The sequence below is a fragment of the Schistocerca cancellata genome, chromosome 8 (genome assembly GCF_023864275.1).
Source record: "Schistocerca cancellata isolate TAMUIC-IGC-003103 chromosome 8, iqSchCanc2.1, whole genome shotgun sequence".
Lineage (NCBI taxonomy): Eukaryota > Metazoa > Arthropoda > Insecta > Orthoptera > Acrididae > Schistocerca > Schistocerca cancellata.
In genome coordinates, this window is record NC_064633.1 from 295,032,839 (window position 1) to 295,177,017 (window position 144,179).

A 144,179-nucleotide genomic window follows, 5' to 3' on the forward strand; every position below is an offset into this window, starting at 1 on the left:
AAATCTGCAGCAAACTTAGTTAATAATTAGGTATTTTTCACTTGTTGCTTAAAAATAATAGAAGATAAAACACAGTGCAGAACAATAGTTGCTTTGGACATTTCCACATTGTGAAGCTCATACTGTCTACCACTTAAAGAGGCTGTTAAGGAAATCTTCAGTTACCATAAATGCAACGTACAGTTTCTACATTTCAGCAGCCGATTGTAATTACGTAGACACATGAAGCAAGTTAGAAAATCTTTTATTCTACAATAGTAAGCATCAAGTAGTAACTCCTTTAAAATGAGTTGTGTAAGTATAATTGCACTGAAACTACACATGCCAACATTACAGTACCTAAACATCGGATCACAAGCAATGTTAACTCGGTCCATGATGCTTGTGACTCGAGGTCTAGGTACTGTAATATTGGTATGTATAGCTTCAATGAGACTACATTTATGTGACTCATGTTAAAGGAATAAGTAATGTTTACTGTAGTAGGATAAAAATTTTTCTAACCCGCTTAGTGTGTCTGGCGATAAATACTACAGTTTCTGACACCTAGTGTAGCCTATTATGCTATTACGTATTGCATTCTGTTTTTCTTTTCTTCTAAGACCAACTAATACAGATAGCTGAAGTCGATGTTTCACAGCTCTCCTCTTAAGCGTCTGTAAAGCTGTCTGATGGAGCATCGTTGTTTGACGGCATGATATCACCAGAAAGTCCGGTAATTAAACACTGATTTATACTGAATTATGTTTACGTTGCTTACTTGGTGGGGATATGATATGAAATGACCGATATTTGTGAAGTGCTAAATTTTACATTTATGAACATTTAAAGCAAGTTGACATTCTTTTTATCACTTTGAAATTTTATCAAGATCTGACTGAATACTAATGCTCTTCTTTCAGGCATTACTGCATCATCTCGAAAACGTCTGGAGTTGCTATTAATATATAACCTGAACAGCAAGGTTCCTAACACACTTCCTTAGTAAACACCGGAGGTTACTTCTACATCTGTCGATAACCATTTATCCAAGATAACTTGCTGCATCCGCCCTACAAAAAATCCAGAATAAATTCACAAATTTCGCGTGATACCCCATACGATCACACTTTTGATTACAAGTGTAGATGTGGTACTGAGTCAAATGCTTTTCGGAAAAAAGAAATATTGCGTGTACCTGACTGCCTAGAAAAGCACCAATGAAACGCCGAGCTTAATGTCCCCATCCGATGGACGAATCACCAACTAAATTAAACATGAGTGAGATGGGAAAACAGCGAATACAAAATATTATCCTGGTTGGAAATCTGTACAAAAAACAGATCTTCATGTCTTCAATCTGATTTATTATTTCTATATTGATATCCATTAGCCTCGTTGATGAGAGGTTATCGTTCCGAAACCTAGCATAAATTCTTTTATTCTGAACTTTCTCTTCAACTAAACATATCATATGTAATAAAAAGTTTGCATATGGTACCAACAAAATTCTACAACTGTAAGAGGTTAATGGAAATACTGTTAATTTTCTTCGTTTTAACAAACAGAAATGTGAAACACTCCACTCGAAACGCCTTCCGAGCGCTCCTTAGAACTACTGTGTATTCCAAGAGCGCTGAGCTTCAGAGAACTGCCTTTCGCCTTAATTAGTAGTTATTCAGTAACTACAAAAAGGAGCGAGTTTTTAGTTAACGTGAGAAGGTGAAGTGAAGCGCTCTCGTACAAGTGCGACCTACATGATGTAAACAGTGTGTGGACGAGCAACAGAGCGAGGCCGCTGGGGGACCTGCAGCATCATAACGGGTTTCCCGGTAGCGCTACGTGAGACGGGCCCAGCAGTTTGCTTTATGTAGGAGGAGGAGAGGTGGGCGTGCCTTGTTTGCTAAACAGCGCAGGCGGAACCAGAGTGCTCACGTGTGGGCCGCAGCTAATGGCAGGTGTTGAAGCCTTATCCCAGCAAATCACACAGCGCTGCAGCACTAATTGCGAGCAATTACCGGTGGTTGCGCGCGCTGATTAACCGAGCGCACCCTGGCGTAATTTAGGCCGGGGTCAAGCAGCCGCCTCGGGCACAGAATCGCAGTTATTAACGCAACACAGCGCGTGAAATTACTCGCATTTCGTGCCCGCGTACATAACCCGAAACGCTAGCGTCTCCGCTCGCAGAAGCACCCCGTGTGAAGTTGCAAATGTAAGTACCATTTCTCTGAGCGCAGAGCGGTCTTTCCCCGGCCTGTGGGAAGACAACAAGGGATGCGACAGAAATAAGAGCATTCTCGCGTGAATACTTCATTTGTGGAAGTTCTTTAGTGACACTGGCTATTTGTGAGGGCTTTATCTATAGTCTGCTTTTTAACAACACAAATTGGTGTATTCTGACACACTAACACGTCTACGAGATTTTTGGTCTAGTGTGGTGCATCGCCTTGTAGGACAAATGAATATAATTTCCAGCCAGGATAAAATGTCGATGGCTGGTTCCTTCTCCTTATCCAAAAGCTGCAGGTATCTTATGCACATCTTCAGTTGTATGCGTGGTAGAGTAGTAGTGGTGTACGTGGAGAAATTTTTTGGCAGCAATCGCCGACATAGTGTAGCTGTGGAGCAATAAGGGGAACCAGCCCTCATTCGCCGAGGCCATCAACAGACTGGCCAGCTCACCGGACCTCGACACCAGTGCGCCAGGCAGATTCGTGCCGGGGACCAGGCGTTCCTTCTCGCTCTGTAAAACCATGCATTAGACCGCTAGGCTAACCGGGCTGGCTAAATGATGTAAATAAAAGTGTAATGGTGTTCGGCACACCATACTTTCTTAATCAGAAAGGTACCTGAACTTACACCAGTTTATATATATATATATATATATATATATATATATATATATATATATATATATATATATATATATATATATACTCCTGGAAATGGAAAAAAGAACACATTGACACCGGTGTGTCAGACCCACCATACTTGCTCCGGACACTGCGAGAGGGCTGTACAAGCAATGATCACACGCACGGCACAGCGGACACACCAGGAACCGCGGTGTTGGCCGTCGAATGGCGCTAGCTGCGCAGCATTTGTGCACCGCCGCCGTCAGTGTCAGCCAGTTTGCCGTGGCATACGGAGCTCCATCGCAGTCTTTAACACTGGTAGCATGCCGCGACAGCGTGGACGTGAACCGTATGTGCAGTTGACGGACTTTGAGCGAGGGCGTATAGTGGGCATGCGGGAGGCCGGGTGGACGTACCGCCGAATTGCTCAACACGTGGGGCGTGAGGTCTCCACAGTACATCGATGTTGTCGCCAGTGGTCGGCGGAAGGTGCACGTGCCCGTCGACCTGGGACCGGACCGCAGCGACGCACGGATGCACGCCAAGACCGTAGGATCCTACGCAGTGCCGTAGGGGACCGCACCGCCACTTCCCAGCAAATTAGGGACACTGTTGCTCCTGGGGTATCGGCGAGGACCATTCGCAACCGTCTCCATGAAGCTGGGCTACGGTCCCGCACACCGTTAGGCCGTCTTCCGCTCACGCCCCAACATCGTGCAGCCCGCCTCCAGTGGTGTCGCGACAGGCGTGAATGGAGGGACGAATAGAGACGTGTCGTCTTCAGCGACGAGAGTCGCTTCTGCCTTGGTGCCAATGATGGTCGTATGCGTGTTTGGCGCCGTGCAGGTGAGCGCCACAATCAGGACTGCATACGACCGAGGCACATAGGGCCAACACCCGGCATCATGGTGTGGGGAGCGATCTCCTACACTGGCCGTACAACACTGGTGATCGTCGAGGGGACACTGAATAGTGCACGGTACATCCAAACCGTCATCGAACCCATCGTTCTACCATTCCTAGACCGGCAAGGGAACTTGCTGTTCCAACAGGACAATGCACGTCCGCATGTATCCCGTGCCACCCAACGTGCTCTAGAAGGTGTAAGTCAACTACCCTGGCCAGCAAGATCTCCGGATGTGTCCCCCATTGAGCATGTTTGGGACTGGATGAAGCGTCGTCTCACGCGGTCTGCACGTCCAGCACGAACGCTGGTCCAACTGAGGCGCCAGGTGGAAATGGCATGGCAAGCCGTTCCACAGGACTACATCCAGCATCTCTACGATCGTCTCCATGGGAGAATAGCAGCCTGCATTGCTGCGAAAGGTGGATATACACTGTACTAGTGCCGACATTGTGCATGCTCTGTTGCCAGTGTCTATGTGCCTGTGGTTCTGTCAGTGTGATCATGTGATGTATCTGACCCCAGGAATGTGTCAATAAAGTTTCCCCTTCCTGGGACAATGAATTCACGGTGTTCTTATTTCAATTTCCAGGAGTGTATATATATATATATATATATATATATATATATATATATAACCAGTTTATATATATATAAGTCGACATGGCGTGGACTCAGGTCGATGAAAATCCGCCGCAGAAATAATGAGCCATGCTGTCTCTATAGCGGTCCATAGTTGCAAAAGTGTTGCCCCTGTATAAGTTTGTGCTCGAAGTGACCTCTCGAATATGTCCTATAAAACTCCGATCGGATTCGTATAGGGCTATCTGGGTGCCTGAACACTTGTTCAAAATGATAGACTATTCTTCAAACTAGATGTAAACAATTGTGGGCCGGAGACATGGAGCACTGTCATAGGAACAGGAAGTTCATGAAAGCCAGCATAACAATTTCCAGTTAACGATCGTTTCAGTTGGGCCAAAGAACCCATGCTGTTCCATGTAAGAACCGCCCAAACCATTACGGATCCATTACGAGCTTGCACTGTGCCATGTTGACAAGTTGGGCTCATGGCTTTGAGAGCTCTGCGCCGTATTCGAACTTTACTCTCAGCTCCTACCAATTGAAATCTGGACTCATCTGAAAAGACCACGCTTTTCCTGTCCTCTAGGAGCCAAATGATATATTAACGAGCGCAGGACAGGCTCTGCAGGCGATGTCATGCTGGTAGCAAACGTGCTTGCATCGGTCATCTCCTACCGTAGCCCAATAACGCCAAATTTCGCAGCACTGTCCTAAAGGGAATGTTCAGTGTACGTCCCACGGTGATAAATGCTGTTATTTCACCAAGTTTTGCTTGTCTGTTAGCATTAAGCAAACGCCGCTGTTGCGGGAAGTTAAGAAGGCCGTCGGCCACTGCGTTGTCCATCCTGGGAGGTAATGCACATTACTGACAACTTGGATCTCGTAATTTTGAGTTCCCTATCGGTTTCCGAAATGATATGGCCCATACTTCAATCTCCAACAACCACTCCGCGGTCACAATCTTTTAATTCCCGTAGTGCACGGTTAATCACGTCACGAAAGTTTTCACATAGATGCTACGCCAATGTACTGCCCCCTTTATGCCTCGTGTACGAGATACTACCGCCATCTGTATTACTCATGAATTTTGTCACTCAGTATGTTCACTATGTGATCAAAAGCGTGCGGACACACCGAAAATATAAGTTTTTCATATTAGGTGCATTGTGCTGCCACCTACTGCCAGGTACTCCATATCAGCGACCTCAGTAGTCATTAGACATCGCGAGAGAGCAAAATTGGGTGCACCGTGGAAATCATGAACTTCGAACATGGTCAGGTGATTGGTTGTCAGTTGAATCCTACGTCTGTGCTCAAGATTTCCACATTCCTAAACATCCATAAGGCCACTGTTTCCGATGTGATAGTGAAGTGGAAACGTGAAGGGACACGTAAAGCACAGAAGCGTAAAGGCCGACCTCGTCTGTTGACTGACAGAGATCGCTGACAGTTGAAGATGGTCGTAATGTGCAATAGGTAGACATCTATCCAGACCATCACAGAGGAATTCCAAACTGCACCAGGATCCACTGCAAGTACTATGACAGTTAGGCAGGAGGCGAGAAAACTTGGATTTCGTGGTGAGCGACTGCTCATAAGCCACGTATCATGCCGGTAAACGCGAAACGACGCGTTGTTTGGTCTGAGGAGCATAAACATTGAAAGACTGAACAGCGCAAAAATGTTCTGTGGAGTGACGAATCACGATACACAATGTGGCGATCCGATGGCAGGGAGTGGGTATGGCGAATGCCCGGTGAACGTCATCGCCCAACGTGTATAGTGCGAACAGTAAAATTCGGAAGCGGTGGTGCCACTGTAGGGTCGTGCTTCTCATTGAGGTGTCTTGCACCTCTTGTTGTCTTGCGTGGCACCATCACAGCACACTAATACATTCATGTTTGAAGCACCTTCTTGCTTCCCACTGTTGAAGATCGGTTCGGGGATGACGATTGCATCTTTCAACACTATCGGGCACCTGTTCATAACGTAAAGCCTGTGGTGGAATTGTTACACGATAATAACATCCCTGTAATAACATTACAATGAAATGAACACCCTTAGCTGCTTACAGGCGTTGACATACGTGAACGGGGACAGATGAAAATGTGTGCCCCGACCGGGACTAGAACCCGGGATCTCCTGCTTACAGGGCAGACGCTCTATCCATCTGAGCCACCGAGGACACAGAGGATAGCGCGACTGCAGGGGATTTATCTCTGGCACACCTCCCGCTAAACCCACATTCTCAACGTACTGTCCCCGCTTGTAAGCAGCTAAGGGTGTTTATTTCATTGTAATTTCATTCTAACGAGCTGCTTAGTCACCGATGGTATCTGTTCTTTCGGACATGTCCGAAGGAACAGATGCCATCTTAGTAAATATGTAGTTAAGGCTCACCGGCCACTTGACCATCTTCTTCTTCTGTGCGAATGCACAAACAGTGCCCGAACTCTTATGGGAATCGGCAACGTGCCGCCAGTAATGAGTATAATGGGCGGGGGCACTACGAATGTAGTGCGGGACAATACGTTGAGAATGAGGGTTTCGTGGGAGGCGTGCCAGAGATAAATCCCTGCAGTCGCGCTATCCTCGGTGTCCTCGGTGGCTCAGATGGATAGAGCGTCTGCCATGTAAGCAGGAGATCCCGGGTTCCAATCCCGGTTGGGGCACAGATTTACATCTATCCCCGTTGACGTATGTCAACGCCTGTAAGCAGTTAAGGGTGTTCATTTCATTGTAATTTAATTCTAGCGAGCTGCTTGGTCAGCGATGGTATATTAGTAAATATATCCCTGTAATGGACTGGCGTGCACAGAGCCCTGACCTGAATCTTACAGAACATCTGTGGAATGTTTTGGAACTCCGACTTCGTGCCAGACCTCACCACCCGAAATCGATACCTCTCCTCAGTACAGCACTCCGTGAAGAATGGGCTGGTATTCCCCAAGAAATTTTCCAGCACCTGGTGGTTCAAAAAATGGCTCTGAGCACTATGGGACCCAACATCTTAGGTCATAAGTCCCCTAGAACTTAGAACTACTTAAACCTAACTAACCTAAGAACATCACACACACCCATGCCCGAGGCAGGATTCGAACCTGCGACCGTAGCAGTCCCGCGGTTCCGGACTGCAGCGCCAGAACCGCTAGACCACCGCGGCCGACCAGCACCTGGTGGAATGTATGCCTGCGGGAGTGGAAGCTGTCATGAAGGCTAACAGACAAGTGTAGAATAAGGAATCTATTTAATTGAGTTGTAGCAATTTGTAAAGGTTCTTCCAGTAAATTGCAATCTTTAGTTTGCATTCGGACGACATTTTCTATTCTGTCTTAGCAATTTCATTTGTTCATAAATGTAAACCCTACGTATAGAGCCGATCGCCTTTAAATTTTGTGATCTATCGTGTAACGGAAATTGGAATAAAAGGAGCAGAAGATGAACTTCATCGCCGGTGCCTCCCAGGTGTCCAGACCTCACAACATACCTTTATCTGTGCGTTACGTAAAGGACAGCGTTTTTATCCCCCCTATGGCTGACAATACTGAAAGTCTGCTGTGAATTCAATGGCGAAAGACCATCCTCTTCGTGTGTGGCAAAAACAAAGGAGCCACCATTATGATATTTGTCGTGTAAAACTAAGCGCTCACACTCAATGCATAAAAATTTGATCTTTTCTCTTTCCAGGAAAGTTGCAATTGTGTTCCTATCTTTTGTAGTCTGGAAGCAATAGATGTTTGAAATCAGTTCCTTCTTTTTGAATATCCCCGTATTTCTCTACCGTTTTACTCTAGAAAAGCCAACTCTTAAATATTTCCATGTGACCACTTACTCTACTAGACTTTTTTTTTTTTTTTTTTTTTTAATACGATGATTGTTTCTCACTATTTACGTGAACGTCAACAAAATATTTTCTCATTCAGAGAAAAACGTTGGACACTGAAATTTTGTAAAAATGTGCCGTCGCAACGAAACATGACTTTGTCTTAATAATTTCTATCCGAGTTCGCCTGTTATATCCGTTGCACTCTCTCATCTGTTTAGCGATAATGCAAAACACGCTGCCTTTCTTTGACCTTCTTCGATGTCGTCCGTCAGTCCTATGTGGTAAGAATCCCACACAGCACAGCAATACTCTAACATAAGAAGGAAAACCGTAGTCGTTTTAGTGAATTTGTTGTTCGTTCTAAATGTTCTGCAGATAACACGCAGGAATATTAAGGGTCTACTTGGAGTAAAGATAATAGGAAAATTGATGTTGTGGTCTTCAATCCTGAGACTGGTTAGATGCAGCTCTCCATGCTACTCTATCCTGTGCAAGCTTCTTCATCTCCCAGTACCTACTGCAACCTACATCCTTCTGAATCTGCTTACTGTATTCATCTCTTGGTCTCCCTCTAAGATTTTTACCCTCCACGCTGCCCTCCAATACTAAATTGGTGATCCCTTGATGCCTCAAAACATGTCCTACCAACCGATCCCTTCTTCTAGTCAAGTTGTGCCACGAACTCCTCCCAAATTCTATTCAATATCTCCTCATTAGTTATGTGATCTACCCATCTAATCTACAGTATTCTTCTGTAGCACCACATTTCGAAATTTTCTATTCCCTTCTTGTCCAAACTAGTTATCGTCCACGTTTCACGTCCATACATGGCCACACTCCATACAAATACTTTCAGAAACGACTTCCTGACACTTAAATCTATACTCGATGTTAACAAATTTCTGTTTTTAAGAACCGCTTACCTTGCCATTGCCAGTCTACATTTTATATCCTCTCTACTTCGACCATCATGAGTTATTTTGCTGCCCAAATAGCAAAACTCCTTTACTACTTTCAGCGTCTCATTTCATAATCTAATATCCTCAGCATCACCCAATTTAATACGAATACATTCCATGATCCTCGTTTTGCTTTTGTTGGTGTTCATCTTATAACCTCGTTTCAAGACACTGTCCATTCCGTTCAGCTGCTCTTCCAGGTCCTTTGCTGTCTCTGACAGAATTAAAATGTCATCTGCGAACCTCAAAGTTTTTATTTCTTCTCCATTGATTTTAATTCCTACTCCAAATATATCTTTTGTTTCCTTTACTGCTTGCTCAATATACAGATTGCATAGCATCGGGGTTAGGCTACAACGCTGTCTCACTCCCTTCCCAACCCTGCTTCCCTTTCATGCTCCTCGACTTTTATAACTGCCATCTGGTTTTACTCCCTGTATTTTACCCTTGCCACCTTCAGAATTTCAAAGTGACTATTCCAGTCAACATTGTCAAAAGCTTTCTGTAAGTCTACAAATGCTAATCTATTTTCTAAGACAAGTCGTAGGGTCAGTATTGCCTCCCGTGTTCCAACATTTCTACGGAATCCAAACTGCTCTTCCCCGAGATCGACTTCTACCAGTTTTTCCATTCGTTTGTAAAGAATTCGTGTTAGTATTTTGCAGCCGTGGCTTACCAAACTGATAGTTTGGTAATTTTCACATCTGTCAACACCTGCTTTCTTTGGGATTGGAATTATTATATTCTTCTTGAAGTCTGAGGATATTTCGCCTGCCTCATACATCTTGCTCTCCAGTGGTAGACTTTTGTCAGGGCTGGCTCTCCCAAGGCTATCAGTGGTTCTAATAGAATGTTGTCTACTCCCGGGGCCTTGTTTCGGCATAGGCCTTTCAGTGCTCCGTCAAACTCTTCACACAGTATCATATCTCTCATTTCATCTTCATCTACATCTTCTTCCATTTCCATAATATTGTCCTCAAGTACATCACCCTTGCACAGAACCTCTATATACTCCTTCGACCTTTCTGCTTTTTCTTCTTTGCTTAGTACTGGGTGTCCATCTGAGCTCTTCATAATTATACAAGTGGTTCTCTTTTCTCCAAAAGTCTCGTTAAATTTCAAGTAGGCAGTATCTATCTTACTCCTTGTGAGATGTGCCTCTAGATCCTTACATTTGACATCTAGCCATCCCTGATTAGCCATTTTACACTTCCAGTCGATCTCATTTTTTAGACGATTGCATTCCTTTTTGCCTGTTTCATTTGCTGCATTTTTATATATTCTCCTTTCATAAATTAAATTCTGTTACCCAAGGATTTCTACTACCCCTCGTCTTTTACCTACTTGATCCTCTGCTGCCTTCACTAATTTATCCCTCAAAGCTACCCATTCTCCTTCTACTGTATTTCTTTCCCCCATTCCTGTCAATCGTTCCCTAATGCTCTCCCTGAAACTCTCTACAACCTCTGGTTCTTCAGTTTATCCAGGTCCCATCTCCTTAAATTCCCATTTTTTGCAGTTTCTTCGGTTTTAATCTACAGTTCATAACCAATAGATTGTGGTGAGAATCCACATCTTCCCCTAGAAATGTCTTACAATTTAAAGCCTGGTTCCTAAATCTCCGGCTTACCATTTATTATCCATCGGAAACCTTCGAGTATCTCCAGGCCTCTTCCATGTATACAACCCTTGTTTTATGATTCTTGAACCAAGTGTTAGCTATGATTAAGTTATACTCTGTGCAGAATTCTACCAGGCGGCTTCCTCTTTCATTTCTTACCCCCCCTCCATATTCACCTACTACGTTTCGTTCTCTTACTTTTCCTATTATCGAATTCCAGTCACCCATGACTTAAATTTTCGTCTCCCTTCACTATCTGAATAATTTCTTTTATCTCATCATATATTTCATCAATCTCTTCGTCATCTGCAGAGCTAGTTGGGATATAAACTTGTACTAGTGTGGTAGGCATGGGCTTTGTATCTATCTTGGCTACAAAAAAGGATTCACTATCCTTTTTTGTTGTAGCTTACCCGCACTCCTATTTTTTTATTCGTTATTAAAACTACTCCTGCATTACCCCTTTTTCATTTTGTATTTATAACCCTGTATTCACCAGACCAGAAGTCTTGTTCCTCCTGCCACCTAACTTCACTAATTCCCACTATATCTAGCTTTAACCTATCTATTTCCATTTTTAAATTTGCTAACCTACCTGCCCTATTAAGGGATCTGACATTCCACGCTCCGATCCGTAGAACGTCAGTTTTCTTTCTCGTTTGCCCGGAGATCCGAATGGGGGACTATTTTACCTCCGGAATACTTTACTCAAGAGGATGCCATCATCATTTAACCATACAGTAAAGCTTCATGCCCTCGGGAGAAATTACGGCTGTAGTTTCGCCTTGGTTTCAGCCGTTCGCAGTGCCAGGACAGCAAGACAGTTTTGGTTAGTGTTCTAAGGCCAGATCAGTCAATCATCCAGACTGTAGCCCCTGCAACTACTGAAAAGGCTGCTGCCCCTCTTCAGGAACCACACGTTTGTCTGGCCTCTCAACAGATACCCCTCCTTTGTGGTTGCACCTACGGTACGGCTATCTGTATCGCTGAGGCACGCAAGCTTCCTTACCAACGGCAAGGTCCATGGTTCATGGGGTGGGGGGGGGGGGGGGGTTGCTCCATAGGTAAGACAATTTAATTTATTTGTTATGTCCACAGTTATTAGTTTTGAACAGAGCCATAGGTTTCAGTGTCTAAGGTACTGACTGTATTTCTTTATTGGTATTGGAAGTTGAATTCCCCCACATTGCCCCATCGATTCGTATAAATTTTTCCAACAATAACGCTATACGGTTATTCGAGTTATGTATCCATTCCACAGTACAGACATTCATTGAACGTAAGATTCTTTCATTTTTAAAAGAAGGCTTCACTTGGCGACAACTCTGCCAGTCGTTCGCCTTGTGAATTCTTTGATATTAAAATAGCCAGTTATATATATTTTCCTTTCTCTCAACTACTCTGTAGCAATACTAGTAGTTAGATTTTTGACGCAAGGCAGCTTACTAACTTGTACAAAATTTCTCCACAGGTCATGGGCATTCTTATGTTCCACCTTGTTTTTCATTGACTTCATTTCTCAATATTTTTTGTCTTTGGATTTGCACCCTGTATGTGATTTTCGATGCCGCGCGAAAGTGGTTCCGGCGCGTACGCTCACAGTTAAAGATATCGAGATGGACGATTCCCCGATTTTTGAAAACAATGTTGAGAATGATAGTGAGCACTCTGCGGTGCAGCAGTTGCAAAGCGCCACAGAAAACGTGAGTTCCGTTTCCAAAAGTAATGTACAGTTTCCTGTCACTATAATTTCACCCCGTAATCTGACTAGTAATGAGACAGCACATTCCGGTTTTGGGGACGCCACTGATCAGCACATGGCTGATATGCACAATTCAAAGCTTGATTGTTTACCGAATGAGATCAGTGATTTACCCACTTTTCACACAATTAATCGGTTTAACAATAGTATGTCAGGGGAACAAATAGTGCAAAGCAACAGGGGAACAAATAGTGCAAAGCAATCAGCCTATGCTTAAACATCCGTCAGATTGCATTAGTGATAAATATGCAGATGATGCAACAACCGAGACGTCCATGGTTGTAGATGATGTCTCCACACCACAAAACACAACATAGATGACACCCGATGCGTCAGTTGAAAAGAATACGGAAGTGATGCTTCAAAATCATATGCAGATGATGATTAAACAGAATACTCAGTTACGAGAAATACGATGAAAACAAGGTGATGACACCACTCAGTTCAATGAACGATTTAATAATGGACAATTTTCCATTATGCGAGAAAAACAAGTTCACACTATCACTCAGTTCAATGAACAGTTTTCCATCATACGTGACGAGCTTAAATCGTACACAGAAATGACTGATAACCGTTTTAAACAGGTAGAACGGATATTGAGACCAGTAAAAAACGTCTTTCCGATAAAATTGAAGCCATAGCCAGGCAATGCGTAGACAGTACCGAACCTCTAAGAGATGACATTAATGCTCTAAGACATCAATGTAGTGAAACCTATAAAAAGCTTACAGATGAAACCCAATCAATTAATAAAAGATTAGATCAACAACACAGTCGGTTGGAAACACGTTCAACTGAGACCTTAGAAAAGCTATACATGACTTTCTCGGTAAACACACAGAGGAATACAATCAGTTTTTACAGTCATTAGCAATACAAACACAGGAAGTAGAAGAGCAGTTGATCACTAGTCTTTCAACCCCCTGTTGACAATAGTACAACTTTCTTTACGGACGAGGTTAACACAATAAGGCAGTCACAGAACCAAATACAGGCAGACGTAACTGATTTCAAAACCACTGTTGACACACGAATCTAGAAAGCTGAAGAAAAGTGCACAGGTGACATTGCGTCTTTAAACTTCCGTCTTGGCGGGCCGGTGTGGCCGAGCGGTTCTAGGCGCTTCGATCTGGAACCGCGCGACCGCTACGGTCGCAGGTTCGAATCCTGCCTCGGGCATGGATGTGTGTGATGTTCTTCAGTTAGTTAGGTCTAAGTAGTTTGAAACGTCCCCTTAGAACAATTGTACACGACTGTGGTTAAACTGACACACAATGCTTTTAGCGCAACGCAATCTGATTATCAAAGATCCCTGCAAAAGAATGGCCCTGAGTAACTTTAACCTATACCTTTCACAAATCACTTACCTCACAAAAATCTTCGTTACTCGAACTACTGCAATACAGCGAGCGCCACTATTGCCAGCTAAATAAAAGATTCAAACTACAGAAGGCACTAACTACTGATAGGGATAGTTAGCAAATGAAAGATATTAATAGAGAACAAACAATGTATTTACCTTAATAGTCATAATATATATATAGCTATTTATGACAAATTACAAAACTCCGGCATCTCTCTCCCCACATCCACCACTGCTGGCGGCTCACCTCCAACTGCGCAATGCTACGCGCTGTTCACATCCAGCTGCCGCTGCCCAACACTACAATGGCAGACAACAATGCAAACTAGCCACAGACTGCACACAGCACAGCCAGTAATTTTCGTACAGAGCGCTACGTAACGTTGCCAATAAGAAAACATAAACAGCCTACTTAGATAGAGACTGCACACAGCACAGCCAGTGATTTTCGTACAGAGCGCTACGTAACGTTGCCAATAAGAAAACATAAACAGCCTACTTACATAGCCCCCATGCTCACCAAAAAAAATTTTACAAATTTTTTTGGGCAGTGGCCAATACAGATTTGAAAAATTTTTTCATAATTACAATAACAAAGAAATCAAATGCATACACTTATCGATACAATGTTGGTCAAAAGCTAAAATTTTCTCACAGACCTTAAAGATAGTCCTGATCATTCATCATAATAGTAATTACAGGTTTTTTTCACAAAGTCTCATTAGTAAAAGAAATTGCACACAGAAGTAGTGGATTTCCATGCAGTCTTGAAGAAGTAGTGTTGTCCTTCCAACGGAAAGACAGTGCTGACTCTTGACATGCTGACAGGTAATGGGCCACAACAGAGAAAACCCACAGCAGAGTCATTCGACGTTTTGAAGAAGATTGTTAGGTAGGTCGTCACAGAGCAGACCCACTGTAGTCCTGGTAGAGAATATGGTATTGGTGGGCCACCAGAGTCGCAGACCCACTGCAGTCCTTGTAGATATAATGGTATTGGTGGGCCATCAAAGATGCTGACCCACTGTAGTCCTTGTAGAGATGGCCAGCAGCCATCTGCCGTGACTGTGCGGGTGCACAATCACCATCGAAAAGTCTTGCAGAGAATATAGCAAGTCCATAATCACCACTTGTGCACTCACAAAGTTTTTTGGAATTGTCCTTAGAACCAGCAATGCTGTTATCCAGTCCCTTGCTGAATTAGTAACACACGTGCAAACACTAACAGTCCCTACTTCTCACATATTGTGCATTACTATGACCAACAGAAATGTGTGCAGTGAAATGAATGCTTACAAGTTACTAATATGATGAACTGGTGTCAATTACCATTTTATAACGTGAGAATACAATTACAAAGGTACAAAATGCATCATTAAAGAACATAACAATACAGATAACATTTTGTAGTACAGGCTTTACAACAGAATAGAAATATACATATACATCAGTGTTACAGAAATTATGACATGAGTACATACATAAAAGATGAGAATAACTTTTGAAACATCAACTTTACACAAGAACATTAAAACCAAACAGAATAAATAATGTCTAAGCATCTTTACAAAGTAAATAACAGAGTATTAGAAAAATTCTACAACATAGCTCTCATCAGCTAAACACATAAAGACAGGAAAAACACAAATACACAAGGGTACACAAACATATAGAGGGATGACACAAAAGGAAAGGACAGGGTTTATTTTACTGCAGTATTTTGCATGGAGATCTCCCTTCGTTCATCATTATTCCCAAAAAGTCCTATCTAAGCCTGCTTTCTGTATTCTGTTCACATTCTCTGTCAAAAATAGTTTTTCTCCACTGTACAGCATCCTTTTTTTTTTTGCCAGACCATTTTCTGATAGCTTCTCAATGCATTTCTTATAAATTCATCATAGTTAGTTTCTTATATAGTCTACTCCTCTTAAGCTAACTTAAATCTACTGAGCTCAGATGCTAAACTAAGGGACGAGGCAATGCAGCAGCACATAACAAATTAACACAAACAGCAATGCAAAAAAAAAATGGAAAATTGCAAAGGAAGCTACAGTAAATTTAAATTACCAAGCAATGCAACATTACAACTAATATGAGCCAATGCGCAGCAACAATAAAATAAATCAATAGTAAAACTAGCTTAACAGAGTAATACAAAGTGAAATTTAGTAACACTATGCCTGGCAAACAGCAGTAACTTATACCTAAACATGACATAGCTCAAGCAGAAAAGACATTACACTAAAGACAACAATGCAGACAAGGGAAATGCATATTCACATCTTAATGTCTATGTAATTAAAGTGGTGCAACACAACTTATTCTACGAAAAGTATTACCAAGTAGTTGAAAAGAAAATTATATATGCAGTTATTGTTATCAGTCCCTTCTTATTGTTCTTTCCATTCCAAAAGCTCCTTTTTCGAAGAATGTGGATCATAAAATAATTATGTAATAGATCTTAATAGTCATAATATATATAGCAGTTCATGACATCCATTCGTACAAATGTACTGTTTCTGATGGACACACTTCCAGATTATCCATTCTCAAAAATCCGCCATCTCACTTCTCCACATCCACCACTGCTGGCGGCCCGCCTCCAACTGCGCAACGCTACGCGCTTTTCACATCCAGCTGCCGCTGCCCAACACTACAATGGCAGACAACAATGCAAACTAGCCACAGACTGCACACAGCACAGCCAGTGATTTTCATACAGAGCACTACGTAACGTTGCCAATAAGAAAACATAAACAGCCTACTCACATAGAGACTGCACACAGCACAGCCAGTGATTTTCGTACAGAGCGCTACGTAACGTTGCCAATAAGAAAACATAAACAGCCTACTTACAAGTTCTAAGTTCTAGGGGACTGATGACTTCAGATGTTAAGTCCCATAGTTCTCAGAGCCATTTGAACCATTTGAAACTTCCGTCTTGAGCAATTAGAGCTGCTGCAGGACCCTGACACAATTAAAGCAGAATTGAAAGAGAGGAACAAAACTACAGAAGCAGTCGACGATTTGATTCAAACAATTCCACACACATTCTTACGCTCACGGAAAGGTGTGACGAGCTATCGGCAAGATTAGGTACACCAGAAAACAAAACTGAAAATAAATCAGACGACTCAGCTCCCATCCTGTTTACTGGATCTCAGGAATATCGGTCAACTCAGCAAACATTAAACCAGTTTGATGAACACAATAGTTCTCTACATGGGAAAGTTAATAGTTTAAATCAGGAACTAACCAATATCAGAAAGTTATCTCCATGTAATGTTTCAAACTAACATACCTTACATATAACAGCAACGGTCACCTACTTTTCAACCTCACGATAATATGAGCAGACTACAAAGAGCGCATGACATTAATGCAAACCAGTCGTCACTCAATCATTCGTTTTAACCTTCTCAAAATCTACTACACGAAGGATTCGACTATAAACATTTCCTGTCTGTAAAGAAATTCTAGGTATTTAGAAATAACCGTACAGACCTGCAGCCCTTGATTGGGTGCAGCAATTTTCATTTTCGCTGCCACCAAACTGGCCAGTGACACACAAGCTGGAATTTATCTGTAGCTTTTTAGAGGGAGAATCTTCGATCTGTATGAGACCCACAGCAAGGGAATGTCACTCCGTCGAAGAGTTTCAAAATGTTTTTCTATCTGCGTATTGGTCGGAAGCAACTCAGCGAGGCGTTAAAGGCTAGCTAATTAGTTTACCCTATTTTGAACACTCCAGTTTTCCAACCATCACCAAGTTTTTTGAGTATATGGTCCAACAAAACCAGTACCTTACCGAACCCTATAGCCAATCTGCGCTCATACAGTTATACATCTCAAAACTTCCACGTTCATTACGAGTTTCCCTTCTCACTGGACAACATAATGAAAGTATTTCAGCATTCAGGGACTTATTATAATTGTTAGAAATTCAGCAATCGGACTACTAACTTGTCAATAAGAGCTTTAATAATGTCAATCAAGGGGATAACTCTTTCGGTTACAACGAGCAAGCTCGTCCATTCCATAACAAGAGAAATAAAAGATTTCATTCCGAAAAAGATCTTTATGGACATGCTAATAAGAGACAACATTTTGATAACCGGTGTATTCAGCAGTAGTCACACTATCAGAATTTCGACGCCAACAGTTACAGTCTCCAGCCGCAATTCAGGCCTCAGCCGCAAAAGCCCGGAAATATTCAACAACAATACGGTCTACGAGCCGAACAGAAGGTCAATGTGCCACCGTCCTGATTTGCCAATACAGTCCAGTCTACTAATTGTACGCAACTGCAAGTAAATAACGTCTCCCGCAAAAACCAATGATCGCAGTCACGTGGAAAAGATCAACAGCAACGAAACTTTCACCTTGAGCATAAAGGGAATAGTCAACAATTTAAGCGTAATTTTGACAATAACAGTTTTCATCACAATCAGCCTCAGCAGTCTCAGTTTATTGTTAATGAACCTAATGTTCGTTTCTATCCGCCGCGGCATTCTGCAGACCAAAACAACTGTATAGTACATATAATTGAACCATTACAGAAATTTTCTGCCACCAATCAACCCACTAGCAATGCATGACTAGAAACTACCGTCGCTGTTCAATCGGAAAACGCACATTGTTATTCTGCAACTCATGATATCGTTTGACAAAATGTCATAACTTTCGACTACATTAGGGACACACTATAAAATGACAGACACCATACTCAAAAGAACATTTCTCATCCCATTGTTGAAATTGGCTTGTATTTAGTTTCCACAGTGATCGACTCTAGTTCACATTTAAAGGACTCCGGAAAGGCTCAAAATCATGAAAAGTTCAATTTTTACTTTTTAACGTTTTCTGAATCTGCAGACTATTACCTTTTAATAGATATATAATTTATTCAATTCCGAAGACTACAACTATTTTTAAATTTTTTTTGAAATGTGTTCTACATGGGCGTGACCCACTGTGGCGCTGTTAAACTGCTGTCAAATGGTGTTATTATTAACGTCCGTGATCATCAGGTACATTTTAGTGATGTGAGATAAAGTATGTGTTGTGGCTAAACTGTGATGGTTCAATATATATCGCTGGTGTGATTGTCGATTGTTTCATGTTTATTTACTCTGTCGTTACCTCGAAAATATTCGTAATTAATTCTGTTCCTTGAGTCTCTGTTTTGTTGAAGTATAATAATGAGTAAAAGTAAAGTTGCTGTTGCGACTTTCAATGATGGCAACATTGTAAGGTGCAAGGTATTTAGAAATATGGGAATGAAGATAGGTTCTAACGTGGTACGACCGATGCTTGCTTTAGACAAGGAACGCCTTCGGGCTGCAGACAGGGCTGTAAAGAGGCTAGAAATACAAGCAAGAGTAAACAGGAGGAGGAACAAGAGGAAGCTGGAGGAGGAGTTTGCAGAGGATGAAGAAAATCCGTCCTATGGACCTGGAATGCACTAAAAAGTTAATCCAATCTTTGTCGCTCGATTCCCAAAACTTTTATTTTCTCATACTAATTACATGTTTTCTAAGGATCTTCCAAACATATTTGTTTCAAACTTTCAGTAAATGTTACACAGTACCTTCTGCATAATTTAACACAGCCTTTTTCCAAAAAACTGTATATTTTTGAATATATAAATAAAAAATTGCAAAAAAATGTTGTGAATTTTCATTACAATTGAAAAAAAATCATCTTTAATAACTGAACTAAAATTTTGTAAAATCCCTGTGTTAAGTTGTAGCCCATATTCCAATAAATAATGTGTAAGAAGTTCAACTTCCTACCTCAAATACTTTGTGAGGAAAGATGTAATTTATAAGCGTTATTTTAACATTGCAAGTATAGGGCGTTCCGGAGCCCCTTAACGGCGATAAATGAAACAGCATTTCAAAAATGAAACGCCCTACAATACCTCTCCTACTTTTCCACTTAGAAAAACGAAAGTTCAAGGCGTAGTCTCCAACAGGGGAGTAGATGTGAAACTGCAAACCCACCTATATTTTACACTTGCTGATCACACATTTAATCCTGATATCTGGATCGTTCCTCTTTTAACAACCGACGTCATACTTAGCATGGATTTCCTTGTCGAACGTGACGCATTTTCAACTTTAAGAAGCCGTTACTTATGTTGAAATACGATACGCTACAAATACCTGTCACTTTTCAGAATTCTTTGTCAGTTGAGGAGCAAGACGTTAACAAAGTAGAGGTTATTTCAGCATCTAAGAGGACTAATTGGCATACAACACTCTTTATAGACATGTATTTCCGTAGTAACAACATCCCTGATGAATTTGACTACGACCTTGTGCAGATGACGAACAATAAGGTAAATGAATATATTGCTTCGACCGACGATGAGCGCCATCAGTTACAGAATATTCTTTTACAGCACTCTGAGGTATTTAACAATGTACCACGTACCACGTCCAGTTTTGTTTACGAATTCCAAGTAAAACCACATGATACATTTCAGTCAAAACATTATTCCATTCCGTTCGTCTATAGAGATCTAGTCAGCAAGAACTTCAGGCTATGTTACACCAGGGTATCATTGAACCAGCCGTTAGTCAATATATTAACCCTCATCACATTGTTAACAAGAAAGATGGCTCACTTCGTCTTGTGTTGGATTCACGTCAGATCATCGAAATCATTATTACTGAAACCGATCGTCCGCAAACGCTGGAAGAGCTCTTGCAAGAATTTCACAGAACGTCAATCTTTTCTACTCTGGACCTAAAAATCTGGATTCTGGGAAATTCAACTGAATCCTAATTGGAGAAAATACGCTGTTTTCCTTTGTTTCGGTAACTGCTATCAATTTTGTAAATTGCCTTTTGGTTTACCAACTAGCTCCGCTGCTTTCATCCGTGCGATGAATACTATTCTTCCAAATGAATTAAAGGACACAATCACCTCATACATCGACGACATTGTAATTGCAGAACCTTCTTGGTCAGAACATAATTATATTCTTCGCATGCTATTGCAAACTTGTCATACGGAAGGTGTTACCGTGAACCTTATTAAACCTCATTTTGGCAAGACTTCCATTAAATTTCTTGGTCACGTAATTTCGGCAGACGGCGTTACACCCGATCCTGACAAACTACAAGCCATCCGTGACATTAAAATTACGTCAACAAAAAACAATTTCGCAGCTTCCTCGGTTTGATCAATTTTTTCGCCGTTTCATACACCACTCTGCACTAGATACCCCTAGATTATGTCATCTTACTGGTAGAAATACTTTCTGATCGTGGGATGACCAAGCACAGTCCGAGTTTTTCAATGTGAAAAAGGCTTTACTTAACGCTCCACTTCTATCACATCCTGACCCCACATAGAATTTTTCGATTGCTACAGAAAGTTCCAAGACTGCTCTTGGTTCCCATGTATTTCAGAAAATAGAGGAAAATGGTTCAACTGTTAAGAAGAACATCGCGTTTGCTAGTCGCATCCTCACATCGGCTGACAGTATCAATGAACTCGAAACCTTATGTGTTGTATGGGCTTTACTATATTGCGTCACTTTCTATACGGCAGAACACAACAGTTTACACATATCACAGAGTTATTCAATTTCTTTCATCAGCTAAATTCACTCATGACAGACTTAGTCATTAGAAACTTTAATCGCAGGAATTTGATTTTACGATTGTCCACATCTCAGGAAGCCAGAATACCGTAGCAGATGTGCTTTTAAGCTCATTGTGCAATAACCAGCAAGAAACCGCCGCTAATTTCTGCCAAACTAATTTCAGCCTTCTCTATATTGAACAGGTAGCTTTTGAAAATTATATTTCAGACTCATTAAAAGACGTCACCAGAGAGTGGAGCAAAGAAGACTTCTGTAAAGAAATTAAATTTCTGTGGCGTGACACGAGCCAGACAACAATCAGAACTTACTACACCGTGCACAATAATATTCTGTTTCGCCGCGCTCGCCCTGACAGCGATAATTGGACTCTCTGAAGAACTTGTAAATAAATTAATCAGGTATGCATACTTCAGTTTCCCCTATTATGGTGCTCAAAATGCGTTTTGATACTACGACAGAACTATTATTTCAGAAATATGGAAAAGTGTACTCGACGATTCTTGGTGACCTTCAAAATTTGGCAAAAAGCTGATCTTTTACAGTATCTCATATTGCCTCTCTGTACCCGATTGTACCCATGAAATTAAGACATATGGCAGCTGTTGATCTATTTCGATTTCAAGGACTAGTAAAGATTTCTGTCTCATTTTCGTTACTGTAGAACTAACTTCGAAATCTCTATCTTTCACTCCGTTGCGAAAAGCCACTGCTAGACCTGTTCTAATGCTTTTGCCAAACATAATTTTGCCTCATGTTGGACATGTTCAGAAGGTTATCTCCGACGATTGACCGCAATTTCCATCAGGGCGCATCCTGAAACAGACCGGAAAAAATTGTCGTATCTACTGTCACAAAAAGCATATTGGTAGTGATAAGCACATTACAGGTTTTCAGGACGTCATTAATTCAGTACCAAACGACTCCTCCATGCTTTCGCCGTATCTTGTGTTGACAACTAAAGATCCACCTAACAAAATTCGTGAAATAGTCTCTTTTCCTACAATAAGAAGATTACGCCACCATGAAATTATAGACATCGCACTTAACAATATAAAGCGTGCTGCACAGTGCCGCAAACGTCAACTAAAGCAGATGAGTAACCTCCAGGAATTTCGCATAGGACAAAAAGTGTTGGTACACACTCACTACCTATCCAAGAGAGGGAAACGTCGTTCAATGCGGTTCACATTGAAACTTTACGAATGAGAAAACCGCGAGGCAATCATATCAGCAACGTCAAGCGCTTTACAGAATAGCTTTTGCTTTGATTTGTTTCAGGTAGCTAAACAGAATTTTGATGATCGCATGCTACAACAATTTTTTGTGCCTTTCAGTCTTATATATAAAATTTTTAAATACTTTGCAGGAACTATGATACTTAACAAATTTCTTACAGTTGCCTGTATTTATATTACCAGCATCCATGTATGCTTACTCTTATTTACGTATGAGTGTATATGATAATATGACACAACACAGATTCTCTTTACTTGACACGTTTTCCATGCTTATACAAATTCTATTGGTACCTTGTCTTCACGATTCCTTGATTATTCAGCATTTTATTAGGTGGCGACGTTTCCGGTAGGGAGAATCTTGCAGGTCGGTAGTCTTACCGTAAGTTTAGGCCTTGCACATTTTTCTGTTTCCATATGCGTATGTGTGAAAACAACTGAAAGACACACCATTTATTCTGACGTGTGTCCAGCGAATCACATCCATTGAGTGGACCAACTGCTGCAAACATTTTCTTTCATAATAAGAATGTTGCCATTATTGCACACCTTATGCACGACAGTATTACTAATGATATTTATGTTACTGTCTCATGAATTATTACTACCTTTTTGTTACGTTAATCACTCTTTGAAATCTATAATGTTGCCATGTTTCATTTATGCCTAGCCTTATGTTAAATTGCTATATATCTCTTGCACTTGAGAATTTCACTGGTTTACTTGCTGTCACATAAGTAGATTTCGGAAATCTATGTACCATGTAACTCATGTTCATTGCATATACTCATCCATTTTATATATTTTGCAGAACCAAGGTACCAAAGTCTCACTGCACTCAAACGAGACATTATGCTCATAAACAGAAGCACAGGAAAGTGTGAAATGTGCCACCCATAAAGATGTCCAAGAAATGCATTACATAGAAAGTATGACATACGCAACTTATATGGAATATTGAAAACCATTGGCACTACTCACATTGCTTCCTGGCAGGCTTCTATAACCACTTTTCTATTGGTGTACTAGGTAAATTTGTCAGATTGCCTACAGAGATTCAGGATTAAGGATATTTTTACTTTGCATTTTGTGTTAGGTATAGGAGTATTGTTAAATGAGTGTTCATGCCTTTAACTGCACAAATTTTATGGAAAAATGATGGAATATTGTTGTTTAATGACTGTTCGTGACCTGAGCTTCACTCCAATAATGAGGGTTATATAGACATATTGATGATTTTTCTGTAATGATATTGTATGATGTTAATATATATGTTGTGTATGTTGTGTCCTTTCTAGGATAATCCGTCTTACCTTGTGGCACATAACTGGAAGTGTTTGTGGAAGATTATCACAGAAGCTTTTCATGTAAAATATTTGTTTTTCACCATTCCTTATGAGGCTGCATATGATACTGCCTTCTTATGTTAGATTGTTTGACTGTTTTTTTCCAAGTTAATAATCACATTTCCAAGTTCCACTATTTCTGCAATTCATTCGCATCTCTGCATATTTATCTCATGATTTACTGTGATATGCCACATTTGTTGAGTCGGTATTGCACATAGTACTCCTGTCTTTATGCTTGCATGCACTATAATCACGTTTTACTTTGGTTTGGCCATAGACGTTCTTGACTCAAGATGAATGACGATTGACTTAATCATTTTCTTCACAGATAGTGTGAACTGCACTTATCAATCGTTCCCATATCCTTCCCAGTAAATATGCGCATTGTTAGAGGTATAGATCATTTAATAGATAGTTGTAAGAATCCCCAAAGGTGCTACACAACATATAAATATTGTGTCTTTACCCACATGATACTATAATTTTTTGTCTATTTTATTTGTCTAATATTTATTAATGTTTTATTTGTCTAATATATAGACTCATAAAGGCCATACAGAGCTGTGCTTTTATATAATACTGCTATTTATGTGCTTTGTTCTTGTAAAAGCCGTGTCGAGTTACATATTTTCATTATTAATTTTTCATAGGTCTCTGAGTGCCACACAAAAGCTATAGGTAAAAGATATTTTAGGATACTTTCTCCGTTTTGATGTTTATGTTATGTAAAACTATGTCACCTTGAGCCAGAAAGATGTTTTCTATCACATTTGCTATTAATGTCAGCATTTATTTCATATGAAACCAGGCCACTGTGAGCCTCAAAGAAAATTTTTGTGACTTTTTAGTTATTAAGGTCAGCAATTACTTCTGCGAAACTAGGCCACTTCAAGTATCAATCATTTTATAGCTACTGAGATCAGCACTTATGTGTGTAGAAAGGCCGTTTGGAGCCTCTGATTGATACTTTCTATACAATTGTTTTAGTTATTGTGATTTGCATGCATTCTAAGTACAAGGTCACCTAAAGGCACTTAATTCTTGATTTTACTGTCAGGTTTTCTTAATAATTATGTCTCAATATTGCAGGTACAAGGCCAATGAGAACCACAGTGTAATGTTGTGAACCTGTAATATTCTCTGTAATGTTTGGTTATTCTACGTCTATCTGGCAGCCTGGTGCCACGCTTACTGATGTCTTATTCAGGGTTCACTTCCACTTTTGCCTATTCACTCTGATGTAAAGCATTATTGCTTCATCCACTCTGTAATTTGATTAAGATGCTGAACCTCTTCTGATCAGATAGATTACTCTATGTTGACCTTTGCTACTTTCTTGTACCTTCCATTATCCAGTCTCTGTTCAAATGGCTCTAAGCACTATGAGACTTAACATCTGAGGTCATCAGTCCCCTAGACTTAGAACTACTTAAACCTAACTAACGTAAGGACATCACACACATCCATGCCCGAGGCAGGATTCGAACCTGCGACCGTAGCAGCAGCGCGTTTCCGGACTGAAGCGCCTAGAATCGCTCGGCCACTTCGCACCTGTGTTCATGGCACTGGACCAATTTACTACTGATATTCACACTTCAACATAAATGACTATTTACGTTGTTTGAATCTCAGAAGAGTCTCTACTGTGAAGAGCAGTGATGATGCTGGCCGTCACGTTACTGATATTATGGTAATCGTCAACTACAGTTGCTGGCAATCTGTTGCCGAGTACCTCTTGTATCTCTTCACATGACCGAAGAAAATAAAATGGTGTTCAGATGGCCGGCCGCTATGGCCGAGCGGTTCTAGGCGCTTCGGTCTGGAACCGCGCGGCCGCTACGGTCGCAGGTTCGAATCCTGCCTCGGGCATGGATGTGTGTGATGTCCTTAGATTAGTTACGTTTAAGTAGTTCTAAGTTCTAGGGAACAGATGACCTCAGATGTTAAGTCTCATAGTGCTTAGAGCCATTTGAACCATTTTGGAGTTCAGATGTATTGGCACAGTGAATGCAATCCACATTGGTCGCTGCCAAGTTGTTGAACCTGCACAAAACAAAAAGAAATGAGCTTTATGGTACAGTCACTTCAACATGCGCAAGGGCTTCAGCCATGACTCATCGTTTCCCTAGCCCAATCCTATACCATTGTCGTTTAGGATTGTGTACTGCTTTACATGATTTCTATTTTCAGAAACCTTGGTTCGCAGACAATTTACTCATATTATAACTTAAAGTAGTAGATGAGTATTGCAGTTTAGGCAGAAAATTAACTGATAGCTCAAATGGCTCTTAGCACTATGAGACTTAACATCTGATGTCATCAGTCCCCTAGAAATTAGAACTACTTAAACACCCAACTAACCTACGGACATCACACACATCCATGCCCGAGGCAGGATTCGAACCTGCGACTGTAGCGGTCACGCGGTTACAGACTGAAGCGCCTAGAACCGCTCGGCCACACCGGCCGGCAATTAACTGATGATGGCGGAAGTAGAGAGGATATAATATTCACATTGTCAATAGGAAGAATAGCATTTTTGAAAAAGTGAAATTAACATTTGATCTAAATTTAAGAATTAAGAAGTGTTTTCTTAAGGTATTAGTGTCGAGTATAGCCTTGTATACCAGGAAATATGGAAGGAAAGAAATTCAGGCAAATACTAAACAGAACTGAAGAAACACATTTACTAAAAGAGGTGATCGATTGCTAGGACACATCCTGAGGCACCGAGCGATCGTCAGTTTGGTAAAGAAGGGAATTGTGGTGTGCACAAAATATAGAGTGAGACCAAGGCATGGTTACTTAAAGCAGACTGAAAGGCTGTGAGATGCAGTGATTACTCACAGAAGATAAGGTTCGTGCAGGATAGTCTAACGTTGGGAATTGGATCCAATCAATCTTCTGAGCCGTTTCATAGATGGATTTAGTCTAATGTAAAGATATCGTGAAGTAATCGCAGCTATCTACGGCAGGATCTTCCATCCGGACAACGTTAGAACACAGCATCGTTGACATAGGTCATAGACGGCACTGTAATTCCATCCGTCCCTCCAATCCGCTGTCTCCGTGACCCCAGCTGCTCTCCCCCTGTCCGCTCTCCGTCTGACGCTGCACGCTGCAGGTTGCGGAGTGGATGCAGCGCCCGGTGTTTGCCCAGTCAACACCCGGCATCCATCCGGGTTTGCTCTGCCTGCGGTCCTTCACCATCAGTTGTGACCCGGACCAGCGACACTACGCTGTTCCAGTTAAAACGAACTGAAGGGGTGGCACCTACTCTTTCAAGGTCGGACTGTAGGTCGATCAGAGTATCAAGTAATTCATAAAAATCAAAGTTTGGAACCTGGCAAGGATATAGTTTGTCATTTGTAACACAAGCCGACAAATGCTGTTGGTATTGTGTCGATTATCAAGTCAGATTTGTGACTTTTTTCTACAGCTGAAACAGATGTAGTTCTTGGATAATTATAGATTTTAAATGCTAGTGGTCTTGACAGATTTAGTTTAATGATGCAGTCTTTTACATTTCACTGGTACAACCGGCACTGTGAAATCAGAACGAGATTCAACCATAAATATTATAAAAAATTTCAGAACTACTAATCCATCACCCATTTCGAAGAATAAAGGAAACGAAACTATTCGTCTTAGCAGGGCGATGTGTTGGAAGAAGGAGATATTTCCACTTACCATCTATGATTGACCACCACTCTTATTTCTTACACGCTCAGCAACACAAATTAAACCAAGAAAATGCTTATGTAACATTTTAATCTACCTCTCAGTTCAGTCAACGGGCAATGGCCAAGATATACTTCTTTGGTTCCTTAAACCTATGAGTTTTTGAGTTATAGGACAGGTTTTATTTTAAATAAAATACGAAAAACAAATTGAATGGACAGAGGAAAAATATTCAGTAGCTCATTGATAATGTTTGATTGTATCAAGGATATAGTTTTCAAGATGATTTTAATTCTGGAGAAGAGCTGGTCATATTTGCCAAGCGCTATCGCACACGAAAACGACTTATGGAGTGAGAAAAACGGGCTCTTTAAGGAGAAAGAATGTACAATAAACTTTGCCTCGGTTATGCAATAGGCAGAAAAAAGTTCAGTAAAAGAGTAATGTCAACAAAGTCAAAATTCCAGATTCGAGTTTCAGTAAAGTTTTATCTGCCAGAAAGTTTAACGGTGTTGTTACTTTTGTAAGTATTTTTTAGAATTATAGCATGGTACTTGCGACTGCGATTTGTTGAACGTCTTCTGATGAAACATTTTGCATTCCTTAATCGTAATCGTTAACGTAATTGTAAGAAATGGGGAATTTTTTTCTGTTTAAATGTGTCCACAGTACTGCACTGTCTTAGAAATGACAATATTTCTCTACTGGCTATTAGTGAAAATGTGTTATACACAATTGGGATTTAGATTACTGTCTCACGTTCAAGTGTCAGCCGCAGAGACAGAAATTGCTTAAAGAGCAATTCCACCTTAGAAATATCGACGGGTGGGAAAAAAGCGTTAACATAAAATTACTTTTTCTAAACGTATTCATAACACTTGCTTCCACCCTATGAAGTGTTACATTCCATAACGGTTACTATCCTTTTCTTAGACCTGTACATACAGACTGAACCAGAAATTCACCGACAAACTTTCAGAGATTGTTCAGTGATACGTTCTGAATACTTCGGTATAACGGTACAATACTTTTGCCACGACGAAGAAGCCTGTAATAGGCAATATCCGAAACATACGATTCACAACACAGAGTAACGCTTCAACGTTCAGGCTAAACACGTCGGCCCCGCTTTTATCACAGTGTGTTCAGTCAGTGTACAGCACGGCGTGCAAAATATTTGAAATACTCTTCAAAATTTTGACCACGACGATCACGGCAGAGAGCAGGACGAAGCTCGATCGACTGTCTTGCACGCCCAAGAATTCCACGAGTTTGACGTCCTACTTCCGCGGCTGCGATAATCTGGGCAACCAAGTCCATAGGGGTATCGAGGAGAGTCCTGTAAACTAGGCTCTCCACGTGGACCCGGAAGAAGGACCTTGGTGTGACGTTTGGTGCTCGAGCTGGCCCTGTAATAGGACCCACTTGATGAATCCATTGGCATCTAAACTGTACTTCAGTGTGATTCCTAACATCTATTGCAAAGTGTGCCAGCACCCCATAATGGTGAAACAGCATAAGCTGACGAATTTTCAGCGGCGAAACTTCTAGGAACTATGAGAGAACATGTTGAAGGACGTTTTCTACACGGCACCATTCAGTGTCTCCGGAAATAGGTACGGTCCAATCACAAAACAGCTGTCAATGCCAGCCCATTCAGGCACAGAAAACTTCTACTGACCTGATCGACACACCAGTGCGTGTGACCTTTCGTCATCTCACGCATGGCTGTTCCTCCTTTTGAACATGCCCTCTATTGTAAACGGGGCCTCGTCTGTGAAGCAGGAAAATTGGGATTTTCTGTACACTGTTGGATTTTTTTAAAAAACTTGTTGGTTTTCTGAAGATGTCCAGACAGCCACCTAGACACTGGTGATATTATACTAAAGTTAGTTTTGATAATTCAGAGTATACATTGGCTTAAGTACCACTCTGGCAGGAAGATAGATAGGTGGAACTATGGGCAGATTCTGAAATGAAAGAAATTTTACTCCCAAGGTATACTGAAACGAGTAAACAAGAAGAAAACATTACACATGAGATACAAAGGAAGGACACTACTGAAGGAACCAATCTGATAACGGAACTCGAGGTGGGATGTTCGCTGGCGGCAATGATTGCACCTTCTGTGGGTGATATGGGTGCAGTTGCTTTTCTTAAAATATTCTCAAACATCTTTATTGGTTCGTGTTCAGAGGTCTTGAAATGCGTCAACTACAAGAGGCAGGTTGGTTCAAATGGCTCTGAGCACTATGGGACTTAACATCTGAGGTCATCAGCCCCTAGAACTTAGAACTACTTAAACGTAACTAACATAAGGACATCACATACATCCATGCCCGAGGCAGGATTCTAACCTGCGACCGTAGCGGTCACGCGGTTCCAGACTGTAGCGCCTAGAACCACTCGGCCACTCCGGCCGGCACAAGAGGCAGGATTAGCCCCAATCACGTGTGACACATTCTCTTTCGTATCGGGTGTTCAAGCATACGTCACACAGCCAAACTTTCGTTCTGATACGGAAGGATTCAGTTTCGCGAAGGCACCTGATTAAAGATGCTGAAGTGCTGTGACGTGGTTAACGTCGGTGTGGGTACAACTCAGCATAGTTGTGTCGCTCTTCCATTACATTCAGTGGACCCGATATTGGCATATCAGCCAACCAACTCTTCGTCAGTAAACCTATCCACAGCGCCGCTGTTTATCACCGTTAGCGCACGATTAGCACTGCAGGCAAACAAAATCCCAGACAGATGCAAACTTGGCCGGCCGTGGTGGCCGAGCGGTTCTAGGCGCTACAGTCTGGAACCGCGTGACCGCTACGGTCGCAGGTTCGAATCCTGCCTTGGGCATGGATGTGTGTGAAGTCCTTAGGTTAGTTAGGTTTAAGAAGTTCTAAGTTCTATGGGACTGATGACCTCAGATGTTAAGTCCCATAGTACTCAGAACCATTTGAACCATTTTGATGCAAACTTGAGGGCAACGATGTAACGCGAGCATTACTGTCATCAACAGCAAGTACCCTGGTCGAATGGGAGCAAGACACATAGCTCATGCCGTCGATATTTGCGCTTGTGTGTACTATTTTCAGTGCAACATAGATACAAAGCTAATTGGGGCAAGAAACAAACGAAGTGCTTTAACTCTCTAATTAGCCTTTGGACACTGTGGTCCCTTACACAAAAATTCTCAGAAACTACTGAAAATTTGTGGCGGTGTTCTGGTTAACTCGCTTTATGTCATATCCAAAATATGAAAGCATTCTGTGTAATCTTTATAAAAGGACGTAATACTTCACTAAAAGGAGAAAACTGTGCCGAACTTGGTGTCTAAGAATGCACTCACCCAAGATGTCACAGGTGGCACTGGCGAATGGCGAAATCGTTATTGTCAGTAAACGCATTAGTTACAGCCCAGGCGACAAGTTTTGACATTTGTAGAATGCAGGAGTGTCGAAGTTATGTTTCTGGTAACTGTTTTGAATTACTGATTTCCATTCGATTTTGATTTTTATCTGTGAAGACTCGTTCTCGTATTAATTTTTAATGGACCGTAAAATGTCACAATGATAACAGCCAACTGAAGCTGATACATTTGAACGCGACGACCTTGGATGTTATGTTAACTCCACTAGAGCCCCCAACGTGTCAGAGCCCTTGGGAAAATACCGTTGGAGAATATCTGTGCAGCATCAGTTGCAGGAATTTTCCAAAGGGGCCAGCGAGGTAAGGTGCTAACAAGTCTTGCAAAATTCAAATCGAGAGCTGCTTCTCATGTCTGGCAAATTATTAATATGCGAGTTTGGAGCAGGCTCAGCAAAAATCATCTGCGGGCCCCTGGTCTCTCTCTCTCTCTCTCTCTCCCCCTCTCTCTCCAGGCAGCTGTCAGCCGCACGGCGGGCCGGTCCTCGCAGACACTTTTCGGACTCATCGGCTACGCGACGCCGCGCGACTCGACGCGGGGCGACGTGCTGTCCTCGGAATAACTTGGCCCGCACAAATGGAATCTGCATTCTAAATTTAGCGAACTTGTTAGAGGAGCTGAAGCTTCTTTTATGAATAATTCATTAACGAAAGTTGGAGCCGCGTGTGGCGGTGGCGGGAAGAGCGCGTTATTAGTAAACAGGCCGTTAATTGCAGACCCTCTGTGCGAGCCGTGGACCCCTCGCGCTACCAAAACCCCTCCCCTTTAATTAACTTGAGATAATTCGGCGGGAGCCAAGTTTTCAGAAGAATGCCGACGGCTGAGCCGTGGAGGAGAAGTTAAGTGCGTTGAAAATTGTAGGGGCGCCCTTGCATCGGCAGCCGATCATGGGTGTCGGCCCCAGTGGGAGTGGAGCAGGGAAGAGGGGGGGCAAAGGGGCGGGAGGGCAAGAATGCTCCTCGTTTCGGGATACTCACAGGCAGGCAGATGCTCGTCACACTTATCATCTTGCTGACTTAAGATTTAAGGATGAAGTGATCAGAATCCGGATGAGGACACCTACTCATTTAATCATGTTGAGGGTCTTAAAGAGTGGTTACGTGCTCTTGTACAGAAGTTACGTAATCCCCATTTGCGCTTGCATTCAAAACTCTTTCTGTCACCGTGACGGGTGTAGCAGAGGATGGTGTTAATCAAGCGTCCTCCCTCTTCCATTCGTTAATAAGATTTCTTCAACATTATTTCGTTAACTTTACCCTCACTTTGGGTGCAGGGAAGGAAACTAGATCGAGCAAATATCCCAAGATTCCACTTTTTAAACTGCTTCTTTGAATGTTCTGTGCCTGTTTCCGAATAATATCAGGTACCTGCAAGCTACGAATTTCAGGTTTTCTACAAATTAAGTACGTGACAGTTTGCGATGCTCTTCCCTGTATTAGCTTGAAGGCATCTGTTGGTCCTAACTCACTTTGATCCCAAGGAGTGTTCCAATATATGCTGTTCCTCATGACTGTTTATTCTTTGTGGGATATTAACACTATGCCGTTCGGCTTCCCCACAGTGGTGTCGTGCGCGAAATAGAGGTCAACGGCCGGCGACACCACAGTGGTGTCGTCTGCATGGTATCGCGCAATGGCCGGCGACAGCACGTTAGTATCTTTTGCATTCTGTTGGTGTTTTGTTTAGGTAACAATAAGTTACACAAGTCAACAAGTGTTTTTTTATAAGCACTTGTGCCTTTTCATCATGGTAGACGAAATAGACAGTAGGATTATTTACGATGAATGCGCAGACGTCTTGTCTAACGTTCCGGACACCTTGGCTGATTGGGAAGACGACATTGGATATCAAACAAAATAAGCAGGATCGCAGGAAGATAGTGAAATACGTCCAAGAAGAATTCGCCGAACGCTACGATTGCCAACTGATTCGGCTGAATCTGATGAATAAGACAGTGCACAGTGGTCAGACTTGAATTACTGAGGACCAATAATAAATTTGAAGGATCCCCGGGTCCAAACATATTTTCCAAAGATACACACAGCGTCGAGGAATCGTACAATTACATATTGGGAACGATCTATTTGAATATATTAGCAACGGAACCAAAAAGTACTACAGTCAAAATTGCAATAGAAGGAAACTGTATTAAAAAATGCCAAATTTGTCAACGTCACTGACCCAAACTTAGAAAATGGTTTGGATTGATATCCATATGGGAATTGTAAGAAAAGCAAGGATCGATCATTATTGGTCAACGAATCCGTTGATAGACACACAGATATTTTGCAAAACGATGTCCCGCAACCGATTCAGACAAATATTATGAATTTTACATTTTTCCGACAGCAACAATAAACTGGATAGTGCCGACCGGCTTGTCAAAGTGCGGTTCGTAATTGATTATTTTTTCCAAAATTGATGAAGGAATGATACGGTGGCGTGGATGGTTAAATTTTAAATTTTACATTCCGTCGAAAATTACGAAATATGGCATACTCATTCGGATGCTGTGTGATTCGAGTACGGGAAACATTTCCTCATTTAAGATATATTCCGGCGCTGGACAGCCTTTAGGAAAAACAGTGACGGAACTATTGATACCTTCTGATGGAGAGTGGCGTTACCTCTGCACGGATAATTATTGTAACAGTGCAGAACTTGCAGAGAAGTTACTTGAAAAGAAAATACGAGTTTGTGGAACGATACGGCAAAACAGAGGATTTTCGGAAAATTAAAGCTCGCAAAAGTCAATGTGTTTGAAGCTTGTCGTCAACAGAAAGGTGACAAGCGGCCGGCGACAAGCCAAGTAATCCGACTTAGCGCTACCGGCGCCAAGCGAATAAATTTGTAAGAGACGTGCGGACGGCAAAGTGTTAAAATCACGCATTTATATGAAAACATTTTTATTTCCTATTCTGGTGCCGTCACGTGTAGGCTCTCATGAGCAAAGAAGAAAGAAAATAACAGAATGAAGTAATACCAAAAACATCAAACGATGTTTCAACTATAAAACTATGACGAATTAAAATCGACAAATAAGCTTGAAAATCGCTGGTTTATGAGTACATCCAGAGTTAGCTACGTTATGTTTATGACAACATTTTCGCCAGCCAATTATTAGCTACGTTGTATTTTAAGATATTTAATGAATAATATGTAACAAATGCCTAATAACGTAAAGGGACTGTATACGAGATCATATACAAAAGCTATTTATCCTCTCACACGAATGCATTCTTTCAGTTTTATAAATCACTAGCGGAGAAAACAGGCGTTGCCCAGGTATTTATTTACAGCTGTGTGTCTGCGTCCATACCACACTCCGTCTGGACTCATGCCTCATGCCGTCACATCTCCTGAACTATATGTCGTAAAACGATACACTTTGAGGAGTAGATGCAGCGGCATATGTGGATACTGTCTGCGAAGTTCATTGCAAAGAAATAGTAAATTTAAACATCATGCAAAATGCGAAAGTTTTTCGCGCATCTCCACGTTGTTCCCTCTTTTGTCGCTACAGTTGTCTTCTGAGGAGGTATTTGTCACCTCTTATGGAGCACCAAGCGGCAGAAGACAACTGTAGCGGACAAGAGAGGGAACAATATGAATCATCCGAAACCTCAGGCGTCACATAACCTGGGAGCAGAGACAGAACTTCAGACGGCGGCCACCGCCACGGAGAGACTGCTGGGGCGTGCACAGACAAAATATGCAATTCCAATCATCACCTTGATTCGGCAGGAAGCGAACCTTGTTGGCGCGTACTGAACCCCACAACGCCAGGGGAGTGACAGGGGCTCGAAAGAAAGCCGGAGCGATCACAACAGCATAATGAATGTCTGCAACATGTCGATAGTGCTAGGAATGCGGCCGCAGCGTGTGGCCCTAGTACGGAATAACCTGGCACGGCCGCCGTCGGGAAAAAGAGCGAAACGGGCTGAGAGGGAAGACGGAAAGCATAGGGACGAATAGCACCGCCAGAAATGGCCGCAGTGGGTGCTGATGACTTTGGGAACTCCAGACACCGACCAGAGGTAAATGTGGGACACAGGCAGCTCGTCGATCAGTCGCAGGAAACCCCTGATGAAGACACCTAGCTACGACGGTGAAATGTTGTGTTGGAAAACACAAACCTCCGACAGTACACCCGATTGTACGAGATGACATGTCATTGTTTATGATGTCATTTTTCCTGAACTGTGCAATGTACAATGATATACGCTTAAGAGCCAAAGAGAGTGGCACACCTGCCTAATATCGTGTAGGGCCCCTGCGAGCACGCAGAAGTGCCGCAACGCGACGTGGCATGGACTTGTAGCAGCGGTAACCGATCTACCAAGTGCGCCAGACACTTGTTGTCTTATAAAGGCGTTGCCGACCGCAGCGCCATATTCTGTCTTTTTAGATATCTCTGTAGTTGAATATGCATGCCTATACCAGTTTCTTTGGCGTTTCGGTGTAATTTAGCACTTATATATTTGTGGTATATATGCTTACTTTTAGGGAAATGTGTCGCAAATACTGTTAGTAGTAAAGGAGTTATAGCTTATATCACCATGCCTAATGTCATACTTCTACTGCGCCAACAGTGGAAAAGCAGTAAGCGATAAAATTTTTGGTTTTATCGTTTTGCTAGGGTTGTCAGTGAGAAAAAATTTCTTAAAGGTTTGAAATTATGTGTAAAACTTGTTGAAAATTGCTAAGTGCTCTCATGCACAAATACTGGATGGTTAAAATCTGCTAAGTCATTCGACGCAGGCTACGTTTCGGTTTCATTCCCACCCCCATCTCTTGCATAGGTAGACGGTTCTTACCCCAATAGCCATTGTCGCCTGACTGTACTGTACATGTGTAACAATTTTCGTTCAAATAGGGCCGATGGTTTCGTGGGAGATGTGGCACACAGACGCACATACACACACACACACACACACACACACACACACACACACACACATCCATTTTTATGATATGTATTGACACTAGCAGTGAAAAAAATAATACATTTTATTACAAGTAGGAGTCGAACTTGTCCTCTAATTAACAACCGAGAAAATTTGTAGGCACGGCCTAAGTTTGTTACATAACTCGACAGATGTAATGAAGTTAGTGAAAAAAACTGGAATCATTTCGGTAGTATCTAGCTATTAAAGAACTCGGTTTTCAAGTTTCTCGACAGTGTCTAGTAAACAGTTCTTTCCTAGCAGTTGATATCACTTAGAAGTCCACTGAAAATAACAGTCACAGCCGAAATCCCGTTTGCACAGACACATCTAAGAAAAGCATGTATCTCTTTTCGTTCTGCATCGGGTGCATAATGCGAAAGAACCGGAGAAGAACTGACTTTTGCCCGCTCAGTAAAACCCGGGCGTCATTGGGAAGTGTCAGAGACGACGTCGACTTACGACAGAACAAGAAGAGATTCCGCATTAGTGTGGTAAGACATATATTGGAGAAACAGTGCGCATAATCGAAGATCGATGTCGATGCGGCACACTCGGTTAATGTATCCTAATAAGTCGCCGATGTCTGAGCACTGTTTGTCTGAGGTACATGCGGTGGAATACGAGGGCCTCGCGATTTTAACACTAACTTTGAAATGCTGGGACAGCGTCGTTAGAGAAACCATCGAAATACGCACCAGGGCAATATCATCAACCGAGACCGGGGCAATAGTCTCAGCAAAGCTTGGAAAGCAGCACTGCGAGTAATTGAAGAGGCACTCAGCAAATACGACTACACTGCCATTTGTGAAAAGTGCAGCACCGAGAAGGAATTATCCGAATCGCGCCACACTTGGTGGAAGTGGCGACGGGTGACGGGTGTGCAAGCAATACGTGATAAGTTTATCAGCGATATGGGGCACACGTAGGCCGAGCAGAGCCCTCTCGTGTCTGTCCGACAGGGTCGGTGTTGCGCTTAGTGTAGTCGGTGCAGAGCTGTCACACAAAGTGGAAACAATTCAGTGAGTGCCAGCATGCCTCGTCGACGTCAAAGGGAGCCATGTCGGCATGTGAACGAGTTAGAACGGTCTCCGGGAAACGGGGTTGTCGTACCGTGACATTTTGGCTCGCACAGGGGATGCTGCTACGTCAGTGATACGTGTGTGGAAGCAGTGGATAGAGGAATGTCGTACGCAGCGACGTTCGGGAACTGGACCACGGAACATGACCACAGCACGGGATGACCGTCATGTTGTCCGCATGGCCATTATGGACCGTACAGCATCATCCACAGGGTTGACTCGTCGCTGAAACACAGCAACAGATGTGAACCTCTAATGCATTTTCAACTTCTCACGGCGTAATGTACATTAAATTTCGGGCATGCAGTTGCGCAAATAAAATTTCCTCCACTGATATTTCGACCGCGTATCGTCCGGCCACCCTCAGAGTGAGTAACAAGACTGACGACAAGATGTCAAGCACGGCAATATACAGGGTGTTACAAAAAGGTACGGCCAAACTTTCAGGAAACATTCCTCACACACAAATAATAAAAAGATATTACGTGGACATGTGTCCGGAAACGCTTAATTTCCATGTTAGAGCTCATTTTAGTTTCGTCAGTATGTTCTTCCACCTACGCTCAATGGAGCACGTTATCATGATTTCATACGGGATACTCTACCTGTGCTGCTAGAACATGTGCCTTTACAAGTACGTTACATCATGTGGTTCATTCACCCTGGAGCTCCTGCACATTTCAGTCGAAGTGTTCGTACGCTTCTCAACAACAGATTCGGTGACCGATGGATTGGCAGAGGCGGACCAATTCCATGGCCTGCACGCTCTCCTGACCTCAACTCCCTTGACTTTCATTTGTGCGGGCATTTGAAAGCTCTTGTCTACGCAACCCCGGTACCAAATATAGAGACTCTTCGTGCTCGTATTGTGGACGGCTGTGATACAATACGCCATTCTCCAGGGCTGCATCAGCGCGTCAGGGATTCCATGCGACGGAGGGTGGATGCATGTATCCTCGCTAACGGAGAACATTTTGAACATTTCCTGTAACAAAGTGTTTGAAGTCACGCTGGTACGTTCTGTTGCTGTGTGTTTCCATTCCATGATTAATGTGATTTGAAGAGAAGTAATAAAATGAGCTCTAACATGGAAAGTAAGCATGTCCACATAACATATTTTCTTTCTTTGTGTGTGAGGAATGTTTCCTGAAAGTTTGGCCGTACCTTTTTGTAACACCCTGTATACTCCACCGCGGCGGTACTGCGGATTCGGGTCACAGATGGTGGTCGGCGGCGAAGAAATACGCTTACACATGCGCCGCCTGCGGCCAAGGCGTAGAGACATTCGATTCCCTTACCGATGTATGATCGGCGGCGCTGACACCATGACGACTTCTCTGCAGTTTAATTACCCCAAGAGCCGGATTCCATGCTTTATCCAACTTAAAAGCATTATCTCTATTTATTAAATTGTTAGCTAATCTAATATCTATAGCTTTCTAGAAGACACATAGATTCCCAAAAGGAAGAGGTGGATGTTAAAATCTTCACATCAGTGTAATTCATGGAATGCCCTGTATCAGTACAATGTTCGGCCACAACTGACCTGTCTGGCTGTAATAAGTGTGTGTATCTTCGATGCTCCACACATCTCTCATGAACGTGCGTGTTGTTTGACCTATGTACGACATCTCACAATTTCCGCAAGGAATCTGATACACACCCGCTTTACGAAGCTGTAAATCGTCCTTCACAGAGCCGAGTAAATCTGCAATCTTCGTGGGGTGTCGGGAGATCATCTTAACACTGTGTTTCTCAAGAATACGGCCTATCTTCGAGGAAAGAGCACCCACATACGACAAAAACGCACTAGATCTGAAGGAATTACTATCTTCTTCTCCATTACATACCTTCATAGTAGGGTATGCATTGAATACTCTACGAATTTGTTGCGGAGGTAATCCATTCAATTTAAAAGTGCTCTTGAGGTATGTGACCTCTTCTTGCAAATTGTTTTTATCGAATACACAGTGCGCCCTATGGACACCTATGGTATGTGAAGGGTGATTGCAGCTACTGGTATGAAGATCTAGATTTATGTGTGTTGGTATCCGATATACAGCATGTCTCAAAAAGGGAGGCACCTGTCTTTTTCTATTTCCATAGTAAATTTGATGCTAGCGTGGATGGAATTCAGATGCTCAAGAAATCGATGTAATTCATCCATCCTATGCGGCCATACCGAAAACGTGTCTTCCACGTACCTCCAGAAGGTCTTTGGTTTAAAACTTTCTGAGTCCAGTGCCTTGTCCTTGAAGTCTTCCACGAATAAATTAGCTACCAGAGGGGATAGGGGGCTTCCCATAGCAACACCATCAATCTGTCCATAAAATTCATCACTAAACCGAAAATAAGATGATAAAAGCACATGTTGAAATAAGGCCGTAATTTTCATATCAGACAGTTGGCCGATAAAAGATAAAGAGTCCTTTAAAAGCACTTTGGTGTATAATGATACCACGTCAAAACTAACAAGCACATCCGTACTATTTAGCCTGACATTGCTAGGTCTTTGAATAAAATTCATAGAATTACGAAAGTGGTGACTACATTTTCATATCAATGGAAGCTAAATATTTGGCAGAAAAATACGTTGGTGAACCAATAGTGCTCGTTGTAGGTCTCATAGATAAGTCCTCTACACGCTCATCCGTACCCGTCTTGTGAACTTTAGGAAGAACTTTTAAACTTCTTATGACTTCCCTCAGTAGTGATGAAGCGTTCAGCAAGGCAGCAGTCCTTATTGTCACCTTGTTAGTAGGATCTTTGTTCATCTTCCGGTACACACCAGAACTAAGGAGACCACGTATCTCTTCCTTGTAGACTTCCTGAGGCAAAAGGACTGTAGCATTACCTTTATCAGAACGCAGGACGACTGTGTCAGTATCCTCACGCAGCTTTCGTATCGCACATCTTTCTTCCTTGAAAACATTGCTTCTTTGTGGACGATGCTTCGTAGTTGCTTGACAGGTTTCTCGTCCGATTTCTTCAGTAGAATCCTCTGATAGTGGTCGGACAGCTTCTTCAGTGGCACTGATGAAAGATGATATCGGCAAAGTCTTTATAGTAGGGGCTAAATTTAGCCTTTTACTTAATACAGACAACGTAGCATCGTCCAGATCCTTAACCGTCAATGACAGGACGTCGAATAACAGAGTCCACCTGAGAAGGCTGGTGCAATCGGCTGTACTTGGTAATCTGTCGTTTTGTGGCCACATTGCGAACCCAGTCAGACTTAGCCAATGTCGTTCCATCAATCCAGCCCCATGAGTCAGGAGATAAAACAGCTGCTACCTTCAAATGCAGATGATACAGGTGTTCAGAAACAATGTCCATTTTCCGACGAGTAAAACGAATTCTTTCTCTAACAATAGCAGAGCCAACCCTATATAAAATGCTACTTACTGCAGCGTTCTTAACAAAGTGAACCAACCTTGCAAATTTTGACACAACTCCATGGTCCCGGCACTTCAGTACGAAACTCAAGGATCTCAATAGTCTTCCTCTCTGGTGTCATAATTTGTCCAAACTATGGACCAATGAAACCATCTCCTCCCGGAAGAGGTACTCGACGTGCAGTTTCACCGTATTCTTGAGAAACACTGTTTTAAGGTGATCTTCCGGGCCCCCACGAAGATTTCGGCTTTACTTGGCTTTGTGAAGGACTATTTACAGCTTCGTAAAGCGGGTGTGTATCAGATTCCTAGCGTAAATTATGAGATGTCGTACACAGGTCAAACAACACGCACGTTCATGAGAGATGTTTGGAGCATCGAAGATACATACTATTATTACAGCCAGACAAATCAGCTGTGGCCGAACGTTGTATTGATACAGGGAATTCCATGAATTACACTGATGTGAAGATTTTAACATCCACCTCTTCCTTTTGGGAATCTATGTGTCTTCAAGGAAGCTATAGAGATTAGATTACCTAATAATTTAATAAATAGAGATAATGCTTTTAATTTGGACAAAGCATGGAATCTGGCTTTTGGGGTAATTAAACTGCAGAGAAGTCGTCATGGTGTCAGCGCCGCCGATCATACATCGATAAGCGAATCGAATGTCACTACGCCTTGGCCACAGGCGGCACATGTGTAAGCGTATTTCATTGCCGCCGAGCAGCATCTGTGACCCGAATCCGCAGTACCGCCGCGGTGGAGTATATAAGGCCATGCTTGGCATCTTGTCGTCTGTCTTGTTACTCACTCTAAGGGTGGCCGGACGATACGCGGCCGAAACCTCAGAGGAGGAAATTTTATTTGCGCCGCTGCATGCCCGAAATTCAATGGCCCAGGTCTGCTGCGAGTTGGACTGGTTGTAGGCATGCCATTACGTCGGCTTCCATTGTGTAGAAATCACAAGCTGCTCCGACTGGAACTGGCATGTGAACACCGTCACTGGGGTGCTGAGTGGCAACATGTAGTGTTTTCGGATGAGTCCCACTTCAACGTGTCCTTCAGAGATGGCCGCATACGTGTCCGGCAGTACCGTGGTGAGCGTGACCTGGAGGGCTCTATTGCAGAGCGGCATAGAGGGCAAACGGCTGGTGTGATGGTTTGGGGAAACATTGGTACAACAATAGATCTCGTCTCGTATGTATTGCGGCCACTTTGAACAGCAACCAGTACCTAACGGAGGTTGTGGATCCTGAGATACTCCCCCCCCCCCCCCCCCCCCCCTGCTTTAGGCATCTTCACAGGCCACATTCCAACAATGCCCGGTCACAAATTGCGAAGAATGTACAGGCCTTCTTCGAAGAGCGACGGGTACCATTGCTTCCCTAGCCTGAACTTTCGCCAGGCATGTCGCCCATCGAACATGTCTGAGATCTGGTGCTTCCTTATGAAAACCATGTCTTAGACCTGGTGCGTCATGGTCCTCCAGTAACTGGTATCACGGATTTCTCGGCTCGGATACAAACTTCATGGAGGGAAATCCATCAGGAACTTATTCAGAGCCACGGCGTATAGCAGATCTAATTGCATTGCATTGTGTCCACAAGACGTACTGAATAATGGAGCTCAGAGGGCATGTACAGGTTTCAGAAGGTAATCATTTGTTACTTGTCATGTACGTAACCTGTGGTATTAAAGCAATTGAAGTCATACGTTTCCTTCTTGGTGTTGCAATTTCCGCAATTGGTAGTGTAGTTGGCAGCCATGGCGGGAGGAGTCCCTACATTCGCCGGCCTCTGTGGCCGAGCGGTTCTAGGCGCTTCAGTCCGGAAACGCGCTGCTGCTACGGTCGCAGGTTCCAATCATGCCTCGGGCATGGATATTTGTGATGTCCTTAGGTTACTTAGGTTTAAGTAGTTCTAAATCTAGGGGACTGATGACCTCAGATGTTAAGTCCCATAGTGCTTAGAGCCATTTCAACGATTTTGAGTCCCTACATTCACGCCACCGATGCCAAGGTACCACGACGAGCGTCGCTAGCCAGAGACGCCGAAGCACTCGGCGAACACGAGTTCATTGGAGGCTAAGAACCGACAATATATCTGTGGACTGTTCGATTAGATATTTTACTGCAGATAGTACCCAGGTGAGGATATAGACTCTATTCACAATTTAGTAATATAGTTGATTGCATAGCCATCTTACGAAGCAGCTGTTAAATTAGTTATTATTGGTGTTGCTCTCTTAAGCGTACTGCAATTTAAATAAAGAGAATTGTGCAATAGACGCGTTTCGCTTTTATTTATAAAGCATCCTCCGTGGTTATTCTGCAACATCGATAGACATATTTGTACATTTTTGGTTGTTTCAGATTTAAAACTGAGTTTTGTTAATGAAGTTCGGATGCAAATTATTTACGCTGCTTATGCCTCTTTTTTACATATTATTCAAAGCACCCAGCTTCTTCCCTCCTTGTTGGCTGCGGTTGATTTCGAAAGACTTCTTTTCACATGTACACTCGGCATTTTTTGCTATTCTACAGTATTTATTGTGCTGCATTTGCGTTATTTACACTTTGCCTCGCTTTTTTTTAAGTCGAGCTCAAGTTATGTATTTTCTCACTTAGCACAGTATTGCGGTGTCTATGTCTGTTCGTTTGTTTTCGTATAGGTTGTGAAATTTGCCAACCTGTGGAACTGCGTTCTTTTTCTTTCTTTTTTAATAATTAATTCGTGTGTGTGTGTGTGTGTGTGTGTGTGTGTGTGTGTGTGTGTGTGTGTAAGGGTGGAATGCGGAGGGAGAGGAGAGGGGAGGAGAGGAGAGGAGAGGAGAGAAGAGGAGAGAAGAGGAAGGGAGGAGAGAAAGAGAGAGAGAGAGAGAGGGGGGGGAGTTAGAATTTTTTTTTGTTCGTTTCACAGAGATTTGAGAGGAGTTGGGGCAGGGGGTGATTGCGTGTTGTTATTTGATTTTTTTGGGGGGGGGAGGAGGTGGGTGGTTGGTGATTATAGGGAAGAAACAGGGAGGAGATGTGTGATAAATGGAGCCTGTCGTTATATGTGTCTATTCAATGTTGTACTAAGTGGCCAATCAGTTTAAAGAGTACGTGGATTGCCAAGTTGGTCAGATCATTTTCAGTTATTCCTTCTCTGTAATGATCTTTTGAATGTGTTAGTTCTCTAGTAAGGTGAGAAAGTAATTTTTATTGTCGTTTATGCTTGTGATTACTATGTCTGTGTCTCAGTCAGTAAGTTGTAAGTAGGCTGTTTATGTTTTCTTATTGAGAACGTTACGAAGCGCTCTGTATGAAAATCACTGGCTGTGCTGTGTGCAGTCTGTGGCTAGTTTGCATTGTTGTCTGCCATTGTAGTGTTGGGCAGCGGCAGCCGGATGTGAACAGCGCGTAGCGTTGCGCAGTTGGAGGTGAGCCACCAGCAGTGGTGGATGTGGGTAGAGAGATGGCGGAGGTTTGAAATTTGTTATACTGGATATTATGAACTGCTATATATATTATGACTATTAAGGTAAATACATTGTTTGTTCTCTATTAAAATCTTTCATTTGCTAACTATCCCTATCAGTAGTTAGTGCCTTCCGTAGTTTGAATCTTTTATTTAGCTGGCAGTAGTGGCGCTCGCTGTATTGCAGTAGTTCGAGTAAGGAAGATTTTTGGTGAGGTAAGTGATTTGTGAAACGTATAGGTTAATGTTAGTCAGGGTCATTCTTTTGTAGGGATTTCTGAAATTCAGATTGCGTTGCGCTAAAAATATTGTGTGTCAGTTTAAGCACAGTCGTGTATAAATTGTTCTAAGGGGACGTTTCCTATATCGACCCTTAGCCGAGAATACCTCACTGGAATCTTCTGATTTTTTCTTGTAGTTTGTGTAATTAGTGTAGATTTTGTTTATTGCTAGTGCATAATTGTATTGAGAATCTCCTTTGTAGTTGCAGTCTTTCATTGTTGTACAGTAAAACAATTGTGACATGCATGTAGATTTGCACCAAGTATTTCGCAGCTGCGCTTGCAATGAACTAGATATTATTTTCAGTGCTATGTTAATGTGTTTTCTTATTTACTCTTCAAATTGTGCTTTTCTGTGTTGTCGTGTGAAATATTGTGACAATAATGGTGTGTGAAAAACGTAATACTAGGCTCCAAAGTAAACTGAGAAATGACAGTGAAGACGAAAGCAGTGTGTTAGCGCCACCGTGTAGTGAAATAACTAATGTTCAAACTAGTAATTTGGTATTTATATTATTGCTTTTGCGCTGCATCTGTTTTATATCTGCACAGTTTTTCTGTATTATTCTGGAAAGTACAACATGTTGTAGTAGTAACTTTTGTGGTATAGCTACAAGGAGACAGCCTTTTCCATAGTACAACAATACGTTACAGCACAGTACTTTCATCATCACAACAATAAGCGTAATAACTAAGATATCTATACGCACAGCATTTCACTTTTATTTATCATGAGGTAAGTACATTGGCTTCTGCAGAACTTAGCTTTCGGTGGAAAATAACTACGACACTTCCACAGAGATTATCTTACAACAAGACGCACAGTTTGGCGCTACAGTACACGTATTTGAGTGATTAATTTTGTACTTGAAATCATTTATTTTTAAAGATATTTGAAGTACAATGATACAAAGGTTTTCCGTAACACATTTCATTCCATTGTTGTAATCTGTAACACCTGAGGGTATAATTACATTAATCCTCAGGGGGGTACACACTTGCTTTGTGTATCATGTGTTTGGCAAGCACAAGGAGCCCTAGCTAATATGGTATTTGCTTATACAACTTTACACATCGGTACCATTTTACTGTAACACACAAATTACACAGCTATCTGATCATTTAACTGAGAGATAAATTTTTTTTTTCCTACATCAGTGACACACGTTTATGTAATTACACCATTGGGTAACTTCACACTTAAGAAATTGTATTTTGTCTGTACTGTGTGAACTGTTCATGTTTTTTCGGACCCATTGTGATACTATGAGAGCTTTGAATGATGTATTTGGCATGAGATCATGATTTTTAAAGTACGTTTGAGGTAGATGACACTACTGAAATGAGCAGAGAATTTTCTTTAGGTTTTGAAATTATTGCAGAACGCTACGACGTTTTTGAGATATGACTGAGGTGTTATGATGTTATTATTACGACGACGATGTGTATTGTGCTGTTGAGGAATGTTTATTATGCTAAGTATTTATTATGATGAAATATTTAAGATGTGTCGACGAATTGCATATGTGTAATACGGTAAGGAGTAATGAATAGTGGTTAGGGACTCTGACTTGTGAAAAAGGATGTTGGAAACCAAGAATCGTACTTTTAGAGTTATGAAATGCGTGTAAATGCATGAATTTATCACAATGCCGACGAAAACGTTTTGAACACTGTTATATTCATAGGATTTTGTTTCTACACATTTGCAACATAAATTCTCGACCTGTGAAATTTTTATATGAGACTGTCACTGTAGCGGAAACTGCTGTCATAAATATTTCGGTAAGAAAGGTAAGTGACCATGACGTAATGCGTTGTGAGCGGCCAGGTGTGCCAGCCGCCTTGAGAAAAAGCCATTAGGGTGTGCATTTCAGAGGCACAGGTAGAAAAAAAAGGGAGGCCATTAACCTCGCTATTGACATTCCTTGGAAACATTCTTACATCTGCACACCTGATTATGACAAGTATCTTTCTATGAGAGTTGAGAGATTTTTTTACTACCTTATGAAATGCCATATGGCTAATGAATGATGTTTCATGCCTTCCTTTGTACATATTTGCTCATTTTCTTTAATATCTAGTTCCTAGCTGTACTGCAGCATTGGTTAAAATAAAATTTTATAGATGTACTAATATAAATATTTTATGCCTACAGATCCAGTAAATAATTTTATGATCTATTCAAAAAACGAAGGAGCATAAAAAGATGTTTCCCTTCACAGGAATTGCATACGGAATTTTCTTTTCAAATACTTGGTAATTTTTTTTGGTAGAGTAAGTTTTTGTGATGCATCACTCTAGTGTTAAGATGTGACATAGGTATTAAACATGGCCATTTTTACTGTAATATTTTTTCTGCTTGAGCTACGTCATGTTTAGATATAAGTTGCTGCTGCATTGCCTCGTCCCTTAGTTTAGCATCTGAGCTCAGTACATTTAAGTTAGCTTAAGAAGGGGTAGACTATATAAGAGAATGAGCTGCGATGAATTTGAAGAAATGCACTGAGAGGTTATACGAGAAAAATACAGAAAGCATGCTTGGATAGGATTTTTTTGGTGGAAGCAAAGGTTGAAATAAGACGAATGATCTATGGAATGAAGTTTTGGGTTGGACTGCAGTACCAAATGTTACACTGAAAACAAACCCTGCCCTTTCCTCTTGTGTTATTCTGCTATGTGTTTGTGTACTCTTGTATATTTGTGTTTTTCCTGTCTTTATGTGTTTAACTGATATGAGTTATGTTGTAGAATTTTTCTGATAATATGTTATTTTCTTTGTAAAGATGTTTAGAAATTATTTATTCTGTTTTGTTTTAATGCTCATGTGTGAAGTTGATGTTTCGAAAGTTATTATGATCTTTTATGTATGTACTCATGTCATAATTCCTGTAACACTGATGTATATGTTATTTCTATTCTTTTGTAAAGCCTGTATTACTACAAATGTTACCTGTATTATTATGTTCTGTAATGATGTATTTTGTACTTTTGTAATTGTATTCTCATGTTATAATATTGTAATTGACACCAGTTAATCAAATTAAGTAACTTGTAAGCATTCATTTCACTGCACACATTTCTGTTGGTCACAGTAATGCACAAAATGTGAGAAGTTGTGACTGTTAGTGTTTGCACGTGTGTTACTAATTCAGCAAGGGACTGGATAACAGCATTGCTGGTTCTAAGGACAATTCCAAAAACTTTGTGAGTGCACAAGTGGTGATTATGGACTTGCTATATTAACTGCAAGACTCTTCAATGGTGATTGTGCACCTGCACAGTCGCAGCAGATGGCTGCTGGCCATCTCTACAAGGACTACAGTGGGTCTGCATCTTTGATGTCCCACCAATACCATTAGTTCTACAAGGACTGCACTTCCCCTGCTATCACCCGCAGCAAGACTGCAACACAAGAGGCGCGAGGATCGACTGCACCCGCCGAAACTCGCGCCCCGCCCGCTACCGAAGGCAAGGGAGCGTCTGGGAGCGCTCGACAGCTTGGCGCGAAAGCGCAAAAGCAGCTTGAGTCGCGCCGGACTATCACCGAACTTTTCGGGGCGGACGTCTCTCCCACAAAAACAAGTACACTGAAGATCACGCTACACTCACCTATCACTGGACAGTCATGTACCATTCTCCCACCGACGCCGCAGCCTCAAGAAATCGAGGCTGCGACGGCGGATGAGGACACAGAAAACCATTACACAGAGCCCTGGCAGGTGGAGGGCCCAAGACGCAGACCAAAAAAAACACCGGCACAAACAAGCGAGCAACCAAACTCGCTAGGCAACCGAAAGGCGCTGTTGCCTACACCCACTAGCACACCTCAGGCTAGCAACATTAACACACAACCCAACGCAAACACAGTTGTGGCGAACAACAACAAAACACACAAAGCCACAACAGTGCCCACACAACACAAGACTGGTTTCCCCCCAGTTGTTATACAAAACTATGGGAACCTTAGTGCCCTTAACACTGCATTCGCGGAAAGGCACATAAACAGCACATTACATGCAAAGTACTCGGGGGATAGGGCCTCACTGTACGTTGCCACAGACACAGAATATAAAGATCTTCTGACCTTCCTCAAAGATCGGAAGATCGAACACTATACGTACAGGACGCTGGACGAGAGAACCCAGCAGTACGTGATCAAGGGAGTGGATCCCAGCACCCCCAACGAGACAGTACATGCGGCCCTCTGTTATTTGGGATTTGACTGTAAAAGTGCCTCCCGGATGACAGGGTTCCGTACACACGCACCGTTACCACACTACATGGTTGAGTTAGCCGACACGGCTGATTCCCGCGCCATCCTGCAGATAAAGAGCTTTCTGCGGATGGACGTGCGTGTAGAACTCTACCAACCACCCAACGTCCCCCAACAATGCAACAACTGCCAGCGGTTCGGCCACTCGGCCCTCCGCTGCGGCCTGGCAACTCGCTGCCGCGGATGCGCTGGCAACCACAGATCCAACACCTGCACACAAACACAGCCAAACCAGCGACGTTGTGCCAACTGCGGTGGGCCCCATGCGGCAAACTTCAGACAGTGCAACTCATACAAACAGGCGCTGAAGCGAAAACAAGACAGAAGTAGGGTACTGTACGACATACCACGCCCAAGGCCAGCGCCGAACCCAGTAAGGAACGGCGTAACGTTTGCCACGGTTACACGCCCTGGCGGAACGGCACAGGCTGCGGAACCTCAGCGCCCTACACACACACGAGAAACAACCGCTGCAACAGCCACACAACAGCCACAGACAACACCTGAAACCCAACAAGCATCGGTACCAACACCTATGCCCCCAAACAACACGACCCCACTCCCGGAAATCACGAGCTGCGAAGAAACGCACCATATACAAGAAAACACATCCACACAAGAACCCCCCGAACCCCAAGCCCAGAGGCGGAATAAACGTACACGCAAACACAGAGCGGGGAACACGAAATCACCACAACAGGCCACGCAGCAACAACAGAACAGCAACACACAGGAAAACAGTCAACAAGACACCGAGACTGTAACTCACACTACCATCCCCCTCACCACAGAAGTAACTCAGGCGCCACAACCTCTACCACGAAACACAAATGCCGCCCCAAACAACACACCAATACCTGCACAAGCGGCCGCTAACACCACAACAGCACCTCAGGCTGCCACACCTAACACCAACACATCACCTGGGGGAATACTGGAAACACTATTCCCCCGACACACGACCATTGAAATCCTTACCAAGGTGCTGATGGCCGTCACTACACTCATCACCCAGCTCATGAGCGCCGAACCCGGGCAATACTGGGCTGTCATACACACTGCCATCACAACACTCTTTCACACTCTTACATGAATAATACGCCACACCCGGCCCATAACGCAGACACACACACACTATCACGGATCCTGTTCTGGAATGCAGACTCGATCCACAACAAAAGGGCAGAATTTGCCGCGTTCATGGAGCGCAAGGGAATCCTTGTCGCGCTACTGAGCGAGACTAAACTCAAACCGCACAAACAATTAAACTTTCCTGGCTACTGTGTCTATCGTACCGACCGACCGGGCGGCGCCGTGGCAGGTGGAACTGCAATCGTCATACACAAAGACATTGAGCACACAAACATAGAGCTCCCTGAACTGGAAAAAATCGAGGCTACGGCCGTCAGAGTCAAGTTCAACGGAGCCTACACCACACTGATATCGGTATACAACAGCCCTGTAGGCATTTCAACACGCGATATCAGCACACTACTCAACATTTCACCGCGAGTAATAGTCGCTGGAGATCTGAACGCAAAACACCCAGAATGGAATTCACGCACACGAAATCCCAACGGCAAAAAACTGTACGAACACTCACTTGGCAGAAACTACATCATACTAGCGCCGACTGAACCGACGCACATTCCCTATCAGAGGGGACACAGGCCAGACGTGATAGACATGGCCCTCATCAAGGGCATTACATCGACACTCAACGTTTCCGTTGAAAACGATCTGCCCTCAAACCACCAACCTGTAATACTATACATTGAGGAAACACTGCAGCACATGGAACAACGTAAGATGTTGGACTACGGGCGTGCGGATTGGACAAGGTTCAAGCAAACGCTCGATAGCCACATCCCACCTATACACGAAATTAATGAAACAGCACAAATCGACGAGGCAGTAGAAACCCTCACTAACGCCGTCCAGGACGCAATGGCAGGCACCATACCTGATCGCACCTCACAACAACATAGTGCGGCCCTGCCCCAGGAAATCCTGGGCCTAATCTCGATGAGGAATCGCCTCAGGAGACAATGGCAGCGCACCAGGCGTCCGTACTTCAAACGGCACATTAACAGACTACAGGGCATCATACACGATAAAATACAAACACATAGAACACAACAGTGGAACCACACACTCGAAGGGCTGGACACCACACGACCTGGCGTGTGGCAACTAGCCCGACACTTCACCAGGGAGAAAATATACACGCCAACACTTCAAGGGCCCGACGGACCTGCATACTCAGCGGAAGAGAAAGCAGAACTAATGGCCCGAACACTCGCAGCGTCATTCACACCGAACCTGGTACCATCAGATCCAGCGTTCACACTTGCTACTGACCAAGAGGTTACACGCATTCTAGCCCAACCATCGCGCGACGACATTCGACATGCTAGCACAGCCGAAGTCTCCTGGGCCATAATGAATTCCGCTGCTAGGAAAGCCCCTGGTCATGATGGCATTCAAAACCGTGTCCTCCAGGAGTTCACGGATAAAGCAACTGAATACCTAACACACATAACGAATGCCATACTAAAACACCAACACTTCCCCGCCTTTTGGAAGACGGCCAAGGTCCTGATGTTCAGGAAGCCGGGGAAAGACCACAGCCTCCCACAAAATTACCGACCCATCAGCCTTCTGAGCTCGCTCAGTAAGATTGTTGAGAAGGTGATTCTCAAACGCATCACTAGGCACTGCATAACAAATGACATCCTGAGACCGGAGCAATTCGGCTTCAGAAATCACCACTCCACAACACAACAACTCCTACGGGTCGTTGAACACATAACACATGGCTTCAACATAAACAAAGCTACAGGGGCAGTGTTCCTGGACATCGAAAAGGCTTTCGACCGTCTATGGCACAACGGCCTCATCCGCAAACTCAGCGACGCGGGATTCCCCGACGGGCTGCTGCGTCTAATACACTCATACCTCACAGACAGGAGTTTCAACACTGACGTGCAGGGAAAACAGTCAACACGACATGGTATACACGCGGGAGTACCCCAGGGAAGCATCCTAGGGCCCCTACTGTTTAACCTCTACATAAACGATCTCCCAACCACACACAACACAATGATGGCAATCTACGCGGATGACACAGCCATCCTTGCGCAAGATTGGAAACCATCAAATATTACGTCACGCCTACAGACTGCACTCAGAGTGGCTGAGCCTTGGTTGGAGAAATGGCGTGTTAGAGTAAACGTCGACAAGTGCGAAGCCGTTCTGTTCACGAGAAGACCGAAGCAACTGCGCAAACACCGCTACTGCAGACCAATAACTCTACATGCACGCCCAATACGTTTCCGCGAGAAAGTCAAATACCTCGGTGTCTGGCTGGACCGGAAATTACTCTGGGGGGACCACATACAACACATGACCAACCGAGCTAGCGCGAGGCTCAAACAGCTTTATCCTATGCTCAACAGGCGTAGCACACTGAACAGAAGGGTGTCGAGGTCCATGTACATGACACTTATCCGACCCCTGATGACGTACGCAGCTCCCGTCTGGGGATACGCTGCGCCTACACGCCTGCGCCGTCTGCAGCTCATACAAAACAAGGTACTCAAAATCATAAGCAATGCTCCACGATACACACGCATCGCGGACCTTCACCGGGAATACCGACTTGAGACTCTCACGGAGGTAATCCACAAACTCACCACAAGACTATACAGAAACTCCAGACATTCGCAGAACCCGTTTATTCTGAATCTGGGGAACTACGACCACAACCATAGATGGAAACATAAAAGACCAAAAGACATACTTGCAAGGACATAACATCTATGGCCAAGCTTACGCAAACATAACGGCACAGGCGAGCCCCTGTTAATCAGACGCATTTACTGGATATCCAGCTGAAATACACTGCCGAATAACTGGCACCATACAGGGAAGCCGTACCGTACACTGCACGCAAACAAGCTCCACACATCCCCCACACAGTGAGATGATCTATGGCCGATCTCCCACTACTGTATAACGATATTGATTGTTCCAGGAAAGTAGCAGCCGCAGCAACTGGGACACATCGCCATCGCCTGTCACGGTAATGATGCATGATACCTATACTAACAAATCCAACCTTGCATGAACTATCGCAGCTAGTAAGCCACTACTGCTCTTACTACCCATCCCACTGTCGCAGAGGTTTTTTTCCCACGGCACGAGCCATGGCACTTTTTTTCCCTCTGCTCTTCAAATCGCTACCCTCACTCGCGTTTCGTCCACTATCTATCACCTGATGGACCGTGTTAATGCGTAGCCTTACCCAGACGCACGGACAACATCACAGCCCAGCATCCTGTGATCCACCCACTAGATAACTAACATGTTTACGGAGGTGACAGTAGAACTTTTGGTTTGGTCACCACGTTGGTGCGGGCGTGGAGGGGCCCCATCTCCTTTAAAGTGGGTCTGCACCTCTGGTGGCCCACCAATACCGTAATCTCTACCAGGACTACAGTGGGTATGCTCTGTGATGACCCACCTACCAATCCTATTCAAAACGTCGAATGACTCTGCTGTGGGTTTGCTCTGTTGTGGCCCATTACCTGTCAGCATGTCAAGAGTCAGCACTGTCTTTCTGTTGGAAGGACAACACTACTTCTTCAAGACTGCATGGAAATCCACTACTTCTGTGTGCAATTTCTTTTACTAATGAGACTTTGTGAAAAAAAACTGTAATTCCTATTATGATGAATGATCAGGATTATCTTTATGGACTGTGAGAAAGTCTTAGCTTTTGACCAACATTGTATCAATAAGTGTGTGCATTTGATTTCTTTGTTATTGTAATTATGAAAAATTTTATCAAATCATTATTGGCCACTGCCCAAAACAATTTGTAAAATTTTTTGTGGGGAGCATGGGGGCTATGTAAGTAGGCTGTTTATGTTTTCTTATTGGCAACGTTACGTAGCGCTCTGTATGAAAATCACTGGCTGTGCTGTGTGCAGTCTGTGGCTAGTTTGCATTGTTGTCTGCCATTGTAGTGTTGGGCAGCAGCAGCTGGATGTGAACAGCGCGTAGCGTTGCGCAGTTGGAGGTGAGCCGCCAGCAGTGGTGGATGTGGGGAGAGAGATGGCGGAGGTTTGAAATTTGTTATACTGGATATTATGAACTGCTATATATATTATGACTATTAAGGTAAATACATTGTTTGTTCTCTATTAAAATCTTTCATTTGCTAACTATCCCTATCAGTAGTTAGTGCCTTCTGTAGTTTGAATCTTTTATTTAGCTGGCAGTATTGGCGCTCGCTGTATTGCAGTAGTTCGAGTAAGGAAGATTTTTGGTGAGGTAAGTGATTTGTGAAACGTATAGGTTAATGTTAGTCAGGGTCATTCTTTTGTAGGGATTTCTGAAAGTCAGATTGCGTTGCGCTAAAAATATTGTGTGTCAGTTTAAGCACAGTCGTGTATAAATTGTTCTAAGGGGACGTTTCAAAGTAAACAAATAAATAAACGAACCAACACAAACACCGTTAAACTGTGCTGAGTAAGAACACACAAAAAGCGAGGTGAAGTGCAAATAACGCAAATGCAGCCCAAAAAATACTGCAGAAGTGGAAAGATTGGCAAGTGTTCTTGTGAAACGAAGTCTTCTGACATCACCTGCTGCTGACAAGGAGGGAAGAAGCAATGGTTTGGAGAAGATATCAAAAAGAGGCAGAAACGACATAAGTAATTTGCACTCAAATTTCATAAACAAATCGCTGTTTATGTAACTGTAGGCTTTCCCAGTGTAAACTGTTGATGAATGTTTCTCGGATCTCCAGCCGGATGGTAGCGTTCATCAAAACGCTGTTTTTAATCTAAAACATCACAAAATATACAAGCATACACTATGTGATCATACGTATCCTGACCCCCCCCCCCCCCCCCCCCCCGCCGGAACATACGTTTTCCATATTAGGTGCATTGTGCTGCCACCTACTGCCAGGTACTCCAGTAGTCATTAGACATCGTGAGAGAGCAGACTGGGGCATTCCGCGGAACTCACAGATTTCGAACGTGGTAAGGGTGATTGAGGTGATTGGGTGTCACTTGTGTCAAACGTCTGTACTCGAGATTTCCATACTCCTAAATAACTCGGGGTCCACTGTTTCCGATGTGATAGTGAAGTCGAACCGTGAAGGGACACGTGCAGCACAAAAGCGTACAGGCCGACCTCGTCTATTCACTGACAGAGACCGCTGACAGTCGAAGAGGGTCGTAATGTGTAATAGGTAGACATTTATCGAGACCATCACACAGGAATTCCAAAATGCTTCAGGATCCACTGCAAGTACTACGACAGTTAGGCGGGAGGTTAGAAAACTTGGATTTCATGGTTGAGCGGCTGCTCGTAAGGCACACATCGTTCTGGTAAATGCCAAACGTCGCTTCCGTTCGTGTAAGGATTGTAAACATTGTACATTTGAACAGTGGAAAAACGTTGTGTTGGAATCACGGTACACAATGCGGCGATCCGATGGCAGGGAGTGAGTACGGCGAACGCCCGGTGAAAGTCATCTTACAGCATGTGTAGTGCCACCACTAAAATTCGGAGGCGGTGGTGTTGTGGTGTGGTCGTGTTTTTAATGGAGGGGGCTTGCCCCCCTTGTTGTTTTGCGTGGCGCTATGACAGTACAGCCACACACTGATGTTCTTAGCACCTTCTTGCTTGCGCTGTTGAAGAGCAATTCGGGGAAGGCGATTGCATCTTTCCGCTCGATCGAGCACCTGTTCATAATGCAAGGCATGTGGCGGAGTGGTTACCCGACAATAACATCCTTGTAATGGACTGGCCTGCACAGAGTCCTGACCTGAATCCTATAGAACACCTCTGGGACGTTTTGGAACGACGACTTCGTGCCAGGCTTCACTCACCGACATCGATATTTCTCCTCTGTGCGGTACTCTGTGAAGACTGGGCTACCATTCCCCAAGAAACCTTCGAGCGCCTGATTGAACGTATGCTTGTGAGAGTGGAAGCTGTCATCAAGGCTAAGGGTGGGCCAATACCATACTGAATTCCAGCATTACTGATGGAGGGCACCACGAACCTGTTAAGTTTTTTCAGCTCGATATCCGGATACTTCTAATCACATAGTGTATGTATCCAATTTGCAGAAAAACCATGTCAAGTGCTTTGTACATAAAACCGAAAGGCGTATGGTGTAAAATTCTCTATAATGAAATTGGAGTAAGCTTAAGATGGGAAAACAGTAGCAACTGATTTCAATTGAATCATCTAGAAGAGCTGATGTAAAAAGAAGTGGAACACTGAAGTCCCAAGGAAGATGAATTTGATTTTCTGCAACGATGTGCATATTGCGCTAATGAGTATCACAGTAACCGGATTAGTTGAAGAGGAATGGACATCTCTAGAAAATGCAATCGCAGGAGTTGGAAATAAGATACAGGTACTAGAAAGATAACTGCCGAGATACCATGGGTAACAAAAGGAATACTTCAGTTCATCGATGGAAGGAGTAAGATAAAAGATGTTCAAGGAAATTCGGAATATAGAAAGACGTCACTTAGGAGTGAAATAAACAGGAGGTGCAAGAAAGCCAAGACGAAATGATTGCATGAAAGAATATGAAAGAACTGAAAAAGAAATGGTCGTCAGAAGGACTGATTCATCACTAAGATAAGTCAGAACAACCTTCGGTGAACTTAAATTCAACGGCGGTAATATTAAGAATATAATGGGAATAGCACTATGAAACACGGAGCAGAGAGCAGCTAGGGCTGGAAGATTACAGTGAAGGCTTCTACAAGCGGGACGACTATACGATGACATGATAGAAGAGGTATGAGAAGTAAATATCGAAGATATAGGTCATCCAGTATTAGAGTCACTTGAACAGAGCCTTGGAAGACTTGTGGTGATGTAAGGCAAAAAGTATAGATTACATTCCTTAAGAACTTCCTAAATCATTGAGGGAAGTGACAACAAAACAACTGTTGAACTTAGTGTCAAAATCCTATGAGGCTTGAGATATATCATTAGACTTCGGAAAAATGTCGTTCACATAATTCCGAAGATAGCAATGCACATAAGAGCGACGACTATCGCACAATCACCTTAACTCCTCATGCATCCATGTTGCTCACAAGAATAATACACGGAATAATGTGTAAGGAAATTGAGAATCTGCTACTGGACGACAGAGTAACTTTCAGAAAGAAAGAGGTAGTTCCAACTTTGCGATTGATAACTGAGGGAAGACTTAAGAAAAACCAAGACGTGTTCATAGAATTTGTCGATTTAGAAAATCGTTCGATAATGTAAAATGATGCAAAATCTTCGACATTCGGAGAAAAGTAGAAGCAGCCTAAAGGGAAATATGGGTAATATATAATATGTAGAACAACCACGAGAGAACAGTAAGTATATTAGACCAAGAACGAAGAGCTTCAATAAAAAGTGAGTAAAACAGGGACGCAAACTTTAGCTGCTTCTGTTCAATGCACTTATCGAAGAAGCGATGACGGCAATATAACGGTGCTTCTAGAGTATTAAAAGTTACTAGTGATAAAATTGGCCGATGATATAGCTGTTCTGAGTAAAAGAGTAGAGAATTACAAGACCTGTTGAATGAATTGAACAGTAATGATTATTGAATATAAACTGAGACTAAACTGAAGAAAGACGGTATTAAGGAGGTCTAATATGAATGAGATTAGTGATAAGCATAAGGTCAAAATTTAGGACCACAGAGCAAAACTAGTTACAATTCTGCTACCTTGGGAGCAAAATAATTCATCACGGACAAAGCAAGAAGCACATAAAAAGCAGAGTAATACAGGGAAAGGAAGTATTACTGGCCAAAAAAGATCTACTAGTTTCAGACATCAGGATTAATTTGAGTAAGAAATGTCCAAGAATGTATTAACACGGCAGAGTATGGACTGTGGGAGAATGGGAGAAGAGGAGAAACGAAGCGTTTAAGATGTGGTACTATAGAAGGATCTTAAAAATTAGATCGATTGATAAGATATGTACGAGGAGGTTCTCTGATGGATCAGCGAAAAAAGAAACTACCTACTGAAAACATCCAAAACAAGGAGGGATAGAATGAGACGATTTGTGTAACGACGTCAGGAAATAACTACGACAGAACAGACGGACCGGATAGGCGTTCCATGGGAGGTACACTAATTTTGAGGTGGACGTAAAAGATGTTTGAGATTTATCCCGTTATCAGCACCAGGCTGGTCCCCCCCACTCCCAGCCCCCCACCTCTTCCCTGAATCATGTGGAAATTAGACGACAGTGTGGAAGGTTCTCCTCGAAAACTGACACTACTAGTATTACATACAAGGCGCTGTTTATCTGTAGACTTCCCTTCGTGTGTACGGTTTTATTGATGGTTCACCACACAGCCCACAGCATTCTGGGATTTCTTTCATGCAACTTATTTATAAATGGGGCTGCCTTTACGAGAGGCGCTATGATCAATATTAAAAACACCCATCCTTGGGCCACACAGAATCACCATGATATGGTGGCAGCGAACGAACAGCGTTGGTTCAGTTTCAACGTGAGGTATGAGGGCGGTGATAACTGTCGACCGCTTCGTGAGGCCAGCCATCTTTCCACAACGTCTCTCAGGAGATTCGTATCTGCATTTCCTGCGGATGACCCTGTCACCCCTGACTGACGATGTAGCTTTGGTGGTACGAAGGGCCATGTGGTTAATATATGATTGTCTTCCAGCTTACGGCTCTCTTAAAGCGAGCGCTAGTGCAGATAGAACATCGCCACTTGTCTGGTGTGTTCTAACGGATGGTTTCAATCATAGAAACTTCACGTGCGTTCCTTCTGGAAACACGTTATCCGTCGTATGTCTGTGTGTCTCTATGCTCTAATGAATCGTTTCAAGTGGTTTGTTCTCATCCAAATAAATGTCCGCACCAGGTAGCTGAGTGGTATGCCCGCCGGGTTAGCCTTGCGGTATAACGCACTGCTTTCCGGGATGGAATGCATGCCGGTCCCCGGCACGAATCCGTTCGGCGGGTTAGTGTCGATGTCCGGTGTGCCAGCCAGTCTGTGGATGGTTTTTAAGGTGGTTTGACACCAAACAACATGCCGGCATGGTAGCTCAGCGTGTTCGATCAGTGGGTTAGCTGTCCTCTGTCATAAGAAAAACTGAGTTAATCGATCAACAACGAATTTCAACGGATGTCTTACGACGTCCACCCCGAGCAGATGCAACGAACAACATGAGATTTAAAAAAAAAAAAAAAGTGGTCAGCGTGACAGAATGTCAATCCTAAGGGGCTGGGTTCGATTCCCGGTTGGGTCGGAGATTTTCTCCGCTCAGGGACTGGGTGTTGTGTTGTCCTAAACATCATCATCTCATTCCCATCGACGCGCAAGTCGCTGAAGTGGCGTAAAATCGAAAGACTTGCACCCGGCGAACGGTCTACTCGCGGGACGCCCTAGTCACTCGACATTTACATTTTTTTTATCTAAGATAATCACCCTGTATATAAATAAATTATTTTGTAAGCGAATAAGGGGAGAGCGTTTACTTACCGAGCAGAAATGTAAATAACACAACGCCTTATACATTTGGAAAATATGCATCAGATGCTATGTGGAAGAAGTAGTTGATACAAAATGAGTGCTTCACATTTCTCAGATACAACGTAATGCGTTCCGTAGTAGAAGATTGCTATGACCGGTGCGCACTTTAAAAACAGCGTGGAATATATTACACATTTACAGATTTTCCACTCCAGGAGATGGTGGCCACGTTATAAGAGGGAATCTGCGACGAGGGTACAACTGAGAGCAATAAGAGAACTAATAATGCGACTAGACAACTTCAATGTTGCTCACTCAACTTTGGATAAGGATGGGACGGAGCAGAAGAGCTGTAACAAAAATCACGGAGGAAGAGAACGTAATTTTGCACAACGATGGGTCACCGTCTCAGAGCCCAATCAGAAACAATCGGTTTATCGTGTGTGTTGCCGAATCTGTGATGGTCTCGTTTCTGCAGACTAAACTATCCAACCCGGCTGTTGAGAAGCCAGACGTAAATCAGAAGCGAGAGCATACAAAGAAGCGTTAAAGTGTGCAAAAGACATACCATTGAAGTAACATACGTCAACCTGAACTGGCAAGTCAAAAATTAAAATCTCCTCACATAGCGTCGGAACACCTCGTGGACGATCATGTGGCGTAAACCACTGCTGTCTACCTACTAAGAATGATAACTCAGTCGATCTACGCTTGCAAGATACAGAGGACGATCATAGCCATTTTCTAAACGAATCTTTTGGTGTCAGAGAAGCCAACGGCAAACTTCTGCAGGCTAATATACAGCCCCAATCTATACGACGTACATTATTTCATTCTATCGCACCCGCCTATGCAAGAGCGCAAACTCTTTCGCAGTCGCTACAAAGCACTGTAGTAGTGAAAACATTTAGGACTGGAAGATATTATGAGTTGCTATATGTAAAGACTTATGCTGTTTATTTTGTTAGGAGAATAGATGCTGCATTTCTGTTTCAAACCAGATCATCTCGCCATTGACGATGTGTACTAGGATGTCAGTGCAAAAGTTCTCTGCTCGAGAAAAGGTCTGCTACTTTTATTATTTAATAATATGTATGTTGAAGGGGACAGCACATTTTCTTTCTGTCTAAAGTGAGTTGTCAAAATATGTTATCAGAAGTGACATCATGGGTGGGGGGAATATAACTGTACACGCTTATAGCTATTGTCGTCTGAGGACAACCGTTTATCAAACAGAGAACAGATTTCAAAAAATTTTAAGAGGTTCTGAATATGTGACTTTCAAGCGGGTAAGAAAACTGATTTCATATTCTGTAAGATCTAGTGAATATGTGCCTTTCAAACCGGTATACTAGCTACCCGCTGCATGTAAACATGGGAAACTAACATTCAGTGGCCCAATTACAGATCTGTAACGATGCTAACGAACTGGAAAGGAATGTGGGTGTGTTGGTACGAACGTTGCGATCTAGTTTTTGGAACGACTTCTGCATTTCAGATAGACTACTGCACAAATTACATTACTTAGTAAACTACCAGTATTCAATCTTGAGTCAGTCTGAAAGCAGTGTTCACTGATCTGATCTCGCAGCCAAGAAACTGCGCTGCTTCTGATTCCTGTTAGATAAGTAAACAAGAAGCTGCAAGTAGTCCTTCATAGATCCTCTGATCTTAAAAAATAAAAATAACCAAGCACACCGTAGGAGAATGGACACAGTTTGTCCACAGAGCTGAATCTTTGTCACTCTACTGTTTGTAATATATTTATTATGAACGTACTCAATGCTTTAAATCCATAAGTAATACTTCCAGAATTTGCCGGTTATGCATATATTTATCAAGAAAGGTAAGGGTTTGCGTTAAATGCAAAGAGTGAAGACTATATTTGAAATATTGTTATTTGGGCCTGATTTGTTTCAGACATAGGGTAGTCACAGTAGGTACGTTTACAAGAGACAAACGGGAAGTGCGAATGCAGATATGGAAACGGCTTTCTGTAAACCAGTTCACAGCAAGTCGACATTACTTAAGTCACAGTCAATTCCAGTAATGCCCACAAAAGTAGTGCAGGTGGTGCAAGACAGCCCGTAGAATAGTTAGGGTGAGCGATGGGCTACAAGTGAAATGCTCAGCCTATGGAGGCTGCTGTTGAAAGTAGCATGGAGCCACAGAGAGTGCACACAGTACTTGCCGTGGACATTCCTGCTGAAGTTCTCTGGGGAGGGATAGCCCTGTTGCATGTTCCTCTCTTTCAAGATATCGGTACATTTGTCCGACATCGTAACTATATTCTGACACTTGACGGCAAATGGATCTAGCATTTCAGATTTCAAATTTTCACAAGATCCAGTTATCCGAGAGTTTGAAACCAGAATCATATGTCCCTCTCCGCCCGGCAGATGTCAGATATCTCGACCTCCTCTAATAGTAAGCTTCAGTTGGTACTAAAAAGAGCGAAAAAGTAAATCGCTAACTCAAATCACCCCTGAGTAGAACATATGGCTGGACTAATGATGCACTATTTATTTATAAATTTACATATCCTGGAAATATGTCGGCTACAGTACACGTTATAGTATATATGGAATTTAAAGTATGTCGGTCTTGTTAACGTCGTCTTAAGGGAACGTGAGTAATGACATTTAATGGATGGCAGCACTACAGAAGGAATAAGTGTGGAGAAGCAGTTGAATGGTTATGTATTAATTATAGCCCCACTCTGATTACGTTTGCATGTATTTAGGTTCAGATCTGATTCAACATTCCTGTCTCTTTCTAAATGTCAAGGTAAAGTCTTTAGTGTTTACCATAGTGTTAGTGTTCCTACTGTAATGAAGGGCCTCCAATGGAGACGCTTGAATAGCCGCTTCACATGCTACTTCAGTACCACAAAGTAAAATTAATGTGACAATGAATACTGAACGTGTAACGAAAAGGAGCCTCCGTAATATTACTTTTACCAGAAATCGTGTTTTTGATAATGAAATTAATGTATGTTTTGGCTTGATGTACAATTTGACGGAAAAAGCACATTACAAATGAAGGCAACCCGATGAATTTCTAATGAAATGAGTGTGTTTCGTAATAGGTGATTTTGACTGTTCCCGAAATTCACTGAGTATCACACTCACTCGGACTGAAACAATTACTGATATCAAACAGGTAAGGGAGGTCCCACACTGGTGCTGGAATGTTATAGAGGTACTAATTATGAGATTTAAACAAACGCTAGCCAAAACGCTTCTGTCAGACTTAAAGTTTTCACGTTGTCTACATGCTTCACCAACGAACACTCACCTATTGTTTCCTGATTGGTCCTAGACAATTGGTTTAAGGGCGGACAGTACACGATGCTCGTGGTTTATGAGAAGTAGCGCACTGTATTAAACAATGAGTGATTCTGCAGGCTATGTGTCTGAATAAAAACGAGTATTCTAACAAACACTGCAAATACACGTTTGTATATTGTAATAGATGAAGAAAACTTAAAGTGAGCAAAACTGTATATTTGCAGATGAGCGTATAGTTCAAACAAATACAACAAAAATGAAAGCAATGTCGAAAGACAAAGTAATTTGAAATATATAATATTTTGCTGTGAATGAGTACTTAATGAAACAAACTGGTTTTAATTTAACCATTTCTAGCTATTGTAAGTATAAATTAAGGTGCATGGGATTTAAATTGTTGTTGTTGTGGTCTTCAGTCCTGAGACTGGTTTGATGCAGCTCTTCATGCTACTCTATCCTCTGCAAGCTTCTTCATCTCCCAGTACATACTGCAACCTACATCCTTCTGAATGTGCTTAGTGTATTCATCTCTTGGTCTCCCTCTACGATTTTTACCCTCCACGCTGCCCTCCAATGCTAAATTTGTGATCCCTTGATGCATCAGAACATGCCCTACCAACCGGTCCCTTCTTCTTGTCAAGTTGTGCCACAAACTCCTCTTCTCCCCAAATCTATTCAATACCTCCTCATTAGTTACGTGATCTACCCATCTAATCTACAGCATTCTTCTGTAGCACCACATTTCGAAAGCTTCAACTCTCTTCCTGTCCAAACTATTTATCGTCCACGTTTCACTTCCATACATGGCTACACTCCATACAAATACTTTCAGAAACGACTTCCTGACAAATCTATTCTCGATGTTAACAAATTCATCTTCTTCAGAAACGCTTTCCTTTTCATTGCCAGTCTACATTTTATACCTTCTCTACTTCGACCATCATCAGTTACACTCCTGGAAATTGAAATAAGAACACCGTGAATTCATTGTCCCAGGAAGGGGAAACTTTATTGACACATTCCTGGGGTCAGATACATCACATGATCACACTGACAGAACCACAGGCACATAGACACAGGCAACAGAGCATGCACAATGTCGGCACTAGTACAATGTATATCCACCTTTCGCAGCAATGCAGGCTGCTATTCTCCCATGGAGACGATCGTAGAGATGCTGGATGTAGTCCTGTGGAACGGCTTGCCATGCCATTTCCACCTGGCGCCTCAGTTGGACCAGCGTTCGTGCTGGACGTGCAGACCGCGTGAGACGACGCTTCATCCAGTCCCAAACATGCTCAATGGGGGACAGATCCGGAGATCTTGCTGGCCAGGGTAGTTGACTTACACCTTCTAGAGCACGTTGGGTGGCACGGGATACATGCGGACGTGCATTGTCCTGTTGGAACAGCAAGTTCCCTTGCCGGTCTAGGAATGGTAGAACGATGGGTTCGATGACGGTTGGGATGTACCGTGCACTATTCAGTGTCCCCTCGACGATCACCAGTGATGTACGGCCAGTGTAGGAGATCGCTCCCCACACCATGATGCCGGGTGTTGGCCCTGTGTGCCTCGGTCGTATGCAGTCCTGATTGTGGCGCTCACCTGCACGGCGCCAAACACGCATACGACCATCATTGGCACCAAGGCAGAAGCGACTCTCATCGCTGAAGACGACACGTCTCCATTCGTCCCTCCATTCACGCCTGTCGCGACACCACTGGAGGCGGGCTGCACGATGTTGGGGCGTGAGCGGAAGACGGCCTAACGGTGTGCGGGACCGTAGCCCAGCTTCATGGAGACTTTTGCGAATGGTCCTCGCCGATACCCCAGGAGCAACAGTGTCCCTAATTTGCTGGGAAGTGGCGGTGCGGTCCCCTACGGCACTGCGTAGGATCCTACGGTCTTGGCGTACATCCGTGCGTCGCTGCGGTCCGGTCCCAGGTCGACGGGCATGTGCACCTTCCGCCGACCACTGGCGACAATATCGATGTACTGTGGAGGCCTCACGCCCCACGTGTTGAGCAATTCGGCGGTACGTCCACCCGGCCTCCCGCATGCCCACTATACGCCCTCGCTCAAAGTCCGTCAACTGCACATACGGTTCACGTCCACGCTGTCGCGGCATGCTACCAGTGTTAAAGACTGCGATGGAGCTCCGTATGCCACGGCAAACCGGCTGACACTGACGGTGGCGGTGCACAAATGCTGCGCAGCTAGCGCCATTCGACGGCCAACACCGCGGTTCCTGGTGTGTCCGCTGTGCCGTGCGTGTGATCATTGCTTGTACAGCCCTCTCGCAGTGTCCGGAGCAAGTATGGTGGGTCTGACACACCTGTGTCAATGTAATCTTTTTTCCATTTCCAGGAGTGTATTTTACTCCCCAAATAATAAAACTCATTTACTACTTTAAGCGTCTCATTTCCTAATCTAATTCCCTCAGCATCACCCGTCTTAATTTGACTACATTCCATGATCCTCGTCTTGCTTTTGTTGATGTTCATCTTATACCATCCTTTCAAGGGACTGTCCATTCCGTTCAACTGCTCTTCCAAGTCCTTTGCTGTCTGTGACAGCTACGCTACAGATCACTTTATTTATGAAAATACAGAGTACAGTCTCCAACACACTTTACATATTCACAAACTCCTTTACCTTTAACCCAAATGAATACAGACTCATTTACAGATATTTTTCTCTTACTACGAGTATACAATGACAAAGGTGAAGTTGACATATATGCTGATTTACCAAAGTCTTTATTTGCAAGTTCGGCCATATGATAGGTACGATATGCAATAATGTCTCTATCTACAAAGCTTTCAAGTCCACCAACACTAGGTACTCCTGTACCTCCACGTACAATAGCAACAGTAAGCCAACCATTACCATGTGAAAATGGTTATAAAACCATTGAGAACATAGAGTTCTCCACAACAGCTGCAGACAAGAAGAACTGCACACAAGTGAAGAGTGTTGCTGCAACTGCACTTGTCGATGGACCTTGTGTTTTCTGTGGTTTTAGACTTAATTTTAGCATAGACATGAACGATACATTTTCACATGGTAATGGTTGGCTCACTGTCGCCATTGTACGTGGCGGTACAGGAGTACCGAGTGTTGCTGGAACCTCATAGGCGAACCTCAAAGTTTTTATTTCTTCTCCATGAATTTTAATACCTACTCCGAATTTTTCTTTTGTTACCTTTACTGCTTGCTCAATATACAGATTGAATAACATCGGGGAGAGGCTACAGCCCTATCTGACTCCTTTCCCAACCACTGCTTCCCTTTCATGCCCCTCGACTCTTATAACTGCCATCCGGTTTCTGTACAAATTGTAAATAGCATTTCGCTCCCTGTATTTTACCCCTACCACCTTTAGAATTTGAAAGAGAGTATTTCAGTCAACATTGTCAAAAGCTTTCTCTAAGTCTACAAATGCTAGAAACGTAGGTTTGCCTTTCCTTAATCTTTCTTCTAAGATAAGTCGTAAGATTAGTATTGCCTCATGTGTTCCAACATTTCTACGGAACCCAAACTGATCTTCCCCGAGGTCGGCTTCTATTAGTTTTTCCATTCGTCTATAAAGAATTCGCGTTAGTATTTTGCTGCTGTGACTTATTAAACGGATAGTTCGGTAATTTTCACATCTGTCAACACCTGCTTTCTTTGGGATTGGAATTATTATATTCTTCTTGAAGTCTGAGGGTATTTCGCCTGTCTCATACATCTTGCTGACCAGATGGTAGAGTTTTGTGATGACTGGCTCTCCCAAGGCGGTCAGTAGTTCTAATGGAATGTTGTCTACTCCCAGGGCCTTGTTTCGACTCAGGTCTTTCAGCGCTCTGTCAAACTCTTCACGCAGTATCGCATCTCCCATTTCATCTTCATCTACATCCTCTTCCATTTCCATAATATTGTCCTCAAGTTTATCGCCCTTGTATAGACCCTCTATACACTCCTTCCACCTTTATGCTTTCCCTTCTTTGCTTAGAACTGCGTTTCCATCTGAGCTCTTGATATTCAAACAAGTGGTTCTCTTTTCTCCAAAGGTGTCTTTAATTTTCCTGTGGGCAGTATCTATCTTACCCCCTCAAAAAATGGGATTTAAATTAGGTGGTAGATATGAGAAGGCCTAAAAGCAACTACTACGATGAACTGTTTGTCTACTAGCGAAATCGGCAACGCTTCGCAATTGGTGTGCATGTATGGCAATTGGATATACGTTCTGTTTCTCCCCCTTCTCTCTATGCCTCTCCTCCTCTCCCCTCCCTTCGTCCATCTTATCCTCCTCCCTTGTATATATGTCCGTCGCCTTTCCCCCACTCCCTGTACATCTCATATACACTCTCTGTCCACGTCCTCCTCGCTCATCTCTCTGTCCATACCCTCCTTCTCCATCTTTACATCCTTTCCGAACCTCGTTTTCTGCGCCCAGCTCCTCCCCCTCCCCCCCCCCCCCTTGCCAAGCTACGGCCTTATTTAGAGCTACTGCAAACGGAACCTCTATTGGGAAAAGGAATCAAAATCAATGTGTAAATCTGTTGCCATCATTGGTACGCGGGATATGAGAGGGAATTTTCCAGGTTTTCGGCCTGTGAGGTGGTTTTAACATAGGAACAGGTAGATTCTAAAGTTAGCCGTGAACTTTCCTCTTTTAAGTTAAAAATGAGAGCAAAAGTGAAAACAAAATGCACATTTTCACGGCACTGTTAAGCATATTCTTTCTCGCAGCCGGTTTTACGGCAAGTGTTTATTTTACACCATGTGTACATTTGTCTGTTGGTCAGTTGCAAGAGGTATTAAAATCACTTCTTACGTTATTGGCACATGTTATTTACTGCACGATTATGTGGCGGGCAATGCTCTGCGTACGCAGACCGACAGTTCGACACCCCACTGTTGGGACTCTTGTCAAGGAAGTAAACCAGAACAATGTGGTGGGCAATGCTCTTAAAATCACTTCTTACGTTATTGGCACCTGTTATTTACTGCACGATTATGTGGCGGGCAATGCTCTGCGTACGCAGACCGACAGTTCGACACCCCACTGTTGGGACTCTTGTCAAGGAAGTAAACCAGAACAATGTGGTGGGCAATGCTCTTAAAATCACTTCTTACGTTATTGGCACCTGTTATTTACTGCACGATTATGTGGCGGGCAATGCTCTGCGTACGCAGACCGACAGTTCGACACCCCACTGTTGGGACTCTTGTCAAGGAAGTAAACCAGAACAATGTGGTGGGCAATGCTCTGCGTACGCAGACCGACAGTTCGACACCCCACTGGTGGGACCTTTGCAAAGAAATAAACCAGAACAAGGTGGACTTTCCAAAAGTTTTCTTTGGTATAAACCTTGTCCTGACAATAACAAAAATTAAATAAATACAAAATCGGTCGAGCTGTTCTCAAGTGATGACGCTTCATGCATGCGGCATCTGATTATTATTTACGTAAACGCTGGAGTCTTTTGCTATCCGTAGCGACTGTGCTTACCAGAGCCGGCGACGTGCAGGCGAAGACTGCGGCGGAGTGAAGGCGAGGCGTCACGGCGACCCAGACTCTGGAGCTCGGCGCATGAATGGCGGGGCAGGTGATAACGGCGACTCTGTGGGCGGGAGGGGGAAGGGGTGCAGCAGCAAGGCGGCTTGGTTGACACACGTAAATAACGACGACTGTTCGTTTGGCTGTCCGGCAGCGAAGGTTTGCACCGCGACTGGCGTAACAACGAATCGACCAATCGTTGCCACGTGATTGACGTGACTTGTGTCACTTTCTGCAGGTCGGCTGCGCCTTCTGGACAGTAACTTGAACACCGTGACGAGAATGTTCTTGGCGTCGCGGTAGTCCATCCGTACCGCATTAACTGAATAAGTCTTTTTGGCACAAATTTACGAGACGAGAGCTTCCTATAATAGTGTGCATCGAAGAAACACTTATTGTGGGAAATAGCGTATCGTCATCCCACTTTGGTAGCCTGTAAACAGTGTCAGTGTAGTCATTACTAAGAATTATTACTGTGACTGGTTTCTTGTAAGTGGTTGCTTCTATACCAAGGTAGTAAAAAGTAAATGACGGGGTTATTATAAATTATACGAATGTAGCCTTTAACTGTCAAAAATGTAAATAACTGACAGCAATGTCTGATACCGCATTGAATGTAGTATATTTTCAAACGAGTTTTATTTACAAATGTTCAATGTGGTTACCTTGTGTAACACGGCAAATGTCCCATCTGTAAATGTCTTCCTGCCAAAGCCCATCAAGTAAGTCTTGACGTATGGTGGCAACAGTTTGTGTTAAGCGCTGTCGCAGTGTTTCCCGGAAGAGGAGGAACAAGCACTCCGTCTGTAATGCAATCCATATGCTGTTGTAATTTAGGCATTAGATAATGTTCAAGCACGTCCTAGTACTATACGCTGATCAGCCAGAACATTGTGACCACTTACTAATAGCCGGTAAGCCCACCCTTGCCAAGGCTAACAGCAGAGACGCGTCGTAGAATGGATTCAGTGAGGCCGTGGTTCGCTGGAGGAATTGGCACAACATCTGCATGCACAAATCACCTAATTCCTGTAAATTTACGAGCTCCGACGCTACGTTCAATCACTCCCCAGATGTGTTCGATGGGGTTCAGATTTGGCTAGTTGAGCGACCAGCACATCAATCAGAACTCGCCACTGTGTTCCTCGTACCACTCCACCACATTCCTGACCTTGTGACATGACTCATTATGTTGCTGAAAAACGCCACTGTCGTCGGGAAAGATGATCGTCATGAAGGGGTGTACGTGGTCTGCAACCAGTGGACGTCATGGTGTCCTGCGCGAGCTTCACTGGACCCATGGATGCCCGCCGGCCGCTGTGGTCGTTTGGTTCTAGGCGCTTCAGTCCGTAACCGCGTTGCTGCTACGGTTGCAGGTTCGAATCCGGCATCCGGCATGGATATGTGTGATGTCCTTAGGTTAAAAAATGGTTCAAATGGCTCTGAGCACTATGGGACTCAACTGCTGAGGTCATTAGTCCCCTAGAACTTGGAACTAGTTACACCTAACTAACCTAAGGACATCACAAACATCCATGCCCGAGGCAGGATTCGAACCTGCGACCGTAGCGGTCTTGCGGTTCCAGACTGCAGCGCCTTTAACCGCACGGCTCCTTAGGTTAGTTAGGTTAAAGTAGTTCTAAGTCTAGGGGACTGATGACCTCAGATGTTAAGTCCCATAGTGCTTAGAGCCTTTTGAACCGTGGATACCCACGTGAAAGTTCCCCACAGCATAATGGAGCCGCCGCTAGCTTGTATCCGTCCCGCAATGAGGGTGCCAAGGAGCTGTTCCCCTGGAAGACGACGGATTCTCCGCCCTCCCATCGCAATGATGAAGGTGTTGGGAATCATCAGACCACGCAACGCTCTGCCACTGTGCCAACGTCCTGTGCCAAAGGTCACAAAACCATTTCAGTAGTAGTTACCGCCGTCGTGGTGTTATGACGGGCACATGATGGTTCGTCTGCTACGGAGACCCATTGCTAGGAATGTTCGATGCGCTATGTCTTCAGACAAAATGTACTCAGCCCAGCATTGAAGTATGATTTTAGTTCCGCCACATTTTGTCGCCGTTCCTGTTTTACCAGTCTGCACAGCCTACGACGTCCGACATCTGCAACAAAGGGTTGTCGCCCAACCGCGCGGCGTCTGGACGTGTTTCCATCTTGGTTTCGCCACGTGTTAAAGACACCCATCACAGCACTCCTCGAACACCCATCAAGTCTGCAGTTTCTGAAATGCTCTTGCTAAGCCTCCGGGGAATCACAAAGTGGCCTCGGTCAGACGAAGAAAGATCGCGCGCCCACCCCATTCTACACAATGACAGCACGCTCACTGATACTACATGCACCGTGCGTGTGTCTGACTAGCAGTCATTCCTCGCAGGTGACGCTGCTATTGCCTGGGCGGGTTTATACTGATCATAGGTCGGTAGTCATTATGTTCTGACTGATCAGTGTATGCCATTTACAGTGAGTGAGTCAGAGACTGCTGCCACATCTCACCCAGTTTCCTACTTGAAACACAGCCAGTTTCGGTGAAACGATTGGCCATTTAATAACAGTTTGTCTTTGAGATGATGGCTTGCAATATTTAGTCCTGAACAGTTTCTAAACCGCAGCAGCGGAATTGGATTCATGAAACTCTGCACCTTTATACGACTCCACGATGACTGTTAAAATAACTCGTTCGTGCATGTCACCTAGCGGGAACATCGCAAACTAACAGTGTTAGGAGGGAATAAAACTTGAATGTATAGTGCCATTCAGTGCTGTATCAAACTTTTCTGTAAGTGATTTTCCCTTTTCAAAATTAAACATTGCTTTTGTATAACTAATTTATACACGCCCTGTATTTATAGTCTTCTCGTCGACTTGAGCGCCTGTAGTCGGCGATGTAGACCAGAAGTGCTCCACATTTAAGATTTTTTATAATTCACAGCATGAGTTCATGGTCAAAGCAATCCACTTAGTAAACACATAGATCCGCTCTCCGAACACTGTAGGTTTCGAATTACTTTGTGAAATATTAGTTCATGACATGAAGCTTATTTCTACTTTAACTTCATAGATGCACTGTAAACCATGTGCGTTATACAAAGGAAATGCAGTCTAAAGCTGCTACTATAAACACTCCATTCCTTCGCTAACATGCAACAATAATCACTCTTCACCCGACAACATAAATGTGTAAACACAGAAAGAGAAGTTAACAGTTCCATAGATGGCAGTTGCGGAACGTATATTGAAGAAATACAGACCCTCCACTATTGGAATTCTGTTTGTTGTGAGTGACAGAAAAAAAATTAGACTATAGGACTCCCTTCAGAAACGGGAAGTGAGCGTTTACAGAGTATTCAAGCGTCCAATGGATCCTTGTTTATGTGCCTTGTTTAGTTCATTGGATGAGTCCGTGATCACAAGTCAAATCTTTATCTGCAAAATTGCCCATGGGCTACACAGGTTTGATACTAGCTAAAAGTTGACTGTCTTTCAGACCCCGTCATACCACTTTCATGGGGATGTTCAGTATACAATGAAAGTTAAGATGGATTAAGACGATATATGCATATATGGTTGCCTCGGAAGTAAACAAAGATGAAGAGGAACTTATGCGTTTCATTGGACATAAATAAAATTTGTACATCCAACTACACATCACTTTTCTCTTATCAAAGTCATGAATAAATTAATGCAGCTGCTGAATTGACAATCACGCTAATGGGTTTCCAATCGGGTTTGAAACAAATAAGAAGCAAGTATTGTATTTATGGATTCTTGATTCGTGGTTATTTTCGGGTATCATTAACACCTACGGCGTACCGCGAACAAAAACTTCTAACATTATTCTACAAGTGTTAGCTGAGTCAAATTTCATGAAATCCAAGTAGCAGATACGTGGTGTGAACGAATGGGGAAGGATATTGTGGAGAGTAGCAATAACGAGAAAGCCACACAGCTTCTGGTCCTCCTACAGCTCCGCCGTATGCCAGTTGGAGGGGTAAAACATCAGTGAACCTTGGCGGCTCCAGTTGATTTTATTTCTTCTTGCCGGTGCCTTCTTTCACTGGCGCTCCCACAGGCGGCGCGAATTTAACTTGCAGTTTTCTCAGATGATCGCTGACTCAGAGAGTTTGAAAATGGCCGGCAGGGGGTAGTGACGTGAGAGCGGGCAGAAGGGTTGCAGCATAAGGGTATGACGCTTGGGTTTTCGCGCGCTACCGTTCCTTCAGCCGAGATCAACTTGTCACTGTAATGGCAACCACACTAATTTATCGAGTGTGTCATCCTACGGCTTTGAGTGGATTTGAACTTCCTTGTTTATCCATGCTATGGGAATCTGAACGCTGGCAGTCCTGCCCTCATCGTTTCCGCGTATGCTAGGACCATTAGTAGAATATTTAGCGATCAGAACTGCTCGTGCTCTGTTACCTGTACCTCTGCTGTTGTGCCATATGGGCCACTGGAACATATAAATTTAATGTGGTTAATCTTGGCGGCAACCCTATAGCACCTTTCCATTCATTGCATTGGTGGAAATTTTGGATATAAATTAGTGACCGTGCCTGCATTGGCGATAAAATGTACCAATGAGACCTTTACTTGCTGTGTTTACTAGGGCCATAAGCCGTGCAGTACTTTTAAATTCAGAGCTTTACTAGTGAAACTCAACTTCTGCTGCGCGTGTATGGCAGTTTGCTGCGTCACTTTTACTTTTAATGAAGTTCTTTACTCACTTTTATTATCTTGGTCATTAGTCGTGTAGCATAATTCCCGTTCAGTGAATTTCAGATTTTGTTACGTCTTGTATGTCTTGTAATTTTATCTGTTAATTATTTTAAGAAGAATTTCCTGGTTCAAAATGGTTCAAATGGCTCTGAGCACTATGGGACTGAACATCTTAGGTCATAAGTCCCCTAGAACTTAGAACTACTTAAACCTAACTAACCTAAGGACATCACACACACCCATGCCCGAGGCAGGATTCGAACCTGCGACCGTAGCAGTCCCGCGGTTCCGGACTGCAGCGCCAGAACCGCTAGACCACCGCGGCCGGCTAAGAATTTCCTGTATTAATATTTGTGTTTTGAAATTAGGTTCAATAATGGTTCAAATGGCTCTGAGCACTATGGGACTTAACTTCGGAGGTCATCAGTCCCCTAGAACTTAGACTACTTAAACCTAACTAACCTAAGGACATCACACACATCCATGCCCGAGGCAGGATTCGAACCTGCGACCGTAGCGGTCACGCGGTTCCAGACTGAAGCGCCAAGAAACGCACGGCCACACCGGCCGGCGTGAAATTAGGGTCTAGATGGTTGTCAAGTCTAAGGTCTGATTCAAGGGAACAATGTTTGTAACACCTAGAAACTCAACATTTCCATGGAGGGGATAGTTTAATTATTTATTTGTTCTATCAGTTTGATTCAAGTAGGCACCTGACCTTGCTATTTTGGAGTAAAATGTACCTAAATTGTTTCGGGAGACGTTAATTATTATATTCTTACACTCCCTTGCCAGTGATTTATGATCTATTTCCTTTAGACAGTTTTTTGGAAGTAATATCCGCTACCTTACTTTATGATAGATTTTATTGGCTTATAGCCCTGATCTCTTAGAAGGTGGCGACTGTTGTTCGTGTAACTTGTGTTTCTGTACATCATCTATGTGGTGTTTCTTCGTAGCGCCTCATAAGCCGTGAGCCGGCTGTTGTGGCCGTTAGGTTGTAGGCGCTTCAGTCCGGAACCGTGCTGCTGCTACGGTCGCAGGTTCGAATCCTGCCTCTGGCATGGATGTGTTATGTCCTTAGGTTAGTTAGGTTTATGTAGTTATAAGCCTAGGGGACTGCTGACCTCAGATGTTAAGTCCCATAGTGCTCAGAACCTTCTGAACCAATCTAATCTTAAGTCATCTGAAGCGCGAGCCCGACATTTCGGTGGCTACCGACCACAAGGGCCTGCTGCTGTTGTGCCCCTGCGCGTGACTTCCGACTGTTTTTGAGGCGTGTCTAATATTGCTACAGTGGAACTGTTCACCTTGGCGGCTTGTCTTCTTTAAAGTTTCGCCCTTGCTTTCTTAAGCCCCTTGATTTCCTCGCTTTAGTTTCTAAATATTCCGCTTGAAGGCCTACATGTGAGCGTTGTTTTAATTAAATTTTGAGTTATTTCCTTTGCTTGTTCAAATATTTTGGTATATTCCTGCTGGGTTGAAGAAAATTTAAATGTAATTTCCGTTCTGATTGCCATATCTTTAGATATCTATTTCTAATTGTAACTCACCAGTCTTTGCTTGATCTTAATTTGTCACTATATCCGTTCTACGAGTGTTAGAAAATTTGTCAGATACGCCACGCTCGGGTGTTTATTCCAAATTACAAGTTCTTAATAATATTGCCTGTTTGAGGAGATCGTTCAAAATGTTCAAATGTGTGTGAAATCTTATGGGACTTAACTGCTAAGGTCATTAGTCACTAAGCTTACACACTACTTACCTAAATTATCCTAAGGACAAACACAGACACGCATGCCCGAGGGAGGACTCGAACCTCCACCGGGATCAGCCGCACAAGAGAAGATCGTGCAAGAGTTATCTTTTACTTATTTATTGTTCGAGAAAGTATTTATTATGATTTATTTTTTATTTGTTGCTGAAGGACGAGAAGTTTAGTCACGTCTATCTTCAGATAAAATTTAAAAGGCTCAAGCAAGAATTAAAAGGTTAATCATCTGAATCTCTGGTTAAAATTTAAAAACTCTTATTTTCATTTAACAACTTTTTATGTTCACAGATATTTCTTGATTATTGTATTTTATTTTGTGCTATCATGTGCACTGTAAATAAATGTGGTCATTCAAAGGACAAATAATGCAAGATCTGTGGACCAACCCTTCCATGTGATTCTTTTCCTATTCCGTCCTGTATCTTGAGGTCTCAATCAGGCTTCTACCCACTTTCATGGCGCTTTCCATCTCTTTGAATCTTTCGTAGATTTCTTTATTCCCACACAGGTGCTACACTCAACATACTCAATCTGAGAAAAAAATAATGTTGGACAATAGATTACAGGTGACAAATTAAGAACTTTGTGTCAGAATGGCTTATAACGTGTATCCATGCCTTTCCGCCATCACTGACCGACTCCAAACTTCACCTAGTAACATGCTCCGCCCCTTTCGTTCCGCATTTTGCAGAGCGTGATGTAAAGACTAGCGGCTGATCATCAACTTAAGCAAGTGTATTGAAATACCCGGAAAGAGACGGAAAGATGCGACGCCGTTTCACCATACCTTGATATAAACGATCTGTTACTGTTAAAGTCACAGCTTTTAAATATCTAGGAGTTTCTGACCGAAGTGATTTACATTGAAAGTACCACTTATATTTAGGGGTGGGCAAGGGTGACGCCAGATTCAGAATGATTTGAAAGGGAAGGCTGATACCTGGCTCGTATTTGTTTGAAGCATCTTGAGTAGTACCTGTATTCTTGGAAAAGAGAGTTAAGATTCGAAGATGAGCTCCAACATTCGTCAATTGTTTGTTTAGTCAGAATGAGAGAGCTCAGCGGTCTGCAGTGGGAGACGTCTCAAGAAGATGTCGTACATCGCCGTGAGACTTACACAAATATTTCGGTGGGCCCAAGTACGAAAATCAGTCAGGAAAAGAAATACTTCCTTTAACATACACTTCTACAAAAAACAATCGAAGCATCCTGAACGGGACGAGTAAACGAAAAGAAACTTCACTGTTTGAGGTTGTACGTGATGTCATTCCAGTGACTGGAAAATCAGCGGTATGAGCCCACTTATCACGATGACGATATATTCCCTCAGGTTTGGATGCATGCAGTTATTCTGTTAGAAAGGGTGTCACAAAGCGTCTTCAACCTTTCCTGAGGCATGCTGACTCTCACCTGCTGTTAACCGATTCTTGATTTCCTGGATACCCTTAGCAGAGTCCCCTTAGTGATTATCAGTCGTGGCCTAAAGTCATACCCGATAACTTTTCAAACCATGACGCCAGGAGTAGCACCATTGTGCCTCTCCAAAAAACTGGAGGGAAGAGATTCTCTCCAGATCTCCACCTTCGTCTCCAGCGACGGTCTTCCAAGGCAGTAGATAACCGTGATTCATCCCTGAACTGAAATCGACACCATTCATCAGCGGTTTGCCCGTCACGGCAGCACTCCTAACGAAGCCGTTTGCGTTGTGGTGTTAACGGCAGCCTACGCATGCCCAGCCAGCTGCTGTCAGTTTCCGATCAGTGCTGCTGGATGACTCATAATGTTGCGGTAGTCCATTACTTGTTGTCGGATGGAAGGTGCGGACGAGAGAGGTTACTAGGTGCTTGGTGCACCACACGGCGATCCACCCTAGTCGTGGTGACACGCGGCCGACTGGAACTTCGATGACGAATAAGCGTACTCTCACGATCCGATGCTGTCCGACATCGGACCACTGTCACATAGGAATGCCCCGCACATGATGCCCCATGCATGTTTTGACCGGTCGGCCAAATGGAGACACAACGAGGATCGTTTCAGGCTCAGGAAGCTAGTACGCAGCTTCTCCTTGTCCTCCACAGTGATCACTCAGCATCTGACGGTGTGTACCGCCCTTTTGTAACCTACCAGTACTTGAAAGAACACAAAACACCAACAACTCTACGCCACTCTGATTACCGTTCAACTTAATACTAACTAATGCCCCTATAATCATTTACTTACGCGCTGATGCTGTGTAAGTCTACGCACTTTCACATCCGTCTTCACCTTTTTTGTGAAGCAGTGTATTTCTCGTGTAACGACCACATTTCTAAAATAACCGAAATTTGTGTTCATACTGAGAGATACTGACTTTCGTCCCATGTCCAATCGATGAATGAAATATGAAGGGGAGGGAGAAGGGGGATCAGACTGCTACAACGAATACGCTCTTGAATGGTTTGCAAGTAGATGAAGATGTTTGTATGTTGTAAAATTAATGTAATTCTTCTTCAGATAAGGGTACTCCATCGACTTGAAGTTGTAGATAACGGTCAAGAATTTGTTCGTATTATAATGTGTGATTCCGTGTTTTTTGTTCGCTGGATAGATGCTGTAGTTTCGTTTCAAGATGGATCACGTTACCAAAGACGATACGTACAAGCAAGTGTACTTGGACGTCTATGTAAGAGTTTCCTGTTCGTCAAGTAGAGGTCTGCTCTATTTGTAATTTAGTAATTTGTTTGTTCAAGATGAGCGAGCTGTCCCAAAATATTATCAGGAATTACCTGAAGGGTGTGGGAAAAAATTGTCGGTGGTGACGTCTATGCGCAACAGTTCATTAAGAACGGACCTGATTTCTAATTTTGTGAGACGTTGTGAATATTTGCCTTCCTAGCGAGTCTACCTCCTACCCACAGTATATAAAACGATGTCTTTAATTATTTGTAATTAGAACTTCACAGAATTTTGAGGAGCCGTCCTGTTTTGCGGCTCGGAATTAACGAGTGTAATGAACCCCATTTTTACTGCTAAGCGTATTAATATTGATTCCTCTAGCTTCAGTGTGCTGTCAGAGTAAGTATGTGACGTAATCACTTCGAATCCTCGTCGCTAAACCGTTGCTCATGTCCGATAATACCATGTGCGCTGCAGACAGGGATCGGGGCCGTTTATGCATAATTGCAAACATGGGCGCCCTGACACTGAAACACATATCCAGATTGGAAACAGAAACCTAGTATTATGCCGGCACACCGACAAATGCGTCTGAGTTAGTACATAATCTCTCATCTCGAAGACTATATGGCCTACTCTACGTACGAAGAATATCAAAAGCTTCTTGAAGTAGGCGGTACAAAAACTGCTTATACAGGGTTTTAACTTGAAACATTGTATGAAAAATATGTTCTAGTCGAAAAGTTAATATTAGTAGAAGGAACATCTGTCTGTCTTACAACTGGTCATCTCCCAGCAACACCTCCTGCCTGCGGGATGTCAGCTCCTTATTTATAAATGGCAATCTTTACCCCGTATTCGGGTTCAAAGTCCAAAATTAAGCACGATTTACTCAAACCACTGTATTCCATTCGTGATACATGACGCTGTAAACGGCAAGTATCAAATGTAGCTGTTTCTGCAATTAGCAAATAATGCATTATTCTAAAATTTACTTCTGATGTAAATGTAAACCTTTGTGTTCTAACGGATGATATTTATGTTCGAAATTTACTATACTGTTAATAAAAATATCCACGGGTCTGCTGCCGGTCTATAGTGTCCAACGGGCACAATATTTCGGCGATCATACATGTCGCCATCATCAGGTGAACTGACGGACTGAGCTCCTCTTTAGAAAGGCAAGAGTACTTAGCAAACGACATCTACGGTGGCGCAACTTTTCAAATTTCTTCATGCTGCGATACATCTCTTCCCCGTAAAGGTGTATGATGTGATTCTTGAGTTTCTCCCGGCGTATTTGATAATCAAAATATTGTGCCCGTTGGACACTATAGACCGGCAGCACACCCGTGGATATTTTGATTATCAGATACGCCGGGAGAAACTCAAGAAATACTTTACTGTTGGTAATTTCATTGTACAGTTCAGTATGTCTAGTTAGAAACTACACTAAAGAGCCAAAGAAACTGTTACACAGGCTTAACATCGTGTCGGACCCATGCGATCACGCAGAAGTGCCGCAACACGACGTGGCATGGACTGAACTAATGTCAGAAGTAGTGATGGACGGAACTGACACCGCGAATCCTGCAGGGCTGTCCATAAATCCGTAAGAATACGAGGGGTGGAGATCTCTTCTGAACATCACTTTGCAAGGCATTCCAGATATGCTCAATAAGGTTCATGTCTGGGGAGTTTGGCGGCCAGCGAAGGTGGAGGCATTCTGTAGCTATTATGAATGTGCAGGGCGTCGCATTGTTCTCCTGGAACTGCCGAAGTCCGTCGGCATGCGCAGTGGACATGAATGGATGCTGGTGATCAGACAGGATGCTTACGTCCGTGTCACCCGTCAGATTCTTATCTAGACGTAACAGGGGTCCCATGTCACTCGAACTGCACACGCCCCACACCATTACAGAGCTTCAACCAGCTTGAACAGTCCATGCCGACATGCACGGTCCATGGATTCATTAGGTTGTCTTCATACCAGTACACGTCCATCCATTCGATACAATTAGAAACGAGACTCGTGCGACCACGCAACATATTTTCAGTCATCAACATTCCAATGCCGGTGTTGACGGGCTTAGGCGAGGCGTAAAGCTTTGTGTCTTGCAGTCACGTTACACGAGTGGGCTTTCGGTACCGAATGCCCATATCGATGATATTTCGTTGAATCTTTTGCACACTGATATTTGTCGATAGCCAAGCGTTAAAATCTGCACAAATTTGCCGAAGGTTGCACTCCGGTCACGTTGAATGATTCTCTTCAGTCGTCGTCGGGACCGTTCGCGCAAGATATTTTTCCGGCCGCAGCTATGTCGGAGATTTGATGTTTTACCGGATTCCTGATATTGATGGTACAGTCGTAAAATGGTTGTACTGTAATATCCTCACTTCATCGCTATCGAACTCACTTTAATCTAGATAGCCTTGTATTGTAGAAGCAGTAATCGATGTAACAACTGCGCCAGACACTTGTCGCCTGTTATATCCTAGCCAGTAATGCCAACCGAGCCCGCTGCCAAAAGGTTGGCAGCATCAAAGTCCGGACGCCATCCGCATAAGCAGCGCCAGCGAGACAGGAAATGGCCGCAAGTCTGCGCGCGCCACCGTTGGCTTCTGGCTTCTTAAGCGCTGGAGTCGCGAGCGCTAGGAGTTCTGTATTCGCCGCTCAGTTGTATACTCGCCACCGATTTGTGTACTTGCTAGTCAGTTGTGTGTTCATCGCAGCAGAGTTGTTGTTTATCGTCAGCCGACGCTGACCTAGCCGCTCCGACTCGAACTAGACAGATTTCTGTAGACACGGAGTTCACTACTGTGTTTCTGTATCTTCGTTAATAAAGATAAGTACCGAATTTTATTTAATCAGAGTGTTTGGGTTTTCATCTTTCTGTTCACTGTTCCAGCGGACCGGTCGGCCCGCTATTAAAAGTGTGGCGGTGACTTCGTAAGCCGTTTCTACAGCGAAGTGTTTGTCGCTACAAACGCCGCAACAAAATCGCCTTTATAGGCACTGCCGACGTCAGAGCCGTAATCTACCTGCTTACATATCTCTGTATTTGAATACGCATTCCTATACCTGTTTCTTTGGCGCTTCGGTATACGTTGGGCGTTATCCAGGAACAACGACGTGGATGCAACAATTTTCTATTCCCATCGGGATGCTTTATGTCGATTAGTTCCCTTGTCTCTCACCATTGGGGGCCTTGATTTCGATGGGTTTCCTTGCCTGTCACCGTAGCTGTAATTCGCAATAAATGCCAAAATTGACGATCTTCCATTACGACAGATTTATTAGTTCTTGCGTAGAATGCATGTGAGCAACTGATGATAACTATAATTATGGCGAAACACAATGGGACTCACTGGTATCGAGCATGCCGCTGGGACAGAAAACTTTTACATCCACGTCGTTATTCCTGGATCATGCATAACATAGTTTCGAGCCAGACACAGGAACAGCCAAACATATTGCTCTGTAGATTCAAATCTGCAATACTGCAGTAAATATTGAACATAAATATCAATAGTTAGAACAAAAAGGTTTACATTTATATCGTAAATGAAATGTACGATCGAATGGGTTGGTATCTAATTGTAAAAGTAAGTACAATAGAAATTTGGCGATAACAGCGCCATCTGCCTCGAACGTGAAACAATGGTTTGAGTAAACCGTACATATTTTTGGACGTAAAAGCAGAATATGAAATAAAAATTGGAAGTTCTCAGTTGAAAATATAATACGGATCGCTCCTAATAGGAGATGGCTAGTTGTAGCACAGATTGATGTCCCTTAACTTTCAATCTAGAACAGTTTCTTCATATGACACGTAGTTTTCAAGATATTTGACTGTCTCAAATTAAAACAAACATCCTGTATATACAGAATGATTCAGCTGCCTCTACCGATAGATTTTATGCAGTCCACAAAGTCTTTAAAAAATCACACACTAGTTCTTCAAATCTTCTCGTTTGTTATGCTGAAACTGTTAGTCCTACAAAATGAAATGAATATGACCTCGTAGAACAGTGATTAATGTATGCTTTCCCTGAATAATTCCTAAACAGCAGCCAACAGTGAAAATTTATCCTAGTGCGAATTTAACTCCATTAAATGTCCTGTTCATGTTTTCTGTAGGGGTAATAGTTTGTGCTTGGAGAGCAAGAGAAAATGAAAATCTACCCCTTGCATCGATCGACAATGCTTTAAATCTATTTGCATTCATGTAGCCTGGGCATTCGTTTCGCAAAATGGCTTTTCAACAAGAACAAGCAGATTCAAACATTTATGGCTTCCAGAGTGAAAAAGGCATAAAATCCAATTTCCACGTTCATGCAAAGAAAAAAGTTCAATTTTTTTGCAGTTAATGTAGGCATCATGTGTCACGCGACAAATATCAAAACAGTGGCTCATTTCCTGCCTCACATGAAGCAGCTGGTCTCTCACTATTGGTTTCACAGCTTCAACAGTACGATGCCTAAGCACGTTCGGAGTTGCCTGAATGACACCATTCCAGGAGGTTGGGTTGGAATAAAAGGGGCAGAACATCGCCGGTGTTTTCTAGGTATCCAGATCACACACCCTGTGACTTTTATCTGTGGGTTACGTAAAGGACAGCGTTTTTATCCCCCTTATGGCTTACAATCTTGAACGTCCGCGGCATCGTATTGCTGAAGCTGTGAATTCAATAGCGAGAGACCATCCGCTTCGTGTGTGGTAAAAAGAAAGGAGCCGCCATTATAGTGATTGTCGGGTAACACTTGGTGCTCACACTCAATGCACAAAAATGGGCCTTTTCCATTTACAGGAACGTTGCAATTTTGTTTCTATCTTTTGTAGTCTGCAAGGAATAAATGTTAGAAATCTGTTCCTTCCTTTTGAATATTCCCATATTTCTCTACCGTTTAACTCTCGAAAAGCAAATTCTTAAATATTTCGCTGTGAGCTCTAATTTCCCCTTCTTTTAATTACGATGAATGACGTGGACGTCAACAAAATACTTTCTCATTCAGAGGAAAAAGTTGGACATTGAATTATTGTGAACGTAAGTCGTCACAACGAAACATGCCTTTATTTTAATAATTTGTAGCTCAATTCGCGTATCATATCCGTGGCATCTCTCATCTGTTTAGCGATAATACAAAACCCGCTGCCTTTCTTTGAACTTCTTTGATGTCCTCCGTCACTCCTATATGGTAAAAATCCCACACAGCACAGAATTACTCTAACATAAAAAGGAAAAGCGTAGTCATTTTAGTGGATTTGTTGTTCCTTCTAAATGTTCTGTCAATAGCACGCAGGTATATTACGGGTCTACTTGGAGTAAAGATAATAGAAAAATTCTGTGTCAGAAAATGGATCGCGTGATACGTCGAGTATCGCTAATAAAGACAAGTCACATTAGTAAACGGAGGGAAATGGAATCTTAGAAACACGTGTATTTTTCTAAAAAGTAAATCGAAGAGTAGATACAGAGATATAGAGATACAGTGGTATCTTCTAGTGCAGCATGTCAGATTTCAAAACGTATCACGAGTGATGCTGAAATTAGTTTAAGAAACTGGCTCTAAGCAATATGGGACTTAACATCTGAGATCATCAGTCCCCTAGACTTAGAACTACTTAAACCTAACTAACCTTAGGACATCACATACATCCATGCCCGAGGCAGGATTGGAACCTGCGACGGTTCCAGACTGAAAAGCCTAAAACCGCACGGTCACACCGGCCGGTTCGTTTCGCAATTTACTGTTGTTTGTTGCAGCTGAGTGAGTGCGAATGCATAAGACTGAAGGATCAGATAGCTTACTTCAGTGGAAAAAAGTTTCAGAAGTGTCACAAGTTTTCATTTGTTCATTTGTGTCCGCCCCGATTTCTGAGTGGTCAGCGTTGTTGACCTACGGGATCGGGCTCGATTCCCGGCTGAGTCAAGGATTTTCTCCGCTCAGGTACTGGGTGTCGTGCTTGTCTTCATCATCATTTCATCCCCATCCGGCGCGCAGGTCACCCAATGCGTCGTCGAATGTAATAAGACCTGCACCCAGGCGGTCGGACATACCCCGCAAGGGGCCTCCCACCCAATGACGCCAAACGCTCATTTCCATTTGTTCATTTGTGCAGAATGCTCCTGAAGCTGTTGAACAATAGCGTTGGTATTTTCATGGTAATGGAAGTATTACAGTGATTTTGACCTGCCACACGATCGCGCTAGGCCTCTCAGCACGCATGTGACAGGAACGAGCTGTTAAACCGATGTCCGAGAATAACAAGACATTATCAACCATGAAGCGTTAAAGATAAGATGTTGCTGTAGGATACTGAAAAGTAAATGGACTGATACGATAAGTAAAGAATAGAGAATCGAAGAATAAAGGAATACACGGTATGCACTATTTCCAACATGGGAAATCGTAATGTGTGAAAATACTCACTGTACTGGAAGGAGCCGTGGCGATTATTGTAAAGACAGACACTGGCTATAATACATATAATATATCCGCCGTCCGCGGATAGGAAAATCCCAGAGTGTGATTTATTGCGTTTTTATTTGAACTAAAGTCTTTCTTCAAAATTCACAAAACACTATTCGTGAGATATGACTGATCCTCCAAGCCCAGCAATAACTAAATTAGAGATTCTTCCAAACATAAACTGTCCGTAGTAACCATACAACTTCACCAAACCAAGCCCCGGGCGTCTCGTGAAGAGCGGCGCGGAGTCCACGTTGGCGTCACCTGAGTCCGAGGACGAGTAGAGGCCCTGCGAGGATGACTCCGGTACGCTGGCGGCGGTGGACGATGACGCGGTGGCTACGATGGGCTCGCTCGGCGTGAACCGCCTAGCTTTTTTTTCTTTATTGTTATTTTGATCACCTTATACAAAAGCGGGCTGTCAGCAGCATACTACGCTGCTCTTCAGCCTTGAGTGGTTCAATAAGTATTACATACAGGTGGCACAGATAAGACAATAAAAACGGTGGGCAAAACTGTAGACACGAAAAACAAAAAACATGGAGCCGTTCACGCTGGACGAGAAAAATCACTAACACTAGCTGACACGAAGGCACACACACGAGACACGGATGGCGATGATCTCCGGCGTGCGAATTTTCACTGAGCGTGTGCGAGTCCGGGGACCTGCCAAGAGAGGAGGAGGGGCGGTGGGAGAGGGAGAGGGGAGAGCAGAGATGCCACGGGCAGGGGTGATAGGGGGAAGGGAGGAAGGGGGAGGGGAAGCCCAGGGGAATAGGGGTGGAGGAAGGGGGATGTGGGGAAAAGGAGAGAGAAGGGAGGGAGGGTGCCTAAAAGAAAAGACACGGGAGGGTGAGGATCAAAGTTGATAGGAGGAGTAGATGGGGGAGGAGGACATCATCAGGGAGGGGGAGCTGGCGGAAGCCACCTTGGGAGAGGGTAAGGAGGGTGGAGAGATGGAGACCAGGTGGGATGTGGGAATACAGGTGCGGCAGCGGGCGGGGGTGGGAGAGGATCGGGGACACGAGCGGGTGAGGAGGATCAAGTTTACGGGAGGTGTACAGGATCCGTATCCTTTCAAGGAAAAGGAGGAGGTGGGGGAAGGGGATGAGATCATACAGGATCCGCGTGGGGGAGGGGAGACAGATGCGGTAGGCAAGGCGGAGAGCATGGCGTTCAAGGATTTGGAGGGATTTATAAAAGGTAGGGGGCGCGGAGATCCAGGCAGGATGGGCGTAACAAAGTATAGGGCGGATGAGGGATTTATAGGTGTGGAGGATTGTGGAGGCGTCCAAACCCCACGTACGGCCGGAAAGGAGCTTGAGGATACGGAGGCGGGAGAGTGCCTTGGCTTGAATTGTCCAGAGATGGGGGGTCCAGGAGAGGCGACGGTCGAGGGTGACGCCAAGGTACTTAAGGGTGGGGGTGAGGGCGATAGGACGGCCATATGTGGTGAGATAGAAATAAAGGAGGCGGAAGGAAGGGGTGGTTTTGCCTACGATGATCGCCTTGGTTTTGGAGGGATTGACCTTCAGCAACCACCGGTTGCACCAAGTGGTGAACCGGTCAAGATGGGACTGGAGAAGGTGTTGGGAGCGCTGAAGGGTGGGGGCAAGGGCAAGGAAGGCGGTGTCATCGACAAACTGGAGAAGGTAGACGGGGGGTGACGGCGGCGGCATGTCCGCCGTATACAAAAGGTACAGAAGGGGGGAGAGGATGGAGCCTTGGGGCACACCGGTGGAGGAAAAAAAGTTGTAGGTGTCCGTGTTATGGATGGTGACGTAGGAAGGACGGTGGGAGAGAAAGGAGCCGATCAGACGGACATAGTTAATGGGAAGGGCGAAGGTTTGGAGCTTGAAGAGGAGACCGGAATGCCATACGCGGTCATAAGCACGTTCGAGGTCCAGGGAGAGGAAGATTGCGGAGCGACGGGAATTAAGCTGTTCGGAAAGGAGATGTGTGTGGTGAAGGAGAAGGTCGTCGGAAGAGAAGGACGGCCGACAACAGCACTGGGTAACGGGAAGGAGATGCTGGTGGATGCGTCGGGTGAGGATAGATTCCAGGACCTTGCTGAAGACCGAGGTAAGGCTGATGTGACGGTACGAGGAGACGGCGGACGGCGGTTTACCAGGTTTAAGGAACATCAGGATACGGGAGGTTTTCCACAGGTCGGGATAGTAACCGGTGGACAGGACTACATTGTAGAGCAATGCCAGTTTGGAGAGGAAAGAGACAGGAGCTTCACGAATGTGACGGTAGGTGACACGATCGTAACCAGGAGCAGTGTTGCGTTTTGTGCGGAGTGTAGCAATGAGATCCTGTGTAGTGAGAGGGGAATTGAGTTCCGTGTGTGCAATGTTGTCCAAGTACTGGAAACCAGGTGCGAGGGGAGGGACAGAGGTGTCAGTTCGATCGCGGATATCCGGGAAGAGGGAGTAATGGAACTGGGGATCATCGGGGATGGAAAAGACATCAGAGAGGTAGGAGGCATAGTGATTGGCCTTACTAAGGGTGTCAGGGAAGGGGTGATCATCATGGAGAAGAGGATAGTAGGGGGAGGAATTAGTTCCGGTAAGGCGACGGACGGCTGACCAGAACTTGGACGAGTTGATAGGTAGGGTAGCATTTAAACGGGTGCATGTCGTTTCGTAGCCGCGTCACTCTAGCCTCCTGCGCCAGCCTAAATACTGCTTGGCGCATGGACATGGCTGGCTCTATTTGCAGTCACGTGTCGAGCGGAAGGAAAGAGGTCCGCGGCTGTAGCGACCACTTGCGGCGCCGTGGACGCCTCCTGGTGGTCTCTGGGAAGCGTCTGTTTTTCCGGGACGACCGGCCAGGCCGACCCCTACTCGGTTCGGGGCCCGCTGTACCGGTCTCCTTCGCGGGAAGCGAGAGGTGTAGGCGCTTAGTCTGGACACAGTAACATACCGCAAATAATTGTTCAAAAAGAAATTGACAACATTGTGATAAGTTGAAAGAAGCCTCTACAACTGAGTTAATAAGACCAAAGTCAATAATTACCTACTAGTATCTCTTTTTTCTCCTTCTCGAAGGAGACAACGGTAACATATGTATGCAGAATAAGTTACCTAATGAGTCAAAGAATGAGATTTTCACCATGCAGCGGAGTGTTCGCTGATATTAAACTTCCTGGCAGATTAAAGCTATATGGTGGACCTAGACTCGAACTCGGGACCTTTGCTTTTCGCGGGCAAAGGACCCGAGTTCGAGTCTCGGTCTAAAATACAGTTTTAATCTGCCGCGATGATTCAATGTGCCACCGTATGCTTTTTCAAAGGCCTCCCTTAGAAAATACGAATTTTTAATTGACGATTCGAATTATACAAAATTCTAGTACAAAATATTTCCAGTTGGTGTTTTATGTGACTTATCAAATCCATTTTATTGGCCATCCATAGCATTCTCCTGGATAAATTCAAACTTTCTGGTATTAAAAACGTTAGTGGTAACTGGTTCTCGCACACAGGGACACATGGTCTTCATATCGGCAAACAATTGTTACAGGTGTGCCAGAGGTATGAGAACATGATCCACATTTACTTTATACAGGGAGTTACAAAAAGGTACGGCCAAACTTTCAGGAAACATTCCTCATACACAAAGAAAGAAAATGTGTTATGTGGACATGTGTCCGGAAACGCTTACTTTTCATGTTAGAGCTCATTTTATTACTTCTCTTCAAATCACATTAATCATGGAATGGAAACACACAGCAACAGAACGTACCAGCGTGACTTCAAACACTTTGTTACAGGAAATGTTCAAAATGTCCTGCGTTAGCGAGGATACATGCATCCACCCTCCGTCGCATGGAATCCCTGATGCGCTGATGCAGCCGTGGAGGATGGCGTAATGTATCACAGCCATCCACAATATGAGCACGAAGAGTCTCTACATTTGGTACCGGGGTCGCATAGACAAGAGCTTTCAAATGCCCCCATAAACGAAAGTCAAGAGGGTTGAGGTCAGGAGAGCGTGGAGGCCATGGAATTGCTCCGCCTCTACCAATCCATCGGTCACCGAATCTGTTGTTGAGAAGCGTACGAACACTTCGACTGAAATGTGCAGGAGCTCCATCGCGCATGAACCACATGTTGTGTCGTACTTGTACAGGCACATATTCTAGCAGCACAGGTAGAGTATGTCGTATGAAATCATGATAGCGTGCTCCATTGAGCGTAGGTGGAAGAACATGCGGCCTAATCAAGACATCAGCAACAATGCCTGCCCAAACGTTCACAGAAAATCTGTGTTTATGACGTGATTGCACAATTGCGTGCGGATATTCGTCAGGGCCACACATGTTGATTGTGAAAATTTACAATTTGATCAGGTTGGAATGAAGCCTCATCCGTAAAGAGAACATTTGCACTGAAATGAGGATTGACACATTTTTGGATGAACCAATCGCAGAAGTGTACCCGTGGAGGCCAATCAGCTGCTGTAGTGCCTGCACACGCTGTACATGGTACGGAAACAACTGGTCCTTCGGTAGCACTGTCCATACAGTGACGTGGTCAACGTTACCTTGTTCAGCAGCAACTTCTCTGACGCTGACATTAGGGATATCGTCAACTGCACGAAGAATTGCCTCATCCATTGCAGGTGTCCTCGTCGTTCTAGGTCTTCCCCAGTCGCGAGTCGTAGGTTGGAATGTTCCGTGCTCCCTAAGACGCCGATCAATTGCTTCGAACGTCTTCCTGTCGGGACACCGTCGTTCTGGAAATCTGTCTCGATACAAACGTACCGCGCCACGGATATTGCCCCGTGCTAATCCATACATCAAATGGGCATCTGCCAACTCGGCATTTGTAAACATTAAACATTGCACTGACTGCAAAACCACGTTCGTGATGAACAGTAACCTGTTCATGCTACGTACTGATGTGCTTGATGCTAGTACTGTAGAACAATGAGTCGCATGTCAACACAAGCACCGAAGTCAACATTACCTTCCTTCAATTGGGCCAACTGGCGGTGAATCGATGAAGTACAGTACATACTGACGAAACTAAAATGAGCTCTAACATGGAAATTAAGCGTTTCCGGACACATGTCCACATAACATCTTTTATTTATTTGTGTGTGAGGAATGTTTTCTGAAAGTTTGGCCGTACCTTTTTGTAATACCCTGTATGAGGGGTCTGCCAATTCGTATCTAAATAGGACAAGTAGCTTTCTTTGCTGACAATGAAAATGTTATAATTAAGACTAAAGGAAAAACTTGAATCCTTGAGAATGTAAATAAAGGTTCCTTGAAAATTAATACCTGATTATCTGTAAATGAACTGTCGCGGAGTTCAAATAAAATACAGTACATCAGATTATCTTCTTCACAAGCCTTAACCACTTCTTTACAATCATTGTTGAAGATTGTTCATTTTTATGTGTATACTGATACAACTTGAAAGACATATAATAGATCTTAAACTTGGAAGATGTACGTCACTAACACACTTTGTAGATGAAAGTGTTAAAAAGGTGACTTACTTTTTTCGATTTTACCGTAATATTCTGCGACAAAATTATGAACGAGGAAGAAATCGTTAGTACATGGAAGTGTGTCATAAGTATAGTATGTGGTGCTTACTCTGGACTCTCTTTAAAAAAGTTGGCTGTAATGACAACAGTCTCACAGTACATTTACAGCCTAGTGTAGTTTGTAGTCAGCAATGAACCCCTATTGAAAAATAACTGCGACCTTCACCAATGAATCTGGCCATGTGCGAGTAGGATACGCCCACAGAGTGTTCCGTACAAACTTAATTATGTATATACATAGTTCATCCAACATGGAAATCGAGAACATCAACGACTTTGGACTGTTACAGATATCGATACTGACAAAATATTGCTCCCGGTAATTGCAAGACCGTACTAAAATTTCTGCAGTAGTTCTTCAGACTAGCCCGGACACACAAAAAGAAGCGAACAGGGGCTTCGGTTTATATATCTAGAGAGAGAAGATTTAATATATTTTTTTATTTACTTACGAAAACATAATAATAAAATACATTATATGTTTACATGCAGTATTGCTCCTCTTTAATGCTTTTAGCATAAAGAATGCAAGTGACGAAGACATTTTCATGTGATGCAACTATTATTTAACTGTTTTCAGATATTTATACTTTATTGGTTCTGTGAAGCCTTGCTCCTTGACGAATTTCGTGATTCTGAGTCAACGGGAAATACCCTGTTTGGAAATAACCTGTAGGAATTTTAGACTGTCAAATTATATGACACAGATGGCCGTATCTTTTGACTGCATTAACTTAGAAGCTTACATTTACTATACCGTCAAGACTTTAGTATGTGACATAAATTTGAACGTGATACGCCAAACTGTTCTAGTGGAAAAGGGGTCTTCACCAAAGAACAGCAAACAGACAGCCGGATAAAAATGGCATAAATATATTTTCTTGTTATAACAAATTAAGACTTTTCCTGTGAAATTTTGTTTCTTGTCAAATTTCATGATTCTTAGTCAACGGGAAGCGCTCTATAGGTTCTGATGAGTGAGTTTTCGAGTAACAAAGTATGTGACATAAAGGGCCATATCTTTTGACTGCAATGGCTTAGAAGCTTAAAATCCATGTAGCGCCTAGAGACCATATATCGTAATACGTAACATAAATTTGAGCGTGATACGTCCACCCATTCCTAAGAAAAAGCGTTCTGAACAGTCGTAGAGACAGACAGACAGGCAACGAAGCGATCGCATAAGGGTTCGGTTGTTACAGACTAATGGTCAGAACGCTAATAATACTAGAAAAGAAATGACTTATGTTGTCATTCCGACTTAGTATGGCACAGATACGACTCTGGTATAAGTAAAAGAATCTTTGACCGCTTACTCACTGAACCCACAACATACACCTGAGACAATGTAAACGACGGCCAAGATTTTCCCAGTAATTATAATTCGGCTTTACATACTAGCTGATTGAACTAAGCCGTTCACATTAAATATCAGTTAATATTCATTTCTGTTCTCATTGAGATGAATTTTAGAATGCCCTACTAAATGCCATGTAGTTTTTTGTTGTGGGTATAGTATTTACAGAGATATCGGTACCAACTTTACTCCCTCAAATTAAACAACAGCAATTTCCGCTGCTGGTATATTAGAGCTCGCGGAGACGAGTTCGTTAAAGTTTCACTCTCCGACGTATGAGCAGTGTGGGGCATGTGGTGACTAATGAGTACTACAGGAGGAGGTCGAGCAGATACTACAACACACACACAGATTATTAGTAATTCGTTAAAACTTGAGCGTGGTGAATACTTAAATTTATAAACAATTATTGTCAAACACAGATGATACGTATTTACTGTAGTCGGTGAGACATACAGTACAAGCACTTTGTTTACCAGAGAATAATAGTTTCACATATGATTACAATAACCTTGAACTGGATATTTCAGAGAAAGTGACCAATTCGCACGCAGCCAGATCTATGTTAAGACGTTACAGTCATCGCTAGTGATGATTACAATTGTCGCTGATTACACAGAGACTTGGAAGAGTGTCACTGTTCTCGAATATAAGTAATTTTCCACCTGCGGCGGCATGAGAGAACACTTAGGGGCAAGTTTACCCAACGTCTCCGATTCGTTGATTCGTCGGGTAGCGACTATTTTTACTTTTGGTGCCGTCGTAAGTTACCAACTTTTGCATCAGATCTCATTCTGCGAACGTTACTATAATCTGTAGTTTCGGATAATTTACAATATTTATCCCGTAAATACGATTGCTGTTTTATGCGGAAGTTTTTGCTTGCGGAAAAAAATACGCCACGTTTCAGTGAGGACAATCACCATGTTGAACTGCCACTACATGAGTAAGAAACAGGTATAACGGAAAATTATCTTTTTCTTCTCAGTAAAATTGTATGAAGTGGTAGTTAAAGTGGAATAAAACTTCCACAGATAAAGAAAATTTAGATGTTATGGTGGTTTATGTAGTATACGGAATGAACGTGAAGTACAGCAGAGAACGGAGCTAGTGAGTTTTGTGGCACTATGGGCGTCGTCGACGTGTGCGTCATCGCACGTCCGTTTTCAGGAGTATTCTTAACACAGAAACAAAGAGCCTCACTGAAATGAGTGTCGCAAAAAACAAACTGAAGGGAGTGGTCTCTATTTCTATCCTTGATTGTCTTTGTGTATTTGTAGGCTGTAATTAAATTTTTAATTTTTTAATAATGATACTTCTTGTCACGGTGACGGTTTTGTGTCCAACAAGAATAACAATCAAGCGAATTTGCTAAAAGGTATTACTGTTAGGGTACTGGAATGGAATGCAGAGCGCAAGGGGCTAACTTAGAACGAGCAGAACGGCCTACATGGACGTTCTGACAACTGGCATGCTCTACTCATAATCTACATGTTAGCTCCACAGATACTGTAGTGACTCTGGAATAAATCAGTCGGGTGTCCAGTCATATCATGTGTCACATAACCAGTGGAACTGCCAAGATGTTAGGTTCTGATGAGACATCAGAGTAATAGATTCTTCAATTGAAGAATTCTCTTAATGAAAGAGAACCCTCATTGACTGAGACAAGCTGAACACCACTGGCAATGCAGTGTGATAGTTGGTGCGGAAGATTATTGAATTAGATCGTCCTGCATTAAAGAAACTATAACGGGTAAAAGTAAGGGCAGTTTACTACCGGAGTACTACCGGCACTCATGGAGGTAGTATCACTTAAAATACATATCTCCGCTTGTATACGCGCGATTGCCTTGCGGTGAGCGATTTAACGCAGTACGAATAAAGCCGCTTCGCATTGGTAGGGCGATTATCCAGATTTAAGTACAGGGTGTCCATAAAATCCCTTTACAACTCCAAAATTTAATTACAACAGCAGTTGAAAAAATATTTTAACATTTCTTTTATTGCAATCAGTGTTTATAAAAGTTTTTTTGACAGTGTTTAATAGACCTCTCTATGGGCGCCTTTAGTTGCACGAAACACATCAAGACGGTACTCGATTTCTTGCCATGTTCGCTGTAGCATAGCGTCATCAATGGTGGCAATGGCATTACGAATCCCTTGCTTCAAGTCAACTATGTCCCGTATCTGTGTTTGATACACGATATCTTTTACATTCCCTCATAAAAAAGTCTAAGGGAGTGATATCTAGCGAACGCGGTGGCCAAGCAGTTGGCCCATCCCTCCCAATACATCTGCCTGGAAATTTTTCATTGAGGAACCGACGAACATGCAGTCCCCCATGTGGTGGTACACCATCTTGTTGGAAAATCATAGTTTGTTGTAAGTCAGTCAATTGTGGTGCTACATATTCGGTCAGAAGTTCGAGGTAAACATCTGCAGTCATTGTTGACTTCCACACCACACATTCACTTTTGAACTATTCCGGTGAAGCTCCCTAGTCACATGGGGGTGTTCAGATCCCAATATTCTTACACTGTGTCTGTTTAATGTCCCAGAAACATGAAAAGTTGCCTCGTCACTGAAATAAACTCACTTGAACCGAAAGGCGTTCCAGCATGTTGAGTGCAAACTCTGACCGCATTGGCTCGTCATTTGGCTCAAGTGTTTGTAACAGTTGCGCTTTGTAAGCGTACAACCGTAAGGTATTGTGGAGGACCTTACGCGCAGTTGAACGTGGTAGTTGTAACTGTCTGGCACCAGTGCGGATGGACTTCGTAGGTGAACGAGTGAAGACGATTAAAACGCGATCGATGTTTTCCTCCGATGTTCCTGGTCGCCCGCTCCTCCCTTTATCCAACACTGTTCCTGTCTCCAAATTTTTTTTTGTGCCATACACGGATTAAAGGGAGCGATGGTGGATCTTTTCCATACTGCGTTCTGAAGATTCGTTGAGTCTGAAAATCAGATTTTGTCTGAAGAAGCCAGGACACACATTGTGCCTTCTCTTGAGGAGTTCCCATTTTACAGATGTTCAGTTCCTTCCAGCAACAGAGTATATGAAACACAAAATTTTAGTATATATAAAAACTTTAATAAACAGTGATTATCATAAGGTACTTTATAGACACCCTGTATTTCGCGTGGCCTCTAAACGCAAGCTCTAAAGGCTAACACCGAGAAGGCTACTTTCGAAAGAACATAGAAGTTTTTCTTCATTATCTCTCCCAAGTCAGAGCTTGTGCTCAGTCTCTGACAACTTCGTCTACCGGACCTTGCAACTAATCTTCCTTTCTCCCTTTTCTCTTTGGAAGCACTCACTCATCTCTTTCGGTGTGGTTGGGCAGTTATAATGTAGTTACTGCTTGAATTGGCCGCTCGCCTGATTTAGCACCACTGAAACATTTCCTTTGCAGTAAGTCTGTACACATATTCTGATATTGCAGGAGTATTTTATTGAAAATGAATCTGTTTGGTAGAGAGGGTTGCTAGAATTGATTATGTTATTTATTACTACAATAGACATGACAGTACTTTGTTACTACATACTGGGTGTCTGGGCTAGAGACATACAAGAACATTCGTTTATATTTCAGTACCTGTTAAGGTTTATAATTTCATATCTGCAACACGGTAAAAAAGTAATCAAACATTTTTAGGCCTGTCGGTACAGTTCATTGTGGGCACCCTATCTAGCACGACAGATATCGAAATGTTACTCCACTTCTAGACACATGTTCATAAGGATGACATTCTGTGACCTGTAGTGAGGCGGAGATCTGTTGTCTCAGATCCAGCAGATCTCGCTCGAAGCCTTGTTGTGTAAAGAATGTCTTCGATAAACCCTCACGCACTGCTGCAATCCAGCGAAGTCACATAGGGAGACCGAAGCCATAGAAGCTTCCCCCCCATACGATCCATCTTCGAGGCTACGTCTCATGCAGTAATGAGGTAACATCCCCATGCTAGTGTGATGGAGGACGATACTCCTGGAAAATGACGTCTGGAAGCATCTGTGGAACTTTATAGTTTTCCAACATGTCGAGAAAGTGCCCTGTCACGTGCGCGCATGCGCCCTGTGACTCAACCCTGTGCATGAAATGGTGAGGATCATATCTTGTAGGGCGTTTCTATCGATTGCGTGTTTGCTCAACAACATAAATGACGAGTTCTTTTGTGATAATGATTTGTTTGTTTATATATCTACCCCAAAAATCCCATATTTTTTCAATCATCCACTTTCTGGTGCTCCCGTAAACTAAACTGAAATTTCATAAGAAGGGAAATGAAGAGGTGATTTTGGAATTACGATGACTAATAAAGAATGCAAAACACACAATGATCGTTTAATGTTGGTTACTAACACACGTAACACACAATGCAATTATGAGCTCGTAACGTCGGTCAGAAAGAGGGTCGAGTATTTACGCACAAATTAGCAGCGGCCTATCAAAGGAAGGAAAACCATCAGAAGCATAATTGCAAATAATGAAACGTACAGTATAGAAACTGAGGTAGGCCCCACTTAATTTCTGAGCAAGAGGTGATCAGCTCAACGAACCAACGAAGTACAGTGGCCATAATTTTGGACTAGAGTAACTTGAATTCAGAAAATTTTACATAATACTTGCGCGTATGTACAGCTATGGAATATTATGGGTCCATTTGTGGGTAGGATAATAGATGAATTCTCTGCCACACACTGGAGCACGTGGTCGATCAATCGTCGCTAACAATGAAGAGTCCCATTAATAAGAATAAAAATAATATCAAGATTCGCGGCGCAAAAATTATCAGTGACTTACCCTCACATTTAAGAGAAAGAAAAACAGTCGTCTCACATTAACATCAAGTACACAATGTACGATTCCGGACCATATCATGAGTGATAGATTCACATAAGAAAAAACCGTTACCACTTGACTGAAATAAATACGTGTTCGAGAGTCTATATAAATTTGGAATCAAAACTATTATGATCAGAAATTGATGAAATGACCGATTACAAAGAACAGTAATAAAGTTTTATAACACATAAAAAGTAAAATAACATGTAAATTTTTGTTTGCTTGCAGCTTTATGCCTGAAATCCCCACACCACTGTACCGTAGCACTAATGGGGTCAAAACGAAACGGTTCAGCCCATTTCCCATTTTGTCAATGGGTGAATCATTTTCGTTTTGTTCGCCTAGTGACATGCAACGACAATGAGGCGCGGGAATATCTGTGTTTGTTGGGACTGCTTGCATGAGCGTGGAAACAAAGGAACAAAAATTAAATACAAAACCTTAACTTTTGAGATTAAAACTTTGTGGTCACTGCCTTTTGCACTGATATTACAACGGACACTTGCCAGCTTGGGTGACTACTAGGATTCGTTTAACTACAAGCTCCATACGGATCCAGGTACATTGCCTCTACACTGCGTGAGCCGCGCTTACCGTTGAATATCCAGAGGTAACATTGCCAATAAATGTCATGCGGCCAATCAAATATCTAGGTGTGCCCACAGTTGATCGTTACATAGTACGGCATAGCTCGCAGAGAAAGAGCAAACTCATTAAAATGAAACGTAGATAATAGAAAGAATTTGTCAGAGGAATAAATAAGTAAGAAGAACTAAGAAACTCCGTTCAAAGTGCCTCTTTAGTTCAATAATATGCTACACAATCTGAATATGAGCATTGTAGACGATCAGTACACAGGCTCATTACTTTCTGGAACTGTGTTAATCATTTTGAATTTTACACAGTATAACGAGAACTCCACCGAAAGATTTTTCAGAAGTGGTAATATGGACCACAGTAAGAAAAGAAGTCCGTAAAAATGGGTTCTAAAATCCTCATCTTTAGTGTTATGAGCACTTGTCAAATAAAAGAGATGTGTTTCAGGGTAGCGAAGACGAACAATTGCTTATGGATCTTAGTGTATGCACTCTAAAGCCCATGTTTACTGCACATTCCAAACCACCACCTCAAATAAAAGACATCATATTTACGCCAGCGACTGTTAACACTTTCTTTATATCACGATTCCAATTTCGGCCTAGGTCATTATCAAGTGCAGATTTTTGTGTCTTTAAGCTGTGTCAAGTTAAAATGAGCTGACCCAATTTATGTCGTTGTCATTACTATTAAATACATTCGTGACATTAATAATAATGACAACGAATCTAATTGTGTCAGCTCATTTCAAGTTGACATGGCTTAAAGCCACAAAAATCTGCACTTAATAATGGCCTAAGGCCGAAATCGCAATCGTGAAATAAATAGAATGTTAAAGTCACTGGTCTAAATATGATGTCTTTTATAAAGTTGTACATGACTGTGAATCCTAGGTTTAAAAATTTAATTACCACCTCAAAGTTTGTCAGTGAAATTATGGTTTACCTTGTACAAATATATGTATATCTGCATATGCACATACATGACTACTCTGCAGTTCACGCTTAACTGCCTGGCAGGGTATTCATCCGATCACTTAGACACTATAGGGCTGTTCAACAAGGAGAAACACTTTCAAACATTTATTGCTTCCAGAGTGCAAAAGACAGAAACCAAGTTTCCACGTTCACGCAAAGAAAAAAGTTAAATTTTTTCTTGCAATTAATGTAGGCATCATGTGTTACGCTACAAATATCTAAACAGTGGCTCATTTTCTCATTTTCGGCCACACATGGAGCAGCTGGTCTCTCGCTATTGAATTCACAGCTCTGACAATACGATGTGTAAGCACGTTCGACGTTGCCTGAATGACACCGTTCCAGGACGTTGGATTGGAATAAAAGGAGCAGAAGATGAACTTCATCGCCGGTGCCACCCAGGTTTACAGCCCTCACACCCAGTGGCTTTTATCTGTTGGTTACGTAAAGGACAGCGTTCTTATCCCCCCTCCCCCCCACCTATGGCTGACAATCTTGAAAGTCTGCGGCATCGTATTGCTGAAGCTGTGAATTCAATAGCGAGAGACCATCCACTTCGTGTGTGGCAAAAAGAAAGGAGTCACCATTATGATATTTGTCGTGTAACACTTGGTGCTCACATTCAGTGCATAAACATTTGACCTTTTCTCTTTTCAGGAACGTTGGAATTGTGTTTCTATATTTTGTAGTTTGGAAGCAATAAATTTTTGAGATCTGTTACTTGTTTTTGAATATCTCCGTATTTCTCTACGCTTTTACTCTCGGAAAGCCAACTATTAAATCTTTCCATGTGAGCTCTGATTTCTCTTTTTTTATTACAATGATTGTTTCTCACTATGTACGTGAACGTCAACAAAATATTTTCTCATTCAGAGGAAATGTTGTACATTTAAAATTTTGTAAAAATATCTCGGCGCAACGAAACGTGCCTTTGTTTTAATACTTTCTATCCCAATTCGCGTATAATATCCGTTGCTTTCTCTCATCAGTTAGGGGATAATGCAAAACCCACTGCCTTTCTTTGAACTTCTTCAATGTTCTCCGTCAGTCCTATGTGGTAAGAATCCCACACAGCACAACAATACTCTAACATAAGAAGAAAAAGCGTAGCCGTTTTAGTGGATTTGTTGTTCCTTCTAAACGTTCTGTCAATAACACGCAGGAATATTACGGGTCTACTTGGAGTAAATGGACCGCGTGATATGTCGAGTGTCGCTGATAATGACAAGTCACGTGAGTAAAAGGGAGGAAATGGAATCTTAGAAGCACATGTACTTTTCTAAAAAGTAAATGAAATAGTAAATACAGAGATACGGTAGTACCTCTAGGGCAGCATTTCAGATTTCAAAACGTATCACGAGTTATTCTGAAATTGTTTTAAGAGAACAACTGCTACCACCCTGGCGAAGACAATTAGTTTGCCAAGAATGTGATTAAATTTAAGAAAAAAATATTGCGCAAGCTTCCGTACAGCGGGTGACGGAGGGTACATTGTACCAATAGTAATAATTTCTTGTTCCACTCGCAAGTAGAGGGAGGGGACAGCAACTGTCTATATACATCCCCAGGAGCCTTGAAACGCGTACGTTTTAACCAGCGATGGCGAGACATGACAGAATCTCTGACCAGAGGTTACACTTGGCTCCATTTATATTTAATTAATATCATTAATTTCTGCGGGGAAGTTACAGCCTTGATTTCTCTTATCTTATGTTTGTGGTCGTTACGCGAAATGTACGTTGGCGGCAGTATAATCATTCTGCGTTCGGCCTCAAATGCCTATTCTCTAAATTTTCTCAGTAGGTTGTTCAAAAAGAACGTCGCTGCCGTCCAGCGATTTCCGTTTGTGTTCTTAAAAAATCTCTGTGGTAACTGCGTGTTAATCAAACTTACTGGTAACAAATTTAGCAGTCCATCTCCGAATTGCTTGTATGGCTTCCTTTAATCGATCTGGTGGGGATTCCAGACACTCGAGCAGAACTCGGGAATGGTTCGTACTAATGTCCTACATGTGGAATCCCTTACAGATGTACCACACTCTCTTCAAACTCCCCCAATAAATCGAAGTCGACCATTTGCCTCCCCCACTAAAATCCTTACACACTGGTTCTATTTGATACCACTTTGCAGTGTTTTGTCCAGATATTTGACTGACGTGACTGCATCAAGCAGCACATTACAAAACTGCTTTTCATACTCACCCGCATTAATTTACATTTTTCTACATTTACAGCTAGCTGTCATCGCACCACCTAGAAATTGTGTCAGACTTGTCATGTCGAAACCTGTGTTGCATTTTTTGAGATTGAATAAATCCTTTCTCCGTATTTTAGCTGCTGACGTGTCCTGGAAGAGCGTAAAGAATGGTTATGATGTAAGACACTTGTTGCACGGTTTTCGTGGTTGTGACTGCCTACTACACAGCACTAATCTCTATCGCTACGTTATACCAACGCCCTCTGGGAACAATGTGCCTTTAGTTACGCGCCACTCTCTCGCCAAAGCAGTGAGACAGCTGATTCACACAATGAAAGCGATCGTAAGATAATTAAACATTCGTTGTATACTGTAACTGGTATGTTACCGAAAATAGTCTTTCCAAATTTTTACATAATAGGTACGAACAAATATGCGGTTTGGAACACGTCAAAAATGCGAAATATTGATGTAGTGTTCCAAGCATGCATTTTTTATGCACCAAAACAATCACGTAAAGACGAAATATGACATCCCTGCGGGTCACAGACGTCATTAGGCGTCCTGGGACAAAAGTGGACCTATGTCAGATACGAATAACGCCTTATATTATTATATTTCCAGGAGTGCTACACATATTTAAACAAATTTCGAAACCTAGAGTGAAAAACTGACAACGTACTCTTGACCAAAGTTTGAGAATATTGTCACGGTGGCAGGCTGGAAACAGCAGTGATGTGCACGCAGTAATTTTCTCTGTTGGTTTTCTGTAAAATGCCTGCTTCTGACGGAAAAATTTTCTGTCTAACGGCTGAATTACGTTCGTCGTGCTAGGTGGAATCTGAAGTATCTCTACTTCTTTGTCTGGATGAGCTAAAAATACAGCTTTTAATTATTCAGAATTTTCATGACCTGACCACGTATCTAGGAGGAGAGATTTTTTCCCGCAGAACGGAAAAAAGCACGACGCTCGAAAATTGTAAAGTTTTTATTTCCCATTCTTCGCGACTTTAATGCGTCTACCACAAGTAGAACACTGTTATTTTGACGCGTGATCCACAACGTCCGGTTGATTGTTGAAGACATACATATAGTTTAGGCACCAATGAATCATCAAGACTAATTATGGGCATTATAGTGTGGGAATGTGTGACTGCCGTCGTGGGCTGCCGAGTCACCTCGGTATATTTCTTCCCTCTGAATGACAGTGCTCTTTACACACGGATTTCTTTTTGAAAATCTGAGTGATCTGCAATGTGAACGTAAGATTCACTAAAACCATGGAGCTCATTACTTTGCATTCGTAATAAGCGTATTATTTCGGTTTGAATCACTTCATGTTCTCATTCGTTTCTCGATAAAAATTTGTACCTTTCTTGACTCAATTTTATGTGATATTCTGAAACGACTAATCTGACTTTGAGAAGCTTTAAATTTTTTAGTGCCTGATGCGTTGGCAATATCCATTGTACTGTCACATAAAGTTTTATCGCTGACACTAAATGACTTTTGAATGTCTTCGGTAAATATCTCAAAAAGTTGTGTATTTAACTCCGTCGCAATTTCCAGTCGACTCTTGCGTCGTCTTCCGACTTCGTTTTTCCATCTATACAGTTCACGTTCGGAACGAACAAAGCGATTTGAACAGTATTGCTATGTAGGCGTTTCTTGCCACTTTCTTTCAACAATACGTCACCACTTTTACTTTATCTGGTAAAATAACATTAGTTTCTGGTGTTGGTTCCGGAGATATATAGCTTCCTTCAGGTTGTTCCCCGTCTGTGGATTCGCAATCTGCAATATGAAATTTTTCAGTAGCGTCTAGCCACGTCTCTGCGCTATTTAAATACTCATCCAGAGATTTAACTACAATTTCGTGAGTTATGTAGTCTTCACTCGTGTTTTCTCTTGATGGCTTCATTTGGCGTACATTGTATATCTACTTCGCGATCAGAAAAAACATTTACAGTCCTCGCCATCAAAAAATTGGTTCAAATGGCTCTGAGCACTATGGGACTTAACATCTGAGGTCATCAGTCCCCTATAACTTAGAACTACTTAAACCTAACTAACCTAAGGACACCACACAAATCCATGGCCGAGGCAGGATTCGAACCTGCGACCGTAGCGGTCGCGCGGTTCCAGACTGAAGCGCCTAGAACCCGTCGGCCACACCGGCCGGTCGCTTCGTCATCTCCTGTGAGGGGAGACTGAACGTTCAGCGTAAAGTGGCTTGAAGATTATAGACATAGATGCACAGAATATCTTTCACAACTCTACCCTAGCGTCAGGACGACATGTTTCGTAACACATACCACAAATTAAAAGAAAGAGCGTACAAAAGAATCGTATACTAGTTCCCCTTTTTCACCAAAACCTTGCAGCGATATTCCTGTGTAGTGAACGCTGCGACAAGACGCCACACCATATAATAGTTGACGTCTCGCAATATCCTGCCTTCACTGAAAGCGACAAACAAGAAAAACAGACGTTTTTGTGACTGTTTAGGTGACTTCCATTTCATGTCATTAACTACAATTTTGTTTGAGGACCTTTTCCACAGTTAACTAACAGTGGTAAAAGAATCATTACACGTTTCGGCATGACAAGTCTGACCATTCTCTCGTACAGTCACTCAGCGACGACACTTCCCCATACAACGCAGCACCGTCAGCAAACAGCTGCAGATTGCTGTTAGTCATGTGTGTTAGATAATTTATGTTCATAGAGAATAATAGCGGTTACACTTCCATGGGGTGATCCCGACGATATCCTTGCCGCTGAGAACGTTCGTTGTCGAAGACTACGTACAATATGTCAGATTTCATTGTTATTCCACCGGACACTTGCAAACTTGTGGCAATACCAGCAGTCGTTCATCTACGAGATCCAACTTGCCACAGTGTGATGTCCGTCGATCAAAGTTCTAAATGTGATCGAAGTAGCCAGTAGCGTAGCACGGCAGGAAAAGCACCAGCGACGATATGCGAATAAAACTTAGATGTTGAGGAGTTTGTCAGGTAAAGAAAGAAATAGGTTCCATTAGGTGTCACACTTTTACACACTAACGCAGTATACATTATGAAAATATGCATTGTAGACGAGCGGGAAACAGTCGTGGTACTTGGAGGGAACTGCTCTCCATCACTTTGCCGACGGTACGGCTGCACTTGCCATTCAGAGACGGGCAAAAAGAGCCAGGCCGTATGCTGCGCACGCGCCGCGCCGTGGAAAATATTCGCCGCGGCCGGTCATCGCTCATGGCGGCCGCCTTGGCAGTCGGGACCACGGCGGAGCCCGGCCACATACGTCATCCCGGACTATAAAGTGCTGCCGCACTTCTCTTTCCTCTGACTCCCCCCCCCCCCTCCTCCTCCTCGGCTCGCCTAACACATCGAGCTGTTCAGCCAGTACTACTTTCTGGGTTTGTCGAAAGGATTCAGGTATCACCTGGAAACAAATCAAGCTGCGACCATGAAACTAAGTCTTCCACCAATTCACCATTCAGCAGGACATACCAGTATATTTTCCTGATGGATTACTTAATGGAGATTTCGGTTGTAGATGTCAGTATTTTGGTCTTCCAGCAAACGATCCACCTCGAAAATCACCGTACTATTATTATTTACTACTTGCGCCTGACGGTGTTTCCGGCAGTTAAACAATTATTTATAAAAAAATGCCCTGGTCTGTATTCATTCCTATTATTAGCACATTTCCTCCTACCCCTCTCACTTTGTCCATCTTGTCCTTCCCCATATCTCTGTCCATCTCGACTACCCCCTCTCTCTGTTCACCTCCTCCAATCCCCACTCTGTCGAAAACCTCCTCCCCTCTCTGCATCCATCTACTCTTCTCCCTCTCCTGCTCTTTCCTCTCCCTGTCGGTTTCCCTTTCTCTGCCCACTTCCTCCTACCCCTCTCTCTGTCCATCTCCACCTCCTCCCCTCTGTATGTTTTCATCTCCTCTTTCCTCCTCCCTATCTATCCATATCCTCTCTCCCCTCGTCTTTCCACGTTATCATCCCCATCCCAAAAGAAGACTGGTGGTTCTTTACTTCTAGATTGTAAAGAAGATGTGTAGCAAATTTGGTTGAAATAGTTCCAGGGCCTTAGGATGAGATTTTTACCAGTGGCTTTGTCCACGTACTACCGTGTGGAATGTATTTCACATGGATATAACATATTTCCCAAGTATTTGTACTCATATTTCACCTATATCTCTAGCGGATTTCATCCTCCAGTTTCATCATCACGAAGGCCAAATTTTATTACGTCGTACGCCCTGAGCTATGTGTCGTACAATGATACAATTTTCCAGGTATATCCAGCGGAAATGGTAATGCTATGTGGATAGGGCCTCCCGTCGCGTAGACCGGTCACCTAGTGCAAGTCTTTCGAGTTGACGCCACTTCGGCGACTGGTGTCGATGGGAATGAAATGATGACGATAAGCAATACACAACACCCAGTCCCTGAGCGGAGAAAATCTCCGACCCAGTCGGGAATCGAACCCGGTCCGTGAGTTATGACATTCCGTCGCGCTGACGACTCAGATGCTAGGGGCGAACGGTGCATCCAGCGGTATATGTGGTTACTGAGTGCTAAAAGTCTTGTGAATTGAAATTTTAAACATTTTATTGGCTGTGAGCCAGTAACCGTAAGCTATTTAATTTAAGGACGTGTATACAGCCACTTTGATTGAACAAAATTTGTCAGTTAACCACGGTTTCGTTTGCACTACGGCATTCTTCATCAGACTAAGAAGTTACATGGAATATATGTAATCACACCATGGTTAAAAACATCTGAGCAAAAGTGCTCTCGTCTATGACATTTCTGTTTGACGAGGGCACTTTTCCTCAGACTTTTATAACCATGGTGTGATTCCACGTATTCCGTGTAAGTTTTTATTCTGATGAAGATTGCCTTAGTGCAGTCGAAACAGTGGTCAAATGACAAAAGTTTGTGCACCCGAGGTGGCTGTATATACTTCCTGAAATTAAGTTGTGAATTGAGTCAGTAGCAAAGACATAATGAGTTCAAACTTCGTTCATGACGTGTCTCATAGCCTATAACGTCATATCTCTAGAATTATGTGTTTTAGGGTGAGAAATTTCTGTAGGCACGTTTAGTGGCATCTGTGGATACTGTCTGCAAACTATGTTGCGAACAGAGTTACAGTAAAGAAGTAATAAATTAAAAAGTCACACGTGATGCCGCAGTTTTTCGCACATCTCAGTATTTAACGTCATAACTCCTGAACTACTTGTCATAATACGATATACTTTTTAGATAGATTCAGTGGCATATGTGGATATTGTCTGTCAAATTTGTTACGAATATAGTTATTAGTAAAGAGGTAAGAAATTAAAACGTCTACATGATGCGGAGGTTTTCCGCGCATCACAGTGTTTATGACATTTTATCTCCTGCGCTATGTATCGTGCAATGCTATAATTTTGCTGGTATAGCCGGTGGATATTCGAATACTCTCTGCAAAAAGTGCCACGATTATACAAAGGGCGTTCAACAAATTTTCCACAGCCGTCCCTAGAGGAGAATGAAATTTTTTGTGAACATACTTTGAACGTTTAGCTATACGTTGGTACATAAAAGTATTTTCTTTTATTTACAAGTGAGCCATAATGGACTGTGAAGTAGATGACACGTTGTGACAACGGTCGGTTCAAAATGGCTCTGAGCACTATGGGACTTAACTTCTGAGGTCATCAGTCCCCTAGAACTAAGAACTACTTAAACCTAACTAACCTAAGGACATCACACACATCCATGCCCGAGGCAGAATTCGAACCTGCGGCCGTAGTGGTCGCGGGGTTCCAGACTGTAGCGACAACGGTCGGTGATGGAGTTCCTCTTCAAGACCGGCGATGACTCTTCCACATCGATTCACAGGAAGTTGCCTCCTGTTTATGGGGAGGACACAGTGGATCGCAGCAGTATCCAGCAGTGGTTGCAGGGGTTTAAAGAAGGTGATTTCTCTCTACTGTACAATCCACGATGTGGTAGACAATCGACGGCAGTGAGTGATGTGAATAAGGAGACCATTGATAAAATCACCCAAAAATACAGTGTATGACGACACGACAGCTTGCTGAAATGACTCGTTTGTCATTGGGTGGTGTGGTATCACTTGGGTACAGAAAAATCTGTGCACGTTGGGTGCCTAGATTATTGACAATCGAAATGAAAACGGTGAGGAAGAATGTGTCTCATGAAGACCTTTACTAAAGAGTGGAAAAAAGTGTTTTGAAGGCGTTATTACCCAGGATGAAACATGGTTGTTTTTGTCCGAACCTAAGGGCAAAATACAATGCATGGAGTGGCGTCATCCGGGCTCCCCTGGGAAGAAGAAACCAAGACTTTCACGAACAGCAGGCCGAAATGTGATGGCCTCCTTCTTCTAGGATCAGTGTGGTGTCATTTTCATTGACTTTTTGGAACTTGGCTGCACAATTAACCGCGACCGTTACTGTCTGTTATTGGACTAGCTTCGACGTGTTATCAAGACCCACAGTTTCATGGTCAGCTCATCAGTCTACACCATGACAATGCCAAACACCATACAGCCCTTATGACGCAGGAGAAAATCAGGAAAATTGGTTGGGAAATTGTTCCTCATCCTCCCTACAGTACGGAATTTATCTGATTTTTACCACTTTGTTCGCCTTAGGGCCCACCTGCACGGTAAAACATTTGATAGTGAGAAAGACCTTATTTCCCGTGACAAGCGATGATGTAAAAGTCAGTCCCCAGAGTTTTACCAAAGTGCATTTACGTCGTGGAAAGAACGTTGGGCCATAAGCGGCACAGCTAATGCACTCTACATTGAGTAGGCTCAGTGTAGAGCGAAATGTTAGGAATAGGTTCACAAAAAATTTCATTCTTCTCCTGCAAAAAGTAAAAAAAAAAGGGACTACTGTTCTAAACTTTTTGAACGCCCTTTACATATATGTAAAAAAGTATTAAAACGTCATGATTCCTGCAGCAGTTTATTAAGCGATAAGACTTTCTTTCCTTTCATTGTTATGTGTGAGTCGTCAGTGATAAAAAGTTTCTAAAAGGTTTGAAGTTATATGTAAAGTTTATTGAAAGTCACCAAGTGTTCTCAATCTGAAATACTGGATGAAGAAATTACGAGTTTTCGCCCTTCGTAAGGTGCGCTTCTTTTTCATTTAAACAGTTTTGATAGGTAGGTATATACACGAGTAGCATGTGAGCTTATTCACGGTATAAGGTATCTTCATTCCAAATTTCATCAAAAACCGTCCACTGCTTCAGTGTGAGGGAGAAACACAGACACAGGATGAACTACACCCCTGGAAATGGAAAAAAGAACACATTGACACCGGTGTGTCAGACCCACCATACTTGCTCCGGACACTGCGAGAGGGCTGTACAAGCAATGATCACACGCACGGCACAGCGGACACACCAGGAACCGCGGTGTTGGCCGTCGAATGGCGCTAGCTGCGCAGCATTTGTGCACCGCCGCCGTCAGTGTCAGCCAGTTTGCCGTGGCATACGGAGCTCCATCGCAGTCTTTAACACTGGTAGCATGCCGCGACAGCGTGGACGTGAACCGTATGTGCAGTTGACGGACTTTGAGCGAGGGCGTATAGTGGGCATGCGGGAGGCCGGGTGGACGTACCGCCGAATTGCTCAACACGTGGGGCGTGAGGTCTCCACAGTACATCGATGTTGTCGCCAGTGGTCGGCGGAAGGTGCACGTGCCCGTCGACCTGGGACCGGACCGCAGCGACGCACGGATGCACGCCAAGACCGTAGGATCGTACGCAGTGCCGTAGGGGACCACACCGCCACTTCCCAGCAAATTAGGGACACTGTTGCTCCTGGGGTATCGGCGAGGACCATTCGCAACCGTCTCCATGAAGCTGGGCTACGGTCCCGCACACCGTTAGGCCGTCTTCCGCTCACGCCCCAACATCGTGCAGCCCGCCTCCAGTGGTGTCGCGACAGGCGTGAATGGAGGGACGAATGGAGACGTGTCGTCTTCAGCGATGAGAGTCGCTTCTGCCTTGGTGCCAATGATGGTCGTATGCGTGTTTGGCGCCGTGCAGGTGAGCGCCACAATCAGGACTGCATACGACCGAGGCACACAGGGCCAACACCCGGCATCATGGTGTGGGGAGCGATCTCCTACACTGGCCGTACACCACTGGTGATCGTCGAGGGGACACTGAATAGTGCACGGTACATCCAAACCGTCATCGAACCCATCGTTCTACCATTCCTAGACCGGCAAGGGAACTTGCTGTTCCAACAGGACAATGCACGTCTGCATGCATCCCGTGCCACCCAACGTGCTCTAGAAGGTGTAAGTCAACTACCCTGGCCAGCAAGATCTCCGGATCTGTCCCCCATTGAGCATGTTTGGGACTGGATGAAGCGTCGTCTCACGCGGTCTGCACGTCCAGCACGAACGCTGGTCCACCTGAGGCGCCAGGTGGAAATGGCATGGCAAGCCGTTCCACAGGACTACATCCAGCATCTCTACGATCGTCTCCACGGGAGAATAGCAGCCTGCATTGCTGCGAAAGGTGGATATACACTGTACTAGTGCCGACATTGTGCATGCTCTGTTGCCTGTGTCTATGTGCCTGTGGTTCTGTCAGTGTGATCATGTGATGTATCTGACCCCAGGAATGTGTCAATAAAGTTTCCCCTTCCTGGGACAATGAATTCACGGTGTTCTTATTTTAATTTCCAGGAGTGTATTAAGTTACGGCTCTGTTTCCTATAAACATCAGTTGCACTCAGAGTCACGAGAATCTTCTGAGCAAGGTGCAGGGCACAGTTGGCAGACCAGTAGATGTTACGTGCTGTGTTCTTCTCCACAGTCACGGTTGGTGGTATCCACAAGGAATTGCCATTCACGTTACACATTGTGGAGTAAATGAGCATGCGTCAGAGACATCTTTGTTCGTAACAAGAACATCAGTCGTGTATAAATCTTTAATCTTCTATGAGTAAGACGATTCAAGTGTAGAGTCAGAGAAAATTAGTGATTACCAAATATGTTGTTGATTAGTATGGATGGCATATGCAGGTACATCAGGCAGCTCTTATTGGATCTGTGAAGGGTGATCTGCTTTTACGAACTGAGGGTGTACACGAAATTCCATGAGAGGGTGGTAAAAGCTACATAGGATAAACATCAGTCTGTACGAGAATGTTGCGTTAAGAATCAGTTATTCAACCGCCTTTCACAGCCTAATCTGCCGTGGTTGACCATTCCTTAGATAGCAGGAAAGTTAATATACTGGCCACAACCTTATCCTACTGGGATTCAGTGGTTACGGAAGCTGTGGAAATGCAATTAGCATACAACCTCCAGAACCGAGAAGAGTGTTTCCAACTCGACACGTCATGGGAACCAATTTCGGTTTGTGTTCTCAAAGGAAATAGTCTTCATCGCCCGACAGTCTGACATATGTCACTGATAACAGTCAAGAATATACTTCGTAAACACTGAGGATTCGTTGATCCTTCATTTGATTTGTTTAAAACTGATGCGCGTAATGTTTTATCTATAACTGACGTTATTGGTACAAACAAATGTCATCTCTGACGCATTCGCGATTACTCCACGGTGTGTAGAGCCACTTAAAAACTAGCAAGTGACTCACTTCGACACTGATTCAGATTAGAATAAAAATCATCGGCAATGGCGAGAGAAGACTGTCACTATAAGAAGACATACTCATTCTGCCGACGGCCTTGACAAAGAAGGCGGAGGTGTGGACAGAGGTTCAGGGCACTCTCATGCCCTCGTGGTGGGAAACTGCCCTAAAAGACGGAAGAATCAGTAATGATCAACTCGATGAGGATGCAGAAGGCAAGGGAAACCACTGTATCAGAGACACATATGTGTGTGTATCCACAGGATATGATGCCTGCAATTGAAAAAGTGTGATGTTGATCTCTTGACTGGAAAAAGATTCAGGACTATTCTCTCATCTCTTCTCTGGGAAGGGACTGCCAACGGGGAGCTGAGTATGAGAAAAAGTTTCAACTACCAACAAAAGGGTAACATTATACAAGTTAGGGCTTGGAATGCCAGAAGATTGTACGTGGAAGGGAAATTAAGTAATACAAAAAGGGAATCGCTAAGTCTCAGTCTCGATACAGGGCGAGCCAGTGAAGTGAAGTGGAAGGCAGAGAAGGAATTCTGGTCAAGCGAGTGTGGGGCAACATCAACAGCAGCAGAAAATGGTATAAAGGTAGTAGGATTCATTATGAATGGGAAGGTAGGGCAAAGTGTGAGTTACTGTGAACAGTTGAGAGATAGGGCTGTTCATATCAGAATCGACAGGAAACCAACACCGACAGTGATACTTCAGGTATAAAGGCTGATGTCGCAAGCAGAGGGTTAAGAAAAATATATGAGGTTGCTGAACAGGAAACTCTGTACGTAAAGGTAGATGAAAATCTAATCGCCATGAGGCAGCCGGAGTGGCTGTACGGTTCTAGGCGCTGCAGTCTGGAGCCGAGCGACCGCTGCGGTCGCAGGTTCGAATCCTGCCCTGGGCATGGATGTGTTTGATGTCCATAGGTTAGTTAGGTTTAATTAGTTCTAAGTTCTAGGCTCAGAGCCATTTGAACCTAATCGCCATGGGAGATTGGAATGCGGTTGTAGGGGAATGAGTAGAAGAAGGGGTTACGGGACAATATGGAGTCGGTAGTATGAACGAGAGAGGTGACAGACTAATTGAGTTCCACTGTAAATATCAGTCAGTAAGAGCGAACACTCTGTTCCAGATTAACATGAAGAAGAGGTCTACATCGAAAAGGCCGAGAGACAGGGAAAGATTCCCATTAGATTACTTCAATGTCAGGCAGAAATTTCGATCTGGGATATATGGGTTAATCAGACTCTGACCACAATTTAGTAATTAAGGGACTATTCAGGAAGAATCAATGCGCAAGGCGGTGAGATACGGAAGTACTAAAGAATGAGGGTCAGAAGTTATCTGAGGAATTTCTATGAGGCTTTAAATACTGTGATAATGAATAGCTGAGTTGGCAGTTCACTTTAAGAGGGATAGACAGCCTTAAAATGGGAAATCACAACATCATTTGGAAACAGAAAAGTAGGTACAAAGAAGGTAACTGATGAAACTATGTATAACAGGATAACAGAAAAGTATTTCAGTAGATCGACGAAAGAATGTGCATGGAAATAGAGGAATGGGAATTAAAATACTTTTTTTTTCTTTTGAGTCATCTGTCTCCCACTACGAATTCCTCTCCTGTGCCAGCCTCTTCATTGCAGAATAGAATTTGCAATTTACGTTCCCAGTCATTTTCAGAATGTATTCCAGTCTCTGCCTTTCTCTGCAGTTTATACCATTATAGCTCCCTCTAGTACCGTGAAGGTCATTCTCTGATGTCTTCACGGATGCTCTACCATCCTATCCCTTCTTCTTTTTCGAGCAGTCTTATTTGTTTATTGTTTTGCATCTAATATAGAGTAAGTTAGGTTTAAAAATCTCGGAATCAAGTTTTGTGCATCGTTAGTCTGAATATAATCTGCGGATTTGTCAGGTGCTGTATGAGCTTATAATAATGGGGTTTTTCATCTGTTTTGTTTTCTCTTTTTCGTACATCTTTCAACTTCGTTAGCAATTTTCGGAGTAAACGGCAGTATTGTTGAGAATTTTCGTAAGATAAGGGGAACTGGAAGACCCTATCCCGACAATGTTAAACTTAGTGACTTTGCTTCCCCGTATTTCAGGAACCACTGTAGCCATTGACATGGAACTTTTACAGGACGTTAAACTGTATGTTCTGAATCTACTGAACTACAATAATTGCATTTCAGCCACTGCTTTCGGAAATAAAATTTTTTAATCACACAGTTAAAATTTCGTGTACTTTTTTTGTACGTTATCATCAATAATTTTAATTATACATAACATTATGTTCTTCTTTTAGTTCAATAGACCCAAGATATGTATGCTATTACTCCCTGAAAATTTGAATACTCTACTAGAAGTGGTTTCTGGGATTTAGGGAAAAATATAACAGAAAATATAAATTTTCAGGAACAGCTTCTAAAGTTTCAAAAGATTATAACTCACTTAATATATGCTTAATTGTTTTATTTTTAGTCCCTCAGAAGCACCCTGCATCATACTGTATATCATTCTCTTGATCTTTTTCCAAGTTTTTTCTTCATTTCTGCTTTCCTTCTTCCTGGACTCCTTATTGGCCAATTGTGCCGCATACTCTGCTTCATCAATGCGAACCTTATATGCGATTGCAGGCTTCCTCGGCGTATTTCAGCTATGAAATCTTCACGGGTTATCAACCGAGTGTTGTCGTCTTCTAGTCGCAACGTTTCAGTGGATTGCGTATCCATCATCTTCGCCTGAAGATGATGGATACGCAATCCATTCAAACGTTGCGACTGGAAGGCGACGCTACTCGGCTGATAACCCGTGAAGATTTCAAATGCGAACATTGTCCATCCGTTCAAGTTCTCTGGTGCAGTTTGCTCCAGGATTAATTCCGCTATGCTGTAGCACTTTCAACCTATCAATGTTGCCATCATTAAAAACAATAACAGCATCACTCACCCCCCACTTTAGTGTCTTCATTCCAACAAAAACATTTTTGGTAAGCGAGTCCATATAAGATTATTGAACGACTCATTGGGATTTTAAGTCCGACCATGTAGACATTTCTTCAGTAATTCAGGATTTGCCAGGTCTCTGTAAATAGGTTTTATGATATCCATGACTGCTGCTGGGATGGAATGCTTATGGCTGTATGAACTGTTTGTGTACTGGTCATTGCGATAATTGCACCATGAATCGGGTCCAGGAGGGCAAAGGTGGTGTAGTGGTTTTTCATCAGTTGACAGTCTTTAGAAGCAGGTAGCCCATACTACAAGCTTCATTTCCAACAAATCCTCAGTGTTATTTCTAATGCCCATGCCATAATACTGCTGTAGTTCATCAATAATTTGTCTGTCAGCCTGTCTGTTATGGTTTTACCATCAGAAAGTTTCTTGTCTCTCAAACTTTGTTTCAACTTCCTCAACGTGATGCCCATCCTCTTCTGGAAATGACCTTTATAACACAGCAATCCACAGCCTCCTATATAAAAAAAAATTACCGATTCCATTAGATCTTGAAGTGCTGCATGTAAGAAGTTTGAAATTTTCAACCGGTGTAGATTATATTTTAAAAAATAAAATAAAATACTTCCCATGTGAGTTTGTGAAAAATTGCAGATTTTATAGTGAGATAAAAATCCGAAAATGGGAAAAATCTTTTTTCCTTAATAACTACACTTCAGATGTGATCTAAAACCTCCCCATTAAGCGCTTACTTTCTGTAATATATGTACTTCAATTAGTTGTTTTTTAAGCTGCTTGTTTACTTTTTGTGCACTGGCAGAACTGTTTTTACCCCGTGCGTTAATATATTTCAATATAATATTATTGGATTGGCAAATGATATTATACTTGTTGGACACTTTTGTGTAGGTTTTTATACGTCCTTCCAAAATTCAAATAGAGCCCACTTGGAAATGTATGATAAGACATCTGCAACACGTTTGCGTGGCCCTCTTCCACAGCATCTGTTATATACCAATGATAATTGTTTTTTTGTCATAAGTTCGCTATAGTTTAAGAGTATTTATACCAGAAGCATTTTGCCTGTACGTATAAAGCATTGTATTGGTCATTCTCCAGCTACAGTATATATAGTATGTATCTGCATTCTGATATTTATAGATTAAAATCATTAGTCTTGTATACAATTAGCGTACAATGTACATGCGGTTTTTGCCTCTTGTTTACCTGTTTTCAAGTCTACTGCTATTTCCTTCGTTGTTAGCAGAATGCCCCCCCCCCCCCCCCCGCCCTCTCTGGCTCTCTCTGTCTCTCTCTGTCTCTCTCTCTCTCTCTCTCTCTCTCTCTCTCTCTCTGTCTCTCTCTGTCACACACACACACACACACACACACACACACACACACACACACACATACGCACACATTAGTAAACAAACAAGATTACAAAAAACTGTCTACCCAAGGTTGTCTTTACTCACAACGTGAGTTTCACGTGTCCCGCTGAGTGCGGGACACGTGAAACTGCAGTAATGTTTCTCTTGTGAAGTTTACAAAACTGAGGTGAAGTGAAAAAAAAAAAACACAAATGCAGCGTAAATATAGCGATTCATTACAGCGAAACCATTTCGAATACAGAATAAGCAAACCGTTTCTACCCGACTTCAGCCATCGCAAACAACGAAAAATAACGCAGTGGATTTCAGAACAGGGCAAACATGATGTAGAATCCAGAATGAGCTTTTCACTCTGCAGTGGAGTGTGCGTTGATATGATACTTCCTGGCAGATTAAAACTGTGTGCCCGACCGAGACTCGAACTCGGGACCTTTGCCTTTCGCGGGCTAGTGCTCTACCAACTGAGCTACCCAAGCACGACTCACGCCCGGTACTCACAGCTTTACTTCTGACAGTACCTCGTCTCCTACCTTCCACACTTTACGGAAGATCTTCTGCGAACCTTGGAGAACTAGCACTCCCGAAAAAAAGGATATTGCGGAGACATGGCTAAGCCACAGCCTGGGGGATGTTTCCAGAATGAGATTTTCACTCTGCAGCGGAGTGTGCGCTGATATGAAACTTCCTGGCAGATTAAAACTGTGTGCCCGACCGAGACTCGAACTCGGGACCTTTGCCTTTCGCGGGCAAGTGCTCTACCATCTGAGCTACCCAAGCACGACTCACGCCCGTTAGTCACAACTTTAATTCTGCCAGTACCTCGTCTCCTACCTTCCAAACTTAACAGAAGCTCTCCTGCGAACCATGCAGAACTAGCACTCCTGAAAGAAAGGATATTGCGGAGACATGGCTTAGCCACAGCCTGGGGGATGTTTCCAGAATGAGATTTTCACTCTGCTTCTGTAAAGTTTTGGAAGGTAGGAGACGAGGTACTGGCAGAACTAAAGCTGTGAGTACCGGCTGTGAGTCGTGCTTGGGTAGCTCAGTTGGTAGAGCACTTGTCCGCGAAAGACAAAGGTCCCGAGTTCGAGTCTCGGTCGGGCACACAGTTTTAATCTGCCAGGAAGTTTCAGGATGTAGAATCACTACAAGTACAAAGAGATTCAGAGGAACGACGATTTCTGAAATTTTTGTTGGCAGGCTTGGGCGATTTTTAACCCTGAGTTACATAAATAAATCCGCTCACGCCATATTGGCATTTAGTATACATGCTTTGCTCTTCCACCGTTTCTACGAAAACAATGGCAGGGCTGAGGTTGCACGTAAACAATTTCGTCATCACTTCAATTCAATACGCCACGATATAGTTCCATCAGCACATGTAATTAACACATGGATGTGTAGTTCTGAGGAAGCACGATCGACTGTGTAAAAGAAACCTGCAGGCCATAAGCGAATCGCTCCTACACAAGACTGTTTTGTAGCTGTTCGAACTACCCTCATAAGAAGCTCACATCGTTCAATCTGTCACTAAGCATCCTATTTACAGCTGCATAATTCAAATGATGGAAGAATATCGGTACAGGACCATCCACACAAATTCCATTTAGCCAAGGATCACTTAATACAACGTCAGTTCCACGACTGAATGCTTCAGAAGCTAAAAGATATCAACGCATTTCTTAACAAGGCGTGAATGTGGAACAACGTCCATTTCCATCTTAATGGATTTGCTAACAAACATAATTTTCGATATTGTGCACAAGAAAATCCTACTCAACTACACCGACGTTCATTGCACAACAACAAAATTACCGTATGGAGTGATATGTCGTCATATAGCACAACAGGGCATAATTTTTTGAGTACAGCGGCAAGTTCCAAGAAAACGGTTCAACGTCACATAAAGCACAAACATCAAAGGTTTCTGTTCGCCATCCGCGAAATTTTCGAGAAACATGACTAAAGAGACCCCCTGTCAGTGACAGGTTCTTGTAGGATCACCTTAAAATCAAAATGTATCGTAGCTGACCTGCTACAACAGAGCAGTTGAAAGCTAACACCGAAGGAGCAATTGATGTTGCTGTTGAAATGTCACTTTGAAAAATGCTCAGTTTATCTAAGCGACTGCAGAAATGGTTGCGGAAAACTGGAGTTCATCTGAAAGGTTTCCTTTGCAAGAAATAAAGTTACTTTATGTATTCTTTAACTGCATATATTTTTGCTGTTCTGTTCCAAATAATTCTGTTTAAAACATGTTTTCGATACAAAATTGTAAATTGAAGGGAGGAGGGGGGAAAGGAAACCAAAGAGAAGGAACTAATGATATCAGCTGCACCGGGACTTTGTGCGGATTCAGCGTCGACGAGTGGAAATACATGCCCGATTGGGGCTCTAAACCGGGATCTCCTGCTTATTGGGCAGTTGCGTTAACCTCTGAGCCACGTGGACACATTGTTTATCGCAAATGCGCTATCTCGGCTCGCTGCCTGGAACATTCCCACCTATCGACACATAGCGGCAGTCATCGTCCATGCTCGCTAATTTTAGATTCACACTGAATGTGGAATGTAAATTTGCATCCACACTGAAGTTGTGGATTGACTGCCCGTCGAAGCGGTATTGTCTGTTCTTTCGGACGTGCACAAATGAACAGACTTCACACATTCATATAATATTTTACTATTTCAAATTTCTGTTGCTCTGAATTAGCGTGTTCAGTGCGCACGAATTTTATGAAAGAAATTGTTTTTAATCTATAAATAATCTATATGCCATCCGCGCATAAATAAATCTATAATCTATAAAGGAAAATGTTTTTAGTCTATACATTTCAAACCGTAGACACAAATAATTTATATGCCATATTTCCACAATGACCACAGAAAACGATTTATAAATAAATGCAAAACATTTCTGGTGACCTCTTAAACAGCAGTAATCTAAAGACAAAGAACCAGTAAACAATGATCACAGATGTAATTTAGTATATTAAATGAAGGCCAACAAGAACTTGTGTATGTGAACCGAGATTTGTCTGGTAATGGAAAAGGCGTATACTTTAAGATAGTTTCATCATTATCTTGTTGTACTACGATCTATTCACCCGTACCATCAGATACACTTTAGAGCTACATTTATTTTGTAGTTAAAGTCACTGTACAAAAATTATCTACATTAATATAACATATCAAAATGTGACTGCAGCCTTTAGCCATATTATTAATAAAAATTATTTACTATGAGTACAAGGAAATCCTCTTTTTCCCATATATGTTCTTCTTATGTAATTCACAGAGCCTAATAATTAGACACATTTCTCACTCCCAATATGACGGATATTACTGGCAGCTACTCGAATGAAAACACTACCAGCTGTAGACGAATGTTTATCCACTCGAGAGTAATTATGGTTTTTAAAATGAACTGCAAAAAGGGAGAAGAAACGTACTGCTTGTGGCTATTATAGTAATTCCCATTTTTAAAATTTGAGTCTCATTTTCCAATCTAAGTATAACATTTATATTATTGGTGACATTGGATATTCCAATTTTTAAATCTAGATACACTTCAACCTACAGCGAAGTCATAAGGTACAAGTGTTTTATTGCATTGTTCCATTAACGTGCAACTTTTGTAAGTGTTGCTACCATGGACCCAACTGTCGTTACTTGATCATACTATCGACGTAGCATTAACTGTTTTGTTACCCAAACACTACGAGCATTAAGAATATTACACGTACTGTTATTTTTGCCATTACTGTTTCATTCTGGAGCTACGCTCCCTGTTGAATATGAATCCTACAGAGATGAATCGTTTGTACGTAAATGTTCCATGCGATGGATACGGATTTGACTCCTAGTGCTGCAAAGGATTACGTGATAGGAGGATCGAATGGGAAGACACTCCGCAAAAATCAGTAAACGTTAGTGAAATGTATTGAAACACACATACACACACACAGTCTTCCACAAAGAATTAGTCATGCTGCCGTTCGAGCGCTGAAACTAATGGAGAATTGCGGAGTTGCTACAGTTATCTACAAGGAAATTCTGTGTCGTGAAAACAGTAGTAATATGTGGTGAGATTTTGACAATAGGTCATCCTGGTGTGAATAATATTAAGTACTATTAAAGCACTGAACAACACGCCACTGTGCATTTCACAAACAAGGCGTAATACTTTGAGTACGAGATTAATGAATCAAAACCAGAGACTGTCATGCAATACTTCTATAGATTTGTTTTTGGAGGGAGTCCGCCTTGAGCAAAACATAATCTTTTTTTAATTTCCATACATGTGTCGCTTAAGTTACAGTATCACCAGCGAGATTTTACTTTCGTATTACTAAAAAGGAAAACTGCTTCTCACTATTTGTACACATATTTGAATTTTTAAGACAGTATTCACAAATTTGAAGAAACAGAAAGGTTCTGTATGTATTTCTTGTTATCACATGCTGTTATTTTATATGTGTTATTATGTTTTTATAATTCTTGTTGTCTTTTACAGTTTGTCACCTGCACTGTATAATAGTTATTTACTTCGAAATTTTACGAATGGGAATGTTGTGGTTAGGCTCCACTAATTCTTTGTGGAAGACTATGTTTGTGTTTGCAATATATTTCAGTTACATTTTCTGATTTCTGTATTTTTTCACTGAAGACATGCACCATTTAACTCTTACTACAACTTTTTACAAACTGCGAAAACAGGATGGCGGACGGCCAAATAGTTGAATGTGTTCTGTGCGGAAGTTTTGAACCATTGTGAGGTATATCAGCCATTTTATACGCGCTCGCGTGCGTGCGTCGCGCGCGCGTGCGTGTGTGCGTGTGTGTGTGTGTGTGTGTGTGAGAGAGAGAGAGAGAGAGAGTTAAGTGAATGTGTGTTGGTTTTATATATTCAATGTTTATTTATAAAATAAATAAAAATTAAGAAGTAAATAAAAACTCAAAACACACACACAGATATGCACAAAATTACAGATACACCTCACAAGGATTCAGTACTCCCACCTAGGACACATTCAACTGTTCAGCATTCCGCCATCCTGTTATCACAGTCTTCTACACAGAATCAGTCAGGTCTAACGATAAAATTCCAGTTCCTGAACTTTAGAAATAAATAACTTTTCTGCATTAGGTTCTATGTGTGACTGCAAATGACGAACTGTGAAAAACAACACATGCTATAAAAATCATAAGAACCCAAGAAAACCACTGATTGTGATAACAGGGTATATAAATAAATCTTCGTACTTCAAATCTGTAAATACTGTCTTAAACACTCAAATTATAAATATGTCGAAATAGTAAAGATTAATTTTCCTTTTTAGTAGTACGAAAATAAAAGCCCACTGGTGATACTGTAACAACAGCGAAACGGATATAAGAAATGAAAAAAAGAAAAAGTGTTTTGTTTAAGACAGATCCCGAGAAGCAGATTTATTGGTGAACCAAACACAGACAGAAGATCTTGAAAATTAATCTACATTGCCACAAAAAATGTGAAGCACCCAGAAGGTACTGTTGGATGTCTGTGTGATTGCGTTCACGTACATACCATCGGCAGGTATGAATATGATTAGAGTTGTCATTCTCGGTGACAGTCAGAATAGCCACCAGACTGAACAGACGTTTAAATGTTGTGTAGAGGCACTTGAATTTAGTGAAACTAAACTTCTAATTGTTGTTATTTATAGGTCCCCTAACTCTGACTTCAGAGCATTTCTGCTCAAGCTAGAGAGGTTCTTGATTCACTTTGTAGGAAGTACCAGAAATTAGTTATGTGTGGTGACTTCAATATAAATTTTGTATATGATGGTGCAAGAAAAAGCATGTTGATAGATCTCCTAAATTCATATTATCTAGACAATAGTTTTATTCATTCTTAATTACTAGATGGGCATTCTGTTAGTAAAAGTGTGAATGGCCTTTCAGACCGTGATGCACAAATTTTAACATTAAAAGGCTCTTGTAATCTTACAAATGTGACATACAATTGCAAACTCTGAAGGAAAGTTAATCAAACAGCAATAGAGATTTTTTATACCTTGTCAGGAAACAAGAGCGGCAGGATGTTTATAGTGCCAATAATATAGATGACAAATGTAATGATTTCCTTAACACATTTCTCATGCTCTTGGAGAGTTAGTTTCCCTTAGAACGTTGTAAACGGGATACTAGAAATAATAGGCAACCTGGGTGGCTAACTAGTGGGATAAAGCTATCACATAGAAGAAAGCGCGAATTATATCAAAATGTTAGAAGTAGTCACACTCAACCTACAGTGGCCCATTACAAACAGTATTGTAAGAAGATTAAAACTGTTCTTAGAAACGCAAAGGTGGTACGCAAATAGAATAGCTAATTCATAGGATAAAGTTAAAACCATGTGGTCAGTTGTGATGGAATTGTCTGGTCAGCAGCATAAGGTCAATGTTTTAAAGTCCGTTCGTAGTAAAAATATTTCTGTTAATGACAAATCAGATACATGTACTATGTTTAGCAATCATCTTCTGAGCATTGCTGGTGAATTAAAAAAAAATTTAGTTTCTACAAGGAATCATATAAGTTTCTTGGCTAATGCCTGTCTGAGAGTGATGTCTGAAATACTCCCCTGTGATACAGACAAGGGAGAGATCGAGTCAATAATTAAATCACTGAAGGCTAAGGACTCTTCTGGTTAGGATGGAGTGCCTAGCAGAATATTAAAGTATTGTGCTGCACATGTTAGCCCTGTGTTTATCCATATTTGTGATTTTTCCTTTAGGAATATTCAGTTTAATGAACAATAAAAGTACTCTGTGGCAAAGCCGCATTATAAAAATGGTGAAAGGGATAATGTAGATAATTTTAGACCTATTTCTATGCCATCAGTGTTCGCTAAAGTTATTGAAGATGCTGTGTATATATGGATAATTGATCATTTTATATCACACGATTTGCTATCTTATGTACAGTTGTCTTTAGAAGTCATTAACAACTGAAAATGCTATATTCCCTTGTTTCTGTGAGATACTGGATGGGTTAAACAAACGGTTTCGAACACTAGGCATATTATTTAACTAAGGCGTTTGATTGGGTTGGTCTGAAAATATTGCCCCAGACGTTGGACCATTATAGAAAACGGGGAGTAGCTCACAATTGGTTCACCTCTAACTTTACCAACAGACAGCAACAGGTCATTATTTACAAAGTTCAGAATGACTGTTATGTGGGGTCTGAGTGCGGTACAGTCAATTGGGGGGTTCCCCAGGGATCAGTGTTGGGGCCAGACCTGTTCCTTATTTATATAAATGAAATGTCCTTTAGTATTATGGTTAACTCTAAAATATTTCTGTTTGCGGATGACACTACCTTGGTAGTAAAGGATGTTGTGTGCAACATTGGCTCGGTTTCAAATAGTGCAGTTCATGGCCTAAGTTCATGGCTTGTAGAAAATAAACCAATGCTAAATCACAGTAAGACCGAGTTTTTAAGTTTCCAACATTATTCAACAAAACCTGACGTTTTAATTTCACAGAATGGGCATAATGGGCATATGATTAGCGAAAGTGAGCAGTTCAAATTTCTAGGTGTTCATGGAAAGCCCACGTACAAGATCTTGTTCAAGGCCTTAATGCTGCCATTTTTACTATTCGAACGGTATCTGAAGTGAATCATCGTTCGACACGAAAATTAGTCTATTTTGCTTATTTTCATTCCCTTGTGTCATATGGTACTATGTTATGGAGCAACTCTTCCCATTCTAAAAGGATATTTTTGTCTCAGGAACAGGCGGTTTGGGTAAGAAGTTATGTAAGTTCAGGAACCTCTTGTCGACCCCTGTTCAAGAGTCTGGATATTTTGACATTGGTCTCTTAATACATACATACATACATATATATATATATATATATATATATATATATATATATATATATATATATTCCTTACTGTCATTTCTCGTTAACGATATTAGCTTATTACCAAGAATAAGCAGCTTTCACTCAATTAATACTCGGCAGAAATCAAACCTGCTTTGGATTGGACTTCCTTAACTCTTCTGCAGAAACGTGTGCAGTATACTGCAGCATCCATTTTCAATAAGCTACCACTCGAAATGAAAAATCTTAGCAGTTATCCACGCGCTTTCAAATCGGAACTGAAGAGTTTCCTCCTGGCTCACTCCTTCCGTTCTTCGAGGAGTTCCTTGAACAATTAAGCTGATTCTTGTTGTATTGTTGATTTCATTTACTTGAACTTATGGATTGACATTTTTCGCGTTCATAAACATTCTATTTTTCTCTGTTATTACTTTGACGTAGTAATTTCATGTACTGACAAGTTCCATGACCTTGCAGATTAGATCCTCAATTTGGTCCTACAGAACTTGACTCGAAAATAAATAAACAAATGAAACTGTGTTGGTGAGTTTAGTGTTTTATCCAGGCCTGGTATGGCATACAAGAGGCATAAACAGCGTCAGATGCTGTGATCGTAGTGAAGGACAGGGACATGTCACGTACACATGTGAGACATCGTTATCAGCAACGGAATCAGAGGTGCCTCATTGCTTATCCTCAGTTGATTGGGTTGTCGAATAGTGCGTTATCCATATTTGAGAGGCATTCATATGTGACAGTAGTCCAATGTTTGACTGTATGGGTTTGTGTGCACAGGCATATTCGTTGACAAGGCTTCGGTCGAACTGTGGGATCGTGTTGAAGCTGCATGCACCCGGGTTCGTCGTTGAGTACACAATAGCAGGCGCTCCTCTCTGTGATGCAGCGTCAAGGGTAACCGGAACCATGGCCTCTGATCGGATAGTCCATGCTGGTGCAAACGTCGTCGAACTGTTCGTGCGGATGGTTGTTGTCTTGCAAACGTCCCCATCTGTTGACACAGGGATCAAGACTTGGCTGCACGATCCGTTACAGCCATGCGGATACGATGCCTGTCATCTCGACTGCTAGTGATACGAGGTCGCTGGGATCCAGCACGGCGTTCCGTATTACCCTCCTGAACCCACCGATTCCATATTCTGCAACGACCAACGCGAGCAGCAATGTCGCGATACGATAAACCGCAATCGCGATAGGCTACAATCCGACCTTTATCATAGTCGGAAACATGATGGTACGCACTTCTCCTCCTTACACGAGGCATCAAAACAACGTTTCACCAGGCAACGGCGGTCAACTGCTGTTTGTGTATGAGAAATCAGTTGGAAACTTTCCTCATGTCAGCACGTTGTAGGTGTCGCCACCGGCGCCAACCTTGTGTGAATGCTCTGAAAAGCTAATCATTTGCATATCCCAGCATCTTATACGTGTCTGTTAAATTTCGCGTCTGTAGCACGTCATCTTCGTGGTGTAGCAATTTTAATGGCCAGTAGAGTAAAATGAACCTTTTTATAATAAGAAAATAACTAAATGGGGCTGTATACATTGCACAAGGGAAGATCGCTGTACGATGTAGCCTATGAAACAGAGTTTACGCTTGTGTAGGATAAATCACTAGACGTTACAGTGAAATTCTTTTCAAAGTGGACTGAACATTTATTTTATGAGAAACATGATATATTTAAATAAACGAAACATAATGGTTACTTGTGACTACTTAAGATATCAAATAAATTCAAAAATGAACCGAATATCGTGGTTGATGGACTTATAAATCATGGAACACTCGTAAATTACTAAGACCTATATACTAGCGGAAACACACACGCCCTTCACATCCACTCTAACACTACGCGGAACAAATTAAAGAAACGAGAAGGATCATACCATGTACTACGAACACGTGTAGACGGCAATGGTTTGCTCCACCGATCTGACGCAAAACACAGAAAATCCAAGCCATGGAATCGAATGGAAATTACGATCCGAACCGCAGTTCAGGTCGGAAATAGTGATTCAGTAATGCACAGGAGTACCGCTTTACCTAAAACGCTCAGAAAGAACCACGTGGTCGAACAAATTATACTAACAGTCATAAATGCATGTAAGAAGCATCATAGGCGTGAAGGGAATGTGCCTACCGATAAAAAACAAGACTAGAAAACCGATGAGCTCAAGGCTCGTTCGTCTCAAGCCACACAAAGTTAGATCGACAGAAAATAAGAAAATTCGGAAAAGTTGGCTAATCCGTGAAAAAATTACACATTCTCCTTAAGAAAGACAAATTCCAGCTGAGACCAGACACAGCTCACACACCACTGTGCCACATTCATAAATTCCAGCAAAATAAAGAAACTACTTTCAAAACCGCACTGCTCCAAAAACTCTCCATCTTCCTATACTTAATAAAATATTCCTCACGATTATTAAGTTCTGAAGCTGCAAAACAAATGATTTAGGGTTTTAGCTAGAATGAACTTACACAATCTCAGTTACCGTACTCAAATACAGCCAACGAGATCCCACCAGTTGTTTGTTATTAGACAAGTAATGGAGAAATAATATGAACACGACATAGATCTCCACTTCCTGTTTGTTGATTTTTAACATGCTTTTGACCATGCTAACAAGCCAGCATTGTATAACGTACTAAAAGAAATTGTCATCTGTGACAAGCTAAGGAGGTTAGTTAACAAAGGAGGACACAAAAGGCAAAAGCAAAAGTGAACAACAAAATGGCCACGAACTTTAACTTTACAGCGGAAGTGAAACAGAGTGATTGTCTCCCTGCAGTACTGTTCAACTTAGCACAACACAGTCTGATACAAGTAATAGAGAAGATAGTAACAGTAACTATGACATTCAACCAGATATGTGCAGATGCAGATGATATTGCAATTGTGGCAACAGATACAAGCAGCGTTAAAGAAATGTACAACGTAAAGGAAGTAGATGGAGCAAAACTTGGACATAAGATAAACGAAAACAAGACAAAATACTCGGTGATGTCCAATTCTAGAGTTAGATGAACACCACATGACCTAAAGGCCTCTACTAAATGTTTTAAAGTTGTTATCTGATTCCATTATTTTAGTGTCCTCTTTTCCTGTTGTATAAATATGAGATAATGTATTAGAGAAAAGAGTCAAGCAGAAACAGAGCCAATTGCGTAAATTTACAAGTATTCAAGCATTATCTAGTTTTAGAATGAAACAAGTACTTTATTCCCAACGATTTGTTGCATATGGGCCGGAAATGTGAGATATGGCATAAGCAGATATGAACAACCTACGGGCATCTGAAATGAAAATCCTGTGAAATTTATGGGCTTATGAGACAGGAAAATGGTTGAAGAATAAGGTACAGCTATGAAGTACAACACCTTCTGGAAGGTAAATATGCATAGTGAAATTTGTTAAATCTCAAAGAATTCACTGGTTTTGACTTACGGAGAGGATATGAGATGAGAGGATGCCTAGACAAATACATAAAGACAGATTTTATGCCACCAAAACAATGGATCGGTGTTTGCTGACGTCATCAAGGCTGAGATCAGAGGGTGAAACAGAAAATCAGAGAACAGAAATGTGTGGAGGAAAACTACTGAAGAGGCAAAGGGTCGCCAAGGGCTGTAGTGCCAAAGAAGAAGAAGAAGGAATACAGTAGTCGATGACGAATGGTCGAAAAGCCACACCGCATTATCGATGCCATTTTCGAGTTGGTAGGTCCCCTCATTACTGATGACCGGCCAGTTAAGGTAGAGGCCATTGACTAAGAGGTTAACTGAGAATCAGAAATGTTCACTCTGTCATTAACGACAGATTTAACGCAAAGTGTGTGCCAAATAAGTGGTACAAGGTCTTGGAATGGCAGAGGAAGCATTTCCAATGGGACTCTCTCTCGAACATGTGCAGTGCTTTCCCAAGGAAGTCAATGAGTTCCTGTGACGAGTGGCTGCTCGAGAAGAGACATGGAGTAATCTCTTCGAACCCAAGTGCAAATGAAAAAGTCGTATGTGAGCACACAGGACCGCCGCATTCAAACCGCACTGCATTTCTTTACTCTTCTTTGAAGCCTCAATTACAATGTTTTCGGTACAGCCGACGTGTGAGCGTTCTTGCTCTGTCGTCACGTGAATGTGCATCTGAGTCTACATGGTGGTGAGTTTCCGTCCTCAAAGCTGTTTTAGGAATGTCATCTTCTTCGGTAGCAATGGCATTAAGAACTCTCAGCGGTTTCATTTTACAGTTTCCGTCTTGTTTCTTTTTGAATGCTCATAATAACTATTTAATTCTTCGTACAGACATAAGATGATTGTAGATGGGATATCCCCTGGATGTAATGGCGAAGCCATGTTTTACAGATTGTTAGATACGGAAATTTTAGTACTCTGTTGACTATTAAAACCTCTAAACCCCTAAGTCGGCATGCAAGAAATGTCTTATTGCCATGATTTTCGTCTGAAACTCCAATCTTAAATACTAAGATACGCAGTCAAGCCAGAAAGAAATTTAAACTTCACAGAAGTCACGGCTGCAAGATACTAACGCGAATTCTTTACAGACGAATGGAAAAACTGGTAGAAGCCGACCTAGGGGAAGATCAGTTTAGATTCCGTAGAAATATGGGAACACGTGAGGCAATACTGACCCTACGACATATTTTAGAGCTAGATTAAGAAAAGGCAAACCTACGTTTCTAGCATTTGTAGACTTAGAGAAAGCTTTTGACAATGTTGCCCTGGAATACTCTCTTTCAAATTCTGAAGATGGCAGGGGTAAAATACAGGGAGCGAAAGGCTATTTACAATTTGTACAGAAACCAGATGGCAGTTATAAGAGTCGAGGAACATGGAAGGGAAGCAGAGGTTGGGGAGGGAGTGAGACAGGGTTGTAGCCTCTCCCCGATGTTATTCAATCTGCATATTGAGCTAGCAGTAAACGAAACAAAAGAAAAATTCGGAGTAGGTATTAAAATCCATTGAGAAGAAATAAAATCTTTAAGGTTCGCCGATGACATTTTAAGTCTGTCAGAGACATCAAAGGACTTGGAAGAGCAGTTGAACGGAATGGACAGTGTCTCTAAAGGAGGGTATAAGATGAACATCAACAAAAGCAAAACGAGGATAATGGAATGTAGTCGAATTAAATCGGGTGATGCTGGGGGAGTTAGATTAGGAAATGAGACACTTAAAGTCGTAAAGGAGTTTTGCTATTTGGGGAGCAAAATAACTGATGATGGTCGAAGTAGAGAGAACATAAAATGTAGACTGGCAATGGCAAGGAAAGCGTTTCTGAAAAAGAGAAATTTGTTAACATCGAGTATAGATTTAAGTGTCAGGAAGTCGTTACTGAAAGTATTTGTATGGAGTGTAGCCATGTATGGAAGTGAAACGTGGACGATAAATAGTTTGGACAAGAAGAGAATAGAAGCTTTCGAAATGTGGTGCTACAGAAGAATGCTGAAGATTAGATGGGTAGATCACATAACTAATGAGGAGGTACTGAATAGGATTGGGGAGAAGAGGAGTATGTGGCACAACTTGTCTAGAAGAAGGGATCGGTTGGTAAGACAAGTTCTGAGGCATCAAGAGATCACCAATTTAGTATTGGAGGGCAGTGTGGAGGGTAAAAATCGTAGAGGGAGGCCAAGAGATGAATACACTAAGCAGATGCAGAAGGATGTAGGCTGTAGCACGTACTGGGAGATGAAGAAGCTTGCACAGGATAGAGTAGCATGGAGAGCTGCATCAAACCAGTCTCAGGACTGAAGACCACAACAACAACAACAGAATATCGCAGCACGTAATAAAAGCACACTGTCATCTGTAGATAATTTACACATGCGAGAAGTAAGCACACACATGTGTTTGGCAATAAAAGCATTACTTGAAGTATTAATCCTTAGAGACGCTTCAGAGCGATTATCAATTGCACAAAGTAGCTCGATTCAATGCCGTGTTTCTTGACTTCCGCAAGGCGTTCGATACAGTTCCCCACAATCGTTTAATGAACAAAGTAAGAGCATATGGACTGTCAGACCAATTGTGTGACTGGATTGAGGAGTTCCTAGATAACAGGACGCAGAATGTCATTCTCAATGGAGAGAAGTCTTTCGAAGTAAGAGTGATTTCAGGTGTGCCGCAGGGGAGTGTCATAGGACCATTGCTATTCACAATATACATAAATGACCTGGTGGATGACATCGGAAGTTCACTGAGGCTTTTAGCACATGATGCTGTGGTGTATCGAGAGGTTGTAACAATGGAAAATTGTACTGAAATGCTGAAGGATCTGCAGCGAATTGACGCATGGTGCAGGGAATGGCAATTGAATCTCAATATAGACAAGTGTAATGTGCTGCGAATACACAGAAAGAAAGATCCTTTATCATTTAGCTACAAAATAGCAGGTCAGCAACTGGAAGCGGTTAATACCATAAATTATCTGGGAGTACGCATTAGGAGTGATTTAAAATGGAATGATCATATAATGTTGATCGTCGGTAAAGCAGATGCCAGACTGAGATTCATTGGAAGAATCCTAAGGAAATACAATCCGAAAACAAAGGAAGTAGGTTACAGTACGCTTGTTCGCCCACTGCTTGAATACTGCTCAACAGTGTGGGATCCGTACCAGATAGGGTTGATAGAAGAAATAGAGAAGATCCAACGGAGAGCAGCGCGCTTCGTTACAGGATCATTTAGTAATCGCGAAAGCGTTATGGAGATGATAGATAAACTCCAGTGGAAGACTCTGCAGGAGAGACGCTCAGTAGCTCGGTACGGGCTTTTGCCAAAGTTTCGAGAGCGTACCTTCACCGAAGACTCAAGCAGTATATTGCTCCCTCCTACGTATATCTCGCGAAGAGACCATGAGGATAAAATCAGAGAGATTAGAGCCCACACAGAGGCATACCGACAATCCTTCTTTCCACGAACAGTACGAGACTGGAATAGAAGGGAGAACCGATAGAGGTACTCAAGGTACCCTCCGCCACACAACGTCAGGTGGCTTGCGAAGTATGGATGTAAATGTAGATGTACTTTCTGTGTGGAAGGAAATTATGCAGTTGTGGGTGATGCACGCACAAGAAGAGGAAGGCGCCCAGGTAGCCAAGAATATAACCTTACTATCACATAAAAGTGCACAATAACGTCAGCAATAGAAAACGCTCTCAAAAGAAAGGCAACGTAAAGATCGTCCTGATATAGTCACATATATAATACAGTTCTTGAAACTGCAAGCTGAACACTCTGTCTGTGACTATCGAGAAACACTGCCATAGACACGGTCGTTGTAGGTTGCCTGACGGTGTCCACGGTTCCGATAATATGTGCTGCACTTGGAGAAGTACACTTGTGGCAATTCCGAAGTCGAACGTTGTTTTCCAGATTGTGACGCGCACTGACAGGCGAGCTTTAGGCGGTGCCCTATAAAGATTGCCCGGCGGAGGAATACATGGAAGTTGTCTGGTGTCGCGTGAATTGCGGACCCAACGTGGTACAGAAGGTATCCTGTGAATGTGACATCTTCAATACCGCAACGGTTGCAGTAGGAAATGATGAGCGGCACCGGATTGCAGGATTCTGAAATGGCGGCAACCCACAGAACTCCTTTGTGTGGCGTGTGGATCGCTCGTGAGGCACCAGCCATATGCCACGAAACGAAAGATTACACAGTAGGTTTCTCTTTGAGAGATCCCTTTTGGGTGTTTGTTCTTCGTGAGAACATTCATTGTGTTGTGCATCGTGTGAGAGGGGTGACATAAGCGTTGCCTGTAAAAACGTGATTTATCGTTCAGCGATATCGGTGCCCGGCATCCCAGGACTGCCAAGTGAACATGGAATAGATACTGCTTGCCCGGCCATGAATGACAGTGGTGTCACGCCATGTACCGTAAGTCAGGAGACGGCATTGTCTGCCGCAGGATAAACATCCACACGGACACGACGATTCTGGATCAGCACGGACTGCTAACACGGTGACTATTATTGTATCTCCCGTTGACGCGGCATCAGAGAGATTCGCGTGACGGTGGCGCGCCTAGCGGCGATACTGGACAGATGAGGGGCGTCAGGTCGTGTTTTTAAAAATGTCCAGGTTCTGGCTACAGCATCACGACGAATGTAGCCGAGGGAAACGAACGTTGGAAGATTGCATCCGTCATTGTCATTCGGGCTCGGGACCCTGTGTGATGATCTCTGAAAGAGAAACCTATTGGGTAATCTTGCGTTTCGTGGCATATGATTGGTGCGTCACAAGCGATCCATACGCCAGACAACGGAGTTCTGTTGGTTGCCGCCATGTCACCCTCTGTGACAGGCTACGATTGCAGGCACACCACGATATTCGCCTCTTTTTCAAGGAGCCAGTAATTTCGACAGCAGTTTTACATCCTTGGGTATTACAGCCAGCTGCGGTCCTTATCTTCAAAGTCTCCATAAACTTGTTAGTTATTTAGTTTCATGCTCCAAGGGTCATTTGCACAATAAATCGCAGTGGTGTGGAACGTGTCATTTTACATTCAGACTGCATTTGTAAAGCGTTTCTTTTTCTTTTTTCCCTTTTTTTGAGTGAAGATACGAGTTAGCAATTCCTACGTACCACTATTTACGCGTTATAATTACAGAAGTTTTTCTACAGAGTAGAGGCAGTAATCACGGGGAAACTTCTTCAGTCAGTTTCAAATTTGAATTCGCTTTCTGTCAGAGACTTTATATCACCGGGTAAATTATCAAAACTTTTAGCTGCGGCATTGTGCACCCCTTTTGGTGCTATTACAACCTTAATGTGGAGGACTGCATGTTACTTTTCCTTCTGGTTTTCTAATTATGTGCCAGCCGATGTGGCCGAGCCGTTCTAGGCGCTTCAGTCTGGAACCGCGCGACCGCTACGGTCACAGTTTCGAATCCTGCCTCGTGCATAACTGTGTGTGATGTCATTAGGTTGGTTAGGTTTAAGTAGTTCTAAGTTCTAGGGGACTGATGACCTCAGATGTTAAGTTCCACAGTGCTCAGAGCCATTTGGACCATTTTTTGTAATTATGTACATCATTGTTCCTTTCGAACTGCAGTAGATTATTTGCAGCGAACATTCTGAGGGATATACTGTGAAGCAGTAATCAGAATGCCCAACTCCTTAAACAGATGTCTACAGGATTATTGTGGGTGAGCGCCACATTTTATTCTTACAACACGTTTCTGACTAAAGTAGACTTTCCTCCTTGAAGATGAGTTTCCAGAGTGCATCAGACCATACGACATTACTGAATGAAAACATGCAGAATATGTCAGCTTACTGATTTCTCTCCCCCAAGATTTGCAACGATTCTAAACTGCAATTGTAGTTGAACTAATTTGTTTAGGAATTCCAAAACCTGTCTCTTTAATTTTAAATTCTCATCAAATAGACACCTGGGAAACTTGCAGTTTCCAACCTATTTATTATTTCCTCAGCATATGCTACACTTGTCGCTGATGTAGTACACCTAGATGAGCAGAACTGAGAAAAAAGTCTTTTTAAAATTGAAGGTGAGCAAGGATACATCTAAGAGCATTTTTACCATTCCTTCTGTTGCTGTGTGTATGCTTGGATTGATTAGAATACTAGTGTCATCTGCAGTAAAAAATCTTAATATGCTTGTGGTATATTAGACGGAAGATCGTTTATATATACACATGAAGATCAATTGCGTAGCTAAGGATGAGCCTTGGGAAACACAGTGCATGATTTCAGCCCAGTCATATTTACGTCCCCGGACTATATTGGTTGAATTACTAAATAAAACTTTCTGCATTCTTCAGATTAAATATGACAATGTCCACTATTTGGCTGTACCATCAAGACCATAAAACTTCAGTTTATGTAGTAAAATACCGTTATTTACGTGGTGGAACACCTTAAGTAGGCCGCAGAATCTATCAACGGACGCTGTTTCATTGTTTATGCTTTTGAAACTTTTGTTAGTGAACATGTAAATGGCATTCTCTGTAGAGCAACTGTTCTGAAACCAAACCATTATTTTCTCTGGATATTATTGTTGCTAAGATAAGATACTTTTCTAAAAAAACATCATCTCAAAAATTTAGGAAAATGTTTTCAGCAGTTAGACAGGTCTGTAGTTTTTGACGTCTCTCCTATCACCTCTATTAAAGAGGGATTTTATAACGACATATTTCAGTCTCTCTGAGAAAATGTCTTCAGCAAGTGATGCATTGCATATTTCAGATAAGACAGGGCTTATTATATGAGAACAAATCTTTTGTGCTGTATCGGACACCCCATCAAAACCAGATCAGCTTTTCTTTTTTTAGAACAATTATTTTGAATTTCAGGAGGAGAAGTTGGTGGTATACACTTACAGCAAAATAATGTAAGCCCACAGCCCATGATGTTCTGACCTTCACTGCAGAAGATGTTCTAATGTTGCCCTGACCACGAATTTCTGCTCTCGCCCATTGAAACCATCTGCCTATGGGTTCCCAAGATACAGACACTCCACAATACACTACGAAACATTCATCTGTGATGTCTAAGCTCAGTTCTGCTCGGTGCCCAGCCAGGCTGGAACCATTTCGCGTACCAGAGGTAGCAGCTCTGTGTGGTAGTTAGTGCTCCCTGTATACTCCTAATTCGTTTTACCCTTTAGGGATATTATATTTACAAAGAAAGGAGAAAAAGAGAAACATATTAATACGAGAACGTGGCATTGTCCTGTCACACACCTTTACAACGAGCAAGTAAATAATTTTTAAATTCCTTGCAAGGAAAACTTATGTGCAGATAAGCATTCATCAAAAAGTGAGGGACAGGATGTGCATATTTAAGGCAAATTTCGAGGTAAGAAATTTTGAAAATAAAAGGTAAAAATAAAACACAAAGAACCCACAGAAGAAACCGCAAACACTAGGGTAAGGTCAGCTGAATCCGGTCAGAATTTGTTAAGGTCTAAATAAAAGTGATGTTCTCACATGAACAAGTTTTCAACGTAAATATTTAAGAACTATGTCTTTTTGCTACGTATTCTAATATGTAGCACTACATAAATGTTTTTAATAGTTTCACTAATTAATCTGAGGAATGCACTGTGTGTTCCTATTCGCCTCTTCAAGTAAAGGTGTGCACTCCGTCTTGAGGCTACAATTGGCCCATCGGGACCGTCCGACTGCCGTGTCATCCTCAGCTGTGGATGTGGATAGGAAGGGCGTATGGTCAGCACTCCGATCTCCCAGCCGTTATGACGGTTTTCTTTGGCCGGAGCCGCTACAGTTCGGTCGAGTAGCTCTTCAGTTGGCATCACGAGACTGAGTGCACCCAGAAAAATGGCAACAGCACATCGCAGCCAGGATGGTCACCCAGCCAATTGCCGGCCACGCACGACAGCGCTTTAATTCTAATTTGCGCTTAAATTCGGTGATCTGACGCGAAACGGTGTATCCACTGTGCAAAGGCCACTGCCATCTGCAAGTGAGTGTCGGTACAAAAATGCATGCGCCATATCAAAATAGCAACACCATTTTCACAAATAAACCTCCTCCACTGCACCAACAAAGTTCACATGGTACCATCCCCTGCCATTGCCTTGACACTGAATCCAGCCACCAAGTGTCGCTGATATTGGATCGCTGTATTTAAGATTGGAGAGTTCACAAGATGTGTAATTATCATCATCTGTTTCTTCATAGGATTCTGATGAACCTCACCTTAATGATTCATGCTGTAAGTGTTGTCTGTTCTTAACCTGGTGTTTCTTCAAATAGTCGGGCTGGGATGACATTTTTGTTTTCTGTTCCAATATTATTATTATTATTATTATTATTATTATTATTTTGCTTTTATATTTTATGGGTATGAGAGAAGTAGTGCTTTCTGTTTCCTAATAGAGAGTTTTGCTCTAGCGTTCCTTGGAGACGGCAAAATGGCCTGTCATGAACTGTACTAGTGGCAGGAGACACGGAAACACAGACTGAAGTTGAGTTCTCTCTGGTGTGTTTTCTCGTCTCGGCGATATGCTAGTCGGTAAGAACTCGCGTTCAGCCACTGCGTTTTCATTCTACAGACAAACGCCAGTTGAAGAAATCCATTTTCTGCAATCACTGGTGTTGTCGCTCTTATCCCGGCATTCTTGTTTCATTTATGTTACGAATGAGGTGCATACATTCATTGTCACAATATGATTTTTGTGGCTTAAAAATGATCTGTCTAATGATTGCAGATGGTGAATTGTGCGGATTGGTGGGCGTATCATATTTTTATGTTATCTTCTTCGCAAAACTGAAGAGCTTGGGTTTTGTGAGAAGCATGACCATCCACAAATGCTTTGTCAATATTGAAAATGTTTCAGCCCTTTGAATAATGCTTCTTCATTTAATCTATCTGGAATCTGTCACGATTATCAGGGACCCATTTAGAAAACCGTCACAAAATTCAGGTAAAAATATTTTACAATAATGTATGGCCACAAGAGGAAAAAAGATTCGTGGGCATTAGCACGAGTTAAGATGGTGACAGGCTCTCCTCTTTGCACGGAAGTCTGTGCGTAAACAGCATTGCTCCTTTTTTCAATGAAACCTTTTGTTATGGGCTTGTTATTCATGTGGCAACCTGATTCATCTGCATTATAAATCAGCTGAGGTTTGTCCAGTAAATGAAGATCCTCTATAGTTTTCCACAACAAGAAAAAGAAGTCAGCTAAATCCTCTTTATTCAAAACACTGCATCTGGGTAAGGAAAGCCCTTGCGCTTTTCTCAAAGACAAGTATTGGTTTCGTCCCCTGAACCCTTTTAGTCACTATTTACCCGCCACTTTGCTGTCGTCTGAAAACGTATGCTTTACTTTGTTGGATCCTGTGAACTCGTAGGCAGCCCTCCTTACAGTGTATGTATCCAAAAGCAAGCCACATGTACTTAACCTCAGGATTTTTGAAACGAGTTCTTTTTCTTGCACTTCATTAAATATTTTTTGACCACCTTTTACCCATTGCTGAAGAATATTTTCTACTTTACAGTCGTCTTTGCAGACGGGAATGTGACACCCCAAACAATTACGCTGCCTGGCCCTGACTTCTACAACCCGGTAACTTTTAACTACAGTTTGAGGGTCATCGTCGGTCCTCAGAGCCACAGTTTTCCTTTTATATTTTCCCATCTGCAATAAAAAACGAAAACAAAATGATCCAGGCTGCAAAAAGTATAATAATTGCAATGAATCGAAATAAAAGTAGTGACGCTTTCACCTGCATTTTGTTCACCCCATTCGCCGAAAGTCCAGAATATATTTTTCCCACACTGATAGTCCTGAGCAAGCATATTTAAGCGCCGGTAACACCATAACCTGTTCTCCAATATATAAACTTACTGTGTAACGAAAACAAATTACCAAACATGTTACCAGAGATATATTAATTAGAATCCAAAATTATTTTACAAAGTGGTATATTTTCAGATATTATGACAAACAGCACAAATTTTTACACAACATCGAACACAACTGAAATATTTCAAACTTTCCAACTCATGCATCGAGTTCCAACAGTCACCCTATGTGGCGGCACTTCCTAGGCCACTTCGTATGTGACGATCAAGAGGGAATTTATAAAACTGACCCGATTAATCTCCTGATTCGGTTCGAACGAGCTTTACCTTAAAAACACCAGCTTCCGCAGATGTAGAGTTGCAGGAATGTGGCTACGCTTACAAATCTGTACAAATGTGGCATCAACTGTACACACACTGAAAAAAAAGTGTACACTGCATGAAGTTTCAAATGGTTCAAATGGCTCTGAGCACTATGGAACTTAACATCTATGGTCATCAATCCCCTAGAACTTAGAACTACTTAAACCTAACTAACCTAAGGACAGCACACAACAACCAGCCATCACGAGGCAGAGAAAATCCCTGACCCCGCCGGGAATCGAACCCGGGAACCCGGGCGTGGGAAGCAAAAACGCTACCGCACGACCAGCATGAAGTTTACTGAGGGGAAATTCACCTAGCTAGTGCGGATGTACGTAAGGTAGAGTTTATAGCATTTAAAATACAACAAACGGTTATAACGTAAAACAATAATAAAAGCTTCAAACATGGAAAATGAATTACAAATAAGAACGGAAAAGACGAGTACATACAAAACATACTAACGTGGAGTTTGGATATACGCAAAGAGTGTTGCCGTATAATTATTAGCGGACAGCATTGCACTACCATGTGCTACCTAGGACGCCTGCCCGGTTAGCAGTGTGCTCTAACGCACGGCTTTCTGGACTGGGAAGGAGCGCCTGGTCTCCGGCACGAAACCGCCCCGCGGACTTGATTCGACGTCCGGTGAGCCGGCCAATCTGTGGATGGTTTATAGTTGGTTTTCCATCTGCGTCGGCGAAGGCGGGCTGGTTCCTCTTATTCTGCCTCAGCTACACTATGTGGGCGATTGCTGCGCAGACAAGTTCTCCACGTAGGCGTACACCACCATTACTCTACCACGCAAACATAGGGGTTACACTCGACTGATGTGAGGCGTTCCCTGGAGGGAAGGGTGTCCACTGGAGGCTGAACCACATAATAACCCTGAAAGAATGGTTCGGTGTGGGGCGGCGGAGGGGTGAAGTGGACTGCGGTAGTCGTCGTGGGGTTGTGGACCACTGCGGCTGTGGCGGGGACGGAGCCTCTCCGTCGTTTCTAGGCCCCCAGTAACATACAATACAATACAATACTACCTGGGACAACAGCATGTATTTCAATTCTGAATTTTACACATTCGTTTATTTACTTTTAATCTTCTTTACAATTATTTTTTATATTGGACAGTTACGTCTTATCTCATCTGGCTGTACATGCTAGTGTATACTTTTCGGCCCCCAATTCTATCTCAAATGCAGTAATTTCTATATCACATCTATACGCCAAGTTTTTCTCACTTCACTTCGTGCGACATACAGTTTTCCTCCAATGTGACGTATATGGTTATAGGTCTGTTTTGTGGAACTACTACTGTATATACAGATGATGCCACATTTGCAAAGGTTTGTAGCAGTGGTCAAATTTTCGCAGTTCTACATCTGTGGTTGCTGCTAAGTTTATGGTAAATTTTGTGATTTATGCTCTGCATCTTTGATTTATTTGCCCTTTTTGTCTTTTATTCTCATAGCGGGAAGTTTGCCTTACACGTGTACGCCCTGTGCCGTCCATTCCCTCAGAACGATTTATGAAATATTTATTAACTCATTTTAGAGGTGGATGATCGGAACATGCAGCCTTTTTAATATCAATATTATTCTTTTTTTCCCTTTCTTTGTAGATACTGTAGGCGCCCCAGTGGTTCCGGTCGCCTACGGTGGACTGGATGGCCGAGATGTGACCTCTCCAGTTGTCAGGATGCTAGGAAATGGCTGTAGAAGCGTCAGAAACGCCAAAGAAACATTATTCGCTCATAAAAACTTTATTTCTGCAGAGTACAATGTTGTTGTTGTTGTGGTCTTCAGTCCTGAGACTGGTTTGATGCAGCTCTCCACGCCACCCTATCCTGTGCAAGCCTCTTCATCTCCCAGTACCTACTGCAACCTACATCCTTCTGAATCTGCTTAGTGTATTCATCTCTTGGTCTCCCCCTACGATTTTTACCCTCCACGCTGCCCTCCAATACCAAATTGGTGATCCCTTGATGCCTCAGAACATGTCCTACCAACCGATCCCTTCTTCTGGTCAAGTTGTGCCACAAACTTCTCTTCTCCCCAATCCTATTCAATACTTCCTCATTAGTTATGTGATCTACCCATCTAATCTTCAGCATTCTTCTGTAGCACCACATTTCGAAAGCTTCTATTCTCTTCTTGTCCAAACTATTTACCGTCCATGTTTCACTTCCATACATGGCCACACTCCATACAAATACCCTCAGAAATGACTTCCTGACACTTAAATCTAAACTCGATGTTAACAAATTTTTCTTCTTCAAAAACGCCTTCCTTGCCATTGCCAGTCTACATTTTATATCCTCTCTACTTCGACCATCATCAGTTATTTTGCTCCCAAAATAGCAAAACTCCTTTACTACTTTAAGTGTCTCATTTCCTAATCTAACTCCCCCAGCATCACCAGATTTAATTCGACTGCATTCCATTATCCTCGTTTTGCTTTTGTTGATGTTCATCTTATACCCTTCTTTAGAGACACTGTCCATTGCGTTCAACTGCTCTTCCAAGTCCTTTGCTGTCTCTGACAGAATTACAATGTCATCGGCGAACCTCAAAGATTTTATTTCTTCTCCATGGATTTTAATACCTACTACGAATTTTGCTTTTGTTTCCTTTACTGCTTGCTCAGTATACAGATTGAATAACATCGGGGAGAGGCTACAACCCTGTCTTACTCCCTTCCCAACCGCTGCTTCCCTTTCATGTCCCTCGACTCTTATAACTGCCATCTGGCTTCTGCACAAATTGTAAATAGCCTTTCGCTCCCTGTATTTTACCCCTGCCAACTTTAGAATTTGAAAGAGAGTATTCCAGTCAACATTGTCAAAAGCTTTCTCTAAGTCTACAAATGCTAGAAACGTAGGTTTGCCTTTCCTTAATCTTTCTTCTAAGATAAGTCGTAAGGTCAGTATTGCCTCACGTGTTCCAGTATTTCTACGGAATCCAAACTGATCTTCCCCGAGGTCGGCTTCTACGAGTTTTTCCATTCGTCTGTAAAGAATTCGTGTTAGTATTTTGCAGCTGTGGCTTATTAAACTGATTGTTCGGTAATTTTCACATCTGTCATCACCTGCTTTCTTTGGGATTGGAATTTGTTATATTTTTCTTGAAGTCTGAGGGTATTTCACCTGTCTCATACATCTTGCTCACCAGATGGTAGAGTTTTGTCAGGACTGGCTCTCCCAAGGCCGTCAGAAGTTCCAATGGAATGTTGTCTACTCCGGGGGCCTTGTTTCGACTCAGGTCTTTCAGTGCTCTGTAAAACTCTTCACGCAGTATCGTATCTCCCATTTCATCTTCATCTACATCCTCCTCCATTTCCATAATATTGTCCTCAAGTACATCGCCCTTGTATAGACCCTCTATATACTCCTTCCACCTTTCTGCTTTCCCTTCATTGCTTAGAACTGGATTTCCATCTGAGCTCTTGATGTTCATACAAGTGGTTCTCTTATCTCCAAAGGTCTCTTTAATTTTCCTGTAGGCAGTATCTATCTTACCCCTAGTGAGATAAGCCTCTACATCCTTACATTTGTCCTCTAGCCATCCCTGCTTAGCCATTCTGCACTTCCTGTCGATCTCATTTTTGAGACGTTTGTATTCCTTTTTGCCTGCTTCATTTACTGCATTTTTATATTTTCTCCTTTCATCAATTAAATTCAATATTTCTTCTGTTACCCAAGGATTTCTACTAGCCCTCGTCTTTTTACCCACTTGATCCTCTGCTGCCTTCACTACTTCATCCCTCAAAGCTACCCATTCCTCTTCTACTGTACTTCTTTCCCCCATTCCTGTCAATTGTTCCCTTATGCTCTCCCTGACACCCTGTACAACCTCTGGTTCTTTCAGAGTCCCATCTCCTTAAATTCCCACCTTTTTGCAGTTTCTTCAGTTTTAGTCTACAGGTTATAACCAATAGATTGTGGTCAGAGTTCACATCTGCCCCTGGAAATGTCTTACAATTTAAAACCTGGTTCCAAAATCTCTGTCTTACCATTATATAATATATCTGATACATTTTAGTATCTCCAGGGTTCTTCCATGTGTACAACCTTCTATCATGATTCTTAAACCAAGTGTTAGCTATGATTAAGTTGTGCTCTGTGCAAAATTCTACCAGGCGGCTTCCTCTTTCATTTCTTAGCCCCAATCCATATTCAACTACTACGTTTCCTTCTCTCCCTCTTCCTACACTCGAATTCCAGTCACCCATGACTATTAAATTTTCGTCTCCCTTCACTATCTGAATAATCTCCTTTATTTCATCATACATTTCTTCAATTTCTTCGTCATCTGCAGAGCTAGTTGGCATATAAACTTGTACTACTGTAGTAGGTGTGGGCTTCGTATCTATCTTGGCCACAATAATGCGTTCACTATGCTGTTTGTAGTAGCTTACCCGCTTTCCTATTTTTCTATTCATTATTAAACCTACTCCTGCATTACCCCTATTTGACTTTGTGTTTATGACCCTGTAGTCACCTGACCAGAAGTCTTGTTCCTCCTGCCACCGAACTTCACTAATTCCCACTATATCTATCTTTAACCTATCCATTTCCCTTTTTAAATTTTCTAACTTACCTGCCCGGTTAAGGGATCTGACACGCTCCGATCCGTAGAACGCCAGTTTTCTTTCTCCTGATAACGACATCCTCTTGAGTAGTCCCCGCCCGGAGATCCGAATGGGGGACTATTTTACCTCCGGAATATTTTACCCAAGAGGACGCCATCATCGTTTAATCATACAGTAAAGCTGCATGCCCTCGGGAAAAATTACGGCCGTAGTTTCCCCTTGCTTTCAGCCGTTCGCAGTACCAGCACAGCAAGGCCGTTTTGGTTATTGTTACAAGGCCAGATCAGTCAATCATCCAGACTGTTGCCCTTGCAACTACTGAAAAGGCTGCTGCCCCTCTTCAGGAACCACACGTTTGTCTGGCCTCTCAACAGATACCCCTCCGTTGTGGTTGCACCTACGGTACGACTATCTGTATCGCTGAGGCACGCAAGCCTCCCCACCAACGGCAAGGTCCATGGTTCATGGGGGGGGGGGGGGGAGTACAATGTGGCTTGGTGATATCAACGACCTTCTCCGAGTCCTCGCTGACTCGTAGCGATGACACCAGATCCAGGCCGCGCAGTCTTGCTAGCGCAGCGCCGCGTGCTGTGATGTAGCGGAGGTATGTACTTACTTTGGCCGCACGTGGCTGGTGGCGTCCGGCTGGCGGACAGCGGCTCGGCAGCGGACAGCAAGAGGCTCCGGGTTGGAGTCCCCGGCGCTGTCGGCACGAGAAGCGTTCTCGTAGTGTGGAGTGTATCCCACCCCGTCTTCTTCCCTGCTCCTCCTGGTGGCTCGTCTGCGGTGGACGGGCGGAACGGGCTGCAGTCCCCCAGCGTCGTCAGCTCACCCGGTTGTGACGGCAGATGCACAGGGCCCAGGCCCCGCACGATCTCGACGACGGCTCACTAATGTGGTCAGCATTGGCGGCGAGCGAGTCTGCCGCGATGTATGCTAATCCTGGATTGATGATTGACAGCAGCAGCAGAGAGGACCAGAGCTGGTACGGTCCCCTCACGTTTGCTGCTGGATGGGCCGCCCTTACTGCAACATCTCCTTATTAAAGATTAACATGTCGATGAGCTGAGCTGAGCGCTACGCAGCGACCCAGTACACATCTAACTGCAAGTCTAACTGCGAGCGCGAGTGCGAGTTCCTTGCTGCTATCAAAGCTGGCGTAGTTAAAGGAAGCACGAACGACGTCCTGACGTCATGCTCGTTTGTAATGAACGCATTCGTTCCACCTATACTGCTGATTCATCTATCGTACTCGCCCCTTAGGTGTTCTTGCGACAGAGTTACGTGTTGTTGCGGCAGACTTACGCGAAGTTGTGAAATGAAGTACAGCTGACGCTATCCCTCTGTCTTGCACTCTACGAAAGTCTCCGTCTATCACAAACCCGCATGCTAAGCAATTCTCTCTCGCCTGTTGTGTGTAACCAGGCCATTGCCCATGCGCGACGACACATTCCATACGTCTGCAATCCTCGTAGCTCTTGCCTAACCTACTGCCTCTGGCTCTCGGAATAGGCAACGAAACTTTGACAATATTCCACGTTTCCAACTCTTAACTATTCCGTGACACTTCAATACTTAGATGTTGCAACGAAAGGGTGAATCACGTTTTTAAATAACCATTATTTTGCAAGCAAGACTGTTTTCTTTTTGAAATAATTGGCAAACATTACTATACCAGCCACGGAATGGAGTGGAAAATATTTTATGTATAAAATATCCTTACTTGCTATCCCTCGCCCGCATCTCGTGGTCGTGCGGTAGCGTTCTCGCTTCCCACGCCCGGGTTCCCGGGTTCGATTCCCGGCGGGGTCAGGGATTTTCTCTGCCTCGTGTTGGCTGGGTGTTGTGTGCTGTCCTTAGGTTGGTTAGGTTTAAGTAGTTCTAAGTTCTAGGGGACTGATGACCATAGATGTTAAGTCCCATAGTGCTCAGAGCCATTTTGCTATCCCTCCTGGCACTTGCAGTTTAAATGGCAAGCAATGTAAAATGAAAATATATCTCCTTACGGGAATGCTGTAATCTCAAAACGGGTTACAAGTTTTGTGACTCCCTTTCGGTAAGGGGAGTCTGTCAGTTGCCATGGCTTATGCAATTGTACCGTGCTGAGATGTGAAGGAGGAGTTGGAGAGACGAGCTTTGTTTCCTTTTAGTTCACTTGACATGTATTGTATGCAGAGGTAAATACTCTTAACGTCGTCTTTAACACGCCATTACATTCATGCTGGCGCACAAGGCCAGCAAGTCTCCCTGCGGCAGTGCAGTGTAGTATGGTGTATTGTGGTGTAGCGTGGTGCGGTGTAGATCGTGTAAGTACACAGGCGTCGGTCGAGGCGACCGCTCTCCGCTGTGCAGCGCGGCGGCAGGGGGCGGGCAATTTTCTGCTCCATTACAGCTGAAAGCTCTCAGCCGCCAGTTACAAATGTGTATTCAAACTTCCCGGCAGCTCCTGTTTACATTCCAGCCGCTCTTCACAGTCAGGCATAAGCGCCCTCGGCGCGACGTCACCAGCCGGTCTGCGAAATACGGCGCCGCCGGCCGGGCAAACAACGCCCGCTTGTTTATACTTCCTCCACCGGCGGCACTAAAGCGCAGTTCCATCGCAGAGAATCTCCGTATTCCTCCGGATTCTGTGCCAAGAAATGAGTAACTGAACAGACGTGCCGTATTAGAACTAAGAATGTTGACGTTGATGGCAGCAACAGTGGTGTTGGGGAATGTTGACGTTTTACGACAGGACAGAAATATCTCGGATGTGAGCAGTCCTACTATGTGTTTTCCTACCATCACGTTGTGATTGCCATATGACTTTTAAATAGCACTGTTTATTTACTCTTTATGCAAGGACCTAGGCTTCAGTATTACACTTATTCGCCCCATTTCCCATATTCATGTACTTGTAATTGTAATGGAGAATTGTTGTTGTTGCTACGGAAGCAAACGGGAACACATTTCTTAGGAAAGCATCAAAAAAGACTGATTATACATATCATATAGGTAAGAGGCGCTTTATGTGGTGAAAAAGTGTCCAGACAAATAATAAAAGAACTTAATGCCACAGGGCTAACGTCTATAACAGCGTGTTTTTGTGTCACGAGAGACAGTACAGCATGCCATCAGCCTATCCGATAAATGTATACAACTTTAAAGTATAGTTCATCAGCAGGTAACTTCGAGTCATTTGATGCGTTTTACGTTGATTTCCGAAATATCGTTTGACTATAATAACAAGTTGGTTATTCAGAATATGGCTCTCGGGTCTGCCGTTGGATCACGTTTTGTATATCCCACAGTATCTCCGCGAGACAACTGTTTGACATCTTCAGATGGTGGCTACTGCTTACTCCTGGCAAGTACCTACTTGGTAGTGGCAACCAGCTGCCATCGTGTGATGATGTCGAGCGCATGCCCCAAGGAAATACTGTGAGATACACGGAACGTGATCCAACGGCAGATCCGAGATTCATGTACTGAACATACGTTGAGTCACATGACGGAGCTGAACAGATGAACTGTGTTTTTGTAATACTCTGGTGTTCTATAGACTTTTAGGACATGTGCTAAACGATTGAAAGTGTAGTTCTGAGAATTCGACAAATATTTAAGTATGCACAGCATGGCGTATTAGGAGATCAGCTTTTATTACACACCCAAAGAATCAAAAATAAGAAAAAGGAATATATACCATAGGCGTTAGTAGCACTCAGTACACATAGGATGATTATGTGCAACCAAAATTTTGGGCTACAAGGACGAACAGACATTAAAATTTTGGTGTAAGTAAATAGCAACCGAACATTCTCCCAGAAATTATTCCAGTTTGTTTAGAACACTTGCTACAGTAATTTTTTAGAGGGGAGTCTCGATGTATGGGGATAAAGGATGATCCTTCTATCAAATCAAATTTGACTCTCTCTCTCTCTCTCTCTCTCTCTCTCTCTCTCTCTCTATATATATATATATATATATATATATATATTAAAAACCCACCTAAACTTCTAAAGTTACGGTACAGTATGTGTCACTTTTTATGAGTATGTTTCTGAACTGCACACGTCACTAAGTTACGTAATGTGTCTAATGATGCAATGCGACCTGACAATACGTATACCACAGGACAGGCATGGATTTCTTTAAGTTCGGCTTCTTGTGTGAATGCATTATCTATAAGGGTGCAATAGTCTTGAGCAACTCAAGGAAGGACATTTGTGGCCTATAATTATTAGAGGATAACAGCACGTCTAGATACTTACCCCGATGGATTCCTTTAAGAAACTTACTTTGTAACCGCCACAAATTTATATTTCTGTCTGATAGGAAGAACAAGATTCTTTTATAATTGCTAACGAAAACTGTCAATTTGCTCAGTGGACAACAGTATTCTATAACCATCACAGGTATTACATGTTCCAATATTTGGTCAGAAGCAGATGCATATATATCCTGATCTAAACATAATTTACTTATTTCTACATTACTGTATTTACATCCCATTTTTATCCACATAGGATATTCACTAATATTCAGCTAATTTACAGCCACTTATATTAAGTGTGTCTACTGTAATGTTAACTAAATAGTATAAACGAAATATGTACATATTCCAGTCCACTGAAGATATCTTGCAAGGAATAAAGGTGAAACGCGTATGGGACAAGTATCGTGTTTTATTTGTGATTAAACGGCCTCAAAATGAAGATTATCACCATACAAAAAATTTCTTTCCCTGTGGTCTTATGATATTCAGACACACAAATTACTTCAATTTCTTTGAAAGTATTAAAATCTTGCAAACAAATCAACAATGTTATTAGTTTAAATTTTT

At 42.7% G+C, this 144,179-nt stretch overlaps 1 non-coding gene across 1 annotated transcript; it reads right to left on the minus strand.

Moving 5' to 3' along the window:
* Positions 1–6,434: 6,434 nt before the first annotated feature.
* Positions 6,435–6,508, minus strand: Trnat-ugu (transfer RNA threonine (anticodon UGU)). Its single transcript has one exon. It is a non-coding gene; the product is annotated as a tRNA-Thr (tRNA).
* Positions 6,509–144,179: the final 137,671 nt, after the last annotated feature.